Source organism: Eleginops maclovinus, chromosome 22, assembly GCF_036324505.1.
Source record: "Eleginops maclovinus isolate JMC-PN-2008 ecotype Puerto Natales chromosome 22, JC_Emac_rtc_rv5, whole genome shotgun sequence".
NCBI classification, from domain to species: Eukaryota; Metazoa; Chordata; class Actinopteri; order Perciformes; family Eleginopidae; genus Eleginops; species Eleginops maclovinus.
The window spans coordinates 11,805,720-11,925,876 of record NC_086370.1 but is presented as its reverse complement, the minus strand read 5'-3'; the positions used below and the strand labels follow the sequence as shown (position 1 = coordinate 11,925,876).

General features: G+C 39.5%; 5 protein-coding genes across 7 annotated transcripts; 2 read left to right on the top strand and 3 right to left on the bottom strand.

The window, feature by feature from the left end:
• Positions 1-5,813: 5,813 nt before the first annotated feature.
• On the bottom strand, positions 5,814-21,808 carry thbs2a (thrombospondin 2a). 2 transcript variants are annotated; one of them, XM_063874760.1, is made up of 23 exons: positions 21,632-21,808; positions 21,212-21,283; positions 20,424-20,977; positions 19,864-19,948; positions 17,630-17,829; positions 16,158-16,298; positions 15,980-16,073; positions 15,437-15,607; positions 14,493-14,669; positions 13,982-14,155; positions 13,278-13,405; positions 13,039-13,191; positions 11,789-12,007; positions 11,595-11,702; positions 11,350-11,509; positions 11,132-11,250; positions 10,818-11,052; positions 9,469-9,696; positions 9,104-9,375; positions 8,928-9,025; positions 8,625-8,764; positions 7,706-7,736; positions 5,814-7,361 (listed from the first exon to the last, which is right to left on the bottom strand). In XM_063874760.1, exons 2-23 carry the CDS (start codon positions 21,276-21,278, stop codon positions 7,358-7,360), a joined length of 3,558 nt encoding a protein of 1,185 aa, XP_063730830.1. In that variant the 5' UTR covers positions 21,279-21,283; positions 21,632-21,808; the 3' UTR covers positions 5,814-7,357. The 2 variants fall into 2 exon arrangements, with proteins under 2 accessions (XP_063730830.1, XP_063730831.1); XM_063874761.1 differs by lacking the exon at positions 7,706-7,736.
• A 12,619-nt stretch (positions 21,809-34,427) lies between these two features.
• On the bottom strand, positions 34,428-73,309 carry wdr27 (WD repeat domain 27). Its single transcript, XM_063875197.1, has 24 exons — positions 72,965-73,309; positions 72,299-72,440; positions 71,834-71,958; positions 71,592-71,705; positions 71,418-71,469; positions 71,018-71,088; positions 70,797-70,911; positions 70,547-70,649; positions 68,840-68,931; positions 68,605-68,669; positions 68,090-68,202; positions 67,161-67,234; positions 62,476-62,545; positions 62,256-62,324; positions 62,064-62,167; positions 61,787-61,876; positions 60,819-60,940; positions 58,813-58,946; positions 57,540-57,631; positions 56,784-56,905; positions 53,024-53,121; positions 48,416-48,518; positions 46,115-46,213; positions 34,428-35,163 (listed from the first exon to the last, which is right to left on the bottom strand). Exons 1-24 carry the CDS (start codon positions 73,100-73,102, stop codon positions 35,059-35,061), a joined length of 2,412 nt encoding a protein of 803 aa, XP_063731267.1. The 5' UTR covers positions 73,103-73,309; the 3' UTR covers positions 34,428-35,058.
• A 2,030-nt stretch (positions 73,310-75,339) lies between these two features.
• On the top strand, positions 75,340-99,771 carry psme4a (proteasome activator subunit 4a). Of its 2 annotated transcripts, XM_063874809.1 has the most exons (48): positions 75,340-75,989; positions 77,265-77,405; positions 77,663-77,779; positions 79,002-79,058; positions 80,418-80,462; positions 81,381-81,530; positions 82,775-82,838; positions 82,933-83,007; positions 83,355-83,477; positions 83,572-83,664; positions 85,292-85,557; positions 85,714-85,900; positions 86,017-86,106; positions 86,207-86,271; positions 87,334-87,484; positions 87,569-87,667; positions 87,765-87,834; positions 87,950-88,017; positions 88,135-88,350; positions 89,337-89,494; positions 89,647-89,742; positions 90,030-90,085; positions 90,186-90,242; positions 90,351-90,406; positions 90,751-90,849; positions 90,996-91,058; positions 91,143-91,238; positions 91,361-91,492; positions 91,596-91,805; positions 92,571-92,707; positions 92,945-92,998; positions 93,084-93,213; positions 93,313-93,394; positions 93,485-93,638; positions 93,762-93,831; positions 93,930-94,055; positions 94,147-94,299; positions 94,447-94,551; positions 94,659-94,750; positions 94,830-94,961; positions 95,050-95,258; positions 95,370-95,455; positions 95,591-95,719; positions 96,210-96,365; positions 97,924-98,086; positions 98,176-98,309; positions 98,472-98,612; positions 98,788-99,771. In XM_063874809.1, exons 1-47 carry the CDS (start codon positions 75,793-75,795, stop codon positions 98,604-98,606), a joined length of 5,544 nt encoding a protein of 1,847 aa, XP_063730879.1. In that variant the 5' UTR covers positions 75,340-75,792; the 3' UTR covers positions 98,607-98,612; positions 98,788-99,771. The 2 variants fall into 2 exon arrangements, with proteins under 2 accessions (XP_063730879.1, XP_063730881.1); XM_063874811.1 differs by lacking the exon at positions 79,002-79,058.
• Positions 99,772-100,461: 690 nt separating this feature from the next.
• Positions 100,462-103,385, top strand: gpr75 (G protein-coupled receptor 75). Its single transcript, XM_063875364.1, is given in 3 exon segments — positions 100,462-100,750; positions 101,071-102,486; positions 102,489-103,385. Coding segments are annotated over 2 exon segments (1,632 nt in total). The 5' UTR covers positions 100,462-100,750; positions 101,071-101,195; the 3' UTR covers positions 102,830-103,385.
• A 692-nt stretch (positions 103,386-104,077) lies between these two features.
• erlec1 (endoplasmic reticulum lectin 1) lies at positions 104,078-109,124 on the bottom strand. Its single transcript, XM_063875365.1, has 14 exons — positions 108,812-109,124; positions 108,539-108,643; positions 107,878-107,958; positions 107,610-107,687; positions 107,436-107,499; positions 107,291-107,337; positions 106,966-107,189; positions 106,689-106,833; positions 106,437-106,598; positions 106,292-106,351; positions 105,612-105,736; positions 105,441-105,518; positions 105,239-105,314; positions 104,078-104,772 (listed from the first exon to the last, which is right to left on the bottom strand). Exons 1-14 carry the CDS (start codon positions 108,947-108,949, stop codon positions 104,701-104,703), a joined length of 1,455 nt encoding a protein of 484 aa, XP_063731435.1. The 5' UTR covers positions 108,950-109,124; the 3' UTR covers positions 104,078-104,700.
• Between the last annotated feature and the right edge of the window lie 11,033 nt (positions 109,125-120,157).

Sequence of the window (120,157 nt, the reverse complement as noted above, 5' to 3'; positions counted from 1 at the left end):
CAGCAACACAAGGGCCATTTGGATGAGCATGCTGAATAAAGAATGCACCGAGGATTAAGTAAAATCACAAGTGTGAATCATGAGCTATTTGTGCGTCACTAGGCTGTGACTTGCTGTGACTCTTTTTTTTACCCCACAAAACAGTTCAACTCAACCACTCCACACAACTCTTTAAGCTAATAGCTAACATATCTCTATTTGAGATATTTAGCCTATATTCCTAGTGAATATACTCATTTTCGTACAATGTGCAACTCAGTAACAGCAGTAAAAAATGCTTTGAAAGATTGAGGAATAGATTATAGCCATGTTTGGAACTCAAAATGCAGCTGCACAACAAGCCTGAGGCAAATGATTTGAGCAGACAGCACAGTCAACTAAATCTGTCATTATTCTGACTGGAAAAAATGTGACCGACTACATTAGTGCAAATGGTCTGAATAAATCAGGAAGAACTCTGACCTGCTGCATTCATTTTAAGTTTTGAGCTGGCTTTAGTAAAGAAGGCGCTAAATCTGATTAAGTCCTTTTTGAATGACTGCATGGTGGAATGTCATGAAAGGAGATAATGTGCTGAGACTTTTCTGAATGCATGCATCTAGCACATATAGGAAAAAAGTGCTCATCAGAAAAAGTGACAACATAGCCCTGGGCCTTAAATGTATATGACACAGTGTATATGTGCAGTACAAGTCAGTAATTAGATCCTGATGTATACACTGTCTGTTTCTCCCTGGACTTCACTCGGCAGCCTCGCACTGCAGGCAAAGTACCTGTGGGCCCCCCGACACGTCCGACTGTCAGGGAAACACTGGGGGGCTTTCTGGAGACACCTGGTCTGCGGCTCTCTAGGGCCCACGCATAAGTCCTGACCCAAGTGCCAAAAAGCACTGGCCTGAGTGAAGTATTTGATGTAATGCCATTGCCAAGGTGAAGAAGATTAGGAAGCTGTGTGGTTTGGCGATTACAAGTCCTCCGATTCAACTTTTGCTCCTGGCTCCTGACAGATGTCAGAATTGGGATTTGAATGCTCAGGAATGAGTAAGTGATTCTACATGAGGTCATATGTGCAGATAGTCAATGCGCATGTGAGAGATATAGTTTGTGATTTTAGTGTAATTCAAAAGGAATTATACTTGTAATATTCTCATTTCCCCATGCAGAATGTGATACATGCAGCAGTGCAAAAGGTTAATACAACATTTTCTCCAGATATAGTGAGTATGCCCCCATAGATTTGGAAAAGTTTCTTGACAAATAACTGAAGTCAACAGTGCCATTTCAACTGCTCCAACAAGCATACGGGACCTTCGTGTTTTTTTTCAAACAGCTTGCAGAGATTATTCCAACTAGTGAGAGGATTGCCTTAAAAGATTTTCATCGCACACATTCTGATAATGTTTCAGACATGCCAACAGCTTCTGAACATGTGCAGGCAACAACCCTCTGACAGAAGTGGGAAGACTTCATATATTAACTACTCCGCTGGACTCTACAACCAGCAAGACTTAGACCATGTTGAGAGCTGCTACAATTTCTCATGTTTTCACTTTGAGATAAGTCAATTTAATTAATCAACACACAGATAGCTGAAGTGTTGGCATAGCAAAGGAGGGTCTGTCGAGGACACATGGAAAAAGACAAGGTCAGTTTAATGGCTCTCTGGTGTTCTTATCACTTAAAGGCCGAACTGATAAAGGTCCCAGACGTTTTAGTTTAGCTTTTTTTTCAGAGCTGAAATTACAGCTATGGAACTTATGCAGAAGCAGCAGCTCCATCCTGCAACATCAATAATGCGTAATTTCCTTACTGTAAAAGGTATCATTGAAATTCAGCCATATGTAAATTCCTTCACAATAAGATGACAAGGATTATATATGGCAAATATAAACTATTTTCTTTTCTATTGTAAGTTTAAATCAAAAAGATCTAGGTTTTAGTTAAAAAGTAACATGTGAAGTGTAACACATTTCATTTGTGTCTATCCAAATATTATTTAAAAAATGAATCACTTTGACATGAAGAGCGGAAAGCTTGGGCAGATTCTTCGGCAGTTCTGTAATGGGAAAGAGACAAAAAAAGAAAGAATGGAGGGAATGGCTGATATCTTCAAACAGCTTGCCATGTGTATTTTCACGAGGGTATGTTCCATTACAGCAGAGCGCAACATGGCTGAAAAAGCCATCAGAGATGTAAAAGGATATTGTGATCGCTTGTTTCCACTGGTGAAAAGAGGGAGTGGAGCTTGTAGCATTGTAGTCATGCTTATAAAGAGCAGACGCGGTTCTGCCTTTATCTCCTGCCGTGCTGATACCTCAGGTTGACTATGAGTTAGTTGAATGCAACTTTTAGTTTTAATAAGATATAAGGGCATTTTATTTACTTATTGGGAAAGTGCGTTTGTCATGTAAATGAGCTTTTGAAACTTTGATTTGTTTTCTTTAGTTATAAACTCATCATGGTGTACGAAGAGGTAGTGAACTTGACCATAAAATACAATAGTCTTGTGTAGAAAAAACACTAATATGAAATACATTACACTACATTATGATTCATTTGATTATAAATACTTCCTCCGAGCACATGTAGAGAGAGCTGCATCTCACCGTGACATGCAGCTGAAAGCTTCCGCCGTCAACAATTAACCTTAAAGCTTCTCAAATGTTCATGGGTTGTTGAAAACATTTAAAAGCTGTAGTAAACCCACCTGTGAATGATGTGTAAATTTAAGAGTTTGTCCACATTTTGTATCTTGTTAATCACAAATACATTAAATGTTAGTAACTCTTTGCTATAAAGCATTTATTAACTGTAAACACCAGTTACAATGCTTCATATCATATCATATCATACAATGGTTATAAATGCTAGCTAACTTGTATTTTGGGATAATTCACTATTGACTGATCTTTTGGATTTCTGTCAACACAGCCTGGTGACAATTCAGCAGAATAGAGGTTTGGCTTTGCTGTTATTCCAGGTGCAGGTGGAGTGTAACGTGATGTCTGGACAGTCTAAAAGTTTTTATGTGCCAACAACTTTGACACTCTTCCACATGCTTCCTGCGGACAGCAAACACTGCAGCAGCCATCACTCAGCATGGCTGAGTAACATCTTTGATTTGCAGCTGGACCTTCTCATTCTATCACAAGCTTTTGCATTTCAAAAACATCGTGTTCAGCTGTGATTAGCAAATTAAGTGGTCAGATTGTTTTCAATTCCGAATTGTTCGGTATTACCTCTCTGTGACCTGGATAGTGGTTTCTTTAGTAGGATTTAAGGGCCTATTAAGAAGTATAAATAGTTTGTCAGGCTCAATACTAAAGTGTCTTAGGTGACACATTACCTCCTATTGTGTTGATTTAGCCTCAGAATCACCATGCACAGCCAACAAAGCTTTCCAAATATTCTACTATTTCATGGATGCTTGCATTCTTGGATAAAACCATTTCAAACACAAGACATCTGATTTATCTCAAAGCAAAGGAAAGTAAGGCCTATCTTGATTGACCCAACTTTCCAAAAGATATGAAGGCTGTATTTGATCTGAGTTTATTTTTTAAAGTCCGATAAATCAGAGCCTGCACCTATCGGCACTGTCTGGATTTGTTTTTGTGCAAGGTTACTGCAAGGCCAAGACTTCACAACCTGATTTAATGAGACCCGATGCATCTGTTCCCAGTTTCACACCGGTGCCATCAAAACCTAAGTGGAAACAAGCCTCGCTCTGACACCCTGGACGTTTTTTGGAAACATACTCGTGCACTTTCTGTGAAAACTGAGTTCCGTATTGTTTCCCCTCAAGAGTGAGCCTGTATTTGAGCAAATGTGCAAACGTGTAATTACTGCTGCATGGGAAAACTTTCTCTTTTCCACTTGAAAATTCTCTCCTTTGTTTTTGACTGCTCTACCACTCTCTGATGTCAGTCATTTAAAGCATCTGAAGTAAAGCATCTCAAAGCCATGAGTAATGTCAAAGGGCTGGGTTCATGCAGACAGCTTGGAGCCCCGGTGCTGCAGGACATCAGCCTGCAGCCCAACACTTTTGGCACCTCTGATTTCTGGGAGCAATGAGTATGCGCCCCCAAAGGTTGGCAAAGAGAAGGACCATGGATATTGTTCCAATGACTGGCAGAACTCTGAAACAAATGACTTAGTTTATTTGAAAAGACAGACCCACTTCTTTGCAAGCACACTTGCCCTTGGCAGCATCTTATCCACTTTGTTCAGCAGAAGCCTAGGTTCACTCAATAAAGGAGCCAGTAGGAACACTAAATGCTGATTTTACTTCTGATTTTGGGAAGCAGAACAAAACGCTCCCGGGAGTCAAAGCCACTGTTGCTTTTTGATGAAAAGCATGTTTCTGTTAATGCATAGCTGTGGTTTAGGCACATGGTTATAGTGCTATTTTGAAAGAGACAGCTATTTCACAGAGAGTCTTTTAAAATGTATTCTAAATCAGCCAACCTTATGGAAGTTATTCAAACTGATGTCTGCCACTGAAGATTTGTTCAGAGTTACGGCCGGAGAATTGACATTTTTCTGAAACACCCTGGTGACACAGCCTCTGCCCAAATCCACTCTGAAGTTCTCTTCCCCTGTCCCTGATACTTTACCCCTCCTAAGAGCCTGGAATACCCCTGATGTGCAATAACACTGTCTGAAAATAAAAGAATGCATGTTTTACTTATTGTGTTATTACTAACGTGTTCATACTTAGTGATTTAAAACATTTTGTACTCACTTTATCTGCTGGTGTAATCATGTACATTTCCCCGTTGCGGGAAAAAAAATAAAGGATTCTAATTCAGACTCTAATCAAAATTATTCTACAAGATGCTGCAAGTCCTGTTCCAGGCAGCGTCAAACTGTCCTGGTATTGTCTAAAGAACAGATTGTTTTTATGGTCATATCTAAGACATATCTGTGGACCTGTCCTATCATACTGGGTGAAACAGCTCTCCCAAGGCTGTTTGCATGTGCTTGGAAAGAGAAGAGTTACAGGCGAGGTAAAGGCTAAAATAATTAAATAAATATATTCCTTATCACCGAGCTCCATATCCACAGGTTACCTCCAAGACCACGCTCACATTGCACGCTTTCTTTCATCTTCCCCACGAGTGAAAGTGAAGATTCCTTGATGCTCTATTTTATCCTTTGAAAGTGCTTAACTGTTGTTGAATACTTACCTCAGCAGAAAAGGCTGCTTTAGCGTGTCACACATTGACATCCTCTGGCAGAGTTGTGTGAACCACCCTGGAACGTGCTCTGGGCTTCGGACCAGCCCCCACTGCCAGACTTATATAGCCCGTCTTTAGTGTGGGCCACATGGACAATTCCTAGAGGCTCAATCTAAATATCTCTCCCACAGAGCTACGAGAGCAAAGTTTGGACTCCCCGCTTTCCCTAATAGCGCATTTTTTTCCTGGCTTCTCTATCATTTACATAACCCATCCACTCCCTGGTTTCCGCACTGAGACACATTGGCCAGTACAAAAAGAACAGACAAATGATCTCTTTCAAACGTGAATTCCGAAAACCCTACAGTATCACAAAGACCTCTGCTGACAAAATGCTGTTGATACACTTACAGAATCCAACCCTTTCTATAGGACATACAGAGGGGTGGATTCGGTCTTCTTATGGATTTGTTGACAATAAAAAATCCAATTGAAAACTAGCCTTATCTTTTAAACTGTGTCCAGCTGGTATTTTATACTGTATGTGGGATGTTGGATAAGCAGTAATATTTTTTATTATGTGGGCAATCACAATAGAATAATTGTCAATCCTCATGTATATAATCAACAAAATGGTGTACAAGAGATTTATTTATGAAAACAGAACACTCTTACACTAAAGTTTGTAGAAAATGTATATCTAACAACACAAGTATACAAAAAAACATTAACATTTTGTGCATTGCAAACTCTCAACAAAATGAACAAGATGGAAACCAAACGTGGAAGAACACGGCTGTTAAACAGACTTACAAAAACACTGCTGTACACACTACACAGGCACACAGTCACACTTGTTTTTAGAAACCTTCATCTGGATTCCATTTCCAACACTGTAAAGCTTCAACACATTCATAAGTGAAACTTGTGACTAACATATAAATGAAGAAAGGCATTTGTATAGAATATTTTCACTGTGTTTCATTTTCATGACTCAGCTGTTGTGATATGTCTCTTAGTACTCAGGCAGTACTTAGGAATCAGGCAATTAATGTGCATTTAATTTAAATTGATTTTGAAACCTTGATCTGCTTTCTTTTTTTTTAGTATGACATATATTGTGTTTCAATATCACAAAGGAAAAGGGTGCTTGCTAGTAGCTTAAATTGCAGAAACTTATTTTAAGTTCCTATCGTCGTACTGCAAATTGTTCCACGTGTACAAAAGAAATATATCACTCTGAGGACAATGAAGCCCTTCCTGCACAGCCAAGAAAACAAACAGTAGCTTTCTGAAACACACACGTGTTAGCAGAATGAACTTCCTCTGGCAGCGAATATCACACACATAAACACATGCTGTGTTTATGTGTGTGATTACTGAAAAGCAGCTGATGTTTATCCTCTCCCAATCTTTATGCTACAGTTTATGTAATACATTTGAAAAACCAACAAGTGAAGGAAATGCATGACTATTGCAATGCTATTCGGTGTTATCTTGTGATTGTGATATTCAATTATGCGTTTTGTCAGTGTAAACAAATAAATAATTATTTACAAACTCTAGCAAAAAATGCAAAAAAACAAAACAAGCAGAGCATAAATAATTTACAAAAAGGAAATATAATACAGACCTAGTATAAACATCTTTGGTATTTACTAAAATGGCTTATTTAAATCATTTCTGTGAAAAGAAAAAACATTCAGGATGAAAAGGATGGATAAATAGGAATGTTATGCTTTGGTCACAGTTTATGTTTGTATAAACTGCATGATTAGCCATGAATGAGCCTCGTAACACCAAACAGACAAAAATGTATTAAAGATAGAAAACGGCCGAGTCACTTACAAGTTATTACAAACTGTAGGAAAGCATAAACAGCATGTAAGTGGCTGTACAATAAACCCTATTAAATGTAGACATAGGTACACAAGGTATAATTAGATTATCTGCTTTTTTTTAACCAAAAGAAAACATGTCCAATCCCATCGGTTCTTCTTTCCCAGCTCCAAAAATGTATAAGTCAACAGCCATGCTTTCCTTGGATCAAGGCAAAGCATGGAGAAGTATGGAAAGTCTCATTTACACTGCTACGGATTTGGCGATGACGTGATGTTTACTTTGAGGAATTCTTGTCTTTTGCCTCCTGATGTTTTTTTCTATCAGACTTGATTCAGTTATCTGTGGAAAAGTTGAGAAAATAGCTTCCATTACCATCACATTTATAATCAAAACGAGGACACTTTAGCAGGTTCACACAATCAAAGTGCCAGAGAGCAGCAACAACATGTGCACTGTGTGCGTCAAAAAAAAAAAGCGTGTCTTTTGTATCTGTTGCCGTGATTGTGAAAAGGGAGCAGGCTCATTTTCCAGTGTTTAGCACTCAACAGAAGATCCTTGGACCAACACGCAAGGTCTTTCACAATGCATCTGGGGCATTGTACAGAGGCAAGCTGACAAGCAGGAACATAGCGTGACCATTCAATTTCAGCCAACACACAACACATAACCCCTCTGATCATTACCTTGTGAACACTGTTGGAAACTCCGACTTATCTGAGGTTTGAAAAAGATGTTGAAGGTTTAAATACTTTACCCAGAATCATTCACAGATGGAAAGGGGTTTTCTCCCACAGTGTCTGATCTTTGAAGTGTATACATATTTGGAACATTTGTGTGTCCAGTTACAGACAAATGCATACAGTGTACACACATCACACACATAAATACCAAAACCAAACCCTTCAACATTTCGTACAATAAGCACTAACGTTTAGTCAACAAAATGTAAAGTATGGTTCAATACACTTACAGCACAAAACAATACATTTATTTCAGTCAAACCCAAAATAAGAGAGTATTTATAATTGAAGTCTTAGTAAAAATACGTCTGTATGTATGTTTGTGTTTGTTAGATGAATACCTAGCTCCTGCCTCCGTGCCAGAAATATTTAATATAGAATAGATTGTTTTTGTATAACTTAACCTTAATTAGGAATCAGTTCAAACACGATTTAATTGAGGTGTGAATCTTTCAATGCTTTTCATTTCAAACTATTTTGATCTAACAGTTGAAAGAAAGTCATTCATTCTTAGGTTTGGATTTAAATTCATACAATTGCAAATCATTTATGATAAGTTGTAGAGAGTGGTTTCTACGTATGGTAAACAATATTGCTTCTAATAGTCCGTTAAGGCTGATTTGTGCTAAATAATAAACTATGGTCAAATGTTTGGGACCCTTTTGGAATAAGTATCCTGTGCTACTCTCACCTGGCACATGAGGTTAAGCAAACAAGTTAAAGTGTCACTTCATGTTTTTTCTTATTTGCTGTTTTTGAAATGAAGCCCTATATATGCACGCACATATATACACATGTCATTATTTCTATAACAAAACAGAGTCAATTAGAACTTTAAAGTAATCAAAGCGTTCATACTAACCTCTGCAATCATACTTGAGGTCGGAGAAGAACACCAGTTCTTGTGAGAAGACAAACAAGCCTAACCTTCCTCCAGCAAACGTCTTGTCATAAACTGGTCCTGAGTCAGCCATGATCTGTTTACCTTCATAGACCACAACTCTGCAGAACACAGGTCAGACATTAACTTCTTAATGAGTGGAGATTACAATGATTACTAATATTCAACAAACTCCAGAAACTGTATTAGAGATATGAATAACAAATAAATCATTTGAACACAATAACATTAGGTGTTCCTGTAATGGTCAACTTTGTTTCTTACCTTATAAAACCAGTCTTTGGCCTGTGGATGAGATGCCACCTGTAGGCAGTGTAATCCTTCCAGCCAATATTTTTGGGGTCATGCCACAGAGTTTGCACCTATGTCAAATAGTTAACAACATTTAATACAGCTTGAGCCTTTAAAATAAACCAAAGACCATCAAGCCTGCAGCCCACCTGTCCAGCAGTGTTGCCCGTGTGCCACAAAGCATTCCTGAGGTTTTCTCCTGTGCCAGTGGTCGAGTTGACGACTTTGAGTGAAACGCCGGATATTCCGAAGGCCTTTGAGGGCTTATCCTCCCAGTAAGTCTGTGTGATCTGCTTCCACATCACAACATAAAAGCGCCCACTCGACTGGTAGCCGAACACAAAACCTGCATAGTCATCATCTCTGTCCGTGTTCACGTACATCGTTCCGCTGAAGTCCACAGCATTGAACTCATCAAAACCTGTGATGGTGTGACAGAAACGTGCCAAATATTACAGCTGTGAAGTCAAACAGAGATTCAAAGAGCAGCCCATTAAATTTGCACGCTGCTCACCGACTGCAATGCCCGGGTCGGAGTTGGCAGTCTGGACCAGCTCTTTGCCCTGATGTCTGACCACCCAGTTGGGATCAATTTGAGTGGTTCCCTTAGGATCCAAGTGGACCATCTGGAACTTTCTGAAGTCTGTGACACTGATGGCATTGTTCTCCGGACACACGTCAAGAATATCTGGAATACTGTCGTTGTCAAAGTCATCTTTGCAGGCATCCCCTCTTCCATCGCCTGCTCAAGAAAAACAGATCAAATGTATTAGTTTGACCCAATTTAATTTAGACATACACGATTTAAATGACCTTTTTTCCTATTTTTTCAGAGATGGGAAAATCTCTATGGCAGTCTATGTGAGTATCATAACAAAATTCCCACTTCTCAGAGAACTGAGAAGATCCTTCAAGTTAATATAAAAATGAATGGGGGGGAAAGCAATTCCTCCCAGGAAGCTGGCTTTAATACCTTGGCCAAGTCCAATAAGGAAAATCAGCCGTCTTTTCATGCTGAGACAGCTTCCACTGACACTTGGAATTACTTCCACTGTTATATGAGTCTATTAAAGGCCAGGACCAAACAGTGGAAAGGACACCAGTGGCTAATGAAGGCCACAGAGTGGAAGTAGCTAGCTGCTTTCTGTCATCAGCTTTGTTATTGCACATGGGCCAAAACGATCCTATCAAATAAACACTATCTGACGAGCTGTGAAAGCGTCAGTGTCCAGGGGCTTCCTCCTTCGCGGTCTGTTTTTGGTTACAGACAGCTGTACAAACTCCAGGTAACCCTTTTTAAATTGGGCACTGTGGAATAATCACTAGCGAAGCCTGAGGGAAATAAAAACTTCACAGCCTGGCGTGTGCCCTGCTGGGCGGCTCACTGAAGTCATGCAGAATGACATCAATTGTGCCAAGCCGACCGTTGACTTTTTCCACAGCCACCATATTTCACACCTGCTGCAGTAGAGCTAATTGCTGACTGTGAAAACATCTGTGGGACTGCATACTGAGTTAAAGGGGATGGAGTCACAGAGTAATGAGTACAAAGTCTGAGTGCAGCTGAAGCTTCAACTTCTACTAGGGAGACCTTGAGTTGAGATTATTTTGTCAATCAACTGTTAGTCCCTATATGTCCAAATGTATCTTCATGTCAGTTTTAATAAAATAATGTTTGCAAGAAATCAACAAATAAGTTAATGAAGTTCCCTAGTTGGAAAATAGCATGCAGCAAAATAACACTGCTGTAGGTAACTTGAGTGATATTTATCAATGGTAAATATTTTGTTGTGAGTTGCTTCATACTGAGATATTGGCAGTGGAGATGTCTACCTTTTAACGCTTTAAATGTTAAATCCTCACCATCAGAGTCCAGCTGGTCTTCGTTGGGTGTCAGTCTGCAGTTGTCCTTTTCGTCAGGTATACCATCATCATCATCATCATAGTCACAAGCATCTCCTTTGCCATCCTTGTCATGGTCCACCTGGTTGGCGTTGGCTACGTAGGGACAGTTGTCCAGGTTGTTTTGATGGCCGTCTTCATCGATGTCCTGGTTATTGTCACACTGATCTCCAACCAAGTCATTGTCCACGTCAGTCTGTCGGATTAAAACAGACAGAGGTTAACACTTCCTACAACTACTGTAATGTAAAATGACATGCAGTGTGGTATGTCACCTGGTCGGGGTTGTGTAATAATGGACAGTTGTCACACTGGTCACCAACTCCATCCATGTCAGTGTCCTTCTGGTCAGTGTTGTACACATAGGGGCAGTTGTCACCCTCATTCAGAATTTCTGAGGAAAAAGGGCAATTTTATTGAGAATTTAAGGTATAAATATAATAATAAGCTGCCTGCTGGAGTGGTTTTATCTATTAAGGTTTGGCCATTATACCATCTCCATCAATGTCTATGGCGCAGGCATCCCCTTCTCCGTTGTGGTCGGTGTCTATTTGAGCAGGGTTGTGCTCATAAGGACAATTGTCGCAGCGGTCGCCAACTTCATCCTTGTCAAAGTCAAACTGCCGAGGGTTGTAAAGTAAGGGGCAGTTGTCCTGTGGGGGAAATAACAGTAGTTGTTAGGGAATACTTAGATTATCATGAATGTAATTACAGAAGATTTGCTAAAAACTCTTGTACCCTTTCGTCGAGAATCCCATCATTGTCGTCATCCTTGTCACAAGCATCTCCTTGACCGTCTTTGTCAAAGTCTTCTTGTCCAGAGTTGGGAAGGCTAGGGCAGTTATCCTAAAGTAATAGGACACAAATACCATAGTTTATAATAACTGCAGCAACGACTACACCAAATAAGGTAATAGAGTACAATAACATACCTTCTTGCAGTGATAGGTGGCGTTGGCACCACACACAAGGTTCTGATTGGGCCAGCCATCCAAGTCTGAGTCTTCTCCACAAAGGAAACCGTCACCAGCGTAACCAGTCCTGCACTCACACTTGTACATAGGGTCACTGAAGTGGCTGATGTAGATGCATTCAGCATATTTGTGACAGTTGTGAGTTTTATCCTTGCATGGGTTCTCTGGCTCACACACCTGAGGAGAAAAAAGGGCCGGTTACCGATTACTTAACTTACGGCTACTTCCTGAAGGTTTCCTTTTCGAAGCTACTCCAAAGAGAGGGCTAATCTGAATCAAAAGGAGAGAATTTTGCCAGATTGCGTGGGTTTTCTGGGCCATGAGTCCATGAAATCCCACTTAATGCATCATGTCCCACTATGACCCACTGTTGCTCCTTTATTGCAGCACAAGGTATTCACAGCTGCCACTCATTACCAGAGTAGGAGCATGAACGCAGTCTGGATGCCACTCATAGAGCAGAGAGTGACAGCAGGACAGGCCTTTGATCAAAACAGTGAAATGAAAGCCCTTTAATACAAGCGATGAGACAATTCCTGTTTCCCCAAATCAATTAATGAAATTGGGGCATCATATCAAAGACAAGCAACTGCAAAGGCCATAGAGGGACAAAATGGTCCAAGAGGGATTTTGACGAATGGGTCAGTCAGAGTAGCACGGGAGTTTCTGAATTCAGTGATCACAAAGGAGAAGAAAAGTGTGACAGTAGTGGTCAATCTAACTTGTTTTGAAGATCTAGTGAGGGAAGCCACAGTTAAGAATAGTTTCACATTGTTTTGCTTTAATAGAAGCAATGATCTGTTCAACATCTACAGTAGAAAATACAGTTTCAATCTGCCTCTGATCTCACAATGAAAGTAACAGAAATATGTAACATATGTTTGTTCTTAAGTTTCCCAACTGTCCTCCATCTCCTTCTGCCCGCTGATACTGGGTCAAGGTGAGGTGGCCTCCCTTCCAACAAAGTGTAAACACTTGCATAGAAAAAAAACTAGGCTTGTAAATGCAGAGTTCTTCTTCCATCATTCATAAATCTGGATCTGACATACAAAAATTCCACCAGCTGCTTTTTAAAACCTAGCCTGGAGCTAAAGGCCCACATTTTTCTTTTCCCAATTGTTTGTTCTCACTTCAAATATTACCCCTGTTTGAATAGCATCCAAATGATAGTTTGTTATTGGCCCTGCATGTGAATTACTATCACTCACCTGTTTGTTCTTCTTTGCAGCCTCCACACCCATGCCGAAAGGCTGGGTGCCCTTGTAACGCTTTGGACAGGGCAGGCAGTGGAAACCTGGGTCGGTGTTTACACAGCGCTGCCTTCCACTGCCTTTGTAACAAACATCAGGGACCATGTCACACTGTAAGAGGGAATGAAAAGAATCAGTGAAATTCAGTCTTAAATACATGTCTGGTTCATGCACATGAGAAAAACAGGAGTTTTTACTTCATTGATGTCTTCACAGTGGGTACCATTTCCACGGAAACCAGCAGGGCATGGGCCACACTCCCAAGATCCATCTGGAGAACTGTTGCAATCCACTCCCCCAAAACAAGGGTTAGACAGACAGCCATCTGCAAAGGATTTAGATGGGCACAAACAAGGGAAATTGATTTAAACATTGCTGGACATATTTGAATAGTATGTCTCCAAATGATACAACTTTATAATGTACTTTAAAATGTGTTTTTAACTCAAATTGACACGTATAATATAATATTTATACTTATATATATATATATATATATAAGTATATATATTTATTTAGCAACTTCTCTTTCAAAAACATGGCTGCTTTAGCTATTCTGCAAGAAATACTTGAGAAAGCTGCTTTTTCTTTTTTAGCCTGCTATTTGTCAGAAATATAATCTAAAAGTAACAAGACAAGTTCACCAGACAGTCTACAGACATGCTAGCTATGCTACAGGTCCAGTGGTGCTTTAAGCTTAAAGCTAAAGAGTGCATAACAACAGTGAGATGCTAATATGGTTGTGTTCAGCATACTGATCTGAGTTAGCATGCAAACATGCTTAGTAGGACAATTATCAAACATGGTAGTGTTAAGCAGGTATAGTAAGTCAGTGCAATATAATTATGCCACCCCTAGAGCAAGAACATGGCATGGTTAATTAAGAGTGACCAATGCTCACCAACAGGACACAGTTTTTTGTTACAGCTGTCACTGTCATCAGCCTCCCCAATACATTTCTTGCCGCCATACTGAGGTTGAGGACTGTTGCACACACGCGCCCGACTTTTAATCCCCCCTCCACATGTTGAAGAACAGGTTGCCCATGGAGACCAAGGACCCCAACCACCGTCAACTAAAAAGATAAGGAAATACATGTTAAGGAGTTCATTTCTTTGCCTTCAAGTATTTGATTCTACACGTATTTGTTATACAAATATCAACATTTAAAGTCTCAAATTGAAAAAAAAAGAACCCAGAGAGTCTGAAGCCTGGAACTTAATACTACAAGAGAAAACATACAGAGCTGATTTGAGTCAACATTTCCTGAAGGACAGACAGGAGGCCAGTCCACAACACATGGGGCACATTGCCTTGGGGGAGCCAAAAGGGTCAAGAAAGCCTGGTTCTTTCACACGGATGCTGCTGTAATGGAGAAGCTGCTTTTGAAAACAACAGGCTGAGACACTCACTGGGACAGGGCTCTGCCGTGCAGCGCTGAGTCTCTCTCCCATTTCCCTCACAGTCTGTACCCCCCAGTTGTGGCACGGGAGCGTTGCAGTGTCGTATCCTGGTGATCTGTCCTTCTCCACAGGTCACTGAGCAAGACGACCATGGGGACCACAAACTCCATCCTCCGTCCTGACGAACTGGGTATCAAACATATCATGCAGAGATCAACGAAACACATGTCACATATTATCCTCTAGATTTCCACTCAGTGAAATAGCTACAGACGTGTATAATTTGCAGAAAGCCAAGAAAATGGCCACCACATTTTCTTTAAGTAAACAATGTGTGATGCTGGCGACGATGGCTCACTTTCAAAGATGTTCTATGATGCTTGCGCCAGTATTTATGTCATTGTGAGTAAACTAACTTCCAGTGGGTAGTTTCAGTCACTCACACAGATGCAGTGTAATGTAAGCTGCAAGCAATAACACATGCTTATCCTACAATTTATGAAACACAAAAGTCTTATGTTTCGGCTTCCGCCTTCATATAGTACTGTCCATTTAATTATGCAATTAATTAATATTAATTATTTTTGCAAGCAGTGGTGAGTCACAGCACTGTGGAACACCCTCTCAGTGATTTATTTGGAATGTAATTTGAGGGGCTACACCCAGTAACCAGATCATGAGATCCAGCTCTTCACTGGATCCTTTTTTAACAGACCGAAAAAGAAACAGAGGTGATCAATTGTTTTTGCATTTTTAGGGATCCTATCATCATGTGGAACTGGTTTTCACAGTTTCCAGCATGTTTCTCCCTCCCAAATCACATACTGTTACTTGTAATTAGGCAAAGGTAGCATACTTTGATCAAGATAACACTACAGCACTTTTGGTTGCTAATGAATTTCATGTATTTAAATGAGAACTGAGTGGCAGAACAGTTTCAACAACATCCTTACCACGGCTGTCGCATCTGCTCAGGCTACACTTGCGGGTCTGAATAGAAGCTCCGCTGCAAGGGTTGCTGGTTGCATCACATGACCGACCCCTCTGTTGAGTTCCTGTCCCGCAGGTGACTGTGCACTCTGTCCACTCTGACCAGGGGGACCAGCCATCCTCACTGTCTACAGCTGGAACAAACAAAAGCACAAAGTCAACTTTCTTTTGCACAACAAACACTCCCCCTCTCCTCAGTGTTTAAACAGAATTATAAAATGACCATCAAAGGATCATGACTGCATTGTTTTTTTATTATTTATGACAGCCTGTTTATCACATGACATCATTTGAAAATCCCACAGCAGCCACACCGAGTGACTAATATTTTGTCCCATAAATATGTGGGTCGCTCATATAAACCAACTGACTGCAACACTTTTGTGGTAAAACGTTATATGTGTGGAATATTGTTTTCACGCGATATTGACCCAGAAAACTCTATGTGCTAATAATTGTGTTTATCTGCTGGGAACTTTGGCAATTGGGAGGATCTGAATACTTACGCAAACACACTGGGCAGCACTCTCCGTCCATAAATGACGGGCTGGCACAGGCCACTGCGGGGCATGTAATTTGGTGGCACACGATCTTGGACTCCTGTTGTGAATTATTGAATACATACATCAGGATCATTGACATCCACAGTAAATATGTCCATATTTACACATGACTTGGCACTACCTGGCAGGTACATTTGGTGCAGCTGTCTACAACCCAGTCCTCCTTATCTTCGAACAGGCGGCCATCCTGCCAGCACATGTTTTTCTCTTTTTTTTCATGCATCTTCCCAAGGGCCTCCTTCATGACTGTGTTCTCCTCTGTCTTAACATACAAAGACAGACATATTTGCAGTCAGAGAGGAGATCAGTCATAAACGATTAGGGCACACATGATAGAGGTATGCTGCATTCCATAAAGAGCTATACACCTGCTGACAAGCTGATTCTGTCATGAGAGCACGTGTGTGGTTCTCTTCACCAGGTGGAGAGAGTAATCGTGCATAATGCCCCAGTAGAAAGACTGTTACTCACTTAACACAATACTTGTGTTGAAAACCAGTTAAAGCATGAACATAACTATGGAATTGATAATAACTAAGTGACAATGTAGCAACCAGTAGCTTTTTTAATTAAACTATTCTTCCAACATACAGTATAATCCTCTCCGGTTCATAATCAGAATTGAGGTCGACAACCTCATATTATTATGAGACATCCTTCTTTTAGATTGGCTGAATAGGGAAACAAAGCTCAAAGATCAGAAAGAAAAATGTTTTAATAACACAATGAGGTAATCTACACAAATAAGGTACTACATTTTATTAACCTGAAAATGTTTATTTCTAAATTTGATTTTCATTACTTAAAATTGCAAACTACATGTCTCTATTTCTCTAAAGTTTCAAGGAAAACTGCCCCTTAAAATGTGCTGCGTAGTTGAGCACATTGTAACCTCTAACCCAGTTGGAGACCAGGGGATCCCTGGCTGGAGTCCTGAACACTTGGGAGCTGTCAGTCAATAAACTTCTGCCAAAGGTGTGTATGAGCATCCTCCCGTTGGAAAAAGGAGGCAGCAGCGTGCAGCATTAGAATCTAAGACACCACTCGATCTGGAAGAGCCTCAGGGACCCTTCTCATCCCAGCCGCATTTTTTTTCTCCAAAGGTTCATGCTTAGACTCTCTTATTGCTGGGAGGCTCCCAGAGGAAACACATGGGCTGTTTAAACACAGCCAGACATTAGACTGGACCCCATCGCTGCCAGGGGAACACTTCCTATATCCACATGTAACATGTCATAAAATCTGTCTGACTCACGCTGCCACAGATAGCAGGAGTCACACGGGTTCAGCCACCACAGGCGACTCTATAAACAGTCCTGCAGCTACTTAGTGTTTGCTTCCAAACCAATGTAGGAAACCTAGTACCCTAATTCAAACAACTTACGTTACTTTCTGGCTATCACAGTGAGGATTGTATAGTTTTTTTTCCTAAAATGTCAATTATTCAGTGAAATTTTCCTCCCTTACACAAAAACAGGTTTGGGTGATTTTCCCATTCATCACTGAAATTGGGATGTTAACCACAGTGAATCAGGCAGTAGCTTTTTCTAACACAAACACAATGATTTACACTATGTCACTTTTATTACTTACCACTTTTTGCAAGCCATCAATAAGGTTGCTGACGACAACACGCAGGCCGTTGAGCTCCTGGAACATGGTACTAAGTTCCTCGCAGGAGCGCTCGCACATATCTATACCCACATCGTCTGTCTTCTGACCAATAATGTTTGTGGTGATGGAAGGACTCACATCTACAATTTCTGCGCTCTCGCTCACAATATTGGCATCATCTGGAGGGGGCAAAATAGAGACATCGAGACTATGAAGAGACAAATGAAGGACAAACATTGGTGATGGGAAACACACTTGAGGGATATGATGATTGAAACACAAGGACTTTGTTTAGGGAACAGAGTGATTTCAGTTTTTTGTTGTATCCGGCTAAAAGATCAGAACAATGCGGTAATTACAATGTTCTCCAAAACAGATGCTCACTCAGCGTGTGTTTGATTTGACAAATGTATCTGTTTGAGACAGTGACGGTAAATCTGTCCACCAGAGATGACAGCAAAAAATAGTGGTATTCGAGTAGTGAGGAGAAACCACATCGTTATAAATCCTCTGGATCTTTCATAGAAGTGGACACTTCCTATATGAACTTAACAGACCAAGTGACCACACAGATGGGTTTACAAGCAGCCTGTGAAGCTCATGGTCTTTTTCTTACAGCTGATCCGTAGCACAGGCACTAGACATACCCTCGTCTTCAAAGTGTGTGAAAATCCCTTGAGATGAAGCAGACAATCTGCAAATCTGACAGCCAAAAATACAAATCATAGAGAAGACAGGGAATCTTTTGCAGGTTGGATATGCACTAAACCATGTGAAATTATGAGTATCTGTCTTTTACACTCACTTAATTTATTTTGCTAATTTGTATCTCAAACCACTTAACGTCAGCGGGGAGCTTTGTGGCTTTGAGGCTGTGTGATGCTGAAAACAAACACACAAGACACATATCAAAGCTCCATGGAATACCTGTCACTCAGCCAAAGCACAGCACATATCTGCAACTGGTTTGGATCTTACAATGTAAATTGGTGAAGATTAATAGCAGACCAGGGGACTCTAAATCAAGTAGTCGTCCAAATTGCTCAATGATGTCCCACTGTAGCCAGTGCTATGTTTTCTTTCCCTTTCAGTCTGCTAAATTCATTCAAATCTCAGGAGGGCTTCACGCTGAGTGTGCGTGTGAACGTGCGCAAGCTCGTCTGTGAAAGCATTTACACATTCTTCTCTCCCTGATAGACATTCTCTTTTTTTCTTCAAAGTAGATTGAGGAAAGAATTTCAAAAAGAGCAGAGAGCTGTGTAGTTTTAATACTGCTCATTAATGTCCAACATGACAGTTTTTATGAGTGTGGGTTGTTTGAGTTTATGAGTGACTTTTGGCATTAGAATTGCTGCCAGGGCAGAACCTTGACTGGTAAATAGCCAGCATGCAGAAAAGTTCCAGGCCTTGGTGACTTTTGTTAAACAAATAAACTCTTGCAGTCAGAATTCAACACTGCTTGTGGCATCAAAAATGGAACGGCTTTGTCACGCACAAACACGCACACTACATATTGATTTGCTTTGTCACACCAAACTAAAGACACTGTTTCCACCGAGGTACTATTCCTCATGCAAGCAAAGCTTCAGCTGAGAAAAGTTACCTAATCAGCCAATTCATGACTTCATTGTGTGTGTGTTTGTGTGTGTTTGCAGCTGGAAATGGAAGCACCCTGCTCTGCAGTATAGCATTCACTTTCTCTTTTCTTTCCCAGGCATTATCCCAAGTCCAATGCTAATGGAAATAAATGTAAGCATCTGTATCTCCTTTTGTTCACCACACACACTGATCGACCTCAAGCCACTGCATCGACACTGCTGTTTCCGTAAACACAAAGTAATAATGGGGGATCCTGCCACATAGCAAAGCTTTCTTGATCCACTTAAGAAAGAAAAAGACAAAAAAAAGCTAAATTTGAACAAAGAGAGTCACTGAGTTTGCTAAACTGTTTTGTCTGGCAAGTTGCTTTCGTTTATTCTTAACAAAACACAGATACCATGCTCTTGAGGATCGCATGTGAAAGAGTTTCCCGATCACATCTGCAAGGTATCGGGCTTCAAACAGTTAGGAAATATAATTATTTTGACTCATCATTTGGCTTATGAAAACCACACAAATATAAATAGCTCTCACTGCATGAGTTTGGCAGGAACTTTTGTGTGACAGTGGTTTAAACTAATTAAAGAAAACAACACACAAAAGTCCCCTCTCACCTGGTTTGAGGACCTCGCAGTCTCTGCTCAGCAGGATGTCTTCCACTGTGGTATCAAAGATAAAACGCACATTCTGCAGGAGGCCCTGTTTGGAAAGAAAATATGTGTCTCTATTGCATATTTTGACATATTTTAGGAATTAAATATATGTCCCTTTTAAAAAAAAACACTTACTACTGCCCAAGCATGCAATGGGAAAAGAGAAACACTTTCCCTCTTGACCTTGTCACACTCAATTTTACAGACAGGGGCAATTTAGAGTCTAAATTTGGAGTCTTTTTCACACAAGAAGACCAGGGTAACATTGAGCCAGTCTGCCAAACTTTATAGAGGGAATATGCTTGTCTCTTCTTCTGGAAACTGTTGTTTTAAATGAGCTTTTATTACAGGCTTTGTTAAGACCACAGTTTCTTGTAATTTATGAAAGGTAACACAATAGTGTAAGGCCATTAAACTGGCGCAGTACAGCCAGAAAAGTCACAAAAGGACTGAAGTAGAAAGACTTGAGTTTCCAGATGCTAGGAAATCCTTGTCTAGCAGACCATAAGCCAAAGTCTTACCCTGAAGTGGTTCTCCCGGGTGGATCCCTTGGCAACATACATGCGGCTTCCCTCAGCCTGCAGGTGCTCGTAGAAAGGCTCATCCAGGATGAAGCTGTCTACCAGGCTGCAGCCAACAAACAGGTTTGCATTTTCCCCATGAACATGAAGTGTGATATTCTTCCATTGTGAGTCAGAAAGGTCCACATCCTCAAATGAAACCACGTTCTGGGAGCCATCCACCCAGTACACCAGGTCCAGAGTGTTGGCGCGTCCGTTGGACACAATCTCAAACTGCCGCCTGCCATCAGTGGTCTCCAAACCAATCAGGGTGCCCCGTGAGGCACGGTCCTGGCGGATGCTGGCCACAAACACAAAGCCCTCATTGTTTTGAATCTGACGTAGTATTTGTTTTAGTATGGGGGGGCTCACTGGGGGCAGGTGGTCGAAGCGGATAAAGCGGAAAGCTGGGGCATCTGAGTCTTGGCCCCGAAACTGTTTGGCCCCCAGAGTCTTGCGAGAAATTTGGGTGATTTCAAACAAGTCGAATGAGGTCTCATCGTCCTGCTCACCATCTACAAGTTAGACCAATAGAAATGCATAGGGGACTGTTTATGTAAAAATAATACATATTCATAAAATAATGTCTTGAAAACAAGAGAAAATGGCATATGGTCTACACATTGAAAAATATTTAAAGGATCTTAAAAACTTCACTGGAATGGATGGTTGTGCTTCTAGCATTGGCTTAGGTCAATATCATTATTATAAGTCAGCATTGAAATCACAGTTGAAAGTTTTCCACTTACCTTGAGGTAAAGCGTGGAGGAAATTAAATGATAGGAGCAGCAAGAAGAGACTCCTCCTGAGTATCATCTCTCCTTTAAAAAACAAAACAGAAATATTTGTTATTCTTAATAGTTTTCATGTATTTTGTGGCGACACATTGGGTCCATCTGAAGCCTCTCATTTAATACTTTCAAAAAAACAAAGCGAAACAGATACAACAGAAGTAGAAAAAAATCCCGGATATCTAACTGCAATTTACCGTTTACAGCATCTCACGCAAACTCTGAAGCCTGCGGAGGAACACTTTAATTCTCCTTCAAGTGTTTTCTCCCAACAGGTAGCCCAATGAATTATTTAGCGATGTTCAATTGCCCCTAAACTGTAAACCATCAGTCCACATAATGAAGTTCAACGACAAAAGTGTCGTCAATTTAACTTACCTGACGAAGGCAGTCTTGATGTGTTCGTCGATATCCGACAAAAGTCAAATGAAAAAGATTATATTGGGAAAGAAGCCGAGGGCAAAATGGATAAGAAGTGGTAACTCCTGTAAACCTCGTGCGTAAAAAGGGTAAGTCCACGTTGGTTCACTACATCCACAGTCTGCAGGACTAAAGGCACAACAGTGACTGAAGCACCCACCTCCCTCCTCTTATATAGAGGCATGCAGAGAGCCTGTCAATCAAACTGCTTTGGGTATGAACCGTTTGCAGCCGGTTGTTAAGAGACCGAGTTACATAATTATCTTCCGATGGCGTAATTTTCTTATCCGCATTCGATAAAGGGGGCTAGTATGAGTGGTTAGCGACCCATCCTTTCTCTCAGCTTGATGCCCACCATCCCCTCCCTATATCAAACCCACCTTCCCTCTATGTCGAGAGCTAATCCACTTTCATTGGGGAAGAGTGTTTTGGGCTGTTCGATACGAAAGAGACTAAATGTTATTTATGGTGATGAAAAAAACAAACAAGAAATAAAACAACAACAATGTTTTCAGTATGCAGCTGTGGGTGTACTTAAAAAAACAATTATTACCAACAATAATGATGCAACAGAGGTTTATATTACTATTATTATATTATTATTTTATTTACGCATTAAGTAAACGTTGTGAAGTTGTGGTTAAAAGCTTTTTGACTACAAATACGTTATAAATCCAAACTCACAAAACATCAATAACTCAAAGTTTTAATTAATTAATTAAATCTGCAATGTAATACTACAAAAAAAGAATAAGAAAATGACGTTTAATACAATAGAAACTTTGGGTGCTTCCAGTGCTTGTAGACTAGCAGGTTTTTGCCAAATTTTCCTCTGTGGTGTCAGGGAAAGAAAAGCTGATACAACATCTCATTCCTGGAGCCCTGTGGAGGGATCATAGCTCTGGATGTGGGTAGGCCTTTGTGTACCAATAGGATAGTCTAAGGGCTGGTTTGCGTCAATTGGAAACCTGCATTCCATTTAAAGGAAAAAACAGGCTGGAGAACAGACAGTTTCTTACCAAATTGGACAATTTCATCTCAACAACATGAATTCACAACCTGACACAAATTAGAAACAGTACTGAACATTTAGTCAGACATACAAAAATATGACAATGCACGCTGATTATAAAAGCCTTCTGCAGTGGCCAGAGAAGACCAGATTTAAACTGTCAGGGGTGGAAAAAGTTGAAATGCTCCACAGACTTGCGCTGATTCAAAGTGGTAGTGTGCGGCTGTCAGTTGTAGTTTATCAAGACTTGATTTCATCTGTTTGAATATTTTCCCTTTTAACTCATTAATTCTCAATTTATAATGTCAGTTATGGAAGAAAAAGTCTCCATTGGCTGTTTAAATATAAAGTTAGTAACAGACATACTTTAAATACAATGACCATTATTCACATAACGTCATTATCGTCATTATGCCACTGATAAGATACTGGTCAGACTTGTTTGCACCAAACTTTTCCAGAAAGATAGTTGAAAAAACAATACCGTAATGTCTTGCTGAAAAAGACAAAATTCACACATTTTAGTTTTACATTGCTTTTAATATATTTTTGAAAAGTTCTTGATCATGTGGATGCTTACCTAGTGGGCAGCAGAGATCCACAAAAACCATGGACAATGCCAGTGATCAGGAGGAGTCATGAAATGCCGGTGATGGATGTCAGTTAAGGTTGATAAACAATGATAGTTTCCAACTATCTTCTCCAAGCTGTGACTTCACCAAGGAGGTTTATGTGTTTTTAACAAGGAATGGGTATGAGTGTGACTCAGGAGCACAGTCCAAAAAGGAAATCTGGCACCTGAAATGTTTAAAGTATGAGAACTGGCGAGAGTGACACATCTTACATTGAGAGTCTCGCCTCCTCTGTAAAATACAATAGTCATGGGAATGACCAAAATTAAGAAGTTGCATAGAAATGGCCTTTTAAGTTAAGATTTATTTCAAATTGTTCACTTAATCATGCCAAACATTGAGTAATTCCAATGAAACAAATTTGGCCGGATTGTCTGGCATTGTAAAATATCATTGTAAAATCTCCCAAATGGAAGGACCGCTCTCTGTGCATGACAATTGCATCACAATGTAAAAGTATGCATTGTAATATCTGAGGCAGCATTTTCCTTAGATGTTACTGCCCTTATTATCCATTTACTAGGCTATTCACTAAGTGTGGTTTATAAACCACTAGTAAGTTTGTTTGTGGTTAGGCAATGGCATCAAATGAATCTTTGTTGCTCCAAAGCCAATGAGACAGTTCCCCTCCCCATTTAGTTATAGCCTTCTGTGATGGTTGATTTATCATTGGAAAGCCTTCATTTGTTTTTTGTTTTTTCAAAAGGTTTCATACACTAGTTTGCAGTTTTGTCAAATCTTATTAATTAAATCAAACTGTACTCATAGCACCTTATGTGCATTATGTTACTTTAGCTGTGTTTAGCCAAGCTGTGTTTAGTGCTAATAAGCTAATGTTAGCATGCCAATACACTACTAAGAAGGTTAATATGGTAATCATTATATCTGTTAAACACCTGTCATTGTGAGCATGTTAGCATGCTTACATTTGTAATTGGGTATAAGCAACACTGTGCTGTAAGTAGGGCCATAAAGAGCTGCTAGCACAGCATGGCTAACTAAAAGACAAATTGAAGTTTCAGACGTTTTCTTCAACAGTTCGCACAATAGCAATTTTCACTGTCAAAATATTATAGTGTTTCCTTCGCCAAATCTCTCAGTCAATGACTTCATTTATTTGTGTCTCCTCTCTCAATTTAAACACTTGTGTGCCTTCTGGAAACGTTAGCCAAAATGTATCTTTCTACCATGGATTTTCTTTTGACGTGATGACATAGTGTTTGTTTATAGCTGATGTATGGAGCCACATCAGCAGAACCATCAATCTGAGGCTCTTGGCTGCAGAAAGATATGGAAACACAGACAATTGGTTTTCAGAAATAGATCTTCACAATAAAATTGTGTGTGAACCAATGACAAAATAACAAAATGCTCCATTTATGGCTCATGACTTTTTTTGAGCACTTCAGACTAAGTGTTCTTGCATTGGGCTATGCCTTAACTGATACCATAATGATACAATATACCTCAGCTTCCTAGAATCCCCCAGGAAGCTCTTCCTCAAAACACTGTCTAAACGTCCTGATCTTGCTCCAAACACAGGACGTCTAGCGCATTTCCTCTCCTGCTGAGAAGGATTGTTGCAGATCATAATTCATAGCATTTGAGGCACTTGACAGGCTTCATTTAAAAAAAACCAGAGCCCCCTAAATATAGGCTTTGAGCCAACTGAGAAGTACATAGTGGTGCAAGGACACTGAAATATCATTCAAGCTGGTCTGTACAAACCATTTATCCTAAAAATCGATATTCTGCAGAATGACTGGTTTGACTTTCTGGTTCCAGTGAAGTTTTAACTGTGTATGGACACACCAATGCTGTCCACTATGTCCACCAATGCTGTCTTACACTTTAAACAAACTGGGACAAACATGAGGAGGCAACTTTAATTGTCATCAGTGATATGAAGCACTTGCACTAGCAAAGTGTGCAATATAACAGCATAGGAACTATATTGTATATTAAGTGAGTATGTGTTTTGACTGTAGAATCCAGAATATAGAAGAAGTTACAAAAACAAGAGTAATTGCTTCCAGGAAACCACCTGTTGCTTTCAAGTCATCTAGTTCTAGATTTCATATAAAAATGGCTTACATACCTTGGCTAACACCAGGCATTACATCAAAGTGAGATAACCAGTGTTTGACTTGTTCTCCTCTCAAAGGTTTACATGTGACCTTAGTGAGTGGAATTTGTTGATACATGATTTGTATATTCAACACAGCGGAATATTTTCCTAGGTGTTATTAAACTGGGGATCATAACAGTGAGAACAACATTAACTGCCTGCTGGGTGATCATGTTTCAGGAGGGTCAGACGCAGACAGTTTTATGCAACGTTACTCGTCACTAGTTATGTTTTCAGGGCTGCATTCAATCCAGTGGGCTGAGACTTATCCCTATGTGTATTTAAGCGATAAGCAAACAACATGCCTAATAATTACACGTGAACATTGGGGATCTGAAAACCAAATACATACGTAACATGGAAGAAAGTACACGTAAAAGTGCTTCCTTCAACTTACTTTGACTTGTACTTATTTCAAATTGATATATAGGTAGAAATTAAAAAGGGACAATCACCATTTCATGTCCGTTGTCACAATTGCATTTTCATATCAGAGATTCTACCATTTGGTCATTTCTTCCAGATTCCTTTTTTTCCTCCCTGTGCTGATGAGATGTTTGGAGTTATGGCAGAGCAGTAAGATATATTGAGCAAATTTATAAGAGCTTAAGAACTAGGAGTATTCTGACCTCGTTTTACAGCAAGCTTGTGCAAGTATGACTAAGAAATCTAGAGGGAACTACAAACAATGCTGGACCTACAGAAAGATTTATGTTTGTATGGACAGTGAAAGAAAGCACCATGAATAGTGTTGTGTGAGAGGGAGAACAAAGTGAGAGTGAGATCTCTTCAGTGTAGCGGAGAGCAGGAGGAGGAGGAGGAGCTTTGGCCTTGGGTCCCTGGGCACAGAAGGTGCTGCAGCGGAGCTGAAGCTCCACCGCATACAAACTCTTAACTAAACAAGTTTATGTTCAAGAAAATAACTATGTCAATGTACCGCATCCATTACAGATCAAATATCCCTGCACCAGTGGTGGAAAATAGAAAGGTAAATGTTGTACATCCCTTAAGAGGTACTCATTATACTTTACTCCACGACACTTTGTTTTTTAAGTTTCATATTATTTTGCTTTAATATTTAAAAAATAACGCATGTTTAGACATACTCATATGACATTTAATAACAGGGATAAAACATCACCATGACCAGCTACTACGTCTAAATGCTGCTAACACTTGTATCAGTAACACAAATCCAATAATATGATACCGTTTATACTAATAAAACACAGGGATCCATTTGCCTGTTTAATGAGTATCTACTTTTAACAAAAGTACTAGTTATGTACCCTAGCATTGAGTATAAATTCTTTTGAAGCTTTATTTATTTATTTATTGTTGTCATTAGTTAATGCTGATGATACTTGTTAGTTAGCTACAGATGCTTGCTCTCAAGTTCGACAGACTTTGTCAGAGCATTGCTGCGCTTGAAACCAAATCCACCAGGTGTAATTTGATATTGAGGTAAAACGAATATAAGGAAATAAACCACTTTACCACTCTTGGTGAAAGCTTAGTCCAGCAGTGGCTCAGTCAGTAGGGGCTTGGACTGGGAATCGTAGGGTCGCCGGTTCAAGTCCCCGAACAGACTTGGAAAGTGGACTGCTACTTGGAGAGGTCCCAGTTCACCTCCTAGGCCCTGCTGTGGTGCCCTTGAGCAAGGCACCGGACACCTCCAATCCCCCCTCCCCATTGCTCCCCGGGCGCTGCACGATAGCTGCCCACTGCTCCTAGTACTAGGATGGGTTAAATGCAGAGGACTAATTTCACTGTGTGTGCTCTGCTGTGTGCATGCATGTGACTAATAAAGAGGGTTTCATCCTCCGATTCTATCTATCTAACCAAAAGGAAAAACCAGTGACCTGAGATTTGTTATGCCAAAAGCTAACCTGCACTAACATCCAGGCAGAGAGCCTCATTGACCTCTTCCTTTAGTATGACATTGCCATCATACCTGAGGATGAGTTGTTGTTAAAGATGTACAAAAGCATGAGCATTAAGAACTGTAATTAAGCTGCTTTCCAAAGAATCTGATACAAAAGAAATAATCCCACATGTTCACACACACCCAACTGAAAACCATCATACTGTATTAACATGTAGAGGCCAATAACATTGTGAAGCAACAATCACAAGTCCTAAAGCAAGAGTTTATATTTTAAGACTCCTTGAAAACAACTTTATCAGCCGTCTATCTCAAGGGCAGTTGAAAGATGAAGTACTGTCAGCTCCAAACACCTGGCTTTAAATTGGATTAGCCCTCCATTCAGACAATCTAAACCGCAGGCATCTTATTAAGGCTGGTCTCGTTTGTCTTACCAAGTCGGGGAAAACATATTCACCTCTAATCTATATTACTTTCTGCCTCACCCATGTTCTTTCACCGAAAAGGACAAGAGAAAAAATGATTCAAAACAATGAAAAAACATAACACAAGATACCAGAAACATTGAAACCGAGCAATCTTAAAACCATCAACCCGCTATCTCACCACCACTATGCAGATGACACACATATTTTTATATTGGTATCATGAGCTGACCATAAATCCCATAAAAGCACTCTTGGAAAATTCATTGATTAAATATGTTTTCAATAAATTACATCTGAAAAAGCCCTGGTGGATACCTTTTGGACTCTTTGGAGATACATTTCAATGGACACAGATTAGTTCAATATCCGCATAACAGCATCTTAAAAATATATCAATAATTAGTAAACGTTCAGCAGCAACCCGTTTTCACTTCTAACACAGCAACAGGGTTGAGAGGGTACCTACGTTTCATAGTTTCCAGCACAGGGGCACTGACGAAGCTGGTGCTTTTGATGAATTGGTTGTGAAAATCTGTTGTCAGTAGCTAATGTAATGCTGTCTTTAAAGGTCTCTCAAAAAAGTCGCCCAGACAGCTGCAGCTGTTTCAGAATAATGCTGAATCCTTCCTAAGACCGATCAAGTCCATTATGACTGGTTTCAATATTTTGGGAGTCACACAATACACATATCTTGGCCTCTTGCTCGATGGGAAAATCACATTTAAATATCACATATGTTAGTAAACTGTGACAGAAGCTTGGCTTTTTTTGTGCAGAAACAAACACAGTTTCCCCTGAGGTGTAGAATGAGAATTGCTGAAGCAGATCTCCTCTCTGCATTATGCAGAAACCATATATCAACATGCCTCCACTCTGAGGCCAATAGATTACATTTAATATTCTGGCTTTAGGTTTATGAATGTATTTTTAACTTGTTTTACCTCTATACATAAAGTCGGTTGACCTTCTACATGTAAGATACATTATAACCATGGGTACTTATTAATCTACAAGCCATATAGTCTCTACTGAAAAAAATCAGTACATCAGGCACTGGTCATCAGCACCTGGGTTGTACATATTGTGGGATGAGAAGAGAATGCATGGCACATTTGACACAAGAGCACATTTATTTAAAACACACTGAGGATAGGTGCAGTTAGCAGTAATGATATGTTGAAGAATACCAAATGTTCCAGAGGAGAATTTCCTGCTTATTATTAACTGCAGGTGTTGTAGCTGGCACCCTGCATCTGTACACTAAGTTTTAAGCACTCGCGGATAATGGGTGTGATGGAGCCATGGTGTATAAATAACTTTTTTCTACCTCCCTGCAATGAAGCAGTGAAGCAAACCATTTTTTGGGATATTTTCCGTGCTGCTAGTTGAAGGTCATTCGAGGGTATGAAAATGTAATGTAGCAACCTGAATTTATCACTCAAATGTAAGCTTATCAGGCGGGTGAGAGCCATGGATGGTTAGCAACCAAACAACCTGAAAACTAGGTACAAGTAAAGTAAAGAGTAACAACAGATGATATATTTGGGCTTTTATGCTGCCAACCTTGATGTTTTTCATCACTCTTTTACATTTTTCCAAAATGTTTTGCTAAAAATGTTTATTACAGAAGTAAAATGAATAAGCCAAACACAAAAACATGTATAGCAATAACATCATTCACTTAAGTGAGGCTCGGCCACATGTGCTGTTAATTCTCCAGGATGGTAAAACATGATTAGAGAGGAAAACATAAAATTGCCTCTTTGAGGAAACAAATTCAGTCATAAAAACAAAGGAATCTGCTAATGGCAGAGGCTGATGTCGAAACGTTATCTTTGTGTCAGTGCAGGGATAAAGCTAAGGGTGAGGGGGAGCGTTAATGAACCTGAGAAATGTGCAGATACTTGATGGTTTATACTTAGATGACAAAATATCATCTCATCTTACAACTTTGGCTTAATGGAGCTGACGAACTGTCTGTCTTATGAAGACTCTGGAGAAGGACTGTGCACTTAGCAAAGTGGTTCTATGACTTACATAAAAACTTGGAATAACCTGCTATGCTGCAAAATATCTCATTATGTATTATTTGTTTAAATATGGCTTGGATGGGTTTTGCTCTAGAAAAATAGAATCAGGAATTATTGAAAAACTGATTGATATGTTTTTTCCTCTCTTAAAGATCAACATTGTTGTTGAAAGACTTTCTATTCGGGTGGATTTCAAAAACTCTACAGGGTTTCTGGCCCACACTCCTGCTCTTTTGGCACCTTGTGTTACGCGTTCCCGGTTTCCCCATTTTCCCCTGCTCACTCTATGAGGGTCTTATTTTGATTTATCTAAGTGTTAAGCACTCAATGTTTATGCCTTGTACCCTGGATGACACCAACTGCTGCTAATCTGTATTTCCGTTGTTGTCTGCACACAGAGGCCCAGAACAGTCAAGTAAGACTTTGAAATCCTGTCTAACTCTTAATTTGTGGCGCCATCCGGCTTTGTCACCAGTATTTACAACAACACTTTACCATACATGATCAACCATTACTGTTACCTTGTATACTATAGGCAGAACAAAATATCGTAAGATTAAGTGAACACTGGGACATGTGCTGTATCATTTAAGCCAGAAATATGACTCTGTAATTCGTGGACCACTTAAGGAAAAACACAAGTCGACTAGTATATGAACAGGAACATGAACACGTGTAGGGTAAAAAGGAAATTGTGTCACATGCAGAATGAAACATTTTATTAATGTATAGCAACGAAACATCAAATAATTTAAGAATAACTATCTGCTGTTTTTGCACAGCTAATTGTGCTACAGTGATAGTGTATCTTTTTTCTTTTGATTTATTTTCAAAATCGAAGTTTTATTCTGCCCAACAAACCCTATCAGAGTATTATGTATAGTATTACTAAGAAAATGAATAAATGTATTACTTTTCCTCCTCTCAAATGTTGCTTCTTTTTGCAACATTTTCATTTTTGTTTTTGTCAAAATGCCCTAATTGGAAAAAAAATAAGAATATTATCATCTGAAATAGTACACAATTTAGTGATCAATAAGGAACACAAATTACCTGGCAGGATTAACGACATTATATCTAATTTGCCTCTTTAGTGTATACTTATGCGTGCCAACCTTACGGAACATGTCAAAGAGAAAGCAAAAAACAATCCCACACTAGTCATAACAACTGCTGAGATGTTGTGAGGTGTCCCAGATGTTGCCTCTGTTGACTTCCACAATAAAACACTCCAGCAGCAATTGTTGCAAATGTTGGTTGCTGAAGCTCTACGTCCTTCCATTATAGCGCTGATGTCATATAGTCTGGTCCCTGCATTAGTTCACACCAGGTGTTTAGCACAGCATGTGAAAGCTCTCATCAAGTAAGGCGCCTATAAGCTAAACTGTAATGTTCTACCAGTCATTGAAAAAATAGCAATAAAACATTCTCTTGTCAAAGATCATCACTTTGATATCCATCAATCTGTCTACTTTGTTCTTTTAAATAATTCACATGTTCATTATGTGGTATTTAGAAAAGCTTTGCGTAACACTTGCATGAGTCACAGCTTTCTGACTGCAGTTTTTCGACATGTGCACAAATATTCCTCTCCCTTGACTATGAGTTGCACCGAGTTCATGAAAACAAAAAAGCAGAGATCATCAGGATCTCATCTTTGGGGGATCATTAAAATGCACATGCCTTGTGATGTATATCTTGGGTTTCTTTATACAGTATAAATTAGTCATTAGGGAAAGTGAAGCATTCAGAGCTCTGAGCTACAGGTCAGAGAGTCAGTGAACCACAAAAAATAACACTCTACAGGCAATGTGAGAGACATACGCAGACTATATCTTAGTTTTTGGATGATTGTGTGATGCAAAATGAGTTCTGCTCTGTATGTTCCCCACACTACCACTCTGCTCTGTTTGGGATTTTCAAAATGTCCTAGTTCTCTGGACGCACGCTCAGTTCTTCTCCCTGTCAGATTAAATGACAAATTGTGAGAGATCAAACTTTGGACCGGATTGCATTATTACGTACGGGTGTGGCTTTCCTTTAAAATCCTATTATTTGCAAGTATAAACACATCATTCTTAACTGGTGAGATCAATGCAGGGAGTGCACCAAATGTGACCTCACACAGACAAAAAATGTGCACAAACTCTGATATATCACATTTGTTTGCAAAAATATTATCACTGAATCTGAGTGTAGCCTAGCAGGTCAATTCATCCAAGAGAAGAAGATACTCACTCCATGATACACACACCCACACACACATTCCAGCACATTAAAATGGAGAAAGAACACGGCTACATAAATTCAATCCTTAGACAATTTATTATGTTTTGTTCCAGAAGAAAGTCTCTTCTGCTTGAAGGAACACTAAAGCTAACCATGACAGGTCAGAGTCACACTCGCCAGCAAATACCTGTCTTTGTGGCATAAAAGAACCTTTCAGAAACATACATGCATTATGTTGTGTATGACCAAAGATAGCTATCACCCCATAAATCCAATGCAGCTTCAGTCCTGTTTTCTTTAATGTATAACATCAGTTTTTGTGATAGGAAACCTGGCAGCTGAACTTCAAAAGCTATATATAATGTGACTGAGCTGAGGCTGGTGGTGCACAGAGAACAATCCTTTCAGGCATTCTGGTTTGGTAATAATTAAAGCAAACAGTCTAAAAAAAGAAATAAATCAAATGCAGAATTTTGGACAGTGGACAAGGCAGAGATGAGCAGAGTTCTGAAAGCTTGCCTCTGTCTGAAGGAGTTAAGAAAAGGCGGACTATCAGTGGCTTTATCTTTCCATCATCAGCATCAGCGTCACATAATGCATCAAATTCAATATCTTTTCCTAATGGACTGGGGATGAGTGACGCTTGAAATGTCATTCCATTGCAGAAAGGTAGAGTTTTCCTTTAGCCTCTCTCAAGACAGCTGAGGTTTAGAACATGTCGGTAGCATCAATGGCAGCATACTAGGAAATAGTTGGAGTAGTTTTTCTGGGCTTGGAAAAGTGAAAATCGTGCCCCAATCCCTAAACGTTAAAGATAACAAAGTGAATGCCACGGACATTTTCCCAGGCTGTATGAATTTCTTATTAACCATGGGGTTATACTTCTGAAACTGAGAAGGTAAACACTTAATATTAAACCTAAAGAAGGTTCAAAAACATACACTCACAAGCAAAGCTGTACCCACCATCTTTCTGCGCTATAACTTTGTTTACTTTCTGGAGATACAACCTATATTGATGATGTAATGAGTAAGGCATCACTGTAATAAATTCATTGTAATATATATACTAGTATGATTATAACTTAAAATAGAATCTTCAGGAGATCATAAATAAAATCAAAAATGCAAAGAGTCCTTAAGTAGAACCTTGAGGAACACCTTAAACAGTGTAGAAAACAAAAATAAAAGAAATTAAAGCTGCAAGCAGCGATGAGCGGGTCTGAGACGCTGGCAGGATGTTGTCACAACGTCGACATGTGTCGCGCAGGTGTTTTATCTGTCGCCATGGCAACGGCATATGATGACATCCCATAATACTCCTAGGTGTGTTCAGGGCTGCATCAATATCAAACATGTTACGTTTTAGGTCATTTGGAGCATGTTAACTAGAGTTAAGAGAAAAACGTGTTGCCATGGCAACGGCATACGATGACATCCCATAATTAATATAGAGCTGGTCAGGTCTGCAGTCTGGTGCGATTTCGCAGATCCTGCTTAGAGCTGTTGAGGCATGGACCAGCGACACACAGGCGAAGATTGGAGGTCGATCGGATCGTGTCCATTGGAGTTACAGCGACATCGTGTTTTATGGTGAGGGATGCGTTGCCACGGCAACGCCACATTTTGTAACGTAAATTTTGACGTAGAGACGTACAGCAGTGTTAACCATCATGTGGCGTTTGGTGACTTTCTGAGCATGTCAGTTGGAGTTATGACATCATCGTGTTCCATGGCGAGGGGTCGCCGAAAATCGTACGAACGCAAACTTTGGCGCTAAATAACGGCTACGCCGTGCAAAAAAAAGTTAAGATTTCGTGATATCGTTTTGTCGCCCATGTCTCAAGACGCTACCCGACGATTTTCGAGCCGATCGGACAAGGCCCCTCGGAGGAGTTCGTTCAAGTGCGATAAATCGCGTTTTTCCGACGCCAAATTCAAAATGGCCGACTTCCTGTACGTTTTTTCATACAGGCCCAAGAGGCTTTTTTGTTCGTCTCCGGACCCTGGATATGCGTAGCGATTTTCGTTTGTTTCCGAGAAAGTTAGAGTAGGGGGAGTTAACGTTAAAAACGGAAGTGGGCGTGGCCTACGCAATTTTTATCGGAAAGTTCCGAAACCAATTTCAGACGTCTATTTTCACCAGCGCTGACGCGCTGGCAAATTTTCATGAGTTTTCACATATGTTGCGCGAGCGACTAAATCGATCATACAAATATCAATCATCACGAGTTGCAGTCACGCGAACGACCAATTTCAATAGGGTCTTCGACGGCCTCTGGTCTCAGACCCTAATAATTTCCACAGACATGTATCAATGATGCAAGGGTTTATTTATACTTTATATAAAAATTACAAACAATATATACTTAAAAAAAACCAAAAAAACGTATTCAATTTATTTTGCCCAATAATAGTTGAATAGTAAATGTCATTTGTAGCCGAGCCGACATTTTGTTTTGCAACGGTGAAGAGTAAATGTACAGCTCAAACAACAGACGGGTGTGTCAGTATGAACAGTAGTAGCATCTGTGTTGTTGGCAGCCTAAGAGGTTGCACCCAGTTGATGTCATAGCTCTATATGCTGATCTGCTAAGTGGTGCGCTCATCCAGTTATATAGAATGAAATCTGTTGCACGCACTGAACTAAAACAACCTGATACTTGGTCACCCTGAATGTGAAGAGACGGATGGGAAATAGCTGCTGAAACTAAATGTTTACAGAGCTTAGTTTTTCTCTGTAATTGAGAACATATTATATCTTGTAACAATCATGTGATATTCAGTAAAACCATTGATATGGACATTTTACAAGGATGAGCTACAATTGGTGGTTCCGTTTCACAGTTTCTGAACACAGCAGTGGAAAAACACAACAGGCAAATAAAACTAGAAAAAGAACAACCTATTGTTCCTCTTTGCATTCTCAATTAAACTAAAAACAAAACACATATTCCTTCCACTCCCACTAAAACCCAGGGGACTGGAACTGCTTCAATGAAAGCTGCATAGACTAGGCAGCTGCCAGCCGTCATTACACAGTCATTTTGGGGACGCCATATGCACAGCACTGGTGTCAAGAGACAACCGGGCTGCACTGCTGGACTGAAACAATCTCAGCTTTCCATCCATGGTCCCGGTTAGCAGCTAGGAGAGACAGAGAGAAAAAAAAAATCACGTTCAGCTTTTACTGTTTAGGATATTTCCCAGGAACTGTGTCATATATTACTATTTTTTTACGACTCCATTAAGAGGACGAGGTTGCATTGCAGCACACCTGCTTCCTTAAAGTAGAGTAGCACCTCTGAGGTTAAGGTCCAGACGCTGTGCCTGGTAGAAATTATTGATTTTCCATACCTGCCACATATCGGGAAAAAACATAAAGCTTCCTGGCCTGATCTTTGTTCTATAATTTTGTTTAATTAGCAGTGGGACTGGAGGTTACTGCCAGTGCGAGTAATGGTGAGTCAACTTTACACATTAATGAGGCACATATCAAAAAAGTAACATGAGTCCACACTCTGCTCACAAATTCAAACAAACACTCACACATTCAACTCTAACCAACATGCGGATGCAGAGCGCAGATAAGCACACATGTACATAATAAATTCTTCATTATATTACTCAACAAGACAGGAGGATTACCTCATCTGTTTGTATCAGCTAGTAGAATAGATGAGGGTAAAGGAGGATTACCTCAACACTCTGACAGCTAATCAGCAGCTATAGCAATAGGAAACAATACATTTGGGGTTCAGCTCATGAAACACTCATAGTTGCAGTAGCTCAGAGAACATAATATGATAGAACAATCATATCCAAAAATAGGTGTTTAACACGGCCCTCCTCCTCCTGTTATTGGGTTTTCCCTTTCCTGTAGGGTGCTATATAGCTTTGTCTGCATCCAAATGGTCTGCAAAGGCTAAAATCCCACAGTTCCCACCAGAAGGAGTTTCTCTCTCACACACTCCCATATTGCATGAAACGCCTTGTTTGTAGTCCTTTGTTTACTTCCGTAACATTATGACATCACTTGTACTTGTATTAGCTAGCACTCAAACACTTGATATGCTAAGGGGCGGGACATCTATAAGTGGTTGGCCAATCACAACAGAGTCGACCAGCTAACCAATCAGAGTAGACTAGGTTTCAGACAGAGGGTGAAGACAAAGTGCTGCAGCTCAGAAACTATCAGAAGAATAAATACCTTTTTGAAAATTAAAGCATGTAGCACACATGTCACAGTAGAAGCACAAAATACAAATATGAAACCTGAAAATCTGCATAATACGGCCCCTTTAACCCTTCAAGCATGACATGTAAGACCAGGCAATGTGATTAACCTTTTTAAATATATTTCATACAACCTTAAACCAAGATTATTAATCCTACCTCCAAAATGTAACAAATTCCTCATAATGAAAAAATAAGGAAAATAAATGATCGGGTGAAGGTCAAGGTCTGTTTTGAAGTGTCAATGTAATTTATGTAATATTAGAGATTTTACGGTGGTGGTCAAGTCCGAGTATCTATTTAAAGAATATTAAAAGCAGGAATCTTGGATAAAACAAATATTTGCCAAACTGTGATAAAATCCACATTTCGTACTCAACAGTCCAACATTTTTTCCCCATCTACTAAAGCTGTTTTATGCAGAAGAAATTATCTTTTTACCAGCAAGCCAGATGCCTGTGCTGGGAAATGGCTGTGGTCTGAGGATGACTCAAACAAACAATGGACTACACTGGGGTAGAATTAATCTTGCTCTGACGGGGAATCACTGCAGCCACCATCCTAAAGACACACATAGGATTTGAACATGTGAGATTGAAGCCAAAAGACGAGAGGATTTCTGCAAAAAAGGCAGCCAAGTAACCAAAAACACATCACACCTATGAAAGCACATGTTGTACTTTTTTCAGCGTATAAAACTGTTTGGGGCCCTCCCACAAAACAAACAGTTTAACAGCTCATTTCACTAGCTCTTCTATTATGAGCAAGTCATCTTACTCCATGACTTTGTGCTCTAATCAACAATAGCCAGGCTGCCAGCGTCCTGCCCCTGGGCTGCTAAATTAGCTCAACTTTAGAGGGTCAGAGAGCAGCTCCATTAGCAACCACAGCTCATCAATGGCAATCCAAAACCATTAAGCTTTGTAATCGACGAGCATTACACTTATCTGCATAAATATGTGATGCAGAGTTGAGGCAAAATCACATGTTTTCCCAAAATTACAATTTTAACTTTGGATTAACAACACATTCCATCTCTGCAACCTTCAACCTTTGTTCAGTGAGGCTGAAGTAGGCCGAGCTGATGAGGAGTGAGGGTTTTTTAGACCTATGGGGTCAGAAGACACAACTACTTGCTCGCCGGTTGACTGTATGTAGCATTGGGTCATAACATTGCAAGTGATTTATTTGTCTTTCCTTAACATCTCACTTCTAGGAAACACAGTTTTCTTTGGTATCTGTTTTAAGATTGATTTGGAATTTGTCAGATGTCCTCATGCAATCCTGCCAACTTTGAGATATAGTTTTTTCAAAACAACCAAGTTTATTTTCTCTTTTTCTTATTTGACTATTAATAATCTCAAAGAAAGTCAAAATGGAAAAGCTGGACTTTTTTTATGATCCTCTTGTTTTTTTCTGTTTAGTCGATTAGAGACTCATTCAAAACTCTTTAGCAACTCAGGGATCTTAAATCAGGCTGAGAATTTGCAGAATTTCCATGGCGTGTCGAACATGTTACATAATCTAAGTTATTGTAAGGCGTGCTGGCTAAATACCACAGAAAAATAACACAAATCAATAGTTCAAAGTAGGAATTCAAAAAGATCATGATTAAGAATGCAACGTGGGTTGCGTGAAATATTGGCATGCTGGACAACAAAGTGTTCATCTGCTGATAGTGGTATGAACAATAGCCGAGGCTTTGAAGGTATGAGGAGTGATGTGCTTTTCGTCCAAAAGGATATCATTCATCAGTTGAGTGCAGACCTCTCAAATGCCAACATACCAGATTGTTCTGTACTGTACAAGCTGAACGGGGAAGAAAAATTCGCATGAGATGGGAAAAAGAGCAGACAGTCACCGGGGTCAGCGGTTAAGTATATGAACGGTCTGGGAAAGAAACGTATAGACAGTTGCTACTGGGGAGTTCCTGTTAACGTCTTAATGATCTGTATGCCTTCAAAGTATTAAGGAAATAAGTTTTATATAAAACAACATGAAAGTGTTGTTTTATTTCTGTTGCTGTCAAGCCTTTTGTGCGTAATAAATGTCTCTATATCTCTTTTAAAAATAAGGGAAATTATCTGAGTCTACAACATTTAGAAACAAAAGGAAAGACCAGGTAACTTACGGAAGAAATACAGATTTTTTTTCTCATAAAATTGTAATCTAAATTCAAATTCAAATCAGAGACAGAGATTAAAGATATGCTTAGCTGTTTCTTCTTCATTGCATTAACCTCGGTTTTTCCCGATCCCACTGACACTTACTGATTAAAACAACCCAAATAATGGAAGTAACAGTACATTTATACCTGTCCAGCTTATGCTCCCTGCCTGTTCATCCATTTGTCTGTGACAGTCGAGGTAGATCTAATTTTTAAGGCTCTGGACAATGTTACAGAACAGAAACACAGATATGATCAGACTCACAGCATTCCATTTGCTCCATAAGCTGCGTATGGAATTTCTTTCTCAGGAAACACACATTATACAAAGAAAAGTGAAAGAGTATTAAGGCTGACAATCACAGAACACACTATTAGTTTATTGTGAAAGTGTTGGAGTAGTAGGCCTGTCAATATCTCAGTCACTTAAAACATTTAGTTTTGCCTTTTGTGGATCTGTTTGTTTCATCATGAATCTGTATGATAAAAGAATTATACAAGATGATAACTACCACTCTCATACAGTATGCTAGTATTCTGTTTCGTACAGAGTTATTATACCATATACAGTACCAGAGACTAGTGATTTATCAAATCTCTCTTTGCATTGTGTTCAATCAAAAAACTTATATCAAACAATTTCTGGTTATAAGAGGCAAACTATGACGCATTTCATTTTTGTTTTTGGTCATACCAACTGTATATGTGCATATCTGTAAATGCATTCAACTGCACAGGCTAGACACATTGTGTTTTGGGTATTCAGGGAATAAAACATCACTAACTAACACTAATCATCCACCCAACCATGACCAAATGAAAGAATGCTGTTTACTAAATGTAAAACATGTTGATACTTTAAAATGCCTCTTCCAAAAAACCCTAACCCTAACCCAAAGTCTTTATATCCTCACTTGCTGTTCTTTCCAGCTGTGCTGAACACAGGCCAGATGATTTCAGAGAGGCTGTCTCAGCTTGGTCTGTATCTCACTCTAATGCAACATTCTGGAGCACACAGGAAGGTCCAGCTCTGTATTTGCTGTCTGGCCACTACAGTAAGAAGAGAGCGTTTTGCTCTCTGGGGTCAGGGAAAGAGGAAACGAAGGGATTAAATACAAAAAAAAAGAAGTGTGGATAGCTTTTCAAATGCCAAATGGACACAAATGAAAAGATACAGTACAAAGGTCTAGTGGGACGCCAGCTGCACATTTTGCCTGCCTGTAAACAGCAATGATACATGCTGACATACAGAGACAAGAGTAGCGCTGAGCTAGAAAGCCAGATTCACTCATTGTTCATCTTCCCAGTTGGGATGATCGGACATGTGAACTTTAAGAGAAAACTGCTTGTGTCAGCAGTCAGAGTCAACACATGAATTACAGATGAGGACTCAAATATTTGACGGAACTAAACTTCTCACTTAATAAAAAGACTGAAACTAAAACCATTATTAAACAGGTCTTATTTCATTTTGATCCCTACGTTGAAATAAAGAGTACTCAAAAGAACACACATGTTTGCATTTAGAAATTGACCAGATATGTCAGGGTGCAGCAGTGTTTTTGGGACAGGGGGGGAGGGGTTCACTGAGTTGCTCAAGGATATTTTCAAAGAAACAAACACATTTTTTAAACAACAGGAAACCTTACTCACCATAAACTGATTGCATTTTTTCAACCACAAACACACATTTTCTATGTCAGATTACTAACACTTCAGTTTGTTTGGTATTCTTTTTCAGTCTCATGTGATCTGAGAATACTTTGATGCACAAATGCCCCATCAACCACCAGATTCTCTCTTTCTGTTTTTACATTTGATATTTTGGTAATTTCCGCCAGCATACAGTAAACTCACATAACACGAAAGAAGATGATGGCCTACGGCAACTATTTGACTGTTAGCTGATTCAGCTAACATTGGATCTCAAGTGTGTATAAACATTTGCCTGAGACAAGAACACCTGGTTTAGGATTACTCAAAGCAAACTCCCTGGTTTTATTTGATGGATCTGGCTCTTAAATGTCTATTTCTCCACCATCATGTCCCCCACAGCTCAAAGTTACAACCTTAACCAATTTTTCAATTCATAAAGTGTGAGTCACATCTAATAAAGGCTCACACAAAATAAGGACAGTTTAACAACAATGTAAGGATTCTTCCCTCTTTTCTCTTGAATGCTGTATAACTCTTTTTTACAACACATACTTTTATTCTCTCTCGTCATTTTTAAGTGATGTTTACTTACATTTCAGATCGTAGAGAATCACTCCTTATGTGTCTTTGATTATCTTACCCTTCATTTCTGAAGAAACAATCTCAGTACTCAGTGAGATACAATATCCAAACCACACAAGCATCACCACCATCACAACAGACAGAGGTAGCATAAACAAAGCCATTTGCAATCAAGACATACAAAACTTGAATAACTGAATTTAAAAAGTCACCAATGAAATATGTCATAAAGACGAAAAACAATACCTTAGAAATGGATTGAGCAAGGACAACAACTTTTCTTAACATTTCTAAAAGGTTGTCTCAGAATTTGAAGCAGTCCACTAAAAGGAAACCTGCTTTATTAATAAGCTGACCTTTGGTAAATACTACAAAGACGTTTCCACTGCTAATGTGGAACAAAGTAATTGGAGCTATCGACAGCTGGAGTGAGACTGTACAGAAATGAGAATAACCCAAATAGAGCAAAGCCCCATGAAGTATATTTCTCCAGTCTGACCTAGTTACCTTTTTTTCAAACTATTCCTTTTACTTATGAACTTGAAGCTTCTTAATTTGGAGGATGAAGCTTCAGATATCACTCATGCCTTAATCCCAAATTGAACACTTACAACGCTTTGCCTCAAACAAATCTAATAAAAAAAAGAGAATACCCTTGTTGAATCAGCAGATACGAACTTACTCATGTGAAGTATGAAGATACTCTCAAGTAGAATTTGCACGTCTACTTTTATGGTAGCACATGTAGGTCCTACACAGGAGAGCTTGCAAAACTTTACAGAGGTATGCCATGTGAAATCCCGCAAGATTTTACAAGACAACAAATTGAGGGAGACAGTAAAAGTTGGGATCTTTCATTACTGACTAAAGTACAGGAATAAACCTGAGGGAATGAACCCCGGAGGTAGATCTGCCTGCTTGATGGTCTTTTAAGTATTAGTGTGGAAAACATGAGTGAAAAATGAGTGGAAAATACGCATCGCATTATCTGTCTGTGTCTTGCATCGGAGGGTTCTCTGAGCAGTAAATATGGAGCACATCTGGCCCTCAAATGTGGCTAAAAAGCAAGGTGAGCACAGGTTGGGGACACTTTTTCAGGAAACCCAGGCTAAGGAAATACAGCATTGTTACCATGATGATATCACATGGCCTTGGTGTCAGTTAACTTTAAGACTAACCAGACATTTCCCAGGACTTCCTGATCTTTTAATCATTTTTTATTCACAGGACTCTTTTTTGGCAACAAGCAGAAGAAAAATAAAGACAGATATGAATGCGTCCATTTCAGGCAGACATTAGATCAACCGGATCAAGTTTAACCAGAAGCAGCCTCACAAAGCAGAGCCAGACACTCAGTATATCAGGACCATACCATCTTTCGCAGTAACAGTCATCTGCAGCAATGTACGGAGCATCAGTAACATTTCAGAAGTTATTTTCTGTATTATTCCCATTCTTATAAAGCAGGAGAAGCAAAATGCAAATCCTTCAAATGACACAAAACAATGTACTGTGTAATTTCTGTGTTTTTCAAAGTCACAACTTCGGTAAAGATAATGAGTCAGAAGAAGATATCTCCATCAAAGTATGGATTGTGTCACTCAAACCATCCATCTGCATGACAAGGGAGCACACGTTCCTGAGAAGATACTCAGGATATTGTAGTAAGTGGATTTTGAACAGGTATTGTTTTGCTAAATTACTTTTTCCAACATAAAGAGAAAGCTGAAGAATGAAGGAATGGACTTCCACACTTAAAGCTAACACAAAGTCTAAATAGTAATATGGATGGAATGATAACATTAACAAAACTCAAAGTTCAACAAATCCATCTCCATTACAACCGAGCAATCTCTGTCTACTAATGAAGATTGTGTGATACAGTTGAAAGCTAGTAAGTAGACCTGAGGCAGGAATTATTTTCCCTGAAATTATCTGAGAACATTCCATGACAGGATATGAATTTCCAATTTGATACAGTATTATCTATATTTGCTAAGAATTTCCGAGGTCTACCTCCCTCTAAAAAGGTCCTGAGAAAGACTAAATAGGCCAAAGTGAATGATGATTCAGCCACGGATGAAAAACAGCCCCTTCCCTTCTGGTGCACAGACAGAAATTCAGCTGTCCAGCAAGTGGATACACATGACTTTGCAGCTGTGCTAATTGCATTCAGAAAATTGCTTGACAAACACTGGAAAGACAGTTAATGCAATACAGCATTAGTGGTTATTGGTTAGTATGAGAAGGCACATTTATTTCATGAGCACCTATTTCTGTGTTTGAAGCTAAAATCTGAAGGCCATTACAAAACCAAAATGAACATAACGCCTGAATAAATATTAGTCTTTTGAAAGCATGAGCACAAAAGGCCCACATATTGTACCTAACTAAGTTTTCTATGATTCAAAAAAGCCATGGCACTCTGGAGCCCTTTAATTATTTTGTGCATTTGTGAATTCTAAGACTTCCATCTATCAAATCTTAAATTACATGGCTAGTGACACAAATCTGAGAAAATAAAAAAATATTGGACAATAGGTGATGACCTTATGAGCGATACAACAGGACACATGATATGACCTCACAAAGGAAAGATATTAAAATGAGTGCTTTTGAGTATTTGCACAAATTGGAACATTTAAAAGTCAAGTATTATACCGTATTCCAACAATGCATTATAGGTCTCAGATATATACCAAACATGTCTCTGAAGTTTTTTTGCTCAAAATACCAAACAGATCATGTATTATAGCATGCCATAAACCCCTCTCTTTCAACCCTTTTCTAAAAGTGCTGATTCTGTGTCTGTAGCTTTAAATGCAAATGAGCTGCTGCTGGCCACGCCCTTTTGAGGAAGTGTTTCTGGCTCTCCGCCCCCCAACCGAGCAGCTCCATGGAAACGGGGAACAGTGCGGAAAAGAAGCATTTCAAACTGTCCAACAGCAGAAACTCAACGGTGCCAGATTTTGCAGCCTGAAACAGCACAGCGTCTTCTTAGACATCCTGCCGAAACTGGTGGCCAAAAATACACAGAAACACTGAGGTGCTGCAAGAGGGGATTCAGGTAAGATGGTGGGTGGGGGTTACCCTGGTTGGTTTGTTGCTTATACTGTGCAACCCACAAATGACGTCAAAGATGAATTTTACGTACCGAACCCGAAACCTAACTCACCCATTTTTTGAGCGACTTTCAAATACTTTGATCAGGAGAGAAAGAGAGAGAACCTTTTTTACAAAAACTTTCTGAGTCTCTTAACACACAGGGGAGACATATATATGTATTCAATATATTTAAAAGTGCATTTTGTATAATAGGGGACCTTCAAAGCAATATCCTAAAGTCCTAACACCTGCGATGAACAATACAATAAAGGTGAGTCCATGATGCCAAACTTTGTGAAGATGTAGTTTAGTAAGTGGCTGTGGATGAAACTTTCCACTTTCAAACTGGAGAATCTGAACGCATCACTGTTCTGTGAAGTTGGACTGAATTACACAGATGGACATAAAAGATTTAAATCATGTGCCTCAAGTCCAACAGCAAGTCAACAAGAAGTCTCATAAGACGTCCAGTAGAGGTTGTGACGTTATATTTGAAAAAGCTTCTTTTGCAAAACCACTGGCCTGTCACTTTTCCAAAGGAAAATCATTAGGGGACACTAAAACATAACAAAGAGAATGTAGCTCTGTGGGAAAGGCTCTGGAGATTTGAAAAGGATGCCGTTTTCAAGTAAAGCTATAAACTTAAACTCTTATTCTCCTGTAATGGCAATTCAAGATAGACAAATTCTTTTGTCCTGTATTACGCTTTACTTTTATGTTTTCCATGGAGAGACTCTACAGTCCCTAGTTTTCTATTAGATCGGTAGTAGGTCAAGCAAAGAAACAGATTTAAATCCATTGTGGGGATGAACTGAAATAAAGAGATCAAATACTGAAGCATTCAAAGCATTTCTACATTTGGCATTCACAGTGCCATCAATTTCGAATTTAGTCTGGCATGACATTAAACTACAATGGATCCAGTTAGAAATTGTATAAACAGTCACCAAAGTTGGAAAGCAGCTCCTGAAGTGAACAAGCAAAACCCTGTATACTGTTCATCTTCTGTTAACTGTGGAACTGTGCAACCAGTCGCAGGCTGGAACAACCCTGCAGGCAGTCACTCATGGATGTGGATCAGCACAGCGCACAAAGCCAGTCATAGATGCCACATGGCACAATAGAGCGGTAGTCATTATCTGATTGGACTACGAACTTGCCATAGAGCGATTTGGGGAAATTCATTTTAAATGGAAATGGTTCTGGCCCAGGAGGCTAACATTAAGAAAAAGTGTGTTGTCTTTGAAATGTTTTTAGATGCAAGCAGCATTTTTAGTTTCGGTTTATACACATTGAACATATACAAGGGTTATATTAACCATTACAGTATAATATGCAGTACTTTTAGAGACAAGTTTGGACCTACACAATGAAACACAAATACATTTAAATCACCCATTCGACACATAAAAAGCTTCATTGAAGTAAATTAACCAACAGAAAAAAAGATGTTAAGAAAACTTCACACTGACTCGTGTATATCCCATTTATTGGAAACCCTCCTAAAGAGTAATATTTTACACCCTGATTTAAGACAATTGACCGTATACAGTATAATATGCAGTACTTTTAGAGACAAGTTTGGACCTACACAATGAAACACAAATACATTTAAATCACCCATTCGACACATAAAAAGCTTCCTATTATTTTTATTGTCTATTTTGCTTTTACTGGCTACTAGTAGAAAGTGTGTGAGGTCACTTTCAGATAAGTCAACTGACCCTGAACTTAGGATGATCTGAATAGGTCCTCAGCCTGAGGATATCACTCCTTCATAATGAACACTGAGAGCCAGCAGAGATACTGCAGACCTGTGTAACAGTCTCACTTCATGAAATATGAGTGACATAGGTTTATAAATAACAGTCAAGCGATGTTATGGAAGTCATATCATGTTAATATAACTAAAAAAGAAATCAGTAATTAGTGTTTTACAGTAATCATGAGAACGTTCTCTTATGTGTGTCCTGTACCTTTGATAACTTTGCAAGGTAGTATTAAACAACATTTCCAAAGGGACATTAACGAAGACTTTTCAAAATACTGAAGAAGTTATGCTTACACTTGGACTGAAGACATCACCTCTGATTGACAGTGTTTCACTTTGACCTCTTACCTGCTTTTAAAGATGTTTCTTTCATAACTGTTTGAGATAAAGTTCACAGTGATTGGAAGACATTTTCATACATGAGAGGAGGGTAGAAGCAAACACAAAAACACTTTTCTCTACCAAACCAACTGTCGAATGTGAGTAAAGAGAGGTTAAAGTAAGGCATTTAATGAAACTTTACGAAGCAGTCACTTGAGAGGAAATGACGGAAAGAGACTAAAGGTAAGACGGGTTCTTACCTGTGGAGTGGCAGGGTTGAAAGCTACACTGAGCACCGTGTCTGAGTGTTTCTGAAGTTTGTGGAGGTAGCTGCTGCTGCGGATGTCATACACGTAGGCCTGAAATGAATGAGATGGACTACATGAACAAAAGCAGGTTTGAACTTTAACACTGCGGTGATGTCCAGATGTAGTGAATGTGGTACAACTACATACAAAGTGACATGAACAGATGTGAGTTTGCTTTGGAGATCATTGCAACTTTAGGGGGAAGAAAAGTATCTGTTTTAGGTTTTGAATCATTCTTTAAAGACTGAGCTCCAGCAGTCACATATGCATTGTTTATTCAGATGCAGTCAATGTGTACACTTATACTGTCAATTGTTCTTTTGGGTGAATATCACAGAATTCTTTCACCTTAATACAATTAACCAAAGTTTCCTTAATGATCATCAAAAGTTTGTGATGCTATGTTCAGAGATTGGCTGGACCGTGAGACTTGGCTATTGATGATTTAATATATAATATTATGCTATAATGTATAGATTGAGCTATTTCAAGACAAAACCCAAATAATTCTGGAGGAAAATACAGACGGGGGCTGGTTAGCAAACTTCATACTTTTTAAGCAATAAACCAAATCTATGTAGCATTAATTCTGGGTTCCACTTCTACATCCCTGTAGCAAGGAAGGTAGTTTAACAACAATAAGAAGTTGCTCTTTAAAAAAATGGAAAACAATGCTAAAACTTCTGAACACTTCCAAATTAGCTAGCCATTAAAACAAACCAATAATCCTGATGAACCCTTGCGGAAATCTTACAGTTATTTTCGGCTTTGAGGCAGTAAAAAGCTCACTTATCATCTCTTTACTTAAAGTTGTTGAGTAGGTGTGAATTTAAAGACAAGGTCTTATGTGCACAATAAGACATTTGCAGAAAGCTGGTGTAGACGTCTTAGAATCAACACTTTATTTAAATCTTAGGATATATATATTTAAGGTATTATCAGCTTGTTAGCCCAGTTTACTTTGGCTAAATACAATCAGTGAGTTTTAAGACCTTTTCGTTTGATTCAGTGCCATGAGCACAGATAAAAACAGATGTGGGGATGTTTGTTAACAGATGACGACTCATCAGATTCCTGCAGCTGTTTTGTATTAAGTTTGATAAAAAAAAAAACTCCAAGTGAGCTCTGTCAAATGGTCCATGGGTAGAGTATCTCCTGTCTAAGGCATATGTGTGTGGTGCCTAACACGGCATTAGATACTTGGAAGAAAGAAATTCCTTCAGGAATGCATGAATATCACATGGATCCCCAGATGTATCAGTTTATATTAACTGAAACTGAAGCGGGGAGCAAGGGCAACACTGAACGTATAACAGGTTAATATTGACCACACTGAAATCATATTCCACTTAGATTGTTTCTGGCTGTGGGTTTTTTGGAAACTGTGTAATATGATCTAGGGAGTCTTTTTTTAAAGTATTCAGGGTCTTTTTTCCATGATTACTTTTTGATATATTAAGACAAGTACAAATGTGTCTGGCTTATGAAAGTCTCAGGACAGCAACAAATAAATATGCTGTAGCGCACTACCATATACCGATTTCCAAGAAAACGTTAAAGAAGTCCAATCTCGACAGAGATGCTCTCAAATGTCCCCATAATTAATAATAACCAACAGTGGGTATATATTATTCCATGTCTTTCAAAAAGCACGTAGACCAGAAGCAAAGAGAGATGGATAAGGAAAAGGGAGGCATGCTTCTGAGAACGTCTTGAAAGAAATAAGGCTCAGCCTGGAAAAGCAATTAAACAGTTCTGCTTCGACATGAATGTTGAAATTGACTTCTATGGAAAAAGGCTTGAAATTAAATCTCTGAGTCGAGCACAAACAGCTTTCACCTTAAATGGAGGTGAAACTGATAAAGATATGATGCTGTTTTCCTGCTGTCCTGTTGATTTACCATGTTCAGTAAGATATGTTGGATAGCTTATTCTTCTGTCTAACACACATAGCAGCTGATAGAAAGAAGGAATGCTTCATCATATCTGCCTTTTTGAGTTATGGTCATGGTACAACTTGATTTTTTTTTCTTTTTTATATATCATACTGCTTTATTTTGACCCTTCAAATAACTAAGTAACAGTGATGCATGATATTGTGTGTGGTCCATGTTTTTTCCCCTTAATAACTTTATCACCCCATTCAATTGTATAGAACATTTACAAATTACTGACTAACAGTGAATTGCCAAACTAAGCTTAAAGAAACGCTAAATGACTGATAGACAGTATATATGGACTATTCCAACTTACACAGTTATCCTCAGAGCCTGAGGCAATGAAGCGGCCGCATGGTGAGATGGCGGCAGTGCACGGATGGCAGCGATTGAGATGGTTCTCGTAACGCCGCACACACCTGAGGAGGAGATGTACACAGTGGTGAGATATTAATGAGGCTAACAAACAAGAAAGCTGCAGGGGACATCTTTTATAAAAACAGTATTAAAACCTAAAAATAAAAAAATCTGTCTTTGATATCGGCATAAATACCATTTCACACAAAAGTAAATTATTTTTGTGATTTGTTATGATGCTAGATGAAAATGCAAAGTTTCTAGGGTATACTTAACTCTGGAAGGAAAAACCCAGACAAGGCAGATGAGAAAGTGCTAATCAGACCAAAGAAAATGTAATTCCTTGGCAGGGACATTGAAGTAAATTAACCAACAGAAAAAAAGATGTTAAGAAAACTTCACACTGACTCGTGTATATCCCATTTATTGGAAACCCTCCTAAAGAGTAATATTTTACACCCTGATTTAAGACAATTGACCGTGTCAACAAACCTCAGGTACTCAGAGAACGTGTTCCGCAGTTGGGGAGCAGAATGCCACCCTGCAGACCTCACGCTTTACAGACGTCTGAACCCAGGACAAGGAGTTGAGCATGACTCAAGTAAAACACGGGAAAGTGAAGGTAGTAGCTGACGAATGGCCCCCTTGTGCAAATTCTGCGCCGTTTCTTTGGTTTGCATGTAATGTCTTTACAATGCCACTAACAACTAGCTGAGTGAGGGTCCCTGTGAGTGGGCTGGCATGTTGGCAGGGCTTTGACAGGATATGGTTAGAGAATGTGTTTGACATTCACATGCTTATGCTATTAGGCTGGACTAAAAGTAGGTCATATTCACTGGCAATCATAAAGACATAGGATATACCCAGTACAGTGAGCAACATACATAAAAGCATCCAATAAAACAACATTTATGATGCTTATAATGTTGATGTATAGACTGAAGTTACTTTAATTTTTGAAGGTGTTCCTCTCATTTTGCTATGTGGTTACAGTTGGCTGTCTACGCTGTCTGCCAGCAAAATCCCTCAAAAGAGTAAGCCATAAAGTATTTCTGGCTGCAACTGAACACTTCATGGGACTGAGTTGGTTTGTCAAAAACCTTGAGTGTCTTTACAATGCTGCACAAAGGGCATCTTAGTGAAAAGGAGAACATATAAAGAACATTGCAGGAAAGAGTGACATATAGCTTTGACTGTGGAGAGGACTGAAAAAAGCTAAGATTATACTAAAAATGTGTTTCAAAGTGTTCCAGGTTAGCTTCTATTTATAAAGAGGAAGGTACACAACAGGGGCATATTATCTCCTGTGAAGGAGCTACTTAAATCTCTATTCACTTCTATGCATAGAAAGATGGATGAGAAGTATGCATTTCTAAATCCCCATCAGTACATCAGGACATACAGGTCTACAGTTCAGCTCACGCAATCTGTCACTATCTCACTGATAAGAAGCAGTTTAACAAGTTAGAATAAATACTCATCTGGTTTTTCCTTAGTCAGAATGTGGATCTAAGCCTTAAGGAGGTGCTCGGCTCGGAATCCCCCCCCCCCCCCACACACACACATCTTCTGTGTTGTGTGAGTGATGACTATCTGGTATTTTCCTGATGACTAACACAGACTACACTCGAGGGTCTGATCCTCTTGAGTGGGAGCCTATACAGTTTCTGAATCTAGCAGGGGATTCAGTGTCAGTCATCAAGGTAATAGCCAGGCTAATCATAGCACTTTATTTGCAGCCAGTAAATTTGGCCCAGTTTAACTGCGTCAAAATCAGTCAAAGGGTAGCTTTTCCTTGTACTATTTACCATCATAAACATTTTATTGATATATTTCCACGTGCCACATTTATTTATCACAATATGGAAATTTCACCAGATTTATGCGGAAGAAAAAGAGAAACATCTGTTATATCTATCTTCAGGATGGCTGTTCTTTATATATCTTAAGAGGACTTAACAGAATAAAACTCACACAAAATACACACAAGGTGAACATCTACATAAAACATGCATGTTGTGCATGGATGTGGCCAAATGGCTCACCAGCTGCCATTTTGAATTTTAGATTGTTAACTAACATTCATTTTACTTCCCAAGGATTTCAGATTTGGATGGTTTGCTTTGGCAGTGCCATTTCTTTGCTTCAGTGTCTCCCCACTACGCCCAACACACATGGGTCTGACCTGATCATCACTGCTGCTTTAAATAAAATCTCTAAGTGATTTCAGAGGATTTGAAACTGTGCTAAATACTAAAGTGTAGACTCGTCAAGTGGAACCTTGCACAATGGAGATATCATTAGGAAATAAAAGGGGTGAGTAAAAGCTTTGAAAAACGAATTCATATATGCCAATGAACTAATTAAGCCAGTGATTAATCACTTTTAAACAAAGTTGTTGAGCAGTTAATCCTTGTTCCCGTCCACAGTATTGAATGTATTACACGTTTCCCTGGGATTAATAAAGTAAATCTTATCTCATCTTAATAATTAAGATTTAATATAATGCAACATTAGCACTGGGAAAGCGCAACAAATATATATATATATATAACTATTTTTTATAGTGTCACAAATGTTTCTAAGCAATATTGTCATTCAGTTTTCGATGGACACACAGGGGTATCATACATGTTTGTACTTCTGACTGAAAATACATGAACAAGAAGGGCTAGGGATTCTCTTGTGAGAGCAAAAAACAAAGATGAAGCTTGAGTTTCAAAAGTGAAATGTACATTTCCCATTGTGGTTTGTTCCTAGAAGATCTTATAGTTTGATTGAAGAGGGGAAACTGTACTAATCCCCAACTTGTTCCAACCTACAGTAAGAACATATATTTCATAAAATACTATGCCATTAACTTTACAGGAAAATGGCCAAATTGTATTTATGTTCAATGTTAAGAAAAACAGCTTTTACCCAGACACTCATCAGCAGTGTGTATAGACTCATAAAATAACAGTTAATGACTCTAATTGAAAAACAATTTGTACAAGATATTACTTGATAAATTGGCAATGACCTATAGATTGCAGCAATCAAACTAGAAATCAAGGTTTATTGCATCAGTGTTGTGAGAGAATGTCTGGTCTCATTCATTTTATTTGAAAAATGTTACGTTACTCTCTGCCAGCCAGACACATTGCTATTCAATGTTGTTTGACTTAGACGGATGTAAAATCGTTTTGTTCCAGCATAAGTTTATGATTATCTTAAAGGAAATCTAGCGCTTTAGTTTGACATCCTTGATTAAGAGATATTTTTTCAGAAAATTCTACATAACATATCTTTGTGATGCTGATGGTTGTTCAAAAAGAGCAGTCACATGAGCACCTTATGTAAGCTTTACACGTGCAAGTCAATATTTCCAAGAATTTTATATTGCCTTATTATATCATTCAGCGAATATAAAGACCATAAAACCAAGAACTGACTTCACTACTCCCATGAGTAGTGAACCACGGCAAACACATAAATATAAATTCATTTAGGTTAGTCGTACCACTTTTTGTGGTTAGCATTAGCTATGAAAACAGGCAAATAGCATTTATCATAGAGAGAAGTCAAATAACAGGCCTGGCGAATGCTTCTACATATTGTTTTCATACATACACATGTTTCAACTCAGAGGAGCTGCATCAGCTGAGGGATTCTTGATGACAGCTCTAAGGAGCAGAAGTTGACCTGGAAACCAGGCACAAATATTTATCAGATAAAAATAAGGTTTTCATTGAGTCCAGGATGAGGAGTTAAACACGAAAGCAGTCTCAGACATGAATGAACAAACTACTTAAAAATGCCTTTCATCTGGGCCAGAAGGAACATTTTGACATCCAAGAGAGCCTTCTTGAATTATCCGCCTTATATGGATTGGCTACTAAATGCCAGAAGAAAAATATCCTCAGCTACGTACTTTGGAAATTGAACAATTGCAGATTCCATTATCAACTGAGGATTGTTTTCAGTGAGAGCATTTTTTTTGGGGTTGTTGGAATATAAGGTCATTTTGCACTTCCAGGAATATCAGAGGAAAATATTTCCTCCCTAATGTGATAGAATATTTATTGCTTTTTGGTCATTTTGACAAAATTTAGTAGAGATATGGTAAAGCCAGCAAAAAACAAATGGGGTGATTAAAGTCACTCATCACAGTTCATGTGTTAGGTTAAGCTTTCGGTCAGAAACGGAAAAAGACATCATGATGCTAAGCAGCCAGCCAGGTGTTAAAAGTAACTGTCTGAAAAAAAAAGCAAAACCCTATTACGTCACGATGAGGCAGAACCTTTAGAATCAATGCCAGTAGTTTTGTATTGCACTTTAAGCCAAGTGTCCTCAGGTAATTAATGAAAATATAGAGTTAACACTTTTTTGTTATGGTTAAGTTTCTATCCACTGTACTGTAGACTGTAATGCCACTAATGTTGTGCTTATGGTTTTTGAACCAACCCTAGAGAAGTATTTACAAAGTGTGTATATACTGACATTGGCATTCAAACACACTTTCCTTGACTATTACATCAAATGTGCATTGATAACACATTTTAAAAAAGACTATATTGAAACCAACCTCAGTGAACGGAGGTCCCACATCTTCACACCATCCGTGACGGCACTGGTGAGGAAGAGGTTGTATGAATCTGGCGCTTGAGTGCTGAACATAGAGCCCTGTGAATAATTCACAACAAAAAGAAGAAAATGACTAGTCAGCACATGCTTGACTGAAATAGCTTGTAAATCAATTCCTCTTATTGTCCAGTTCTGGAAAAGTTTCTTTGCTGTATATCCTGTCTTGGCAAATAAAGCACATTTTTATTCCAGGTAACAGTAATGCCTTCTAAAAGTAGAAGGTCACTTTAGGGCGATCTAAGTGCATTGGGGCTGGGAGGAAAACTGGAATGGAAACAAAAATGGAGTTAATTTGCCTTTTTGTATCATTTTCCATCTGTTCTGCACCACACTGAGATACGGTTAATCTATAAATATAAAGACTTTCCATTGCACGTGTATACATACATTCCATATATGACTTTCACACCAACTTATCAGATGAAACAGTGGAGTGTGCGTGTTAGAGAGGTAGAGAGAGAGAGAGCAAGAGAAAGAGAGAGACAGCGGTGGGGGTGCTTTTTGTTTAGATTTCCATTAACAGTGTGAGAACGGGAGTCTGAGAGGGCATTTCCAGTTCCATTTTCCGAGAAGTCCTCAGCTCTGATGAGTTCCAGGTGAATTTAGCCAAAGAGGCCATGGAAATTTGAAGTGGGAAAAGCTGCTTCACATGCTGCAGTTCCCAAAGTTCGGTCCACCTCGGGACGACAAAGCTACAGAGGAGGACAGAGTGATGTTATGTGTGCAGTCTCCAGGCCGGGGCAATCCCTCTGATCCTCAGGTATTAACCCTACAGCATCCACAGGGCCTCGGGCACCCAGGCGGAGGACCCTACATTGACGCAATAGCCAAGCTGAAACAACACTCTGCCGGCTTTCCACAGTGTATGGCACACAATAGCTGGCGTGACAAAGAACAGGCACCTCTGGGTGGAAGGAGTGTGGTCAGCTGTGTTAGGGTGCATTGCAGTTGAATGGCTTGATGCTTTTAATCCATGCCGCTAGCTGCAGTGTGTCCAGCTAATCCAGGCTGGCCCTGAGTGTCAAGTATGTACGGGTCAACATGCAGAGAGTCAATAGCCCAGGGTTACTGGGTACAAGCCGTTCTCTCACACAAATACACACCTTAAGCAGCTGTATGATTCATAGATCTGTTATGATGAAAACTAATGGCTTTGTTGCCATTATAAAAACAGTCAAACATCAATATAACTGGAGTCCCCACGGCCTGATTTCCACTTTAAAATGTAACATATCCGCAGATAAATGTAAAAAAAAACCAGTAAAACCCAAGACTTGAATTCAGGAGTTTTTAACTGATATGTATAGTTTCATTTTGAGTGATGTCGCTGTATTACATTCTTCATAGCACTATAGGATGTGGATACAGGCCCAAGCGCACACAAATACACACTTTCCTGTATTCCGATACGTTATACAGTATAAGCAACTGAATGATTTACGCATTTATTATCCATCCATCTTCTCCGCTTATCCGTCAGGGTCGCGGAGGTAACAGCTCCAGCAGAGAGCTCCAAACTTTCCCTTCCCTGGCCACATCAACCAGCGCTGACTGGGGAATTCCAAGGCTCTCCCAGGCCAGCGAAGAGATATAATCCCTCCACCTGGTCCTAGGTCTACCCCTCGGTCTCTTCCCAGCTGGACGTGCCTGGAAAACCTCCCTAGGGAGGCGCCCAGGTAGCATCCTCACTAGGTGCCCGAACCACCTCAACTGGCTCCTTTCAACGCGAAAGAGCAGCGGTTCTACTCCGAGTCCCCTCCCGCATGACTGAACTTCTCACCTTAACCTAAGGGAGATGCCAGCCACCCTGCGGAGAAATCCCATTTCGGCCGCTTGTATCTGCGATCTCGTTCTTTCGGTCATGACCCATCCTTCATGACCATAGGTGAGGGTAGGAACGAAGATGGCCCGGTAGACAGAGAGCATTTATTATGAAGAAAATTAATGTTTTTCTTGCCATTACAAAAACAGGCATACATTGATATATATCAAGAGAAACCAGGACCTTATTTTCACTGTATAAAAGTAACATATCTGCACAGAAATGTAAAAAACATGCAGACTTCCTAACTGATATTTATAGTTTCATTTTGAGTGATGACGCAGTATTACATTCTTCACAGCACTATAATGGACGTGGATACAGGCCCAGGCTGTCTACTTGTTAGACACCAGCAAATTGGGCCCACATTGGTCCAAGACAGTGATGAGGGAGTAAGGCCACAAAAACCCAAAGTGCATCATGGAACAGCGTTACTCCAAGGCCACCATCCAGCATGAATCTCCGCCTGCCATCTCCTGTGGCAGGCTTAATCCTGATGCACCAGGGATTTACATTCAAACATTCAGCAAGATGAATGATACTGATGATGGCACGTCCAGTCTGTCTGTCATGGAAACTGTTTTTTAACCATGACCTTTTTCAGTCACACCACAAACTAACACTTTTGTTTGCTCAAAGATGATTTATGCCTTATGTAACTCTCTAAGAGCTCCTAGAAGTCTTATGCAAGACTACAGCATCTGCCAAATAGCAGCCCCTTGAAGAGTTAGATGGAAGATGGAGCTCATACTAACAATTGATGCCAAGCCAAGCTAAATCTTTGCCGTGTGGGTCAGGTCTGAACGTCACTCAGTCTGTCTGTTATGTTTTTGACTATATCCATTCACAAAGGTTAGACTATAATTGTAAGTTTTTGTCAAACAAAGTTTTTGAAGCAGTATTTGACAAGGCCTCAAATAAGCCTTTACAGGTGAGTTTTTGAATGCCCAACAAGTTTTTCTTTCGATGACTAAAATCATTTTAAAGAAATACGCTACTTTCAGAAAAAGAATGTCCATGGTTTAAAGGTCTCCTATTATGCTCTTTAATGGCAAGTTTCAACTTGCTCAAAATACCAAACAGCTTATGCATTTTAGCTTGTCCTCTATCCCTCTGTTTCAGCCCCATTTTCGAAAGTGCTGATTCTGTGACTTCCCTTTCATGCAATGAGCTGAAACTGGCCACGCCCCTTTGGAGCGTCATGCAGCTCTCTGTCTGAAGAGAGAATTTCTAACGGAGAAACTCAGCTAAACGCTGCCATGATTAAACGCCATATTGTGTTCCAAACCACATCAAGCATTATTTCTGAAACACTTCTCAGTGTTTACCACTAGAACAGTGACATTACATGTACTATATATCCAATAACCCTAAGTCCCTCCAGCAGACATCCTGCACAGAGATGCTGCGGAGGGGATTCAGCTCGCGACAGTATATTGTGGACGATAGGTTGGGACATGTCACGTGGGCGGGACGTTGCCAGGAGTTCAATGTAGAGCCATTTCGGTTATGACACAAATCTGGATCAGCTCGTTTGAACACCCGTTTTTAGAGATGTGGATGAGGAGGAAAAGAGAGAGGGTTGCATTTTCTGACACTTTGTGAGTCTCCTTACACACCGGGGACACATACTTATGTATAAAAGACAGCACAAAGTGCATTTTGCATAATAGGGGACCTTAAAGGCAAACTTAATGTCACACTCAATGTAATTGCTTATTCGTCATCAGTTTTGATTTACAGTATACTTCACACATGTCATTATTGACTTTCCATCTTATAATACATATAACAAAGACAACATATTTTGGAGAAGATAGAACTCTTAAATACATATTCGGCATTCAGTTTTTTGAAAGTAACATTTAAATGGCCTCACCTTGTTCTGTGTAATGCAGTGGACAGCTCTGCTCTGGGCATCAGGGATCGCTGAGGCAAGACAACCCCTGTTCATGTCAAATACTTTAATGGATCGGTCTGAACCACAAGCTAGGACAATGTCTGAGACAGCTTTAAGAAAATGTATCAGATTAATTATTGACATACTATAAGCAAAAAGACACATTTTTACATATTTAAAAAAAACAAATACAGGTTGTGTATTTTGTAAATTGTGTGTAAATCTTTTTGTAATTTTCTATTTTTTATCTTTAATATATTTGTTTAATGCCTGCTTATTTTTAAGCTGTCTTTGCCTCTGTTGTTGCTGTGGCGAATTAACATTTCCCCTCTGTGGGACAAATAAAGGTATTCTGATTCTGAAATAAATCCATAATTTATATAGTAAATCGAGACTTAAAATATCCCATTTATAATTGTTTTGACTGTAATCACTGTATACCCATTTTCCACTCCCAAACACAGCGGTGCAAAATAACTACTGACAGGATCCCACTCACCCTGATGCAGCTCACACCAGTGGATTTATTGTAAAGTAACTGCATCGTAAAAACCTAACAAGGGGCAGGAACGCAGACATTCCTGAAACATTTAAGACATCTAAATGATTTACAGGTACAGTCTGCAGTGCCCTGAAGCAATGCTTGTTCACTTTCCTCTCCAAAGCACCAGTGCCGTCTACTGTATATAACACTTCCTGCTCCAAAAAAACAACAATACTAAGAAAAAAGGATACAAGAGAAGAAATCATTGATAGCAGACAAGGCGGTGATGTCTGTCGCTGACGTTAGGCATTTAGCCAATTTGACGACACTCCGTTGCTGATACCTGAGCAAAAAAACGAGAAGCTGCAATAGTTTTTAAACCAAAAAAAAAAACTATATGATTAAAATGTTAACATTTCTGTAATTCTTAATTGACGTCTGAGCTATACGGCTGTAGGAGAAAATTCACTACCTTTAACGACAGACTTCTGATTTAGCTTTTAGTGTCTACAAATCACACAAGTAACTAAATAAAAGAAAGGCAAAGATGAATAAGCAACATGCACTGCTTAAAGAGGGAATGCAGACCCTCAATTGTAAATTCCCTATTCTAGTACAGTAAATGAGGTCTGACAGCACACAGTCTGGGTGGTAGCAACTGTCAGCAGTGTGTGGTAGCAGCTAAATATAGCCAGACGGCCATCAAATCAGTAACAAATCTAGCTTAAGCAACAAAACCTGCTTCCTACATAAACAAGAGTCTTACAAAAGATCAGCCCTTTGATCAACAGTGTATGCTTCTTTTCATCTGCATTGCTGTTACAATAGATGTGGTGGTCATTATTATTAAGGCTTGAGATAAAAAGTGGCCTCTGTAGCCTCCAAGTGTTTTAAATCTTCTCTTGGGAAAGGCACTTAACCACCAATGTGTTACCCTTGTCATCAAGAGTGCCATCCTATTGTGCAGCTTCGAGGTTTGAATGGAGGCCAATGTAACTGAGTAACCACATTAGATTTATTTAATGGTATGATGCTCCTCTAACACACCAGTACCATGCCTCAGTTACATTTCTTTCAGCTGTTCTATTAATGGTTTCAAGGTATTATCGATTAAACAAATACTATAATAGAAGTACAAACAGCATATACAGTATACAGTGTTCATATGGACATTTAGTATTCAACCTATATTGTTTTTTGTATATTTTGCTACCTTAAGTACATTAATGAATGATTTGAAGCTGTGCCAGTAAAAGGTTATAGATGACCCCCTTTACTAATACCTTCTTATGACTACCCAGCAGTGACCGGGATGTTATGTTATGTGAAAAACTATGATTTAGCAGTCATAGCAAAAAAGAAAGGAAATCTCTGCCCGGACTCTGTCCAGGGTTTCCAGTTTTGTTAGTGTATACTGGAATATAATAATAATAAATTAATCGCATAAGTTAAACCAATTCAAAAGCAAGGTTACGGGTCACTATACACACTGAACTGTTCTGTATAATAAGCCCTTGTGATTACCTCTTGATGTTGTCACGTGTGATGTCCACATTATAAAGGTACAGGTATAGAGAGGGTCCAGAGGCCAGAAGTAGAAATTTATCGAGGTAATAAAACTGAGCACTCCTAACGGGTTTGGAGAACATACTGTCGCCCTAAAGGGTGAGAGGAAGAGGACATAAATTAGGTTAATATACTGAAAAGATTGAGACATTTATGATGCCAGAGCATATAGTACTGAAAACAAAAAATATAGACTAAAACTAGAACTAAAAGTAAATCATTTGTATCAAAGTCTCTTTAAATTTGGGTTTTCTATCCTTACATTGCTGCTAAAATAAAGACCCTAATAGTGATTTCTTACTTGGTACTCCATGTTGCCTGAAGGAGATTTAAAGCAGAGTAACTGCTGAATTACTAAGCAATAAAAAGCTGTAAAAGTAAGTGCTGTTCATTTCTTTGGCTTTTTAATTTCTTAAAATTATACATGCAACATACTCAATTTGCAACAAAATTCTTTAAGTACTGTCTGTTTTCTCCAGGCTTTTTCCTAGAAACCACAACACTTCAAACTCAGATTAGTTTCTCATATCAAGTAGAAAAAAAGACTCAAAGATTATCCAAAAAAGGAGCAAGTGTACTCAAGAAAACACATCCTGTAGGGCCTTAACACCCTAACTGTTAGATGTTAGATTTGGTCAAGATAAACAAAACTAACTGTATGAGCAAAAATGCTATGTAGCCTGAGTTTATCATTATTATTATTATTATTATTATTATTTGTTTATATCATTTTTATTTTTATTTGTTGAGCACTTCCGGCAATTGTCACATGGGTGTGGTTTGGGTATTTAGGTCATGTCAGGATGTTGTCTCTGTCAAGGTATACTTATCCCCCAACTACCTGACCTCTGAAGACTTCCAATGACAATAGACTTTAAGAACATAAGTAGTCATTTGTGGTTGTTTCTTTTTCGAGTCTTTAACTGTACAGAGGTATTTGTTATTCTGGCTAACCCTTACAGAACCCTTGTCTGTACATTTGTTGCCAATTTCTTTCACATCAAGCAGTCAAAGGCTGCAGACCCTGCCAAGCTCAAAACAACCTCACTAAGAGAAGCGGGTGGTAAGCATCAGCTTTAGGGAGACCCCATATTCAATTTGCTTGGCATGAGGATGTAGACACACGTCAGACTGTCCTATTAAATGTGATACCCAATGAAGTTAGGAGGGTCTGCGTATGATCAGAGTTTTGGACACTTTCAGTCCAGCAGATGCTTTTCATGACAAAGTCACCATCTATAAGCCAAGAAACCCACCATGTCATCATGCCAATTAATTGTGTTTTCTCTTCAGGAGGATACTCTTATTAGAAAAAGGGATATAAGCAAGCTTTATTTCAATATGTCGAATATACACTTTGCAAAATTTCCCAAAATTCCTGTGCAGAAGCTGTTACAAAAGGTGTGTCAACTCCAAGTGTTACAGACTAACTAATTAGAGGCTAATTTGCCACTATATAATATAGCCCACCCTTTCCACCCACCTTAAAACACAAGCCATGTCTTATAAGCATATGTTACTTAATCACAATATCTAATTCTAAGGCTTTAGGCTTTGAAAGCAGGTATTTGAGATCAGCAAATAAAAACAATGTGCATACAGTAGCAACTACTTTTTACTGTCATTCAAGTGTGGCATTGTTGCCCCATTTACAACACTACAATTAGGGGGAAAATCCATCTAGCATCAAAGCCGTCTTTGAAGAAAGGAGTGAGGGTGAAAAATGTGTACGGCATGTGTCTGTACTTATTGCTTACCCTTCTAAACCAATTTGAGTTTAAGAACTTCAGAGTGAGGACATTTTTGCAATATGAGCTCACTCTGGCTGGTCTGTATTTCATTGATTTTTATGGGCTGAGGGAAGGTTTGATTAGGTTTAGGAATGGTAGATAAGATGCGGGTGATAGGGACTAAATAAAATCCATAAAAAGCTAAATAGTTTTTTCATGAATGCATACATCTACCATGATAATAGCAGGCTCTGGGCTGTCATGGGTCCAGATTCGTAGGGACCGATCTTCTGACGCACTCAGCCACCACTGTCTGTTGAGGCTCCAGCTCACACTGCCCACTGGCTTGTCATGCCCTGCTTATAAAGAGAGGGGTTTGAAGTGAACCTGGAAACAGAGTGTGGTTGCGACATTTACTTTTATAGTGCTGCAGAGTAAAGAGAAAAGGCACACAATGACCTACTGGTCACCTCAACTTCTGTCATATTATCTCTGCTGCCCCCTTGTGGAGACTTTGTTCCCGCTGCACTTAAGTCATCAAGTGCGAAACAGATGCTCGACATGGATGGATATCCTCTCTTCGCCTGTCAGTGTTTACTGCCTAGGATCGCAGGGTGGCAGACAGAACTGACTGCTCTTGCTAATGCTCAACTTTTTAATGCCGTGTGAAATATATTGAGGAATTTGGTGTCAAAAGATGCCCTTTCATCTATCACCACCTAGGTTTTACTGTCTGCCAAAATCAAAGACGGTATGTACTTAATTCTTGCGTTGGAATATGACCAAAGCATGCTTTTCCTGGTAAAAGACTATGCTTTATCCACAATTTTGACATTGATAGCTTAGTAAGTGAATGTTTGAATTTTTCAGGAGTCTTTCATCTTAAGCCACGGATCTATTTCAAGGTATTTTAATCAGAATATCCCAAATATGGCTGACCATGCTGAGGTTGGAGTTTTAAGTATTATCTTTCTTGTCTCTTGAAAACAGCAGAAGCAACATCTCAACCTTGGTTGGCTGTAAAATATGACATTATCTGTGAGGAGTCTATTAATACATGATAAGCAAAAAAATCATCAATACGAGAAATCCTTCTTTTGGCAAAACTAATTAACAACATTTAAATGACTTAGGTGGGTGATGGCAAATACTGTTAGCTGTGAAGTTTCTATGGTACTGATACTCAGGACCACTTCATGCACCTGTGTAGACAGTTGGGTTGCCAGTAAGAGAGGACTTGCTCAACAACACGGAGCTGTCGCCAAGACCACACAGGATTTGTTTGCCGTCACCTGGAAGAGACAGAGAAACACAGAAACGTTTTATTAGGATATCTCAGGTAACAGCCAATTCATTAAACTGCAGTAAAACAAGTTAGGTGTTGTGTCTGAAATAGAAACATCTGTGCTAAAATACAACATATAATGACGTTATGTTTTAAATATTAGGGTCAATATTGCAGCAGCCATACTGTCTCACCTGAATACTGAAGGCAGTGGACTGCCTTTTTGGCAACGCTTAGATGAGTTTGTGGAATAGTAGGTGCTGCACTGTCTGCTGGGTAATCTCTGAGGAGTGAACCTCTAATATAAACAACAGGATTAGTATATAATCAACAATTACGTTTGATTAACTTTCACAAAATTGCATTTTAAGCATGGGTTTGCTTACGTATTCTTGTTAGCCTTTTTAGAGGAGGGATTCTTCTGGATATTTGTTTTAGGTGAAAACATAGTACTTCTAAAAGCACAAATAAAATGTCCTGTGATGTTCATGTAGCATTTGGTTAATCAAACTTATTTTCATAAATAGCTTTGTAGGAATGCATTGAGCTTTCCTTTCCAATCCCTCTGTCATTTAAATGTACATACAATGTGCTCAGTGAACCCACCTTGGGGCACTGGTGTACCCAGAGGATTTCACCTTGGAATGAAAAACCAGAGGCTGCTCCTTTATTCCTCCTTGGTAGAAAATATAAAATTAGACCAAAAAACAAAAATACATTCAGTACAAAAAATGTGAAAAATAGTATCAATGACCCCAGTATAGATGCCCAGAACACGAATTAAATATACCACAATTCAGATTATTAAAAAATGTAAGTGAGTATTATTCAAAAATGACAACTAATTCCTGTTCTTTATTTTTCATATTTATGATATAATGCTTAATATACTGCAGTGGCTTTTCATCAATTATAATATGTGAAGAAAGACACAATATTCTAGGGTAAACTGTTTGCTGTCAGTGCCTTTACTATATTACAATGAGCTCACTTTTTCCACAACCATTAAAATGTGCGAGGCTTTCCAAAAATTGTGCTCCCGTCAAATACAGGCAATGTAAGAAAAGTAACATCATTTCCCATCGGCAATTTAAGATGTAGGTTGCATCAGAAAACATATATACTCATTGACAGCATTAACACTACATTTTCAACACTAATTAATCAATGGGTTTAATTGACTAACCAAACTATAAATGAACCTGGATAAGGAGATAAGTGTTCCGTATCTTGAAATGATTACCATATCTTAGAGACAACTATTGTTTTTAAAGTAACAGTCATTTATTATCTAGATGATTGAGTTTGACATAGTGTTATCAAATTCCCCTTAAAAAACACAATGATAGGTAATGTTGTCCTATAGGGTCACACAAATGTGTTTACAGCAGAAGCTAATTTACTATTTGTCAAAATGAATGATTGCATTTGAACTTATCTTCAGTCAATTACCACAAGCTTATTTATTGTTATTCATTTGATATCAAGTTAGCAATAGACATACCAAATGTCAGTAGTTTTATGGTAATAAGTGATTAAGACTGCAAACCCTGCTAACATCTTATCACCTTCAACTCAATCATTTACTCAGTGATTGGTACTATTAGTTCTGCCTCTTTGACTCTTGGACCAAAACAAAGTTAAACCAACCAGTTAAATAAAAAAGAAGCACATCTTGATTTATTTTCAATCCTTTCTTATCTGGAAGTCTTCATCTTTGATCAGCAGTGCCAATATTCACTGCAGTTTTGGCCCTGAAAGACTTTTTCCTGTAAAGCACTCTTCTGAACAACTACCCTGTTCCCTTTTTCTTGGATTTTGCAGTGAAATGCGAGTTTGTCCGGGTACATGTTGTTGCTTTTTTTGTTCAGCCCTGAAGAATGCAGTTGTTGATACTTTTCATGCCGTGATGTTTCTGTAAAAGTAATTTATTTCCTTCATTCAATTGTTTCCATTCAGAGGCCTTCTCTGCACAGAGGTGTTTACAAAGCAAGTGTTAAAACGTCAAATTGATATTATATAGCATCAATAAGCTAAAAGGTACACATTTGCCATTACTAATAATGTGGTGTGTGAGGTGGGGTCCTGGAAGTAGCTTTTGATCCGGAACAGATAACAAACAGGACATTTTAGCCCAGAAATCTAATCACCTGGCAATACAATCCCCTGGGCTGGCTCAACAGCCCTATTAACCCCCTGTTGATATATAATGGCTATTTAGTTTTATGGGGCAGTAAAAATCTCCTAATTTACGCTGACTTTACACTAGACGCTATTTGAAGGAAAGCAAGGGTTTCAGACAAATTTCCAAGTAGAGTCATATCTGCGTAAAATCACAGCGGTTGCCTGTGTGCTCCTTTAACAGGACTCATTATGCAAGACTTAGCTCAGCCTTAACTGTCAGAAACTGTCAAACAGCTGAAAAAAAGGTTTCAAAATATTGAAATTCATCGTTCTAGCTCAAATATGAGGATGTTTAGCCTCTGGTGCAATAGCTAAAAGAGCAGCAAATAAGCAATGGTACAATAAGGGTAGATCAGCTGTATTCGGTTAGGTTTAACAAGATTAAAATACATCCCTTGAACAGTTTCTGTGATTTTAGGAAGTAAAAACACTGTGCTTTACAGTTTGTGTTGTCTGCATTAAAAAAGGGACAAGGTTCAGCCAGCCCGGAGTTTAAAATAAACCACTAACTCTTGTTCTCGCAGAGAACAGCAGATGGGAAAACGGCTATTGACTGTGGCCCAAGAAAAGGAAAAAGAAACAATTCAAGCTTCTAAAAATGTATAAACCATAGAAGGTATATATGTCTCTGCAATATTGCTTCGACTGTAACCAAAGACTTTGTTATGAGTTATGGCCTTACTGACCTGTGAAAGATGGGTCACACGGTAGGAGAAAGCATAAGAGCTGAAGTAGGAAGGTATCAGAGGCACGGTAACTGCAGACTGACAGCATCTACGAATATGGAGCCAAACTAAGGGACTCACAGCAATGGAAATCATGTAGCACCTGAATAATATAATCTCCATGTGGAACATGTGTGGAACATACTTGGGAGAAATGTGGAAAAGTGGCAAAGAACTACTACATGTTGCCATGTAGAAAAAACAACCACAATATCAAACTTACACCAAGAGCTAGACATTAAACAAAAAGTGCTCTGTACAGTAGTTTCTGCAAAGCACTGACAAATGGCACAAACACAGCAGCATGAAACTATTTCCTATTTCCTTTAAACTAAAGTAGTCAAAACCTAACAGGTCCTCATCTGTCACCAGTGGTGGATAGTAGCAAAATACACTTACTCAAGTACTATCCTAAGTACACTGAAACTCAAACCTTGATTTTAATTCAATGTTTTATGTCAACAGATTTCACATAACTGTATTAGGTTAGTTGAAAGCAATAATGTTAAGTTTAAATAGGTTCAACTTGAAATCATTGCTTTCAACTAACCTAATACAGTTGTGTGGAATCTGTTGACATAAAACATTGAATTAAAGTCAAAGTTTCAGTTTTCTCAGTGTACTTCTGCTACTTTTACTTTACCTGAGCATTTTAAGTTCATAATATTTGTACATAATATTTAGCTTATACAAAATACAAAGAATGTATGCAATTAATTATGACATGTAATTATATAATCGTTTTTGTTTAAATATCTAGCAACAGTATATAGAGCAAGTCCAATTAGCTTTACATTCATCAGCTGTGATGAACACATAAATGCATCAACGATCATAATCCAGTTATTAAATATATACGATTCGGAGTTGTGCCATTACGCAGTACAAGTACGTTAACTTTGGGTACTTTATGTACATTGTAAGGCCAATACTTTACTTTTGTTTTTTTTAAATGGACTTTTACTTTTAATTAAACTTTGTTGTATGTAGTATTTCTGCTATTAATTAAGTAAAGAATCTGAGTACTTCATCCACCACTGTTGCTCCCCCCCCTCCCATCTTATTCTAACCATATCTAGCTTTTAAAAAGACATTGATGTTACTGATCTATGTCATGTCAATGCAGGCATATGTGTTACAGCCATCATTCAAATGATATCACTGGGGATAACAAAGTCAATCTTTCCTTTTCAAAATGTGCTGACTTCTAAAGACAAATGAAAAACACTGAAATCAATTTCATCTGTATAATCTAAATTTTACTGTCATTGCTGGTTTATTCACTTTGATGAGGAAAATAAGATACATTCAGTTCTGAACATGCAATTGATGCTATTCAACTGCTGTTTTAGTAGTCCCCCGATAACCCTAACTTCAAAACAACTCAATCCAGGCTAAGACTCGGGCATTACACTTCAGACAAGTGACATCATGCAAAAAATAGTGGCAGCTGATTATCATCATCTCATAAAAGTCAGGAGTCCTGGTTCATTCCATAATTATGCAACGTGGCAGTGTGATGTGACAACAGATATCTAATGTGATCTCAGCGCCAGATCTACGATGGAAAAAACAATTTCTTTTCTAGGAATCTCAGAGGTTTAAGATGTCATTTGCATACAGTTCTGCATATATCCTTAACAATGTAGAGATGCGTGCGGGCGGCATGGTTGGGTTGCACTGGTCCTTAAATGCATGTAAGTTTTTGGTCTGACAGTGCAGTCAAACAGCACCTATGGAGTCCCTGAAGATCCCCTACATAGTCTGGCAGTGGCAGCTCCCTTCACTCCAGCAGTAGGGAGCCCTGGTAACACTAGCTTTCTCAGCAGTAATTCTCTGTAAAAGCAACATGCTAACCACAGTATACTGTAGGTCTCCTGCAGGACAGTTCCAAGCTGCGAGATCCTAATGACACACCAAAAAACCACAAATAGGTCCACTTTACCTCAAAATCCACGACTGCAAGAAGCAACCGTACAAGAGCTAATTAATGAGAATGTGTCAGTCTAAATGTGGTGTGCTCTCCCTGTTGCACGTTTTTTAAGTACTGCCTATGTGGCAAATAATAACTGAGGGGAATGTTTTTAAGAATGCCACATCAACAATCCCCACAATGCAAAGCATGGAATATTTTCCATCCTCTATATTTACAGATAATGAGGAGGTTCTCAGTTGCTCTTGTATTAATCAAACAGACTTTCTTTAAACCTACAATGAGTACAATTTAAGAGAAGTGTCCAAGTAAAATACACAATGAGCCAGAGATGTCGAGTGAACTATAAAATGGGTCATACTTACAACACAGTCATCAGACAGCAGTAGCTTCTGTTTATTTGATGTGCATGAGCCTACGTAAAAGGGAGTGAGTGTTCAGATGCTGACCTTTCTTTTTAGGGTACTCAGGCTCCTTCCTCTTTAACTCGGCACTCAGAGAAGATTCAAACACTGGAGGAGAACTGAAAACAAGGGAGGGTGGTGAAATGGGGGGAAAAGAGTTACTGGAAATGAAGGAGCATAGCATTTTCCAGCGTTGTGGATTATTAGCCCTTCTAATTCTCAGTACCCTGATATTGTTGACTCATGAGAAACCAGATGGCAAGAATGGTTATAATATGCCAAGTTAATGTGGAAATGTCAGAGTAACAAGGACTCACAGGCACAAGGCCAATTAAAAAAAAAATGACCACACATATATATTCTATTGCTGATGGCCAGTGGCTGAGAGAAAGCAACCAAAGTCTACATCTGCACTGTTTGTGCAAATTGTTCTTTGGCTCATAAATTGCATATTTGTAAAAGCACAAAAACAAATAACGTTAATGAAATTATAAGTCTTTATTGGTGCTGATAGATTTTGGAAGTACAGGTAATACCAGAATTATTTTGTTAAATTGAGAGTAATGAGTATGATTTTTTGGATTCAAGCAGCTTTATTAAAACCCATGCAGATTTAAAAGCTTACGTTTAAAAATGTACACAGAGTAGTAGTTGTAGAGGCAGCTCACTGAGCAGAGCCGTTTCAGGCCTGATCCAAAGAAAAGCAGTTGTTTTCTCCTATTTGGGCTCTTTGTAGATTGAGTCATTAATAAAATCTACTATTGCCCCTGAATAAACAACTGACAATACAAGCTGCTGAGATACTGTAGTATTTAGCATCGAATAACAAGAACACCTGGGTTCCAGCACCTAAGCACGCTTTGCCAGAGTGTGTCATACGTGTGCCAAACAAGATACTGACTCCTCTCGGGAATATAAATATATAGCATACCAATGTAGCATAATCAAATATTTGCCTTTAACTCCAAGCTTACCTCGGGAACACCGAAAATCCTTCACCACAAACCAAGGTGCTCCTTAGGACACACATACGTAACTCCAACAGGGCCACACATGGAGTGAACAAAGAGCTCACTAAAAACACCATCTGTGTGACAAGGAATTCAGGAATGAATTACTAAAAAAAAACAATTGCATCACCCCCATACCTGTTTCAAAAATGTATATTCCACATTGTGGAAAGAAAGTCTAAGTACTGAGTAGAGGAGCACCTTAAAACTTTTTTGACATTTATAATTCAGTAGTTAACTTTCATTTGTGTGTGACTTTTATCATCATACATCAACAACATTTATCAGAAATGATAAAACAGCCAGTCATGCATGACCTTCATCAAGTGGTCTGACTAAGGAATACTTACATGATCAAATTAATTAGGATTACTTAGTACAAATATCCTTCATAGGGCCATTGAATTATTGTTTCAGTTGAAAGGATCACACAGCGCAATGTCTTAATGTGGTTTAAAGACATTATTGTTATTACTCACAGAGTCATTCCAGACTGGAGATATTGACCAAGACCCAGCCATTGAGATGCTCAAGATGGGGTAATCTACACAAATCATTCATGGGGTTGTTAGTCAATTCCGTTAGGAGTTTGAAACTTTTCTTAAAAGCAAAGAATTGTATACAATGTGTCTTATTGTTGTGTAATGGTGCACCGGTTGAACAAATTACAGAAGTACAGTACCAATTGTAGAGGTTACACCACCAGCAGCCTACCCTTGAAATAAAATGCTGTTAGGAGTTCTGAGGTAGCCAGCTCCACCACATACAGGCCGTCAGAGCTTCCAATACACAACCAGCTGTTGTCCCTGCAGGGGCCCACACAGAAAAGTATGGAAAAACTGTTACAGGATTTCCCTTTTTTCCAGATCATTTGGGGAAAGACAATGTAACCACATACAAGGCATGTACACATAGGACTATCAGCCTTTATTCAAGTTTCCATTGACTTCACATAGTCTAAACTATGTACAACCAGAAAGATGGAAAATACTGCCACCGAGAAGAGGTTTGCGAGCTGAGTCTGAAGGATCCTTTTCATCCACTTCCTGCACTGAGCCTCATGCTGAGGCTATAACCTTGTGGGGCAAATTTTATATTTTAGTGCATCATTATATTCATGCTGAGCGTGGGCTTCAGTGCAGGATGGAGACAAGTAAAGCCATTGCGTGTGGAGGTTTATGTGATAATTGCACAAAAATTGTTTTGTTAGGTCCGTAGATTAGGGTTTACTGCTGTTAGCCACAATGTTTTTTTTATTCTCTACTGGGGGGCATAAAGTCTGAATGATTAAATCCTACATTTACTGACTTAAACAAACATACATTAGTATCATAAAAGTCTTATAAAAACAGCAAACTTCAAGCCCAAGAACCATATTTATATAGCACTTTTATTCACCAATACTGTATTTTACCAGTAGAAAAGTCAGCTTCTACTGGGTGTGAAGTCAGAAACTTTTCCAGCTGCAAATATACCCATTATACAAAAAGACATATTTGTTAAAACCCATCAAATGGAGGCCAGTAAATCAGAGGTTGGAGACAGACTTCATGCGGTTGATGAACTAGAGCGTCTGTTAGAGGTCCCGAGTAAAGATAATGTAGATACGGCTCCGAGATCATATGCTTTGCTTAGAAAAATAAGGAATCAACGTCCATTTCATTTCCAGTGGTCCACAAAATACACAGAGAGTTATGCTGGGGCATTTTAAGTGCCTGCTTCCTGTCATAACATCAAATGTTTTAACAGCCTGAAGCAGTTTATGCTACCAGCCTGCAAAGTTTCCTGTGATGTGTGAAGTTTCCTGTGACGTTTGCAGTGACTGTGGGGACACGTGCCACAAGAAGCCATGAAAATGTTGCATTATAGTGCAGGCTTTTCAGACAGTATGACATTTATGCAGTGTTAACTGAAGAACTATGTAGCTATTTATTGTTTTTTTCATGGACAACTGTGTTTGAATTGCCTGTGTAATATTTTCCTGGATCAGCTACAACTTTTACCTAGTGGAAATAAGAATGAAGCCCTTGAGGATGGCCACAGTGTTGACAGTATCACGTCTTGTTTCAACATTAAGATTCCTTGTCACAAATGAAGTAAAGCAGTTCTTCCCTGCGGTAAAGTCACATTACAAAAGCTATTAATCATTTTAGAGCACTTCAGAGGGAGATCGGCCTCTATTGTGAAACTATGAAATCCACTTTGGACCATGTCACCTCTATCTATGATCTATCTATCTAGGTCTCCAAATTCAAAGAATTTTTTTTTAAGTACTTCTGGTACTTGGAAACATTCAAAGGTTTAATCACTTTTGCAGTTACTCCAGCTCAACAACATCAGAAGTCTCTAGTACCAAATCAGACCAAGTAATCATATAACTCCTATTAACATTAAGCACTGCTTTTAAAATGATTAACTTACCTTTTATGCTCATTATTGGTGTCAATTAATGAGCTACATGAAGCCATTTTGAGAACAGGTTTTGAAGTCTCCACTTTATCTTCAGTTAAGTGTTCTGTGAACCCTAGAAGAAATGATCAAAAAAGTCAAAATATGTAATATAGTAATGTAGCTGAAAATTAAGATATGATTTATAAAAAAAGACATTTCCTCACAAAGCCGGTAGACAATATTCTCCTTCATTGTTTTTCTGATAGATCACTAACATCACCTGCTTGGTCGCTCACAGTGCCTTGGTGCTGAACATGTCTTTTTTCCATCTTCTGAAGGTCCATTTTGGTCACCAGGTGACACTTGTTGTCATCGGGGACAGAAAAGCACCACAGCTAAACCAAACAGGAACAGGTTTGTTACACAGCTAGTGGAATGTTATCCTTTGATAGCACAGACTGTGTCGGATAGTGAGTGTGAACTGTTGCCTCGGTCACTAACCTGTCCATCAGTTGAGCCAGTGATAAGGTGCCTGTTCTCCTCCAAGAAGAACACACTGAGTAGGGGAGAGCCTTACAAATTGAAGAATTTGCTTTAGGAAGGTTGGTAGGAACTTATTATTATTTTATTTTTAATAATAATAAAGCAGGGCCCTGACTCCTCTACAACTACTATACTATACATAGCATGCCATTACAAATATATAGTTTAAAGTGCTTGTGTTAAATGCTTAATGATTACCTTTGACACCTATAATTTTTTATATGGATATATAATAACAATTCCTGATGTTAATTAGATCCCACTAATATATGTGATGCAACCACTTTCACTGTACAAAGTCGATAAAGGGACTCAATATGTATGTTTTTAATAAGATTTTTAAGAGTTAATATCATACCTGAAAGCACAAAAGACTGGTAGCAAACAGCTTCAGTTTTTAAATCCAACACCTGAAAAGAGACACTTTCTATTTTCAATTACAGTTTAGGTAACAGTTGATATAAATTCATTTGAAAGTGGGATATTTATTATGTTACTTACTGACTATCATTAGTACATCTTATTGCAGTACCTTAAAAGTGCGATCCTCTGAAGTTGTGACAAGAATGTCTTTATTCCAGGGACAGAACTCTGCTGAAGTCAATGGTCCCAGATGATTGGTAAAGGTAAAAATCACTTCATGTCTCTGATGAGAAATATAACAATACAAACTGTGATTGCTACCGCAAAGAACAATATGACACAATAGGCCATATATATTCAGTGAGGGTTTATGTGCCCAAAGGAATACTGAAAAGTTCCATTTTTTTGTACCTTTGAGCTGAGAATATATAAAGTTGATCCCGAGCATACTGCCACTCGTTCATCAGAGAAACAGAATGAAAGATGGACGACTTCACCCAGTAAAGTCCCGATAACTGTTCCAGCAGCAACTTTACCTGCAAACAAATTAGTGAGTCTGTTTACATGCAAAGCAAATGAAGTACATGACCAAAGTAGATATCAGTGGTGTATCTGGATATGTTTCACTAGATGGCAGGCTTCTTCAGAGTTCCACACAGGAAAATGATCATACTCGCAGTATATGATATCATATGATGTGCCACAGGGTTGCTTTGAAATTAATAAGGAACTAAACTGGTAGGGCAATATAATGGGGGTTATGAGATTTTTGTTTTACTTCAGAATAAAATACTATATTAAACCTCTTGCTGAAAACAACCTCAGGCCAGGGGAGCAACTATGTGTTGCACTACAAAGAGATGCATATTTCCTCACCCTCTTGTGTTCTCCTACGGCACAGTTCAATATCCCAGACAATGATATAGTCAGGAGAGGCAGAACAAAGGAGAACAGGTCCATTTAGTTTTCCAAAGGTCATGGCACTGATCTCACCATGGTGGCCTGTTAGAAGCAGGGGCTGTGGACAAACACACTATGTAAAATATGCAATATAGTATAACTGTCACGGTTGAAGGTGAGGACCCAAACGCAGTAAAAACACAGAGGAGGCAGCTAAACCTAGGGCGAGCTTTATTAAAATAAAAGCTGTTTCTTAAATAATAGTTTCAGAGTAAAACAGGAAACTATAAACATAAAAATAGGAAAATGACAATAACAAGTTATGTGAGGCTCTGTGATCGATCAATATTGTCATTCTCCATCTTTTAAAAAAATCAATTAAAAAAGATTTTACCATTTGGTCTGACCACAGTGAGGCAAATATGTTAATTAGACAGGCCTACATTCTATTAACACTTTTTTTAATAGTTAAAATTATTGTTTATATGTACAGAATGTTGAAAAACAAGCTTTATGTTCAAATGCACCTACACAAGAGGACTTAACATACACAAGCTACTCTGGGTTTGCACTTACAGTAAGGTCAACCAACGCTAGCTACCTAACCAAGGAAATTCTTACAAAGTGCACAGAAATACAAACCTTATTATCTTTATCCATGTTACTGTAAATGAACATGTTCTTGCCCTCCATTGGTATACCACAGTAAGTATGACAACATGCTAACTGTCGGTATGACAGAAGTCTATCACAAGTTAAACTGAGCATTTCAGTCACCATCTTTGCTCCTGTCAGGAAACACTGGTGGAGTGAGTTGCAGCTAGCTAACGACGCTAATTAATTCCCGTTAAACGTCCGAACTCCAAGTCATGCAGTAATACAGCTACATTTGATTCACCAACATTAAAGTTGCTTAATGTTTGGTTACCGATAAGGAAAATATGTCGTTTCTTCTACACAGATTTAGTTACAGGTATTTTGCTGGTTGCTACGACACCGACACAAGACATCAACTTCCGTTACTAGGGGCCTACAAATAAACATTTCACACAAGTAAAAAAAAAGTAATTCAAATATGCGTTCCTAATTATGTTATATATACCTTAAATAGGAAAAGTCCACGCTTCCGTTATAAGAAATGTAAACGCTAAACTTTTCTGTGCGTTACAATTAAATGTATCTGTATTTTTAAAATATATTTTCATCACATTCATGGTTTCTTCCTTCTTGTACCTCTGCCTTTAACCACAAGATGGCGATCACTGTTCACATTTAGTATCTTGGGAAGTACTGAAAGGCCCTACAAGAAATGAAATGAAGTAGCAGATTTAAATAATATAAATACAAATAAAAATAAACTGTATATTACTAATTATTAAATAACAACTTGAAAATCCATGACTGAATAAGATAAGTGAATTAAAAATATCAATATCTATATTATTTTACTTTTAGAAAACGCCACACTGAATAGGCTACACCAGCCCATTCTTCTTGCTTTTTCTTGGAAACTGCCTTGTGATGGTGGTTGCAAATGGAGAATATACAACATATCATTGCCCTTACAGTATTCTCCTTCCTCTTTTGGTGCTGGGCTAATTTTCTCAATATGTTGAGGTGTTTAATGTTTTGTAGATCCATACATGAATTCTCAAGCATCCCAAAGTACATGCTATAACTAACTTGGAGCTTAGTGTTATTTGCCAAAATGAAAGCTGGGAAGTGTTGCAGTGACTAGCCAGATTATCCAACACAGAGATATGCAAAATTGGCAGAGTACCCTCCAAACTCAGCAGCTGGGAAATAGTCCACCATATCTCATGACTAGAAAAGGGAGAGGGCTCATATGCTACACTGATGCAACTTTCAGCAATGGAGAATGATCGTAATCTCTTCTCACGTCTGTAAGTGTCAAACACATGACGGTATTGTGAAAGACTTCTTCAGCCTAAAAAAACAAGGCAGCTCCTCCATCATTGTACATGGATGGCAAAAAGAGACTGGGAGCAAAGTCAGATTGTTAAGCTGCATGAGATGAGGCTAGATCACCAGTACCTATAGTGGATGCTTTGTTTCTCATTAGTGCAGTTCAGATGCTAAATCCTGGAAGCCTCTGAACTACACATCAGGTAGTGTTTACAAACTGGGCTTGAAAACACGTCCCTATAATTTAAAAGGAAGTTCACAACCGTTTGTCTCTCTGTCCTGTGTGCATGAACAAGAGGAAGAGAGTCATAATACATACAGCAGACACTGATGCAGTGGCAATCTGTCAATAACAGGTGCTGTTTCCTAACCCCGTGCTGCCAAGCCCTTCAGAATGAGTTTGGTTGAAGGAGGGAAAAGAGTGGCAACCTCTCCTGCTGGACTTGACGCTGTTTGCCCTCATGTGCCCTCTGTTACTTCTCAGGAGATTGCAAGAACTCATCAATTTTTAATCAGTGGAATGTATGGAAAGAAACACATATTAACATTAGTCTTATCAGCATTTTTTTGTCTCTATAGTTTACATTCACAATATGTAGGCTACTCCACATTGGAGCCCATTAACTGTGGGGTGTGTACATTTGCTTTGGTTTGTCACTATTTAAAAACAAAAATAAATTGTGTTTGAGTTGTTAAATAGACCTAGTCATACTGCTAAAATGTATTGCTGACTTTATAAATATAATCATAATAATAATAATAACAATAATAACAACAACAACAACAACAACAACAACCATAATCATAATAACAATAATGTCCTACATGAGCTTATATCTGTGTTAATATGGCTACGAAAAGCAGATAAACGCTACTGCAGTGGCTGTAGAAAAATACATCAGAGGACACTTGGTCTTAAGTGGATTTCATGTCATCCTGTTTGAGTGGCTAAGGGATAAGCAGTTATAAAAAGCATGAATGGAGAGGGGAATGCTGGGAAGTGTAGTTCCTAGCAGTAGCTAGCGGATATGACGGGTGTGTTATGTAGCTTCGAGCCGGGTGTCGTCTGCGGTCCCCTTTGCCGTAGTTGGATGAATCAGTCGACGTTGACAGTCCTTGGGATATGACTGTGCTTTTGTAGTAGAGAGCTAACTTTAGCTATTCCGTTAGCTGGTTGTCAGGTTTTAGGATTACCTTAGCCGAAAAAGAGTAATTCGAGTGCCAACGCATTATTTGGACTAACTCGTGATTTTCGTTAGCCTTAAACATTTTTTAAATATGACGTTGTTAATGTTATTGTTGAGGAAGCTAACTTAACTTTAGCTAGATGACTAGCTTATGTGTCATCAACTTGTGAATCTCTCAACTTAGTCACTGTGTGGGCCATAACAACCCAAACGATTTACCAGAGAAGGTAGCTAGCAGGGACATTGCTAGCCGTCGTATTAGCCAAGTAGCATAAAAACGTGCACCAAGAAGCCGAAGTAACTTAGACGGAGTAACATTAGCTAGCATAGTGAAGCTAGCCGGTGGGAATTTGTGATATGAAAAAGGCGCAGTCTGACACATTGGGGTTTGTTCCTCAAAAAGACATCGTATACAACAAACTTCTGCCCTACGCGGAAAAGCTAGATGATGAATCCAATGATATTTTGAGTAAAATAAAAGGAAACCTGTGCCGAGCTGTACAGCTCAGAGAGATATGGCCCGGTGTGCTGTTTTGGACAAGGAAACTCTCCACGTAAGTAGCAGTACAGTAGCTAACGTTCATCTTTGGTTAAAATTAAAAGTTGTAACACATTAAACAAATATTTCCGATCTTGAGCCTCATAACATATTTTGCAACATAGCTGTGTACATTTGTATTTGGCATTTAACCTATACTCTTTGATTGCCTAACAGATTGTTCCTGTTGCAACTACATTCTTGTCAAAGTCAGAAACTGTAAAAGCTTGTGTTGTTTATGGGTTAACTGTAGATGTTAGATAATTTGTTGTTATGTTGTCCCTTGAAACTACAAACTTCCCATTGTTTAAAAAAAAAAAACCGATCTGGGTTTCATAACTAGGGGGAAACCATGTGAAATACACTACCTGACCCAGACACTTTATTGTTGTTTGTTTAAGGATTCCCGTTAGAATCAAATGGGTGCATCTAGTCTTCCTAGGATCCTGGACATAAACATACAATACAGACATATAAGTACATTTAAAACAACTTGCACTAAACAGATACAGACAGTACAGCTTAATATACCTTATTGTTATTAATGTTGTGCCTGTGTTATGGCTTTGACACATGTTTTTTATTCTTAAAGTCAGGTGACAACTTACCAAACATCTCAAAATAGAAATGACCATGTTTCATTTTACAGAGTGGTTACTTTCATGTGAAGTTGCTTCAAGCAACACTCACAGATTTTGATATTCATTGTAATGTTGATATCATCATCAGTTATCTGTTCACATACTACTGCTCAACAGATGAGTCATGTCATACTGTTCACTCTAACTTCATTAAGCGAAACACAATTTATCCCAACATGTCAAAACCTTTTTGAATTGATCTAATAGGTATTTAATAATGAGGACAATTGTGGAAGATAAAATATTGTACATATTACAGTAAATGACTAGAGTTCTGTTTAATTTGTTTAGTTGTGTTTGGTTGCTGTGCTGTCTATAATCCGTTTCAGTCCCCAGTGCTGGTGCAAATGTGAGTCACTGCCGGCTCAGAGAGATGGAACATTTACTGTTGGGTTGACCCAGATTCTGTTCCCTAGTTTTTAAGCATTTTAACAGTGATGGAAGTATTTTATTGGTCAATTTGAAAGGTCACACCACAGCTTATTCAGCTTCAGTTGTGTTTAGTAAAGTTACCTGATCTTGCTTATTCTACTTCTTTTTTTATTTACATGAGGGATTACATTCATGTGGTTCATGCTGCTGACCCCCTGTGACAACTTATGCATGTTCAAACTGGAGCAATTATCCCTAAATATGTATCTCTTATTTAGGTATATGAGACTGTATGGGCGGAAGTTCAGCAAAGAAGACCATGTGCTGTTCATCAAGTTGCTCTACGAGCTAGTGACCATCCCAAAACTGGAGATCAGCATGATGCAGGGCCTTGCACGTCTTCTTATCAACCTCCTCAAGTAAGACTGTGCCCCAACTGTTCTACTCAAAAACGTGTACACATTGCAAAAATAATGTATTGTTAATTAAAAAGCAAAATGTAATATATTGTGTTTATGGTTTTCTGGGAAAGCCAAGTTAAATGCTAAAAATGCTTCATCATCACCATGGATATCAATTATGTGATCTTTATGACATTTCTTTGTTATAGTTATGCTGTATGATAACCTACGCTCCATGTGTTCTAATCCATCTGCGTGTCTGATTAATCTTGCAGGAAAAGGGAGCTACTCTCTAGGGAGGACCTTGAGTTGAACTGGAGACCACTGTATGAGCTGTACGACAGGATTCTCTTCTCCAAGACAGAGCATCTGGGTCTCAACTGGTTTCCCAAGTAGGCCCTCAGTTATTTACTGCTGCTGTTGATATGTTTTGTTGCTTCTTGCTCAATCAAATAATTCAGGGAGTGAGGATGGTGTGTTCCCACTATTTAAAATGTTCACGGAAGGTGGATGTTTAGTAAATGATACGTTTATTTGCCACATTTGGACATTGCAAAGTCATTCGATTTCATTTCCTTTAATTAAATCCTCATTAGTTATTAGCCCCCCCCCCCCCCCCCCCCACACACACACACATTTAGCTATCATTTTGGCATGTGTGTACTTCCCTACATGGAAAACAGAACATATCGAGTGACAGAATTTCTGTTATTGGAAAAGCTAATAGTGACACGTCCAAGACTGAATATTAAATGTTTTTAGGGCTAAGATTTATTTTGTTTTGGAACTGATCAATAACAGGGATTAGTTCCTTGTTTGCTTACACTAATCAATACGTAAATAAACATTTCCCTGATGGTCTTAGAGTATCACACAAAGACCCGTCCCTTTTAACCTGGCTCAGCTGCCTTTTTAATCGCACATGTTTAATCCACAATCGAAGAATCTGATATTGTATTAAAAACCAAGTTTACCATGAAAGTCTAATCAATGTTTGAAATCATGGTAGTACACTGTTCACTTTGTTAATTATGTGCTCTCACAACTCGAAAGAAATGAACACACAGAATATTGTATTCATTAAGAAACATGGTTATTATCAAGGGAAATTAGATTCTTCTTCTTAGGTTATGGGTTTCAGTAGTTCTACTAAAATCGTATTATGTTTGCAATATTGGACCAGTTTTGGGGAAACAAAAGGAACATTTTGTGCGCCACATACCTTTTCATACCTGTACCTTTTACACTGTCCACTATGACCTTTACACAGATTTAGAAAGCAGTTAAGTTGTCGATTTTCTTTCCATGCAACAGCCTTATAAAGTCCCTATGATGTAGCAAGCAGTGCGAGGTGCTCTTTTATGGTGCTATGGGAACATTGACCCTTTTTTTTTTATCACGTCACTCTTACTTTACAGCTGACGAAAGCAAGCTACTTTGGCGCATTTCCAGCTCAGCTCTTTCAAAACTCTACTAACGCATACAAAAATGATACTCTGAAATGGCACAATACATTGTATACGTTGATGCAAAGTATGTTCATATTTTTCAGTTATTGGCACTTTGTTGTGTGCTGAATGTGTTCTTTATGCCTTTGTCTCCTTTCACATTCAGTTCTCCAAGGCCTCGTTCATCCTCTAAACACTTAATGATAAAATTGGTTCAGAGGTGGTAAGGAAAATACTTCTCTTTGTGTTTTACTTTGAATTCATCTTTTGAGGCACTTGTTTTTGTTTTTATTTTTATTTTTTATACATTGCATGTGAAAACCAAAACTGGACACCCCACATCGTGACAGAGGAAAAATCAACACTTAAGCAATGTTAACATTTCACTCATATTGGAGACTGTCGCACTGCAGCTAACAGATTTTTTTTACCCTTCTCCTATCCCCCATATACAAAATGAGAGACAACAGTGTAGTTTATTTCTATCCATAGCGGGTTATGTGGCAGCAATAAAGTAACGATATGAATATAATAGGAAGTAAACAGTTTATTATATGCAACATGAATTGCTCTTTGTGCTTAACAGTGGGATTAGAGCCACTTAATATGGTTTTTTTTAGTCTTGCTGTTATCCCTACTTAGCCATACCTTCAGTACGACATAGCAATTTCAGGAGTCATGGAGGCACGCACGTTCCTGCTCTCCTGGAATGCTTTGGGGTGAACGAGAGAGTTCACTTTAACTTGGATACAAAGGTCATATAGTGTAGTCTGGGTTCCCTTCGGCCTCTGAGTGTCTGAGCCGTTTGTAATGGGACACTCCGTTTGACTAGTTCTTGCTAATGGATTTGCAATGCATGAGTTAGTACTTGGTCTGTGGCCGGTGTGTTTCAGGCTTACACTGCTAAACATTTTGGGCTAAAGCCATGCACTTAAACGGAGTCAGCTGCTTGAGTGTCACCAATAATTCAACTGAATGTTTAATGTAGAGGATGTCATCTACAAGAAGACCAGAAGTGACCAGTTGTTGAATGGGATTGGCATTTCCAGCAAGGCATGGCTTGAGCTTGCATGCAAAAAGATCGGTGGGATTGTGGGCTAGGAGCTCAAAAGCTGTGGTTATATCGGTCCAGAGCTTTCAACAGCATTATGTGACCATGTGAAGATAATCAAGTCAGGAGTTTGTGATGTGTAAGACATTTTATAATTAGTTATTAATCCAGAACCACCTCTAACAAAGTGTTAGAGCTGTGATTTGAATTGAAAGATTTGTGTTTTTCAATGAACAGTAATTGAATTATAAATCCATACATTGGCATGAGGCCACACAGGAAGGTCAACGGGCAACAATTATCTGTGAATTGATTACACTCCGATAATAATGACGTTTTATTACGATTTGTCACTACACACCAGATCATAGGATTTCCTCGTTCACTGTACACCAGAACAAGAACTTTCTGTGTGCATGCAATCAAAGTCAAGGTGCATTGGTGTGAAGATTGTTTAACATCAGTGTTTCTGGGGGGGAGGTGGGGGGGGATTTGACCTGTCATAACATTCCTCTGTTCTGTTTTTTACAGCTCTGTGGAAAACGTGCTGAAAACACTTGTGAAAAGCTGCAGACCGTAAGTACATCTCATTTAATAACGTGTCCATAACTGCCTCTCCTTTTTACGTTTTGGCTCCTTTGGGGTATTTGCAGGAAATACAGTTTTTTTTAAATGTATTTAGAGGTATATCAATTTCAAATACTTAATTCAGTAAGTAAATGTATAAAAAATAATTATCTTAAGTTTGGCTGAGAAATACCCCACTTGAATTATATTTGGATGCTGTAGCGGATAAGGAAGAGTTCAGTGTGTTCAGAATTCCAGAGCTTTCCTGCCACCAGCCATTCCCTGATAGTTTTCCCCCTCGTAGCGCACCTGCAGGTATCTTACAGGATTCCTAGGACTCGTCCCTCAGTTTGCACTTAGGCAGATAATCTTATTATCTCTAATTCTGTCTTGTGTGAGAGTTTCCTGTCACTGTGAGAAGTTGTGGTCAGCTGCTGAGACGATGTGGCTCAGCGGCGAGGCAGAGGGTAGATAGTAGCAATGGTTGGAGGTGACAATTTCAATTCAAGTCCTCCAATGGAAGTGAAACTGCACGCAGGCTATGTGACCTGGAGTACACAAGCCCATAATAAACTTTGGAAATCCCCATGTTGGACTTAGAGCCCAGTCCAACCACAGGATGTCACCTGCTAAGAATATGTCAGGTGTTTGATTTGCTATGTCATGCTTTTAGACTGTTTCTGAACATTGAAAATCCAGTAACTGCTTGTTTAAACACTGAAGACAATTGTATTCTATTGCTTTTAAACTATCACCTTAAGTTATTTTACTTGTTATTTTATATAAATGTACCTTAGGGTTTTCTCTTAATAGTGAAATGCATCTTTGTAGCACTCCCTAAGATTCTCTGCTGGTTGGAATTGTTGTCCATATATACCTATTCATAATCAGGTGAATCTAACTGCTATTCTCTCACTCTTTATACAGATACTTTCCAGAGTCTGCTTCTCAGGAGATGCTGGATGAATGGAGGCCGCTCCTCTGTCCCTTTGATGTCACCATGCAAAGAGCCATCAGCTACTTTGAGCTCTTTCTACCCACCACTCTGCCTCCAGAGCTGCACTACAAGGGGTTCAAGTAAGAAGCCTCTCATTGTTTCCGATGTGTGGAGATCCCAGATTGCTCAAGTCTAGGAGATCTTACAGGGAGTAGCTTAGCTTTTAAAGTGAGCACACGTCAGCTTTTAGCGCTCTTGCTGGATCCTTTCATTGGCAACCAAACAAAGAAACGTCTGCACCTCGTCAATTGACAGTGCTGTGATTATGCAGGCTTCCACATTTTTCAGTCTCTGTCGTTCCAAGCTGTGGAAATGGGTGACAAGATTTTTCCATGATTATGACAGTGTCAGTAGTCTGCTTTTACAGATCTCAACCCATTAGAAGTCTGTTGGGATGAGCAGCAGTTGGCATTAGGGTGGCCCCATAAGTGGGCTCTGTAAGCATGAAATTAATAACAATTGCTAGTAGCATCTCGTATGACTTGAAAAGTGTAGGTGTTTCTGGATGACAAGAAAGCACTAACTTCTATATTTCCCATATCCATAACTTCCTAAACATTTTCTCTGAACTTTCCTGAAGAGTACAATAATGTAGTCATTATTCATATATCTTTAATGAGTTTTTTTGAATATTTATTTCCTATATTGTTGTCGAATTATATGCCATAGACACATTTCGGCAGTGCACTCACTAAAAATCTCTAAATGAACTTATAATATAATAATTGTAACTCAACCAGAAAAGCACATTCTGTATTATACTCTTAATAATCAACATCAAATTCCAGATATATTGTTCTTTATAGGTATACTTTGTCAGAAATATGGACCCATAAAAATAGCACTACTTATTACGAAGTACCTCCTGGCTAGGGTGTGTATTTCATTGCCAATGCTGCTTGTCAGAGAAACAAAATATCAAGTTTCCTTGTTGATCTTTTCTCGGTCACCAATAGAACTGACTTCATCATGCTTTAGTGTCAACAGAGTGGCGGATTTGTTCCTTTGGACAACATGAGGTTGTGCTGCTGATAAGCAAAAGCCTAAACTTCTAACCTGTTAAGCCAAATGACATGTCATGGAAACATACTGACCCATAAAATAATGTGCCACCCAAACTTATTTTAGACTACCTGTTTCCTAGCCAGAGAGGAGTGTTACTGAAAAAAACTGCATTGTGAGGGGCTTTTAAATGAACATTTCCAGCCAATCATCCCCCATCCTTTACTTTACTTTCACTGACCTTTCTCTTAACACATATCTGGTAAAGCTCACATTTTGTAGGGTTGTCTTCTGCTCTTGTAACCATTTGTTTATCTGACAGGTTGTGGTTCGATGAGTTGATAGCTTTATGGTTGTCTGTGCAAAATCTTCCAAGCTGGGAAATGGTGAGTAGATAAATTTGCCTGAAAGATATTTTTAATGATCAATCGTCTGTATTTCTATCTTCCCAGTGTAACATGCTTTCTTGCCTCTTTCCAGCATCTGGTCAATCTCTTTGCTCGCTTGTCCAATGACAACATCGGCTACATTGACTGGGACCCATACATCCCGAAGGTTTGTCCCTTTCTTTCCCGCCCCCCTATCACCCATGACTCAATGTTGTACTGTTGTTTGTTTTGAATTTTAATGTGTTGCCTGACCTTTATGATTCAGGCTCATGGTGTGTATTTCACATGTGCTTGTCACATAAGCAACCTATCAAGTTTCTTTGTTGCTTACTGAAGGAAAGTGACTTGCATCAGGCCTGCGTTTCAACAGAGGGATTGTTTTGATTCATGAATTTTGACATCACTAGAAGGAGTTATTGATAATTCATGCTAATTCCAATTATATGGTTTTTTTACAACAAGGAAAATAATTACACATGGATCCTTAGACCCTTGTTGCTTTTCACATTTCAGATTTTCACAAGAATCTTGAGGAGTTTGAATCTTCCTGTGGGCACCAGTCAGATGATGGTACCACGATATGTCACCAATGCCTACGAAATCAGCCATGTGGTGCTCTGGGTCTCATCTCTCCTGGTTAGTTTGTTGTTCATAAATGATGTGTTTGCTAAAAATGTTACTGTTAGTGTAAAGTTTATTGTTACATTGAACCTTACTGTGTCAATTTCAGGGAGGACCCAGCAAGCAGGCTCAGGCACAGCTCAGTGGCCTTTTCAACAGCATTACATCCTTCTTCCACCCGTCAAACCATGGCCGCTGGTTGGTGAGTCTCTTCAGAACTCTTTTGGACGTCTGTAGAAGGGAATAAACAACAAGGGATGTTGACTGTTCCCTTAGACAGCTGTGTTGTCGGGCGTCAGGTCAAAAACTAAGACACATCTGCATTAATACCATGTTAGTGACTCAAGGGGTCAGCAAGTCATCTACTTTTCTTTGATAAATATATAGCAGTAGCGTACATCGAAAAGAAAAAATGTAGGAAGAGAATAATGATAAACAACCTACATTTGCTTGACTGTTACCAGTGAGATAAATCACTCACTTGGCTTGTCTAAAGTCATGTTAACAGAGCATACCAAAGCGCTCAATGGCAACACAATGACGGAGTGCGTAGTCACCCATCATCAAGTTTCCTGAATCTCTGTATCAACTCTGTATCAATGCTATTTAAGGTCACTTGGAGCAGGGCCAAATGCCTTTCTGTTATGACCATCCACCGCTACCAGATTTGAAGCAATGTCCTCATACACAAACTTTTACTTCTGGCAGGGACCTGTGTTTGTCTATATATTTGGCCTGTTGCTTGGAAACACGTGAGAGGGTCATTCACTTACATGTGGTTTCATTTCACGTAGACAGTTTTGCAATCAACTGAAGTCACTTCATGTTGTATTGTTCATGAGAATAAGCTTATCTACTCACTAAAGGAAACATGGAAGTTATAACCTGCATTGCATTACATGACCTTTCCTCTAGCTGATGGGTTTATCAAAGGGGAATAAGTGCACTCAACCATGCAGATACAAACTCAGACCAGTGAAAAAAGGTACAGTAGCTCTCAATAAGCCAAACCAATCACTGCATACAAACATTTGAGATTATTTGTTGTTATCGACCAAGGTGAAGTTAAAATTAAAACAGTGTTTACTCTCACTCTTTTGTCTCTGTGTAACAAGAAAGTGATTTTTTTGCCGAATTAATTTCCATTCATACTCCAAATTATTTGATAATGGCACATGCATACAAGACGCGTATATATCTTTATCAGGGTCTAAACCAGGTAACAGGGGCGCTGCAACCTCTTACTTTAGGTGCACAGTCTCATACCAAAACACCCGTAAAATGTTGAAGTGATGCCAGAAAACAATATTTCTGTTCAAAACTGTATAATTACTCTTTAAATGTGGAAATGATGTCGGATAGAGCGTCGGATGGCTTTGTTTTTACGGAGCTCCGAATATGCGGATGGATGTCCGATCAGTCTGTCGATGGACGAGTTGCAGGCTGACACTGAAACTGTGATTTCTGAATGAGATTGTTTCTTTTGATCTCCTTTTTTCTGTAGAGCAAGTACAGAAACTGTAACTGTGGATTTATTTGTAGTTTGTGGTGCAATATATGACCCAACAGCTTTAAGACATGAAGAAAGTATTATTTTCAGCTTCACTCTAATGTATTATATCCGCCAGAAAGTGGGCGGGGTCGTAATTTTGGCTTGAAGTAGGGCCTTCATAATATATCTTTCTCTAAAAACCCCTGTGTACATCCAGTATGCTCAACACACCATCCAATTCTCAATTTGTCCACTACAAGGAAGTCCAATTTCCACCTGTGTGTGTTAGCATCACTGTCATGTATTTATCTTTCTGTCCCTCTGTCCTCATGTCCAGATGAAACTCATGAGGCTGCTGCAACGTCTCCCAGCCAGCGTGGTACGGCGGCTGCATAGAGAGCGCTACAGAAAGCCCACCTGGCTAACACCAATCCCAGACAGCCACAAGCTCACAGAGGAGGACATCACAGCCTTTGTGGAGAGCATGATGCAGCCGGTGCTGCTGGCCATGTTCAGCAAGACTGGCAGCCTCGACGCAGCCCAGGCCCTGCAGAACCTCGCTCTGATGAGGCCTGAGTTGGTTATCCCCCCCGTGCTTGAGAGGTAAGTCTTTATGAAACTCGAGACTTTCAATGATCCATCTTTGACCCAAGTTCTGCATCTTTGGAATCTAGAGCACGGTTTTCCGCTTTAGATAAAAGACAAGGCCGCGTTTGGAACAGAACACAAAAGGCTAACTGTTGTCCGTCTCTCCCACAGAACATACCCTGCTCTGGAGACTCTCACAGAGCCCCACCAGCTGACAGCCACTCTGAGCTGCATGATTGGTGTGGCACGGAGCCTAGTGTCAGGTGGGCAGCGCTATCCTGAGGGGCCCACTCACATGCTGCCCCTGCTCATGAGGGCTTTGCCGGGCGTTGACCCAAATGATTTCAGCAAGTGCATGGTAAGCTCCATTGTAATTCTCTTCTATCTTCTCACAGCACTCCTACTGGGTTTTTTTGCAAGGTTGTGATTTTGAAAAAGTTCTTCAGTCTGATACAAACATTGCTCTCCCCACAGATCACATTCCAATTTATTGCTACTTTTGTGACTCTTGTGCCTTTGGTGGACTGTTCGTCCGCCCTACACGAAAGAACTGACTTGACAGAGGTGAATCATGATTATATTTCAGCTCTGAAATGAAATATAAAGGGAAGTTGTTGTATGGTCATTGGGTTTACCTTTTCATGTCTTTCCTATGAATTTTCAGGTGGAAAGGGAGATGTGCTCAGCCTCAGCAGAGTTTGAAGACTTTGTGCTTCAATTCATGGACAGGTACGATGATGATGAAGAACAGCGTCAGCCGCGGTGGCTGTCAGTAACACAGCTGTGATAGGAGAGATTCCTTAGGTCCAGCCACAATAAAGTGCTGTTCATGTAATTCCTCAAACTAGATTTCCAGTTAACTGTATGTCATTTACATATGCTCCTCTTTTAAAAAAGAAGTGGATACAGCAAAAGCACTGCTCTTAAAACCTGATTTTGAGAAAAAACAGAGTAGGTTTTTGTAAATAAGTTTGTTTATTTTTACATTTTCACAGTGTTGTTGAGAACTGTAGATATTTATTTATTCCACACATGGCATTTATTTTAAAACAAAACATGTAAACTTAACACAAATTGTATAGCATATGGTGGAAAGAAGCAGAGTGAAGAACATCTGATTTTACCGGCCCCTTCTTAAAAACAAAATAACAAAAAAAGAAATAAGAATTAAAAATAAAAAAGCAATATTCTGTCAGTCAACGTTGCTCACAAATACCTACAGAAACACAGAACCAGAATACAATCAAGTCTACTTCATATTGTCTGATTACTTTCTCTTTATACATTTTCTTAAACTTGAAAATGTTAATACAGCCCTTTTTTAAATCGTTCGTCAAACAATTCCACCTTTTTACGCCAACTACACAGACACACATTTGCATAAACTGATGCTTCAGATCAAATGTTCTCCTGTGATACTCATCCTCTGAGATTATAACTCGTTTGTTTTGTATTTTTTCTGGTAGTATTCTTGTTTTTGCTTCATGCATAACTAAAGCCGTCAGTAATTCTATTAAGTCTTTACATTTTAACAGCCTTGACTCGATTAATGAATAGTTTGTATGTTCTCTGGGTTGGACATTATGCACAATTCTCACAGGTTTTTCTGTAATATAATTAAAGGTTTTAAATTACTAATATGAGTGTTGCCCCCACAGCAATGTAAATATGGCAAACTAACACACAACATGCGCATTGATATGTCATCATACTCAAAATTATTTTTCTCTATTTAGATATCGAGTGAAATGGTATCTAAACATCCTCACTTGTTTTTTGTTGCTTGCACAGATGCTTTGCCCTGATCGACAGCAGCACTCTGGAACAAACCCGTGAGGAAACCGAAACTGAGAAAATGACTCATTTGGAGAGTCTGGTAGAGCTCGGCCTGTCTTCCACCTTCAGCACCATCCTCACACAGTGCTCTCTGGACATCTTCAAGGTGAAGAGTCACGTCTCATTCACCCCTTTTTCAGAGTGCAGTATCTATATAAATATGAACTCATTCGTCCCATTGTTTTAACAGGTGGCTCTTGAAAAAGTGTTCAACTTTGCAACCACCAACATCTTTGAGACTCGAGTAGCTGGCAGGATGGTGGCTGACATGTGCAGAGCCGCTTCCAAGGTGAGTCTCCTCAGACTCTTCATGTTTGCCCAAAGCGTCAACTTTCACAGAGTTTATTAGTTCACTAATGCCACTTTCTCTGTGCTTCTGTTTTCAGTGTCACCCTGCAGAGTCACTCAAGGTGTTTGTGCCACACTGCTGCAATGCCATAAACCAAATCGCTGTCAGTAAGTACTCACTACTCAGGAATCTTCATTTCTGTAAGAGGAAGTTTTCAGACTCGTAATTTGTGTTTTCGTCAATGAGTCTTTGTCGTCTGTCTGACACTCTATTTTTAAACAGATGAGGAAGTGTTGAATGAGGAGGAGCTTGACAAGGAGTTGATGTGGAATCTCCAGCTCCTGTCTGAGGTAATTTAGAGCACTTATTATTTACTGACTTAACCTCTAGGTTCCTGCTTTAGGCTACATCTCCTATCTATAAATCTGTACTTACTATATTTTGTCCTCTATGCCGTTTCACTTCAGGTGACCCGGGTTGATGGCGACAAGGTCCTGCCCTATCGCTCTGACCTGGTCCAGATTTTGCAGTTGACGCTCCACCTCAAGTGTAAACAGGGCTACACTCTAGCCTGCAACCTGCTGCATCACATCCTCCGCTCCTCAGCCCTCATCTACCCCACAGAGTATTGTAGTGTGCCAGGAGGCTTCCACCAGCCAATCAGTGACTACTTACCCATCAAGGTACTAACAGCAAAGGCGACAGCAAAGCTGCTTTTGTGTGTGTGAGTCTATTTGTATGTCTTCATGGCAAAAAGTACTCATGGAGATACTCACTGTAGTGGGAACTACTGGAAATTATGTTTCCCTCTGTATGTTGACAGATTTTGTCTTCATGATAGTGTTACAATCTTACAGTTATAGAACTGGACACGTGTGGTTAACCTAAAAAAAAAAAGTTGGTCCTGGATCAAAGCAATGTTCAAGCAAAAGGGGTTAAAGGGGACATTACACCCCAACCTTTGACCTTTTGCACAGACAAGCCAGAAAACTCTGTGCGGCACTCACTATGACCTGGTTTGAATAATCCTCCCTTCAAACAGTTAGTGAGTGAAGACAGCTTGTACCTTTATTCCATTAAGTAGCTTCATCAGTGCAGGCATGGATAGGAGATCACCCTGCTGGATTACGGAGTCCTGGAGAACAACAGAAGATATCTTGCTTGGGGTTACTACATTGTCCTGCGTGGTCTTTGATAAACACCATTCTATACATATATATATATATGTATTGTTTTTAATGCATTTATAAACTGCATGTCTAACCACATGTTAAAATGTGTTCCTTTACCCATTAAACAGACAAATAGTGGTTTCAGTAGAGATGCAGTTTTGCACATCGTGATTGGATTCAGTAACTAGCCAGTAGATGGCTGTGTTCCCCTCGCCTTTTTCTTATTTTTAGAGAGAAGTGCAGTCTCTGGCAAGTTTGTGTGTCGGTATTAAAGTTGGAATGGCAGATATTCAGGTCCTATTTCATATATTTCCGAACATTAATGTGATGCAAACCAGATCTGAACATACTGAATGATCTGTCTATCTACTGTATGTTAGGTACCTAGATTTTGCAACAAAAACCATTCCTTACTATATTTGGTGACGTTATTTTAGCCTGAAGTCAACTAAAGTATTGTTTATTGAGCAAAAGAACAATGTTTTTATCCCATGCAGGACTGGGGTCGGCCTGGGGACCTGTGGAATTTGGATATCCGGTGGCATGTGCCCAGTGTTGAGGAAACATCCTTTGCTTTTTACTTACTGGACCTGATCCTCCAGCCTGAGCTGCAGCGCCTTCAGAGATTTGCACAGGGAGAACAGGACATGAGCAGGTATGGAAAAACAAGTTTGAGTGTTCACCTGTGCCTCCTACAGAAATACAAAGACTGAAGTAACCAGACGTACACTGGGTTCAGTCGATTGGTGTTTATTCTGTTTGTCATGCATGTATTAATAGGATGCGTGTTGATTTTGTGTTTTTCAGAGATGACGTCCTACAGAGCCTGACTATCATTCAGCACTGCCTGCTCGGGGCTGGGAGTCTGATGCCTGCACTGAAAGGAGAGACCATCCCTAAACTGTGAGCAGATGCTTTCACATACTTATCTCATTTCTGACCAAGAAACCAGAGAAAGACACAGTTAAACCAATCTTAGTTTAAATCTCCTCAAGGGAAATTGTTAGTAGATGTGCTTGGTTCCGAAGAACAACAAAGTCCCAAATTAATGTATGACCTATATATATTCATATTTGTTTTAATTGTAGAGTTGTTGCTAAGGACTTTATTAAGTACTTTTAACAGCACATTTGTATTTCAAACGCATTTTAAGTAGCTTACTTGGCTTTGAAACTGGTTTTACCCCTCAGGGTCCAAAGCATGGTGAATCTAGAAGAGACCACCCTCTACACTGGAGTGGAGTATGGTAAGAAAAGCTCGTCTTAAAAACAGTTTGTTAATGAAGGTGTAAGTAACAGGGTTTGTTGGACTATTACCTGACACTGTGATATTATCTGTACCTGCAGATGATACCAGAGAGAACTACAGAGATGCCGTCTGCAGAGTGATGAGACAGCTGCTGCGTGAGTGTTCCCTCACTTATTCACTCTACAGACACATCTGCTACCAGGCTGGAGTCTCATCCAGTTTAAAAGACAAACCCACAATATATTTTAAACTCCTTCTTTCAGATTACATCCTGGAGCACTCTGAAGATGACACCAAGTCTCTTTTCTCTATCATCAAGGTAGGCCCACAGTGACATCCTAGCCTGTATACTCTTATGTGTTTGTGCTGAATATAAGAGGTCAGGCTATAAGGAAAATCTGCCCTGTTGCACTTTGTCAGCCCCTACCTGCATATTTGTGTTTATAAGCCCAACTCACATGATGTCAGGCCACAGTGCAGCGTGTGTGGAAGTTATTAAACGCTGCGTGGGACATCGTGTAGGCAGAGGTTATCACTGAGTTGACTTTAATCACGTTTGCCGCCTTGAATCAGTCAAATCTCCACGCAGGCTATTGGCAGGAGCTTTTCTATTGATCCCATCGCCCAACTCTTTTCAATATTTTCGTCTGCGATACCTTTCAGATCATCAGCGACCTGTTGCAGTTCAAAGGTTCTCACAAACATGAGTTTGACTCCCGCTGGAAGAGCTTCAACCTTGTGAAGAAATCAATGGAGAACAGAGTGAGAAATCTAACATTTATTGTATACTGTTATCATTTCCCTAATTTGTTGAAGTGTATAATGCCCTTTTTGTGTATGTTGCTGTATTGCAGTTTCTATTTTTATGTTTGTAAAAAATCTATAATGCCTCGCCGTTGTATTTGCAGCTTCACGGCAGAAAGCAGCACATCAGAGCGCTGCTAATAGACAGAGTCATGCTCCAGCACGAGGTAAGTCTTTCCTGGAGAAATAACCTTATTGGGTATCCTTGTTTATTGGTACTATTTATAACTTTGAATCTTGCGTTTTATTAGCTGCGGAAGCTGACAGTGGAAGGATGTCAGTACAGGAGCATTCACCGGGAGCTGATGAGAGATCTGTTGAGGCTGTCGACAAGCACGTACAGCCAAGTGAGTGACACTCAACAGCATTGCGTTCTGCTTTGTTTTTTTCACATATTAGCAATTACACAAACCACAAAGACATTTGACAGTATATAATACTCTAACTGAGACTTTCTATCACCTTCCAGGTACGCAGCAGGGCTCAAAATGTGTTGTTCACTGCCCTGGGGACCTACAACTTCTGCTGCAGAGATCTGATCCCCCATGTCCTGGAGTTTCTGAACCCGGACAACAGCAGTGTCACACAGCAGCAGTTCAAAGTATGGCAGTCCTTTCTGGCACACCTTTTTTTGTGCTGTACGACAAACTCACACATTTTTACATTCTTGTTGCTAAACATGCTCAACATCTATCCCTCTCCAGGGTGCCTTGTACTGTTTCCTGGGGAATCACAGTGGAGTGTGCCTGGCCAATTTGCACGACTGGGACTGCATTGCTCTGACGTGGCCTGCCATCGTACGCTCTGGCCTCAGCTCAGCCATGTCTCTGGAGAAACCCTCCATTGTGCGGCTCTTTGACGATCTTGCAGACAAAATCCATCGCCAGTACGAGACCATCGGCATCGACTTTGCTGTAAGTATATCACTAAAAACGCAATGAAACAAAGAAACAAAGGAAATGTGTTATCCTATGATAGCTATGCTCAATGAATTACATAAAGATACCATTGCAGGTGAGTTCTGTGTAACAAAAAAAGGATTAAACATCAGGAGATTCCATTAAAAATATGAGGTAAAATTGTATTAATTCCAACACAATTTAATTAAAATTGTGTTTTCAGTACTGAGGTGGAAATTTCAACCGACATTGAGAATCAAAACCCCCCCACTTGCTGCGTTGCTCATAAAAAGCAGTACATGAAAACTTTAAAGAAACCAAATAAATGAAAGTCTTATTTAATAAACCAAATAAAGAGAAGCTTTAGATGTACTTGATGAAGTTTTAGTACCAGTCAGCTTTTTAAATTCCTGTCCCCAGCAGCCAAGTTAAAGCAAAGCTACGAGAAAACAAGGTCGTAAAGAGAGGCATTTATGACTCTCCTCAGATAGTTTGTCTGTTCTTTAAACAAATCTTTTCAAAACTAGCTTACAACAAAAATATCTCAAGAATCTTTACAACTGGAAAGTCATAAACTTCAAAGGTTGCAAAGCTCATTTTGAGTTTGTAAGCAGAAAAAACGTACCTGCAGTTTTACATACGCATTTCAGTACTTTTTTCCCCTTAAGCTATTCCCCCCAAAAAATTCCCATTACACTCCAAGCATACATATCACTCCCTTCTAGTATGACTTGTAAATTATGTCTGATACTATATGTTTCATCTTTTGCACTGCTTTAGATCGAGGGTGAGTGCTGTACTGTGGCCAAACAGCTCATGATCACTGGAAGTCCTCTTCCCAAGGAGCCTGTCCCTTCCGAGGAGGAAGTAGCAGTGGGTGTGAAAAAGCAGGCGCTCAAGAACGCAGAATGTGTTCAGTAAGTTCATCAGTACTCGAGACGAAGTTAAATTAGAACAAATATCCATAACTGATGTCAAAGATACTATTTATTGAGTTCACATCATGGTCTTTTTGCCCTGCAGATTAAAACTGTTTAAGTACTTGCGCAGTATTTTTAAGATGGTGTGCTTACTTTGGATATGCAATTGAATGGGTCAACATGACAGGCCTGATTACAGGGTTCAAGTACTAATACTCTTTTCCTTGTTTGTAGGAACTACCAACAGCTCATTGGAGATCTGCTGGAATTCCTCAGCAACAGCAACATGTAGGTTAATGTATTATTTACTTCATTAAATCACGTATATATACATTTATTAGTCTGTAACAATTGTTTTGTTTTAACATTGTAGGCCTTGGAAGTTCGAACACATTGCAATCGGCTTCCTGTCATTGCTGCTGAGAGACGACCACCTGCTCCCTCCAGCTGCCGTCACGTTCTTTGTCAAAAGCCTCAACCATGACTCCCTCTATGTTCGCAAGGTGTGGCAAATAATGAGACGTGGTGTTGTGAATATAATGCATATGGATGCAGTTTTTCCGATGGACATTTCGTCTGAAATATCTTCTGCTCTCCATTAGGTGGCGATATCTGCTGTCGCAGGGATTATGAAACAAATAAAGAGGCCGCATAAGAAAGTCCCCATCAGCCCCTCAGAGCTCTGTAAGCATCACAAAGATTTGTCTGTCTGCAGTTTTGTATCTGGTTTCAATTCTAAGTGTTAAATAACTCTTAATAACTAATCTTTGTTAGGTGGAGGGAAGGAGTTGAGTGCCAATGTAGCAGGGGATCGTCAAGACAACAAGTGGCTCCAGTATGACAGCAGCAGCCTGCCACGCACACAGAAGGACTGGGATGTCTGTGTGTTTGTGGAAAAGACTCACTGGGGATACTACAGCTGGCCAAGGTTTGATACTTTTCTTATTTTCTTTACTTGATTTCTTTTGCTGTCTCACAACATTTATCTGAAGGGTTGGATACTTTCTTTCGTCTTGTTTGTATTCATCATCTCCTCATTTTTGTTCTCTAGAAAACTGATGATGTATGCACCACTGGAGGAGCAGCCCAAACAGAACCTGACCAGAGAGGAAATGACCGAGGTTTGTGCGCAATCACACTCCTCCTATGAAAAATGTAGAGCGCATAACATAACGTTAACCATGTTTTCTTAAATGTAATGTACTACCCTTCCTAACAGCGGGAACAGATCATCTTTGACCACTTCTCCGACCCAGTATTCATCAATCAGTTCATCGAGTTCCTCTCTCTGGAGGAGCGTAAGGGAAAGGACAAGTTCAGCCCTCGCAGGTTCTGTCTCTTCAAGGTGAGATTCCCTGAGATTAGTGTTAAACGGAGAAAGCAACTAAAGTCGGCCGAAAAGAAATTAATCTCTTCCCTTCTCCTGCTCTCTCCAGGGATTGTTTCGCAATTTCGGAGACACCTTTCTTCCCCTGCTGCGGCCACACATGGAGCGCCTGGTGGCCGACTCCCACGAGAGCAAGCAGCGCTGTGTTGCAGAGATCATCTCAGGACTGATCCGTGGCTCAAAGCACTGGAGCTATGCAAAGGTAGGGGAATGAAATTCTCACAAAGCGAGCTGACAAAAACATTTTGGGAAATTCCGATGCATTTAAGTAATCAGAATGTATAACCATGAACAATTTCATGAGAATATGTAGTCATTTTAATATATCCTGCCTTGTGAACTTTTATAGGTTGAGAAACTTTGGGAGCTGTTGTGTCCGCTGCTCCGTACGGCCCTGACCAACATCACAATAGAAACGTACGCAGACTGGGGGACCTGCATCGCCACAGCCTGCGTAAGCTTCCGCCCGTTTATCTCTATGTTGTCTTTATTCTTCTGTTTGTTCAACCCTTGTCACTCGTCCTTCCTTCCATATGACTCCGTTGATTCTGTCTCGTATAGGAGAGCAGAGACCCGCGCAAGCTCTACTGGCTGTTTGAGCTTCTGATGGAGTCTCCTGTCAACGGAGAGGGGGGCTCCTTTGTCGATGCCTGGTGAGTAGAGGCTGCTGCCTGAAGCACAGGTTGATATGAATAACAAAACCCTGCTGACTGCTGCTTTTTTCCTTTCCAGTCGTCTGTATGTGCTGCAGGGAGGGCTGGCTCAGCAGGAGTGGCGAGTTCCAGAGCTCCTCCACAGGCTGCTTCAATACCTGGAGCCCAAACTCACCCAGGTGTACAAGAACGTACGGGAACGCATTGGCAGGTAAGGTCCCTAGTGAATGTACCGTCATTATTTACTGTTTAAACTGTTTGTGTCTCATTTTATCATTTCTGATTGGGTTTCCTTCCAGCGTGCTCACGTACATCTTCATGATTGATGTCAACTTGCCATGCACTCAGCCAACCACGTCCCCGCGCATCTCCGACTTCACAGAGCGGATTCTGCTGCAACTGAAGCCTCTCGACGAAGGCGATGAGGAGATCCAGAACCATGTGGTGGAGGAGAACGAGGTGGGAGAGCAGGATGAGAGGACGCAAGCCATCAAGCTGCTCAAAACAGGTGAGTAGAGGAGTAGTAGTTATTGTAGGAGTCCTTTTCAACCAGAAAAGGCATCTCTTTTTGTTAACAACACACAACATAAGTGTTTGACATAAATATTCCTATCTGCAGTGCTGAAGTGGCTGATTGCGAGTGCTGGTCGCTCCTTCTCCACTGCCGTCCCAGAACAGCTACGTTTGCTTCCCCTGCTCTTCAAGGTGAAACACTCATTAATTCAAAGCTTTGATCCTCTAGCTTTCTCACTGCAAACTTTACATTTTCACATTCACCCCATACAGCGATTTTATAAGACACCTGCCTTCCCGTTAACCTCTCTCTGTCCTCTGTACCAGATTGCTCCAGTTGAGAATGACGACAGTTACGATGAACTGAAGAGGGACGCAAAGACCTGTCTGTCTCTGATGTCTCAGGGACTCCTTTACCCAGAACAGATTCCGATGGTCCTCCGGGCACTGCGGGAGGTGAGTCATCTACCAGCTGAGGCTATTACTCAACTTTTTACCTGCATCACACATGACTGGGCTTTTAACAGAACCCCACTTCATATAACCTATGAAGTTATTACACAGAGAAAGAGGAAAGGTTCTAAGGGAATGACAAAAGAATGAGATTAAGTCTGACTGCTGAACATGCATTCTTGAATTCATTTGTATCATAAGACATTATGTCAGTACAGTAGTTTGCAACTCTCTGAAGAATAAAAGAGTAAATCAGAAAAAGGGTTATTATGACGGATTCTCCAGGGATTTTTGAATGTCACACTCATCTAAGCTTTGCAGAGTCATGCTAAAACATCCTGTCTGTCAGTCTCTTGTGACCCATTCGATATTCTATATATTTTCAAAATTAGTGGCACAAAAGAGCTTAATGGTAGACTCCCCGGGGCAGGGTCTGTTCCTTGGCTTAGAATAGTTTATTGATCTGGGATGGGTTTATTGTTGTGTGTTTCAGATTGCTGGCAGCAGCTCCTGGCACGCTCGCTACACGGTGCTCACATACCTCCAGATTATGGTGTTTTACAACCTGTTCACCTTCATGAGTGACCAGCAATCCGTGAATGGCGTCCGGGCGCTGGTAATACGACTGCTGCAGGACGAGCAGCTGGAGGTAAAAACAACCATTCATACTCGGCATTATAATGCTAAAATATTGAAGGGTGAAACGTGCCGGCACAATCGTCAGTGCAATATGAACAAACACAAGTCTGATTTATATAATCTTCGTCTAGCTATTGGCCGGTGCATGCGTGTTTATGCTAGCAGGCGTTCTCACTGTCTTTCAGCTCCACTGTAGTGATTCAGCACTCTCTCCTCCTGGCGCCCCCTCCCCTCCAGTCCTCTAGCTGTTTCCATGGAAACCACAGGCTGCAGTAATCTGTTGCTATGGAGATAACGTTCAGATTGAAGGAGGATGAGAGGGAGAGGGATGGAGTAGAGACAAAGGAGGAGTGGGGGATGGATAGAAGTAGCCATTTTTATTTGGCCTCTTAAACTAACCTCAGGCTGATTTTATAGACCCTTTACACCTTTATTAGACATATCAAGACACGTGTTATGCATACAGGGACCCCCTTCTTTTATTATATTACTATGTAACGTATGTCACACAAAACCCTTATATTAAATCATAAAGAGAATACCTCCCGTTGTTAGGACAGTTCGTTTTTATATAAAAAACACTGTCTTAAAGGGCATAAGAGGAAAGCGGTAACCTATTGGCCCAGTGGTCGTTTAGTCTAAAAATGCCTTTCCTCTGGAGATCTCACCTTTTTGCGCTGTCTCTGTTTTTTCATAGAGGGAAGAAATAAAATGTGCAACAGAACATTTTAGCTCCTATTAGAGAGAAATATACCCCAAACACACATCCACCCCCAGTGCCCAGCTGGCTGCTATTTCCATCCAGCTAGCCAGCGTACGCCCTGGTGGAACACCCTGCCTAATGACATTGTTGCTTTGCCGTATACAGTGCAGCAAGACGTTGTTAAAGTGCTGGGGCTTGTGTGTTAGCTTGGGATATAAAGACCGGCCAGAGATGCTTCGCTTGTTAAATTATCCCATAATTGGCACAATATAGGATTAACTTTTAGAACACCTGTCACAGTGTGATTCACACACTGACGATCCAAGCCCCACCGTCTCTCGATGACTCAGGAGTGCCCCGCTTCTGTGTTAGTGTATATATATCAGTCTTAAAGAGACAGTTCACCCCACATTAAAAATCCAACCTGTAGGGTTTCTTATCAATGTGAATTTATTTTGGTCCGTGTGGGAGATATTGGCCTGAATGATGTCTGACGTTATAATCTAACTAGATGGCATACAGCTTGTGCTCAAAGTGCCTACAACTCATTTAAACTCAACAACAGTGTCTCTTTTCAGAAATCATGACTCAATTACTCAAGAATATCTATTTTTTATTTTTAGGATGAACTGTCATTTTAATGCAAATTTTTTGTCAAAAAGGTGGCTCTCTAGTGTAGAACCCACTATACAGACACTGTAAACAATGTCTGCTTTAGCGTTGTTATTTCTTTCTCCTTCCTTTCAGAACATTATTTTGTTAATAACTACCACCAAGTTACAGAATAATCAATGAATTATCTGAGATGTATTGCACTGTAGTGCCAAAATACACTTCATAATTCAGTCTTGCCTTTGGTTTGTAGGTAAGAGAAATGGCCGCCACTACTCTCAGCGGCTTCCTTCAGTGCAATTTCCTGTCCATGGATGCCCCCATGCAGGCACATTTTGAGGCTCTCTGCAAGACATGCTTGCCCAAGAAGAGGAAGAGGGAGCTTGGCTCTACAGTGGACACTATACCCTCTGCTGGTAAGGGACTTGTCTAGAACATGCATGGTATATATGCTAATATGCTGTTTTCTGATATTAATGGAATCCCTCCTGTTGTGTGTTTGTAGACCTGATGAGGCGCCATGCAGGTGTTCTCGGGCTGAGCGCTTGTATTCTGTCCAGCCCATATGATGTGCCCACCTGGATGCCCCAGCTGTTGATGGACCTGAGTGCTCACCTCAATGACACACAACCCATTGAAGTATGGGACCTACTTATAGCTTTATATTGCTTAAGTTGGGTTTTATCCTCAACCTCTTGTTTCGCACAATTGCAAAGCTCTTGTCAACAATGCAATTTCCTGTGTTTCAAGAAATCCCCAAAAATCCAAAAATATAATTTATTATTTGTGTTTTTGTTCCAGATGACTGTAAAGAAAACACTGTCAAACTTCCGACGGACTCACCATGACAACTGGCAACAACATAAGCAGCAGTTCACAGACGACCAGCTCCTGGTCCTGACCGACTTACTGGTCTCCCCCTGTTACTATGCCTAAAACCTGGTAAAGCATTTCAATGTCACACTGTTCTTAAAGGATGAATAATACTGAATATTGATCCCACGCATGTCCAAAAGAACCTGATTATTATTTGTCATTGTATTTCAAAAAATATACTTTAAGGATTATTTGGTGAGTCTTGTTTTTGAGTTGTCTTTTGATTCACTTTTATGTACAGATACCAGCCTGCATTGGGGAGGAAGCTCCAGTTCTTAACTGAAAGACACAGCATCGCCCTGAAAGAAGAGTATTACACACAGCAAGCGCGTTGTGGCACACAGAAGGATCCTTAAGTTGTGTGTTCATGTAGTTAGCTCCTTTACATTTCTACTATACTTAATATTTAAGGATCAATCATAGCAGGAATGAATGACCTGCAGTTTGTAACATTACTGTACAGTTTTATTTCCTCTTTTTTTGGTGTGTGTGTGTGTGTGTGTGTGTGTGTGTGTGTGTGTGTGTTTCTTTCTTTCTCAGGATTCTATCCCAAGTATCAACTCTGAGCCATCATGATATCCAGTGTCAGACACACTCTTTACTATCTCCCAATAGTGAAGTGTTCATTTCAAGCCACCTGTTTGCAACACACAATGTTTGTGTGGCTGTTTGATCTATATGTGATTATATGCATCATGCATGTATGTTATCATCGTATAGCAAATATGCACAAACATATTTATTTATTTATTTGACTCTTTTTGAAGTGCTATGTTTTAATTTTTTCATAGAAGGTATTTCTGAGATGCAGTAGATGGCTGAGCTTTTAGCAAAGGAGCCCATTGTCATCTACTCTTGCAAGAAAGGGAGAGGGCAAGCTCCCCACTGCTGTGCTGTGATGCGTTTGCTGTGAGAACTGTTTGATGACCATTTCATGTGTCTCTCGTCGCAAGAAAATAACACCACACCGCCTGTCTGTAATCCTGACCTCTTCCCCTATTATCCCTCGCATCATTTACCTTTTTCTAAAAACCCACTGAGATGAGAGAAAATGCACTTGGTTTGCTTTTCCCTGATGACTTGAAATCAGTCCAAGCATTGAAGCATTTAGTACCTCACTTATGTATAGTGTAGTGCCAAATCTGCAGTGATATTTTTTTTCTTTTTTTAGATGTACTGTTTGCTTATTCAATGAAATGTCAATAAATTGTTTGTAAAAAAATAATGTGTTTGATTTGTTCTTTTTAAATGAGTCTCGCATTATTACATTTGTAGTAAATCAACAGCTCAAATTGCATAATTCAACTTTTTCCTTGGGTGTTTTTAGAAAGCAATGGTTATCATAAAAACACTATGCAAATTGCTAAATGTAGAGTGGGAACTAATCTACATGAAGCAGTGACTGCAATGTGGTGTTATTTCTTAGATTTTATTTACACTCATTTATTTCAGTAAATCAGACTGCTTTAAATAATCAGAAAATCACTCCTGTGCGTGTCGCCTAGCAACGACGCTGTTAAGCTGTTCCCAAGGACGGCTTGATAAATAATTATTTATAAATGTGTTGCATTTGTCGAATATATCGTGACAAACGACGTTATGAAATCTAAAAGTGATCGAACCTTGACATTTAAATTATATTGGGTTCACCATGTTTCCGGAGAAAACCACAGTATGTTGTGTGTGTGTGTGTGCGCGTGAGGGGGGGGGGGGGTGCACACGTTGAACCTAACGTGACAGGAATATGGTGTTCTCATTCAAATATGGCCACTTAGTTTTAAATCTGTGTAAAACGCCATTTCTTTCTGTTATCATAGATAGGGAGAAGTGGTGTGAGTTTTTTCGTATGGACTTCTTGAATGCAGTGGTTATGCTCATGCCCAGATACGTAGGCAGTGACTTCATACCCCTTTTTCACTGCACGTCCAGTGGCCGTCGCTCCTGTATTAGAATGGATATATCGCCAATACAACGACTATGCTTTCTCCTATTGGCGCCCTTTACGCGATGAAATTCAACTGATATGTAAAGTAACGAATTTTATGCCAGCGTTTCTCAATGGACGTCTCTGTTTTGGACGGTTTGCTGGTGGAAATACGTTTTTTCCTTCCAATGCCGCGCGGTGCGTTCACTTACTATCATAACGCTTTGAAATCAAGATGGGCTTTATGAAATCATGATGGATGCACATTCGATCACAAACGGTAGGTTATGTTTTCTCATTTTATAAATTATGTAAGCTATTTTAAGGCTTGAGATCTTAATACATTATGAAAACACTGATATACACAGACGGTGTGTGTGTGTTGGGGGAGAGGGGGGAATAAGGAATAATTGGCCGAATGCAGTGGTGCATAGTTATAGCCTACTGTAGCTTGTGTCTAACATGTAATGCATCGCATCTTCTTATTAAATGTACCTTTTTACCCTCGATGGTAAGTTGCATTGATCCCTTTCATCAAACAACAATGTATAAATGTGATCTACTGCACAGAGCTAATATATGACTTTGTATCCTTTGTAGCACTCTACCAAGGTAGCAGCAATGGTGGAAGCAGAAGACACTGTGATCATCATGTGCTCCCTCCATACAGAGGAATAATGCTGAAATTGATGACTGTGGGATCCTTATAAATTGTTAATAATACAATGAACACCACTGCTACACCATCAGACCTGGTGGATGTGCCGAGACAGCAGAGCTTCAATGGCACCCATGGCACGTCAGGTTGGGCCGTGATCCACACTGCCACCCTGACCTTTTGCTCTCTCCTCCTCATTTTCATATTCTTCCTGGGCTCATATGGCAACCTTGTGGTATTCCTGTCCTTTTTTGATCCAGTGTTTCGCAAGTTTCGCACCAACTTTGACTTCATGATCCTCAACCTTTCTTTCTGTGACTTGTTCATCTGCTGTGTGACTGCCCCCATGTTTGCACTGGTGCTCTTCCTGGATGCAGGCGGTGAGGACGGTGTGTCAAAGAGTTTCTGCTTCGCCTTCCACCTGACCAGCTCAGGCTTTATCATCATGTCCCTGGAGACTGTAGCTGTCATTGCTTTGCACAGACTGCGCATGGTTTTGGGGCAGCAGCCCAACCGCACTGCCTCCTTCCCATGCACGCTGGCCCTCACCGCCCTGCTGTGGACTTCCAGCTTCACCATGGCTGCCCTCCTCACCATGCGGGCATACCCGCGTAGAGATGGACCCTGCTTGCCCCACTTTGGCCTCGGAGGTGGACGGGCCAGGGTTGTATTGTATGTCTACCTGGCAGACTTTGCCTTTTGTGTAGCTGTGGTGTCTGTGTCCTACCTGATGATTGCTCAGACACTGAGGAAGAACGCACAAGTGAGGAAATGTCCCGTCATCACTGTAGATGCCACATGCCCTCCACCCCCTCCACCTCTCATTGCAGCAGGCTTTGAGAGCATGCAGTGTGCTGTTCAAGGCCCTTCTCTGTACCGTAACCAAACTTACAACAAACTCCAAAACGTCCAGACACACTCTTTCATCAACAAGAACAGCCAGCCTCTTGTTCCTGGGGCCGCTCAAGGGGCCACCTGCTGTCAGCTGGTGTCTACAGTCAACTTGGCCACAGCCAAAGACTCTAAGGCTGTTGTCACCTGTGTAGTTATTGTGTTCTCTGTGCTGCTTTGCTGCTTGCCGATGGGAGTTTCACTGGCACAGGATGTTTTGTCACCAGAGAGTAACTTTGCACATTACCAATTTGAACTGTGCGGCTTTGTGCTCATTTTCCTCAAATCGGGAATCAATCCCTTTGTGTACTCGCGCAACAGTGCAGGCCTCCGCCGCCGCGTGCTGTGCTGTATTCAATGGGCAGCACTGGGCTTTCTCTGTTGCAAGCAAAAGACTCGTCTGCATGCGATGGGGAAGGGCACCCTGGAAGCCAATCGCAATAAATCCTCGCATCATGAGACCAACTCAGCTATGTACTGTCGCCCAAGCCACAGAGGAGGCTGGTGGACCAGGCATGTGGGCCGAGTCACTCCAGGGATTGTGCTGGAAGTCCAAGGGCCACAGGTGGGCGTAAACCTCGCCCGCCAAGTACCTCAACACCCATCAACACCCGCATTGAGCCCTACTACAGCATATACAACAGCAGTCCCTCTGCAGGGCCCAGCTCCCCGACCAGCCTGCAGCCTGTCAGCTCTCAGACATTTGCCTTTGCCAAGTCCTATGTAGCCATGCACTACCACACTCACCAAGACGCACTGCAAGACTTTGAAAGCACCTCAGTGCACCAGATTCCCATTCCCTCAGTCTGATCAAAGAGCTGATAAACATAAAGGTTTGGACAATCAAGCCATGGCTTTAAATCAAGAGGAACTTTAACACCGCCCATTATAAGTATTTGGAATCAATATTTACCTTTTTTTCTTCTCTGCAGAGGAAATACATGTTAGGTTTTCTTGAGTGGAAAAAGTAAATGACAGTGTTATTAGCATTGCAATGAAACTCAGAATAAGCAATAGATTTGTAATGAAAGTCTGTTCAAAAAGTAACTCACTGTTGTTTTACTGATGCTGCATTTTCACCTAAATCTGCCCGTGTTGCACACGCATGTGCCATTATAAGCCAATACTCTGCAGGTGTCGTTGCAGCCAAAGACTGCACTTGCTAGATCACTGCTGTGTGCTCTCTGGCTGAAGTTGCTGAGCACTGTCATGAGCTGCTGTGGTTTCGGGCTGCTATGGAACACTGCACAGGCACACATGGCTGTCGATGGCATGTGGTCGCACTTTGATGAACTTCTGCTTCTTGAGAGAAATGTATTTGTGAACCTCATACACTTTTTAACACAATAAATGTTTGGCAAGTGCAGTGGATCTGTGCTTTCACTTTTTTAAATACAATTTAAAATATTAAGTAATTGGTTGATCAACAGAAGAAAGATTAAACTCACTACACTGCATATAATTCCATATAATTCATCATTCCAAAAGTAGTTAGTTAACCACACAACAGGAAAAATCCCCCAAATGGTAACGTCATCAAATTGACTAACCCCCATGCCATGATTAGTTTGTGGCTATATTAATTGAGCCTGTCTATTTAAAAATGCATTAATACATATGTAAATTACTAAACATTGCAGCATGGCTTTTTATGTTCTGAAAAGCATAGATCTTTCCGGAACAGAAACATTTTATTGTTTTACATGTTCAATTTATGCTTCAGTCAAATTCGAATAAATAAAAAAATAGGCCAATTCATAAAAAACAAGAAAAACACTAAAATGATTTGTAAACTTTAGGCAATGACAGCCATATTACTGTTAGGAAGATACATTTCTTACTATGATGTCCTTAGCTCTTACCCAATTTAAATGGTTTGATTTTGTGTGGTAATGCAACAGTATACATTTTAGGTTTGGCTCATTTTTGTTATCTGCTGGAAACGTATTGGTTTTGTACCCCTGTGATACAGCAGGGTGTAGGATCCCAGTGTGAATCTTCATAAAACCACAGAATACCTCTTACAGTAACCTACAGACTTGTTCTGTACATTCAAAACAAACTTAAAGAACATTTTAATCAACCAATCACTTTTGTTGGCATTCCACATCACACTCTGAAGCATAAGTTACACTCACTCATCCAGGAAAGTAACACAATACACATTCTCACTGATGCAAAACACTTGCTTTTCACCCTATCTACAAAGTGCTACAAACAAGCAGCTAATCATTTTCATATCACAAATAAACCTTAAAGACAATTAAACCACCATGAATATTGTGATTCCCCTGATGATTGTGAATCCCCTGATTCATCACGCCTTTGCTTGCAATTAATCAACAAAGTGAAGCATAGATACGGAGTACAGGCAATGAGTGCGCTGCCCTGTGGGGTAAGGCGCCGGCCGCTGTGTTTTTACAAAGTCTGTGCTAGCCTGCTGAATTAAGTCTGTGATGTAGCATTGCCCACTGCACAGATCAGGGGCCAGTGTCTCTGCTACATAAAGTCAAGCCTCAGGATCAAGTTTAACCTCAAAGAAGGCTTTTAGCGCAGTGTCATGGGCATCTCTTTTCCTCAACCAAAACAGACTTCTGTTTTGTGATAAATGTTCTCTCTCGCTGTCTGGTCTCTCTTTGTCCTCTAGGGCTCCGTTGCTGTCATATGATCTTTTTTTCAGTTTAGCTGGAGATTGACAGAAGTCCATGTTCATCAGCGGTGTCAAGAATCCTGCAAATGACCGGAGACTCAACCTAGGAAAGAAAACACGTGTCAATCACCTTGAATAAGCTGCCAATCATCGAGGCTGACCACACATCTGCACAGCCAGTATAGCTATAAACCAAAAGTCTTCCTCCCTTTATTCATTTTCAAGACATTTCTTGTCATATGGTACGAAAGGCTTACTGATAACAGGCAGACAGACTTAGAAACTGCTAAAACTAAACCAATAACAACTCTAGACAAAAGAAAAAAAACAAATATAACTTTTTTAAATGTATTTTTAATACTTTTGGGTTATTTTTGGTGAACAAATAACACAATACAATAATAAAACATTACAATTAGCTTTACCTGAACACTCACATATGTTGGATTTTCCTCTACTGTCAACCTAAGTTGGGTTTAGCACTATAAGGTGCCGTGTAAACTTCATATACTGCTTCTAAGCATGTTTCTTTTCAGTGACTGTGACTCATTTGTTGCTAGAGAACTTACCCCAAGGATGTACTGACAAGTCTGAGGCTCCAGCATATAGACAGTGACAGCATGAGGAGATTCAGACTCCTTACATCTGACAGAGAGGAGAGAAATGAGAGGAGTGAATCAGCTGAGAAACATCGGGGCATTGTCTTACTCGTGTGTTGACTCAGGGAACTGTTGCTGTAGTTCCTCGCTGGACACATGAGTGTTCACTCACTTGAGCTTCACAATGACCTGTCTGGGCTTCCCTGTCAGATCACACACATCCCCGTGGCCATAAAAGTGGGAAACCAACCTGTCACGAAGCAGAGAACAAAATGTTATTATATGAATAAACAAATAGCTCAGTTTTATTTGCATACAGGCTTCACGGATATAAATGTCCTACTTGACTTTCTGCACTCCGTCATCTTTGAGCTGGTAAGATCTTGCAACGTTTTTCGAGGCCCACTCGGTGTGCTCCTCGGCGTTCCAGTTCCCGACCACCACCGTGTTCTTTCCATGCTCTTTGTCCTGGGGCAGCAAGGAACAAGAAGTAACAAGCTCAGTCTAATGTACCCAACAATCTTACATAGACAATTACACATTTTCTGTCAACAGAAGTATTAAATTATGAACCCATTTGTGGAATATTAATCGCCAACTTATTTGAGAAACGGCTAATAGTCTGTTTAAAAAAAAAAAAGGCAAATGTTCCTTGGGTTCCAGCTTCTCAGTTGTGGCACTATGCCCTTCTTATTTGTCTTGTGCATCAATGAATCATTTACCCCTCAGTTTAGACTGTTTGTTAGTAAAAGAAAAAAACAAACAAGCAATTGGAAGTCAGCACTTGAAGCTTAAGGAAAGCCTCAGGTGCTTAAGGTGTTTTCCTCTGAATTGCCAAGGAGCTTCATACTTAGCCTTAGCATCAATCAGTCACTACGTTTTATTTGCTGTAAAGGTTTTTTTTAGCCCTTAAGCATAGTGTAACTGACACTTTAAGTACTTTTTTTTCTTCTTGGAACACAATCTCATTAATCACCTCACTTACACACAGACATGCGCACACTAGCTTGTAGCGAACCTTACCTCATGGTACTGATGGACGTGCTTTCCATAACAGAACTCATATTTCCACCACCCTACTCCCTGAAATAAACATTTGAAGATGATTAGATGTCAGTGTTGTGTTTATTAAAAACTGCTCGGGTGGTATAGATGGAGCATTTCTCACCCCATGCAGACAGTACGAGCCACTGAGGAACTCTTTGATCAGCTGCTCGTCCGTCAGGCGAGAGATGTGAGTGGTGCCCACAGTGACCTGAGTCTGCCCTCCAACCGTGATGGGTTTGTGAGTGGAGGAGAAGGCCTCCTCTCTAATTGGTGGTGTCGGCTCCTGTAAAACGTCAAAGATATAATTGAGGCAGGTGTTGTAAGTACACGCTGTCTGCATTGTCCCCCTCTGCCATATCTGTGCATGTCATACCTCTCTGAGGGGCTCGGAGGCGGCGCTGAAGGGCGGTTTGAGCTGCTCCTCTTGCTCCTTATCCAACTGGGATAGCCGCAGTGGCCGCAAAGGGGAACCTGACAGAGCTTGGCAGAAGATGCCGTTTACAGGGGAGGACTTGAACCTGCAAGGAAAACATGTCGATTAGGAAAATGCTGTAAACTCTGTAGAACCCTGACCCACGAGAAAACAACATATTTCTAGCACTGAGAACTCAAATAAAATATTTAAATGTTATCATTTTTTACAGTTCTACCTGTATTTTGGGTGGGCGCAAAGCAGCGGCGTCAACACCACCACCTCATATTCACAGGTGGTGACCTCTGCGACAGAAAGGATCTCATGCTTGGCCTCCGGATGACAGACGTAGAGCACAGACGAGGAGCGAGCGTCATTCTGTTTCAGCACACACGGAGTCCCATTTCCCATCTCCAACGCAAAGTAGGGAGTCAGCTGACCTTCTATATTCTTAGAGGACACCTGGACACAAGGGGAAAAGAGTGAAGGAGACAGCAACTGTGAGAATTGAAAGCAAGCCGGGGAAAAATTGTGGTTTTCTGCTGTTTTATTATTAGACTTACTTCCGTTTCGGCAGCTGGTTTTACATTTTCTGCTTCTTCAACATTGTCTGAAAAAAAAGAAAGAAGATTCATTAAGCTTTAGCAAAGTAGAGAAAATACTAAAATGCTAAACACCAGATTAAAACGCATTAAAGAATGAACTCACCTGTCTCTGTTGGCTGGCTCTTCTGTGCCATATTCCCGAGGAAGTACTCTTGAACACTTATTTTCTAAGGAAACACACATTATTACTTTCAGTATATAATGCACTCCAGCTTCCTATTCATGTCATCTGAGTAACAAGTAATCTGAACATGATATCACCCTTTTAAACACTGACCTGACCAGTCTCCTTCTCCTCATGATACTGTCTTATATGCTTGCCATGGCATACTTCATAGGTCCAGTACGACTCAATCTGCAATGTTGACAAGGCAAAAGCAGGTTTAACAGTTATTCAATTCATCAAACACTCTCCGCACCACAGCAGACAAATAATGTCAAGTTGTTAGTTATGCTCTGCTAATGTAGCATGAACTCCAACAGTTTCAGTCTCTCTGTTGAGAGCAGGAGGGAAATTAGGTGGACATAAAAATGAAAAGTCTCACCCTGTATGAACAGCTGCTTCGTTTGAAAAGTGGCTCCAGCAGTTCACCTGGGGTGGGCCCTGTGTACTCCTTATCATCATCCTAAATCAACAAAGACACCAACACATGCAATAAGCGTGAGCGAGAGAGAGATATGGCAGAGCTGCATCAATGAACACAAGATTGAAAAAGGAAAATGAAGTGGATTTTTATGACATATTCGACAAGTCTTGCTGCACATCATGCAGATAGTTTTTTTTCCCAGCCCAACTGTTTCAGTCAACAGTTTAGTATTTCATTCTCAGTTTCGGCTGTTCACGCCTGTTTTATAGTGTTTATGTGTTTCAGTTATATTTGTTTTTGCATCCCCCTATAGCAGCAAAGAAGGTGCATATATCAATGGTGCCCAAAACTACTAAATTCTGATACAGAATGCAGCTAAAACAATGTCTCAGTTGAGTCACAGCGTATTTGGAAGCATGGATTCCATTTTATGACATACACGATATTCACAAAATACCATTCATTGTAGGCACAGTACACCAGAAGAGTAGAGGTATGCAAAGCAAACCAGCATAGTAAGTTGGATACAGTACAGGGGCTTTGTCATTTGTCAATAACTGTGTCATAATGTTAACAGTTATCCGTTGGAGAAATACAATTAAAAAAAAACATTGCTTACACCATCTCCAGATGTTAGGGAGGGCAGGATACATTTGTACTTCTCCTTCTCTGTTGTTGTCATGATGACAAAGTCATCTTCCTTGTAAATAGCTCCTGTAGATGGCTGAAAACCAGAGACAAACGTGTGTTACTTTAACTGTAGCCGTAAAGCCGAAAGGAAATGCAGGATCACTTCAAAGCTACACAGTTGTCAGTAACATCTCGTTGAAGTAATTGTGTTTCAGTCACTTTTCCCTTATCTCTTCAATTAAATGTAAACAATGAGACTTACCAGCGAAAATTCAGGGCCTGGCCAGTGGATTTTGAAAGGGATTTCGTCTGTAAAGGATGGATATCCCCCTCGGTTTGCTGATACTCCGCTGCAGACCTCCAGCAGCCCCCCGAGCAACACCAGCATCAGCCCGGGCATTATCTCTCCTGTCCGGCTGCTCAATTTCTACAGCCCGCTGCTCATGTAGGACACCAGCCTGCTCACCTCACAAAACAGGGCCTAAAATGTGAAGAAAAAGGTACTACAATCTGAGGAAGTCTGGTTTAGACCAGCGTAGCATAGGACGGTATGAGACGGATGTCAATACAGTGCTGAATACAGGAAGTGATCTGTTTACTTGCCACGTCGTGTTCCGCTGGTGCATCAAGCTGAAATAGCAGCAGCGCCCTCTGGCGGCGACACCAGGCATTAAAAGACCCCACAAATATAACAAGTACAAATTAACATTCACTCTGTATTAATTTTGTGACTTACAGTAAAATTCCATCTTTACTGGACATGGTAAGCTTTTATTAGCTGCAATTTACAAAGTCATTATACATTATAAACAACCAATCACAAATACATTGCTCAAATCCACAGAACCTTATTTCCAATTCTAGTAAAGATCACAACATTTACATAATACGAATATGCAAACTCAATTTTGGGAGATTATTTGGAACATTTTTGGATATACGAAGTATGATCTGCTACAATTGTGTCTTTTATTAAAATCAGACTAAAACACACCATTATTTTCTTCACCTTTCTGGTAAATTGATCCAAAATGATGCTGGTCAAAGTGAAAAGAGCAGACAGCTAGATTTAGGTTGCCCGAATGAAAGCAAATTATAGTATCTGACTGTTTTGCAAAAGGGCTAAACAAAAAGCTACATTTCCTCCAGCTGATCACCTGATCAGTGATGTAAATACAGAGACCTTTGAAGAGTCACATTTAATTATCTTCTATAACTGCTTAGAAGGAAGAAACAGTTTCTCTCATGTTTTAAAACCTAACCACCTCCTCACCTCATTTGCCGAATAAAGTGCTCATAAAGCTTTCATTGAACACAGACCACAGCTAGCCTGGAGCATTTGGCTCCTTTGAGTTAAAATAATGGATTTGTAAGGAGAGGTTTCCAAAGGCAGATTGCCTCATCTCTGCCTCCCAGTGGATGGGTTTGGAAGTTTAATTGTGTCAGTGTGTGTGCAGAATACATAGAGCTCACGTTTTAGTCTTATAACGGTTTTTATAAGAACTCCATGCAGAATTACAGATGAAATACTGTAAGGAGATTTAGAGTATAATACATCTGGTTGTGAACTGTTTTACTGAGAATTTCCCAGATACAGACAATGAGGAGAGCACCTTTGTTCCAAACCTGCCATGTCCTTTCTCTTTTCTTCTGTGACTCTGTTGATTCAGCATTGTGTGTTGAGAGACAATAAATAATTTCCCCCCACCTAAACAGTTCACATGGCTCTCGGTTATCATGAAATTTAAAGCATGGACCTTGAAAATATGTGGCGTTGCATTACACTGTCAGGGGGAAATGTAGAGAGCGCCTTGGACAGATGGAGAGTAAACCTGAGATGAGCCTTGTTCCACCTGTTGGTGGAGCTGTTGATATGTGCAGCACTAGAGGCAGGAAAAATGAGAAAGATTTCAACTGAGATTTTGAGACAAAGAGTGAGAGGATTAGGAGGAGAAAGGGATACGGAGGAACAGGGAAGGATACAAGCTAGAGAACATCCCACTAGATCATCCACCCTCCTCAACCATTCCCCTCTGCATACATATACAGCTCACACCTGTCTCCTAGGTTGACAATATGTAAATGTAAATATACAATTGCCCATATGTGTGTGTATGATATTCATAGTGTGCTTATGATAGATAGTGTGTTTATAGACACATAGTTTCCATGGTAACTATTATTAAGCCATTGAACAATAATGTATTCTGAAAGCATTTTTTCTCTTCTCTTTTTGTTTTTCCGATAAACAGCGTAGGTGGGAATATCATTTCTTTTGTATAGATATTTTTACTTTTTGACCTTGGAGTATATAGCTCGGATACACTTTCTAGAGGATTTCACAGCAGTCTTTTACAACACATGGAGTTGAGTTTGCCCAGTTGTTAGTTGACATAATAACGGAACCAGCTACATCTGCTGAGAAACAACAAGAAATTCTGTTGAGTAAACACTTCAGTGTCTGTAAATATAAGGCTATTTTCTACAGCTGTTTAGCTCAGCACGAATATTACAAACAGCTAGCCTGGCCGTTAAACAGCAAATTGTTGTTTTTAAAACTTGTATTGAATAAATAATATGTAACAGTTAAGCTCTATGTGTGCTGGTAAACAGATTTAGTAACCATTGAACAGGCAAGCTAGCTTTTTCACACTGTTTATCAAACTATGATAGCGAGCTGCTTGCTCCGGCTTTTCCATATCTAGCTACAGTGTACAATAATGAAACAATAAAAGAGGAATTATTTAAAGAGCAGCAATTTTGTGTTTGTTTTTGTCATTTAAAATGACGAGTATTCTGTGACCTCAAAATAATTGTTTTATGAGAACCAGTGGAAATAAGTCAAGACTCCAGTAATATCCCTTCCTCAGTGATTGTTTCACAGTCTTTTCTGGTGCTTGACTGGAGCTTAACAGAACTCACCACTTTGATATGAGCATTTTCATTTATTTCACTTCCATCCATGGGGTGAACCTGATTTGCATATGCATTCCGCACACACTCACCTAATGCATAATTGATACAACTGTCATTTCCCCCCACCATAATAACATCATTCCAAAGGGAGCAGCACGAAATGAATCTTGGCATTTGAAAGTCTTGAGCGAGATTAAGATATCTCCTCTGCTGTCAACCAAAAATACACATAGAGTATGTCAGTTGCCAGATCAATATTGTCACTTGGGCTGAATTTCCTTAATGACGTTCAATATGGATTAAGGTGAAGGATTTATACGTTTAATCCCTTTTGTAGTTTAAATAGGTTTCCGCTGCTTTTTAAAAATATGTTTGCTTTTAGACCCAAGATGTCCATACAGCATGTCTAAATACTTACTCATAGTATATATTCACATTAATGCGGCACATCTGTTACACAACATAACACCCCTTTTCTGCCGCCCACATCATGAAGACTCAATGTACGTTATGTACTGATTTCTTCGTTGTAGAAATCACCTATAAGGCTTACATTGATTTTACAGTTTGTGTTTACTAGCTTAAGCACTAAAGTGTCCAAACATGTGATATACTAACCCACATTTATTTTAAAGCAGTTTGAACAAACTATCCATATCCGGTCAACTCTGCATTAACACAGTTGTCACTCATGAATCTGTTGCACAAATAAAACTCTCTGTTTTTAGATAGACACATCTTGTTATACGCTACTGAATAAATGAGGCAAAGATGCAAAACAACACGACAGTTAAACATGAAAGAGTGCTGATCTCCACATCCCTGCAAATATGGTAATACGAGAGTATTTTTCCTTGGATGCACCTGGATAGGCTCCAGCTATTCTTCCTCTCTATATTTGCCTGTGGTTGAGGCTTAGCTCATACGAGAATGTCAGAGAGAGGTCAGTGGAGACACAACATCCCTGAGTCCCTGAATGCATCATAATGGCACAGAGCCTACAATTACATTCATGCAGTATTATCAGAACGTTTGCTTTCAATCAGATGGTCCCATTATAATATTTGTGATATGATGTATTTTATTCGGTTTCCTTACACAATTACAAACTTGGTCTTGGTTATTTTGATGTGATATTTTTTATTTATAGCCTGGCTTTTCTTTAGCTCCCAGCCTGGGGGAAACCGGTGACAGCTTCATCACAACCCTCCTGACCATGACCATTCTCCAAAGTAGCCATAGATTTTTATGTAAATCTGTGTGCATTGCCTGAGACTTTAAGCTGTTTAACAGAGTCTTACGATGCTATACACTCGGATACAAAAGCAATCGAAACCCCAGAAGTATGTTTTGTCTATGCAAAAACAGAAAGTGGGTTAATTCACTGGAAAATGCATCCTAAGCAGTGTGCATAAGCTAGAAGAGCTTAGGGAAGCAAGGGGAGACTGTGAGGGTGAAAGTCATTTAGTGGTCCTTTACAGTTTGGGAGTGAATGATACAATAACTACAAGGAAAAGTACAGCGGTCTTGACAACTGGACGAAGGAAGTGAAGAGAGATATTTGATCAATATCAGCACTTTAGAAGCTAGAAATGACTGTGCCGGATTAACAAGCAAGCCATATAAAAGTGACAATGATAATGCCATAACCAAATTCATTATTAGGATGTACATGTAGCCTTAAACCTCAAAACAGAGAATATGATGTTCATATACAACCTTATGATGCATCGGCCATAAACATATCCCCTGTTGAATATTGTATACTGTATCTTTTTAATGAGTTTTTGGCGATAATCCTATTTTACAGCGATAATTCTAACCATTAATGACCCACATATCCCATGTTGTACAGTTGGTACTATGAGTCATTTATATTCAACTAGCTGCTCTGACGTTATTGATGCAAAGAAATCCTCCACAATCAATCATCATTTGAATGAAGACACAAGATCTCTTTGGCACCAATTTGGACCGCAGATGGGTTTAATTGGCTGAGATTTGTGCGAGATGATGACTTTTTCCATTTTCTGTATGAGTACACTGTCTACCACTTAACTGATTGATAACAATTGTACTTCATGAGACTATTGAATTACAACTGAGAGAAAACAGGTAAAGGCAATAGTTTTAAAAAATATCCTCAAACTACATTTTATTTTAAACATGTATTTTAAACACTATCTTTCATCAAAGGATGTAATACAAAGGTAAATTATCCTTTTGTCCCAAAAAGTAAAGCCTTTACATCTGCAGATGGACAAACTGAGTGTCTTTGGGGACATCCATGGGTAAGGAGAAACTTTTGGATTTCTGGGAAGTGAGATAAAAAAAACAAAAAAACACCTGCAAATAATTCCTATTGCCAAATAGAGAGAAACAAATCCATCTTAAAGATATGAATTATAAAATATTGACTTAATTTTCCCCTTGGAATTAGGAAGTATTTTGATTAATTGAGTGATTGAGAGAATCCAAAACATAACACAACCAAACTTAACTTAACAGTTAGAAAAAGTCTCATTGTTGCTTTAAAAGCCACAACATATTGGTAACATTGATTTCAAATTTTTGCTTAATTGTCTTTTAATGTATGAATACATACTGTTAAAATGTGTGTATCAGGACTCCGGGCTTAGAGGGGTCCAGATGCGCTAATCTGACTGTGAGCGAGTCAACGTAGATATCATTTGCTTCTTTAGATGGTTTTCTAGTTAATGAAATTGTATGTGTATGGGTGTCACGAAGAGATGTAGCCAAAAATGTAATAACTGTACTTAGTATGCATATCATTGCACCCTATTATACTTGTTCCTGCTGTGAGTAAAAAGACTGAGTCTCAATGATTCCAAATTAAATTGAGGTTCCTATCCTGACAAAAAATAACGAGGTAGTTCACAAAACATTTTTAAAATTACCTCTAAATTTTAATTCCTCACATTCATTTGCCAGCAGTCACAAACACAGTACACTATTTAATGGACAATGTATGGTGTTAACACTCAGATGAAAAAGACATGCTGAAATTATATTGGCAGTTTGGTATCACACTGCCTCTTTTCTAAATGGCACAAGAAGTCTGACCTTTTACTGATCTCAGCGCTGTCAAAAGATGACCTTTGTGCACAGCATCACGTAGTCAATGTGTATGAGGTAGAGTCTTTAGACATGGCTCGCAGCCCGGCCGCAAAATCACTTGTCAATAGCACCATTGTGGGCAAAAGAAGGAAAAATCAGCAACCTTAATTTGCATACATGTATTATATTCCAGAAAGCATTCATATTCTGCATCATCTGACAATATTAAGGAGCTTTGGAAGGAATCAGAGGAAAGAATATAAGAATGGGTTCTCCTTTGGCATTGACTGAGGCAGCGACTGAGTGTCTAGTGAATAAAAGAAAACTCAATTCAACACCCACATACAATCTGTTAATGTTTTTTCAGGACTTTCTCACACCTCTTTTTCTTGGGGAGTTGAGAAACTTAGTAAATCAATAAACTTCTCGAACACTTCTCGGTTAGTGGATGTAACCTGAGGGAATTTGCAGAAGGAGGAGGTGGTTGAGAATGGGCAGCTTGGCTTCCCTGGTGGGTCAAGGTGAGTCTGTTAGCCTGATGGCTTGTTCACTCTGCAGATGTCACCTGGTCATTATCCTGAGGCAGCCATCTGCCAGTTGGTCCTGCCGGCCTGGCCACTCAGTCTTCTGGGCCCTGTGTGGCTGGCAGGATCCATGCTGCTTTCTCTTCTGTCCTGACCTGATACTTCACCTGCCTCCAGTGTCCAAAGGGCCGGGCTGGTCGGGGCCAGAGGGAAGACAGAGGACACACGCAGAGAAACAAAAAAATCAAGCTCTGAACTCTCCGCCATAATGTAAACTGGGATTAATTAATGATGCATCTGCAGTTTTTTTTACCTGGGCTCCCCTCACAGCTGACTGCTTGGCTTCTCACCTCCAGTGCTGCTGGGATGCAGAGGTAGACTGCCAAAATAAACCCTAGCTTCCCTGAGCGGCTCACCTATTTCAACTTGCTGGTGGTTTTAGCTACAGTATAAAGAACTTGACTTGAAAATTCCATTTCTTAAAATGATCTGTTGAGAAAATTCTCAGGTACTGAAGGGAATGGAGGGAGTCGATGTATCACAAAGTTAATTGTCAGCCCTTAAATCTTCCAGAGAGTGTCTCATGGCGGGTAATTATCTTGGTAAATTAGAGCCTTACTTTTGGACACACTTAATCACGCCCTCCTTCAAGGTGCTGGATTTGGCTGCGACTTCTGCTCTTAAGATGTATTTTTCCCTTGATAAGGTTTTACGTCAACCTCCTTGGCTCATTACAATGGGATTCGATTCTGAAGTGAATAAAGGACTCTTTTAGGACTTGATTGAGAAATGAAAGTGCATTTTTTCTTTACTCTATTTTTCTTAATTACATTTTTGCCCATGGGCCTGGTCTAAAAGAGGAACGTTTTTTTTATAGTTATGTTTTCCAGAGAGAGAATTGATCACTGTGTTGAGAATGTTATTTTAAAGGGAGTTTTAAGGTTTAACTTAAACGTTTTGTTGTCGCAGTTGTCCAACAAGAGCAATATACTGATAAATTGTTGATTATTAAAATATAACAGAATTAATTTCTTCCTCAAATACTGAAATGTTTATTTTTCACTTCGTTTTAATCATTGTTGACTAAACTGCATACAGGACATTGTGTGATTGCTTAATGTATAATTAAGGTAAAACAGATGCCCCTCACAATTACCAACATTTAATTATTAACAAACTATTTTGTGTTTTATTTCATCGCTGAGAAGAGGTTAAGGAACGACCCCTCACAGCAGAGAGAAGAGCTTCGTCCAGGTCAAAACTTGTGGTATCGACTTAAAATGACTTTTGTTTGTCAAGTTTTTTTTATCTTGTAAAAGTAATTTTTCTTTTTGACATTTCCTGCTGTGCGACACGTGCTGATAGCAGGGACTTTTTGAGGATAAATACCCATATAACCAATCAGGTTAAAACTCATAAACACACACATCTTCTTCCCGCAAGAATTGTCCAGGAGGCTTTCAATTTTTTATCATCTCCACACTTTCATCATTTTTCACCGACCACAAAATGCCTTTACTGCTCATCGCAGTACGCACATACTGATGCACACACTGATGCACACACTGATGCACACCTTTGATCTTGTAGCCTCAGTGATTCTGATATTTCATCCTTGACCCACTTTGAACTCGAGACTTGCAGTAATGTGCTGGACATGAATGGCTGCGTGGGTAATCTGCTCCTCCTTTCCTTCTGTTGTTTTTTTGGATCAATTATGCTGTTGTTCTGGAGGATGGCACACAACAATTTGAGGCTTGGCTGTGTTTCCAGCCCCTGATATAGAAAGGAGAACCGTGGTGGTGGGAGGCCCACCCTCTAACCTGCCTGTACCCCTGGCAGCAACAACGGGCCAGCTGGTACTGTCAGCAGCCCTGACAGATGACCTGCTGAGCGGATGCTTTTAGCTCATGATTCACCCATCATTATACAAACATACTGTATAATGTACGACGTCCTAAAACAAAGTATTTTATTGGTATTGTAGCAAAGCGCATTACATGCAATATGACTTTAAAATCTAAAATGTTTTTTTTTAAAGCAGTATCAGGATTATTTAGGCTTTTTTTTCATTGTTTGTTGGTATATTTGTCCCATTCCTTCGCATAAAAACCAAACACAGATTGTATTTCAGAAGATCCTGTCCATGTAAAATGAAGATACCATGTAAAAGAAAGTTTTCAACTATAAATGGTAAACACCAGAAGAAATTCATTGTTAAAGAGGAAGTTATCCAGCATTTAGACAGTAGCCACAAACTATAAACCAATATGTTATGCAGCCGTAAGTCTAGATGTGCTTCAGGTTCACTCACTCTAATCATGTATAGTCTCTTACGGCATGTATCCGCTATCTGTGTTACAATCGCCACCCACACAGATAACCCATGGCTTGATGCCAATGAGTTTGTGCCCATCCTGGAGGCTGTGAGAGGGCATTATGGGAAAAATACCAAGTACACTGCAGGGGTGAGACAAAAACAAAGGGTAAATGAAAACATGTTGGGCAGACGGAAGATGGATTAAATACAGCATCAGTGTGTATTTAAATGTGTTATTGTTTCTTGCCTTCCTGCTCTCAGGAAGAAACACTCATGAGAGATGCCTTAAAGGAGAGAAATTAGACTTAATATTTCTTCAGGTTTGCATGGCAATATGAACGTTATTTCTTTCCCACATCCAATAGATGTTTTAGATAGAATTCCATTCATGTCTTCCACTTTTTGAATCCTAATAATACCATTATCCATCATTGGATCAATGTTAACACAATTAGCATGAAAACAGAGCGAATATAATAACTTAATTTAATTATATTAGATTCTCTCAAGACTCAAGCAAACCAACACTAAGTTAATTTCTCAAGCGATGCATTTCACTGTATGTTTCTTGGCTGGTGCTGTGTATGTAGATGAATCTCTGCTCTGCACAGCAGCCATAAAATCCCCTACTGCATTAAACTGCTGCCTGCTTGAATAATATGCTGTCTGTTTATATGATATGATGTGATTTGACACTTCATTCAACATGAACAGAGATCAGTGTGAGCACAGATTGAATTTGAACCGCATAAATATGAATTCATCAAGCTTCCCCCGAGCAGCTGAATTTAAATGTCTTGAATACAGCAATTTCAAATTGAATGCAAATACTTGGAATTGAATGTGACAATTATTGAAATTAACCAACTTAGAAACAATTACAGGCCATTTTTCCCGATTCATATTCAAATGTCTTTGGTTTGACTGAGCTCTCAGCGCCCGAACATCTGGAGGCAACTTTTGTTCCCTGAATGACGGAAGACAGCTGCCTCCTCTAAGGCTGCCGACAGTGGTCTGACACTTTTCGCCAACTGCAAGTCATGTGGCACGCTGCCTCCTCCGCTCCACAGCCAATGAACAAGCCTTCTTCACACTTGGTGAAAGGGGTGCAAATTGTGTCTAATAGCTCCTTTAACGTGATGAACAGAATACTTTACGGTCTGTTTGTCTTAGATATAAAACCTGCATCCAGGTGTATCCTTGGAGGGTTATGCAAAAAGGGCTTGAGTACACAGTAAAATGTTTAATCCTCTGAAACAGTGTCAACAAAAATGACATTAAAGGCTTTACAAATTTGCAGGCCAAATACTGAACTGCTTATGAAGAGGCATTCATGCAATATTTTCACAACCTATTCCAGTGAAACCAATGATATTTTGTTCACAAACACACAACAAAGAGACACTGGTGTTTAATTTTTTAATCACCGAGAACAATCATTGGTTGAGAAGATGAGTAAGGCACAATGCCACGTGTTGTAGTTGGCTAAGTAGCTTCGGTTCACTGTTGGCAGCTTTAGAGGAAGACGCTGCCTTGAAGTCTTATTTTATGGCTGCCATCAAAGTGAAGCCAAAAAGGTGATGAAAGGATCTTTTTTTGGATGATAGGATCTTTTTTTGGCGACACAGGTGCCTAATCCTTTTTTAATAATGGTCTGTAGTGGGAAAATCTTAACACTTGACTAAAGGTGACATTATACAAAAATATCCTCTCCAAATACAACCCAAATGCAAACACAGTAGGACAGGCAAATGTGTTAGAGGATAGCAGAGGTAGGTGACTTAGGGAGGAATGCAAAAGATTGTAGAAAAAAATTTGTTTTCGATAAAGTTTGGAATATTTTATATATCAGTTTTCAGCTGGATATATTTAATTCTCGTTTCAAAGTTAAAATCAACTTTATTGTCAATCTCAGTTTGTGTGTACAGACAGAAAGATCGAAATACTCTTTCTGACAATCGCAAGGATTAAAAAATACAAATATGTATATAAAAAATATGTATACATATACTGTATGTATATATACATACACACATTTGTGTCAAATAAATGCTAAATTTGTCAGTTATTTAAATCAATGTATATGTTACAATTAGGCTGATAAACTGTCCAGTGCGATCATCAATTTATAACATTTAGGTGCTCTGCTAACTTTGTGTCTGGATATTTCAGTTTCAAAGCAGGTCCAATAGCAACCATGTGTAATCTGATAAAGTAAAGCTAATACTTGTTGAGAAAAGAATGACCTGTTTTATTATAAAGGCACAAAAGTAGTCGCAATAGAAAAATAATTTATGGTTTAACAAATATACATTTTCAAGTAAAAAGAAAATTCTTACTTTTCTTCGACTGTGGTAAAATACCCTTCCTTTATAACAGGCTTTTGACATAGTTCCCTGTCTTGTAATGAAGTCCTTAGCATTTAATTCTGCACTCAGTAATGAGAGGCCTTGAAGGTAAGTGTTCAGATAGCATTAATACAGTGAATTATAAATGAGAGCTGCACCACGGTTGAATCTTTATTTCAGAAAGTATAGCATTAGCATGTTGAAAACCCACCGAAGCCTTGAATCAATAACAGAATTGATAAATACACCCAGGAATGTTTTATTGAGCATACAAAGACCCTGAGGATAGTTTCTGATGTGCTAGTTTGATCACAGCTGTACAGCGCCTATGCAAGTGTTAGCAACATGAAAGTAACTGTCAGGAAAATCCTACACTTAGAAGCAGCAGGTCACAACTAAACAGTGTGCTCATTTGTTTCTTT

Excerpts from the sequence above, each read along its gene's own strand:
- psme4a (XM_063874809.1), top strand. The coding sequence starts at position 75,793 with ATGAAAAAGGCGCAGTCTGACACATTGGGGTTTGTTCCTCAAAAAGAC. Across the intron at positions 86,107-86,206 it reads AAAGAACTGACTTGACAGAG|GTGGAAAGGGAGATGTGCTC; the intron begins GTGAATCATGAT and ends ATGAATTTTCAG. Across the intron at positions 94,300-94,446 it reads AGCACTGGAGCTATGCAAAG|GTTGAGAAACTTTGGGAGCT; the intron begins GTAGGGGAATGA and ends GAACTTTTATAG.
- thbs2a (XM_063874760.1), bottom strand. The coding sequence starts at position 21,278 with ATGATACTCAGGAGGAGTCTCTTCTTGCTGCTCCTATCATTTAATTTC. Across the intron at positions 14,156-14,492 it reads CACGGCAGAGCCCTGTCCCA|TTGACGGTGGTTGGGGTCCT; the intron begins GTGAGTGTCTCA and ends TTATCTTTTTAG. Across the intron at positions 12,008-13,038 it reads CTGCAAAGAAGAACAAACAG|GTGTGTGAGCCAGAGAACCC; the intron begins GTGAGTGATAGT and ends TTTTCTCCTCAG.
- erlec1 (XM_063875365.1), bottom strand. The coding sequence starts at position 108,949 with ATGCCCGGGCTGATGCTGGTGTTGCTCGGGGGGCTGCTGGAGGTCTGC. Across the intron at positions 107,500-107,609 it reads AGGAGAAGGAGACTGGTCAG|AAAATAAGTGTTCAAGAGTA; the intron begins GTCAGTGTTTAA and ends GTGTTTCCTTAG. Across the intron at positions 105,737-106,291 it reads ACGTCCATCAGTACCATGAG|GACAAAGAGCATGGAAAGAA; the intron begins GTAAGGTTCGCT and ends TTGCTGCCCCAG.
- wdr27 (XM_063875197.1), bottom strand. The coding sequence starts at position 73,102 with ATGGTGACTGAAATGCTCAGTTTAACTTGTGATAGACTTCTGTCATAC. Across the intron at positions 71,959-72,298 it reads CCGTAGGAGAACACAAGAGG|GTAAAGTTGCTGCTGGAACA; the intron begins GTGAGGAAATAT and ends ATTTGTTTGCAG. Across the intron at positions 48,519-53,023 it reads TGGGACCTCCGTTCACTGAG|GTGTGTGCGGCGTTACGAGA; the intron begins GTTGGTTTCAAT and ends TCTCCTCCTCAG.